General features: G+C 38.7%; 5 protein-coding genes across 9 annotated transcripts; 2 read left to right on the plus strand and 3 right to left on the minus strand.

The window, feature by feature from the left end:
* The first annotated feature begins 2149 nt into the window (after positions 1-2149).
* On the plus strand, positions 2150-20023 carry zgc:92242 (uncharacterized protein LOC436899 homolog). 2 transcript variants are annotated; one of them, XM_038277634.1, is made up of 6 exons: positions 2150-2280; positions 8110-8479; positions 16470-16587; positions 16708-16816; positions 16908-17127; positions 19351-20023. In XM_038277634.1, the coding sequence occupies exons 2-6, from the start codon at positions 8299-8301 to the stop codon at positions 19512-19514; spliced, it is 792 nt and encodes a 263-aa protein (XP_038133562.1). In that variant the 5' UTR covers positions 2150-2280; positions 8110-8298; the 3' UTR covers positions 19515-20023. The 2 variants fall into 2 exon arrangements, with proteins under 2 accessions (XP_038133562.1, XP_038133563.1); XM_038277635.1 differs by having other exon boundaries at positions 2190-2280; positions 8113-8479.
* A 12027-nt stretch (positions 20024-32050) lies between these two features.
* cxxc5b (CXXC finger protein 5b) lies at positions 32051-34615 on the minus strand. The gene is made up of 2 exons (XM_038277636.1): positions 34457-34615; positions 32051-33634 (listed from the first exon to the last, which is right to left on the minus strand). The coding sequence occupies exon 2, from the start codon at positions 33431-33433 to the stop codon at positions 32537-32539; it is 897 nt and encodes a 298-aa protein (XP_038133564.1). The 5' UTR covers positions 33434-33634; positions 34457-34615; the 3' UTR covers positions 32051-32536.
* A 3778-nt stretch (positions 34616-38393) lies between these two features.
* Positions 38394-41408, minus strand: zgc:110843 (uncharacterized protein LOC541492 homolog). The gene is made up of 3 exons (XM_038277638.1): positions 41223-41408; positions 40129-40331; positions 38394-38991 (listed from the first exon to the last, which is right to left on the minus strand). Exons 1-3 carry the CDS (start codon positions 41260-41262, stop codon positions 38902-38904), a joined length of 333 nt encoding a protein of 110 aa, XP_038133566.1. The 5' UTR covers positions 41263-41408; the 3' UTR covers positions 38394-38901.
* A 3174-nt stretch (positions 41409-44582) lies between these two features.
* On the minus strand, positions 44583-64828 carry ube2d2 (ubiquitin-conjugating enzyme E2D 2 (UBC4/5 homolog, yeast)). Its single transcript, XM_038277637.1, has 7 exons — positions 64532-64828; positions 62934-62997; positions 51651-51682; positions 51433-51510; positions 51146-51251; positions 49420-49513; positions 44583-45866 (listed from the first exon to the last, which is right to left on the minus strand). The coding sequence occupies exons 1-7, from the start codon at positions 64553-64555 to the stop codon at positions 45821-45823; spliced, it is 444 nt and encodes a 147-aa protein (XP_038133565.1). The 5' UTR covers positions 64556-64828; the 3' UTR covers positions 44583-45820.
* A 17127-nt stretch (positions 64829-81955) lies between these two features.
* ppp3cb (protein phosphatase 3, catalytic subunit, beta isozyme) lies at positions 81956-143935 on the plus strand. Of its 4 annotated transcripts, none has more exons than XM_038277639.1 (14): positions 81956-82311; positions 100802-101002; positions 105405-105529; positions 111402-111513; positions 115762-115907; positions 118431-118570; positions 121002-121079; positions 124029-124123; positions 125019-125144; positions 127781-127855; positions 127937-128021; positions 132104-132201; positions 136860-136907; positions 141484-143935. In XM_038277639.1, exons 1-14 carry the CDS (start codon positions 82269-82271, stop codon positions 141660-141662), a joined length of 1551 nt encoding a protein of 516 aa, XP_038133567.1. In that variant the 5' UTR covers positions 81956-82268; the 3' UTR covers positions 141663-143935. The 4 variants fall into 4 exon arrangements, with proteins under 4 accessions (XP_038133567.1, XP_038133570.1, XP_038133569.1 ...); XM_038277641.1 differs by lacking the exon at positions 81956-82311 and adding an exon at positions 82679-82859; XM_038277640.1 differs by lacking the exon at positions 81956-82311 and adding an exon at positions 82890-82935.
* The last annotated feature ends 244 nt before the right edge of the window (positions 143936-144179 follow it).

Below are 144179 nucleotides of genomic sequence, written 5' to 3' on the forward strand. Positions count from 1 at the left end.
GTTTTTGACAGCCATCTTAGATTTAATCTTAGTATTCAGGACAAAAACTATTATTAGTCTGAGTCAAATTTTAGTCATTATGATGCGTGATAGTTGTCAAGGTTTGGTTGAGGTTTTCAGGACCCAAATGGAGAGGTGAGCTTCTGTAGATTTAATGAAATAACTAAGTACTCAAAGGCAACTGAGACAGGAATCCTACATAAAAAATACAGAAAAACCAGAACCTTGGAGACATCAGCGAAAACAACATGAGGAGCCAGGAAAAGACAGGGAAAGACGAGGAGACGGCACTGAGGAACAGCACAGGGAGAGTTTATATGGGGAGCGGAACAAAGACTGGACTAATGAGCTGATTGGGAGCAGGTGTGAACAGAGGGGTCTAGAAGGGAGCTAGGGAAAAGGAGACCAACACAAGAGGGCGACAGAGGGCAGCAAAGAAAAACATAAGAACTCAAATATATCCAGAAAACACAACAAAATAGGAATGAAACCGATCAAACTAGAAAGGTTTATGTTGCAAAAAAATTAACTTATAAAATTTCAAATAGCAACCAGATTATTGACCAGGTTGAAATCTCTTGCCTAGATACTACTATACTACTTTTTGAATCGATGCACTACTTTATAGAAAAGTGTCTCACAAAAGTTATGAAAATAGCAGATCTAGTTCAACACATCATATTAGTTAATATAACAGACTGACAAGCTAACAAAGTGTACAATAAAAGAATGGTTTTAGACATACAAGGTTTCCATCCCATAGCAAACACTTCCTGATCTACTATGAATTCTGCATTACACACAGATCAATAAAATCTTCATTGCTCCAAAAAAACAAAGAACAAAAACATTCTTCTTTCTATTTTGGCAATTTTGACTTTTTTTTTTACTATTTGCCCCTTAGTTAACGCTGCTCAGGGGTCAAAATAGATTTAAATTCACAGGGTTTTCATATAAAAAAAAAAGTACAGAGAGAAACTATATAATTGCCTTATAATGCCGTAGCAATCCAGACGTAAATTGAATGAATTTGCTAAATAGAATGTTGACATATTTAAAGGAAACAGAGAAAATGTTTTAATGACAATACAAAGAAACATTTACATCATATTTTTATAGATAGAAACGAGACCAATGAGAATGATTTATAGATGTCTTTTATGGTTGTAATTAAATATGAATATAAAAATGCTTTTGTGGGAAACAAAAGGATCCTAACTAAATGAACATCTCTGTTGGAAAATGTCTCCCACCGCATGCATGAAGCTGTTGCTTCAGTGACAGATTGCTGCACGCTAAATGCACCAGGGAGCGTTATCGCAGATCCTTCCTCCCAGCAGCTGGAATACTTTATAACCACCACTGTTCCCAATAACCTGAATAAGTTTTTACATTCAGGCTGATTTTGCACAGTTTCTACCTAAGTCAGTTTAATAACATGCTTCTGTCATTCTGCACATCTCTGATGTTGCTGCTATTTTTTCCAAATATCCATTGCTGTAAAAATATCCATAGCTGTATATTGATTGTTGATTCTTCCAAGTGCACAATAGTATTGTTAAAGTACTTTAAACTGCAGTATTTTATTGTTTATATTTTAACTCTTTACTATTATGTTATTCTTATAATTTTTTCTAAGGTCCACATTTGTGTGACAATTTTTTTTTTATAATCTTTTTGCTGCTGAAACACCCAATTGTGGAACTATAAAGGGATTTTCTATTCTATTTCATTCTAATAGGTTATATTCAATTCAATTCTAATATATTCTATTCAATTATAACTAAACTTTACTAATATTCACAGGCTGCTGGAGGGAGCCCGTTTACTGCTAAAAAATGAGGGAGAACACAAAGATAATTTATTTTACTGCTGGAGTTTCTTTTTATATTTGAAAAATATATAGTGGGGCACATATTTCCCTCTGCTTTTGGGCCCCCCTCAGTCAAGGGCTCTTAGAATCTTCCTAACCCCGCATACAGCGCCCCTGCATGGAGACATTAGGAGCAATCACAGTACAGGTGTTTCAGATCGGGTCATGTGTCATAGTGACTTCATTGACGTATTACTGTGTAACACTGCTGTAACGGTAACTTGAGATAAGAAAAGGAAAAGAGGAGGAGAGAAAACACTGAATGCCAGTCCGCCCCACCCCTGCTGAGTACAAATGCAGCGTTTCAGAAACACACACTCAGACACAGAGGCGTGCTCTTTCACGTCACACACACTCATCAATCCAAGCAACCAGGACTTAGGGAGATGCCGGCTGGCAGACACTGAGTGAGTCCTCCTCTCTGTCCTCTGTCTTCCTCTCTGTCCTCTGTCCTCCTCTCTGTCCTGCTCTCTGTCCTCCTCTATGTCCTCTGTCCTCCTCTATGTCCTCTGTCCTCCTCTCTTTCCTCCTCTATGTCCTCTGTCCTCCTCTCTTTCCTCCTCTATGTCCTCTGTCCTCCTCTATGTCCTCCTCTCTGTCCTCTGTCCTCCTCTCTTTCCTCCTCTATGTCCTCTGTCCTCCTCTCTGTCTTCCTCTCTGTCCTGCTCTCTGTCCTCCTCTATGTCCTCTGTCCTCCTCTCTTTCCTCCTCTATGTCCTCTGTCCTCCTCTCTGTCTTCCTCTCTGTCCTCCTCTCTTTCCTCCTCTCTTTCCTCCTCTCTGTCCTGCTCTCTGTCCTCCTCTATGTCCTCTGTCCTCCTCTCTTTCCTCCTCTATGTCCTCTGTCCTCCTCTCTTTCCTCCTCTATGTCCTCTGTCCTCCTCTCTGTCTTCCTCTCTGTCCTCCTCTATGTCCTCCTCTCTGTCCTCTGTCCTCCTCTCTTTCCTCCTCTATGTCCTCTGTCCTCCTCTCTGTCTTCCTCTCTGTCCTCCTCTCTTTCCTCCTCTCTTTCCTCCTCTCTGTCCTCTGTCCTCCTCTCTTTCCTCCTCTCTGTCCTCTGTCCTCCTCTCTGTCATCCTCTCTGTCCTCTGTCCTCCTCTCTTTCCTCCTCTATGTCCTCTGTCCTCCTCTCTGTCTTCCTCTCTGTCCTGCTCTCTGTCCTCCTCTATGTCCTCTGTCCTCCTCTCTTTCCTCCTCTCTGTCCTCTGTCCTCCTCTCTTTCCTCCTCTATGTCCTCTGTCCTCCTCTCTGTCCTCCTCTCTGTCCTCTGTCCTCCTCTCTTTCCTCCTCTATGTCCTCCTCTCTGTCCTCCTCTTTGTCCTCTGTCCTCCTCTCTTTCCTCCTCTATGTCCTCTGTCCTCCTCTCTGTCTTCCTCTCTGTCCTCCTCTCTTTCCTCCTCTCTTTCCTCCTCTCTGTCCTCTGTCCTCCTCTCTTTCCTCCTCTCTGTCCTCTGTCCTCCTCTCTGTCATCCTCTCTGTCCTCCTCTCTTTCCTCCTCTATGTCCTCTGTCCTCCTCTCTGTCTTCCTCTCTGTCCTGCTCTCTGTCCTCCTCTATGTCCTCTGTCCTCCTCTCTTTCCTCCTCTCTGTCCTCTGTCCTCCTCTCTTTCCTCCTCTATGTCCTCTGTCCTCCTCTCTGTCCTCCTCTCTGTCCTCTGTCCTCCTCTCTTTCCTCCTCTATGTCCTCCTCTCTGTCCTCCTCTTTGTCCTCTGTCCTCCTCTCTTTCCTCCTCTATGTCCTCTGTCCTCCTCTCTGTCTTCCTCTCTGTCCTGCTCTCTGTCCTCCTCTATGTCCTCTGTCCTCCTCTCTTTCCTCCTCTCTGTCCTCTGTCCTCCTCTCTTTCCTCCTCTATGTCCTCTGTCCTCCTCTCTTTCCTCCTCTATGTCCTCTGTCCTCCTCTCTTTCCTCCTCTCTGTCCTCTGTCCTCCTCCCTTTCCTCCTCTATGTCCTCTGTCCTCCTCTCTGTCCTTCTCTCTGTCTCAGCTTTGTTGTCTGATTGCTGTTCCACGGGCCGCCTGAGCTCATTTATCTCTCGCTGTGAAATAGCCTCTGTTTGCTCAGACTGAGGGACTTTTCAAACTTTTCCGTTCAGTATGCGGCGCACATAGCGCGCTCCCCTCGGCTCCTGTACGTTCTCTCTCCTCCCACCATGGGAGAGGCAGGAGCACTGAATAGCATTAGGCACCAAGCCACAGGTGGACGTCTTAGATGAATTTTTGATTTGACGCAGTGTGACTGTGAATCAATGCACCCAACCTGTCTGTATGTTTCTGTTGAATTCATGTGATGTTTTTTTTCTTTAAACCAGGCTGTCTGTATTTCTTTTGGCCATAGATGCAGAGACTCAGAGTGTTTTAGTGCTTATAGAGATTAGGCATGAAATGTCGCTAGAGTCTTGCAACATAATGACAGCTGGAAAAATAAAATGCTTTTATGATTTCACTCTATTTTACATTTACAAAATAGTATAAAATCGTCCAATTGCTTTAATAAAAACAGCAATTATTCCTGCTAGTAAAATAAGATAGTGATCATTACAAATTAACGGATGCTGCTTTTTTAAGGTCTATTCCAATGGCGATTATTTTTTCGACAGTTCCCTGAAATCGACCTACTACTGATTTTTTTTTTCTTTTTGGGCCGATTGCTCCCAATGATTGCAAATGTTATACGTTTAATGGCTCGCAATTTGAACCAGGGAAACATTAAGAAACTAAATAAAACATTATGTGTTGGGTGTGCTTTGGTTGCGCAGTGGTTAGCGTGCATAACCCATGCACAACCCATGCATGGAGACCTTAAGGGCTGGTTATCCTTCTGCAGCAGTCTGTCGCAGTGAGCTTGTCGCAGATATTTTTGATTTATGCTCAATATTGAAGTGTGGTCTGCGCTATGTTATTCCACGCCACAACTCAAGAGGGACAATCAAGAACTAGCTGTGGGTCTAGATACGGCCGAGGCTGTGAGGAAGTGGGGGCAAATTTGTGGGACAATGGAGGGACATGAGGGCGAAAAAGAGCGGGGATCCAGGTGGAAAAAGGTCCCAGCGTTCTCGCGCACCTCGCTCTTCTAGCTGGTCCATCTTCATGAGTCCATTTCCACAATGCAAACCAAACAAGCCAATAAGGTATAGCAAACAGGAAATATGCATAGTGTAGAGAGGATGTAGATTTGACCAATCAGAGGCCTCCTGTCTGTGGCACTGTCTGCGGTCACCTACAATTTTGAAGAGGTGCAGCAGAGTGTCTGAGGAAGGGGCGGGGCATATCTGCATTCACTGCGACACGCATGTAGACGACCTGGTTTCGAAGTGTGAATCAGCCTTTTCTCTCTATTTTCCACCTTTGAAACATTGAATGAATGCATGAATGAATGATTGAATGAATGAATAAATGAATGAATAACTTTATCTAATAAAATACAGGAAAAATTTAACAGACACAAATATTATTGATACATACAATTAGATTATAAGTGTATGCTTGTGAAGATTCTCTGTCATCCAGGTCACAGTCATTCCAAAAAAATAACATTAAAACAATCCACCAGACTTTCCAAGTTTGAAGACATTTCGTCTTTAAACTTTGTTGGGCTACTCTATAAAACCTCAAACTCAACATTATACCTGACATTTTTAATTGAAAAAGCTTCCTGGATAGGAAACAAAATGTCTTTAAACTTGGAAACAGAGTGGATTGTTTTAATTTCATTGTTTTTGGAATGATTATAAATGTAATTCTTATGTTTGAAAGGGGGTGTGATCGCTCTGCTTCTCCTTAGTTCTTTGCACCAACATATTAACCCATTTTCTTGTAGAGCCCCCTGTTGGCTCACCAGAAAGTTTGCACGACTCCTTAATTCCACTTCTAGCCAAACTTCTTCAATAGTTATTTTTCTGCAGTGAAAGAAATACCGCAAAAAGATGAAAACCTTCTCTAAATCACAAAGCTAACACCTTTAAAGTCTCTTTATTATAAGTTTAACTTTTTATTTCAGTATAGTTCAGCCAACATTTATATTGATATATAAAAAAAAAAAATACATAGGTCTGTATCAATAAATGAGATTAATCGATTATTGAAATAATCGTCAACTAATTTAGTAATCGATTAATCATTAACTGGAGTATAGAGACGCTAAAGCATTCCTTTAGGTTATAGAGCGACCCACTCAGAGCAGTAATTATACCATCCATCATCCATTTTCTCCCGCTTCGTCCTTGTCAGGGTCACTGTGGGGCCTGTGCCTATTAGCGGCCCCACCGGCGAGAGGTGGGATACACCCTGGACAGGCCGCCTGTCTGTCGCAGGGCAACGCAGAGACACACAAAGACGTACAACCGTGCACACTCACACCAAAGGACAATTTTTAGAAGAAAAAAACCTCTAAACATTTTGCGTTTAAGATAAAAACATTTTTGTCAATATGATCTATCCAGAACTCCATAGTTCACCTGGTTTAATTTCATTAAAAGTCTTCTTTAGGCAACCTTTGGCTGATTATTAATCAATTTGCAAAATAATCGTTAGTTGCAGCCCTGAAGTTACATTTCAAAATTCATTTCTACCAGGCCCCCCCCCCATGTAAAAATTACTCCACACTTTGGGAACCACTATTAGAGGGAATTATATAACTTATATAACTGATATAAGTTGGTAGAAAGAGAAAAGTGATTGATAAGCAACATGTTCCTCATGCTTTTACCATTATTTGTAAAGCAGCCATATTGGATACTGAACTTCTGTTGGAGGACCAGCTTTACAAGAAGTTCCTGCTGTGTTTCTCCCTCCTAACTCAGGAAAATTGACTTCCATTTAAAACATAGAGCATCTTTAGCCTGTTGAGCAGTCAGACTATTTAAAAGGTTTACTTAACAAGAGCCTGATGCTTTCAAACAGCCAATGTTTTCCTTCCTTTTTTGAAGTTTAGGGAAAATGTATGAGCCTTTTTATCCATATAAACATACAACAGGGGAAGTTTAGTATCTTAAGTTTTTTTTTTTTTCCTTATCCAACATTTTCTGGTCCAAAATGGCCTTCGGCAGCAGAAAGTTTCACATCAACCATGAACATTTCCATAACCACCATACTGTTGTTGTAAATCTGCTTTGATAACCAGTGATTCTAAGGCTTTTTCTCTAATCGCCTCCCAGTCTGGTGTAATAAAATGTGCTTATATGGCTCCAGTAAGTCGTTTTTACCCACAGGAAGTCACTTAGAGTCATTTTGGTTGAATCAAAAGTTGTAAATCGTTTGCTTTATAAAGGTTAACAAGCCCAAAATCGTTTCAGAACCACAATTAAGAAAATAGGGTGTATTATAAAGTTTACTGAAAATTATTGACGGTAAAATAGATTCAATGTCTGACTGGAACTATTTTATGGCTTCTTATCAGCATGGAAGACCAAAAAAATATATCTATCTGATGTGTAATTGTTTTAGTGCATGGATATAAAACTGTTTTTATATGGGTATAAAATGGATGCAGAAAGGCTTGAATGGGAATGTATGCGTCCAAAATGAGGATATGAACTTGCAACTGATTGTTAAACTGCATTTAAAACTAAACCGTTTGTCTGTTTTAACAACTCTTTGGGATGAAAGTTGTGGAAAATCACATGTGTGTGTTTAAAAAAAAAAAAAAAAGCTGTTGTTTTTAAATCTTCAAATGGTTCACTGTAAAACCAGACCCCCCCAGGTGGAGACGGGTTAATAGTTACTCCACACTCAAACGCTGTTGGCTCTCACCTAGCAGCACACTGGTCAGTATATTTTCAAAAGTGCGTGCAAGGCGGAGACTATCTCTCTGCACACAGAGCGAGGTCGTTGGTAATTCCTGGGTTGTTTTTTTTCGCGTCTGAGCTTCCTGACTGGCTCATTCAAATGAAAGCTGGGGTCAGTGCTGCCGATAAGGTGCAAAAAAACAAGCCTGTCTGTAGAAATAAATTATTAAAGCAGGCTTCTTGTCTCAGTGTCTGTTAGTCACAGATAGTGTGGAGTCATTAGCACCCCGCCCTGTGTGAGTGTTGACATACTGAACCTGCCCCTGTTTGTCTTTCAGTGTTTAGAAACCCAGCAGCATTCCCTCTGCATGCAGCACCCCAATTCACACACATTGCACTTGGCAGTGGTGTATTATTTGTTCTGGGCCTATTGTGGGCCAGCCAAAACACAATTGAATGGAGAGGGACTAAACAATACAGTGGGTCTAATATCTCTGTCTCTCCAACGTCCACAGCAGCAACAACACCAATCCGGATCCTGCGGACTTCCCACCTCAAGTGCAGTTAAAACAATTCACCGGAGAGACCATATTGACCTCCCTCTGCTTTCGAGAGAGCACCTGATCCCTTCAGGGGAAAAAAGGAACCGACTCTGCTGGAAACACTGCTACAACAGGCCCCAAGCGTAGAGAGAGAGAGACAAGATGCTGGCTCAAATCCTTGAACAGATGTGGGTGAACCCCGAAGTGCTGGAGGCCCTCAGCGAGGAGCAAAAACGAATTCTCTTTCTGAAGATGAGAGAAGAGCAAGTACGTCGCTGGAAAGCACGAGAGGAGAAGGAAGAGAGAGAAGGAAGGAGTAACAGGAACACAAGGCCTAAGAAAGGTAGAGCTCTTCACGCCATTCATCATACCGGTTAAACTGGCAGAAGGAGTATACATCATTCATTCCAGTAAATTACAGTGGAACAGTGGAATGGAACAAAAGGGTTTATGAACAGGAGGAGCAGCATTTTTAAAAAGTTGGATGAATATGGTTGCTTATCTGATCGAGGCACCAGATAATACTCCTATATTCACATATAATTGCATAGAAGCTCTTCCCTGAGCATATTTTGATGCACTCATACCAAACTTACACAGATTTAAATTGATCAAAGTAATAATTTCTGTTAAACCTTAAACAATATACAGTCCATCAAAAACAGCACCTAGAATAAGAGTTTCTGCTCCAAGTAAAATCATTTTTATAAAGCCATTCTAACGTAACCTTGCCTGCAAGTTGTATTCTCGTGGCATTTGTGCATTCAAACAACACACAGGAATCGATCTTGTCCAGCTCCAGCTGAAACTGTTGGAGACCAAAACAAAACTGCTCCCCAGGCATGTTGCCATAATATGGTTTAAAGCTGTGATGAAAGCAAGAGAGTCCACAGCTGAACCCAAATACCCAGCAGCAGAGGAGGACATATGTGTAGCTGTCAGAATCCATGATTTTGTCTGTGAAAGAAGAACTTACAGGTGCTGGTCATAAAATTAGAATATCATGAAAAAGTAGATTGATTTCAGTAATTCCATTTAAAAAGTGAAACGTGTATATTATATTCATACATTACATACAAACTCATATATTTCAGATGTTTATTTTGTTTAATTTTGATGATTACAAATGACAACAAATGAAAATCTCAAATTCATCATATCAGAAAATTAGAATATTGTGAAAAGGTTCAAAATTGATGGCCCCTGGTGCCACACTCTAATCAGCTAATTAACTCAAACCACCTGCAAAAGCCTTTAAATGGTCTTTCAGTCTAGTTCTATAGGCTACACAATCATGGGGAAGACTGCTGACTTGACAGTTGTCCAAAAGACGACCATCGACACCTTGCACAAGGAGGGCAAGACACAAAAGGTCATCGCTAAAGAGGCTGGCTGTTCACAGAGCTCAGTGTCCAAGCACATTAATAGAGAGGCGAAGGGAAGGAAAAGATGTGGTCGAAAAAAGTGTACAAGCAAGAGAGATAACCGCACCCTGGAGAGGATTGTGAAACAAAACCCCTTCAAAAATGTGGGGGAGATTCACAAAGAGTGGACTGCAGCTGGAGTGAGTGCTTCAAGAACCACCACACACAGACGTATGAAAGACATGGGTTTCTGCTGTCGCATTCCTTGTGTCAAGCCACTCTTGAACCACAGACAGCGTCAGAAGCGTCTTGCCTGGGCTAAAGAGAAACAGGACTGGACTGCTGGTGAGTGGTCCAAAGTCATGTTCTCTGATGAAAGTAAATTTTGCATTTCCTTTGGAAATCAAGGTCCCAGAGTCTGGAGGAAAAGAAGAGAGGCACTTCATCCACGTTGCTTGAAGTCCAGTGTAAAGTTTCCACAGTCAGTGATGGTTTGGGGTGCCATGTCATCTGCTGGTGTTGGTCCATTGTGTTTTCTGAGGTCCAGGGTCAACGCAGCCACATACCAGGAAGTTTTAGAGCACTTCATGCTTCCTGCAGCTGACCAACTTTTTGGAGATGCAGATTTCATTTTCCAACAGGACTTGGCACCTGCACACAGTGCCAAAGCTACCAGTACCTGGTTGAAGGACCATGGTATCCCTGTTCTTAATTGGCCAGCAAACTCTCCTGACCTTAACCCCATAGAAAATCTATGGGGTATTGTGAAGAAGAAGATGCAATACACCAGACCCAACAATTCAGAAGAGCTAAAAGCCACTATTAGAGCAACCTGGGCTATCATAACACCTGAGCAGTGCCACAGACTGATCGACTCCATGCCACGCCGCATTGCTGCAGTAATACAGGCCAAAGGAGGCCCAACTAAATACTGAGTGCTGTACATGCTCATACTTTTCATGTTCATACTTTTCAGTTGGCCAACATTTCTATAAATCCTTTGTTTTTATTGGTCTTCAGTAATATTGTAATTTTCTGATATGATGAATTTGAGATTTTCATTTGTTGTCATTTGTAATCATCAAAATTAAACAAAATAAACATCTGAAATATATGAGTTTGTATGTAATGTATGAATATAATATACAAGTTTCACTTTTTAAATGGAATTACTGAAATCAATCTACTTTTTCATGATATTCTAATTTTATGACCAGCACCTGTAAATGCTTATGTTGTTGTGGTTTTTAATGCTGTCTGCCGCTATTTGATTCTTTACCATGATTGGCTAAAAACCTAACTTTGGTAGGTGGGTCCACCAATTGGCCAATCAGCTGATTTGATTGCAGATACGAATTTATCAATCTGGTTTGGCAGGTTAATGCATATTGATAAACTGAAGAAAAGATAACATTCTTTCAAATGTTCAAGATAAAAACAGGAGCAATCATTTCATGTCCCAGAAAGAAGGTTTAACGAAACCATGTTAAGACAGATAATACAATTACTGAAATCAGTATTTAGTTTTTTTTTATCTGACTGAACATGGGCCACTTATTCTTATGAAAATCTACGAAATTTTCAGAAAGGTTCAATGTAAAATTCTATTTTTTCTGTCCCGTGACTTAAGGTGTTTTTACTTAGATATAAAAGCAGGAAGAACACTGGAAAAACGATATAGAAATAAGTAAAAATTTCTTAAACCAAGTGTATTTACCCTTAAAATAAGATATTTAGATAAAATGCACTTGAAATAAGAAAATGCAATTGTGTTTTCTTGTTTTAAATCTAAATCGTCTTGTTCCATTGGCAAAATGTCTCCTCAATTCAAGAACAAATGCACTTTTTTAAGAAAAAATGACTTATCTCGATTCATATTTTTTCCAATGAATATTTCAGAAAGAACACAGGATCAGTTGTTTGGAGAGCAGATTAGTTTGATGCTATACCTCCCCCAGCTTTAGCAGTACACTGCTAGTCAGCTGGCTGAAACATTTTTCCTTATTATTAACAAACAAAAATTTAACTGTTTGTTTAGTCATCTTACAAAAAAATGAACAAACCCTACCTTATGCTACATCTATAGATAGCATGATATGCAACAGACTTTACCTGTAAACTAAAAATAAAACTAGACCAAGGTGTTTATTGTAGATCTTTGCTTTTGTCAACCTTTTCATAATGACATCATACATATTAAAAGTGCAAAACTATAAAAGGAAAAATTTAATTGTGGATATTGACATATGTTTGTCTGTTTTGATATGATCACCTCATTCATGCCTGTCTCCTATATTTTTGACATTAAAAAAATCAGGCGAAAAACAGAAGAAACATATTCAAGACTTATTCAAGAGTTATTTTGGCAAAATGATCCTCACTTTATCATGCTAAATGTTTAAATACTAAATGGGCGCTAAATAAAACTTGACAGACAGCTAGCTTAAGATTTTATAATTTTAATATAGTTTGTTTATTTACCTTTAAAACAGATTATTTAACCTATATACAGTTGTAGCTTGACGAGAGTACAAGGTTTATTTCTCAGTTTGGTCAGAATAACAATACTTTTCCAACTGCTTTTTCCAAGACTAGGTTAAGCTAAGTTAGCATGCTGCTAGCTCTCGCTACAGCTAGCAGAAAGGTGGCAATAAACTGAGAGTTCATTAAAAATTCACGCATTTTACATCAGTGCTGTTTCTTTCACAAACATTATTGTATCCAATTGTTTGTTTTTAATAGGTATATACTTTTTTTATTGAAGTTAGTAGCAACAAACCCCTTAGCAAAAAGTAGTTTATTCAAGTATACTAAAAGTGCACTAATTTCATACTTAATATCAGGCAGTGCTTCATATACTTAACAATAATATAGTCAAGTGTACTTGACTTACACTGAGAAGTATACAAAGTGTTTACTTAAAAACTTAAAAATGTCCCAATTTAGTATACTTCAAGTATACCGGTACTAGTTTTTACTAATGGACAGTTTGTTCTGAAGAGGATACTTGAATAATATGCTGCTCAGCTGAAGATTCTCAAACATCCAGGTTATACACATTCATAAAGATAAAAAAAAACACTGAACTTTATTTTCCAAGTTTGAAGAATTTTCGCTTCCCATCCAGGAAGCTTTTTCAATTCAAAATGTCTGGATAAGCGTTGATTTCCAAGCTTTAAAGAGTAGCCCAACAAAGCCTTGTTATGGCTTAGAACAGAGGTCTTCAACAGGGGACCCCTAGAGGGGCCACAGAGGTATTGCAAGAGGGTCAAAAAAGTTTTGGTTGATTAGACTTTCTTTTATATTTCCCCCTGCATTTTTTTCCACAAATTGAAATGTGTTTAAATCCACATTAACATGAATTCAAAACAATGTAGTAAACAGATAAATGGAGGCAGAAGATGTCTTTCAGTCTTCAATGCACACATTCAGCGACACACAGGAACTCTTTCAAGCTGGGCACCGTTTCATTCACAACACCTGCCCCATCAACCAGGAACCACAATTAGAAATACTTTAATAATCCCAGGGAGAAATTACTTTCATTACATTACTCCATCTGTAATAGAGGGACCATAGGACCAGTTTGATATAACACAATTTCAGACAATATATATAATTAGGGGTCCCCGCTCCATCTCACCATCAGTTTGGGGGTCCTTGGCCTGGAAAACGTTGAAGACCCCTGGCTTTGAAAATATGCAAATTGAACCGGAAGAACGGGGAGAAATGGGGAGTCTTTGAGGTCTTTGTTAGCCTGCAATACCCAATACTGGTCTATGCATCTGAAATGGGGAGTAGTTAGTGTCATTGTTTGCCTGGTTGACTAGGTGAGATGTCTTGGTCCCCTGCATGGCGATGAGGATTATGATAGCGGGAAGGAATCAACTCTATCGCTATGTTGTAGGTTTTTGAGAGCTGGAACCTGAGTCCACCCCTTCAATAGGGGGGGTGGACATTTTGCATTGAAAAACCCTCCTGGATGGGAATGGAAATGTCTTCAAACTTGGAAAACAAAGTCCAGTGGTTTGTTTTTCTTAACTTTTTAGATACTTGAATAATGTATTACTAATATTTAATTCTGTAATCTTCTACACTCTAAGCGTACATAAATAATGAAGCAGGAGTTGTTTCTAAGGTTACCAATCATGTAAGAGTTTGTTTTTAGTTACTCATCAAACCCAGCCCTCTTTCATTAAAAGTGCTAATCTGTTTTACAAAGACGCCCTCATCTTAACTAGTTTAGCCGCACAATAGGAGTGTGAGTTTACAGTGTTTTGTAACAGAAAGCCTCTGTCTCAGCCTGTTAAATTACTGCATAGGCTGAAGGCTGAAGAAGATTGAGTAAACCCTGTGGTTTGGGGAGTCGCCACTCTTTAAACCGAATATCAAGTTACTATCTTTGTTTACCCAATCTCTGCCATGTCACCTGAGAGGAGGCCGAGTGGGAGCCGTCTGGGTGTTAGCATTACAGAAGATACCCAGTAGGACATCTTTATGAGTGGCTTCATGGGTTCACGTGATCGTATAGGCGTCACACTCAAGCACAGTTAAGCCTCATCCTGTCGCTAAATACACTGGCTTTTAAATCTTAGGGCAACTTTTTAAAATTCATATTTTGGCAAAGAAAAAAAACCATAAATAAGATTGATGTCAGATTGAATCCGGATATTTACTTCTACTAATCTAAAACTGAACTTTTCCTTTTGCTAAGTTCTTTAGATGAATTAAAATGCTTTCAAAGATACATAATGTCAAAAGTGGCTGATATTTAAAGCCGTTTCATTTCTGCAGCTACCTTTCACATTTTGGAAGGTTTTCAGCTGACTTGGAGGTTTTCTTTGAAAAAAAAGACTTCTGTCTTCCTTATCCAGATATATTAAGAAACAGGATTATTTAAAATTTCTCCTGTTTTTTAATTGAACTTTACCAGAAAGCTTTTTACAAAGATCTATTGTTTGATTTGTGCTGCTGAAAGCTTTAAGAACAGCACATCCCTGCTATATAACAGAAACAGCCTCTCTGTCTTCTTATCTTACTCGTATAACTCAGTGACTGCAGCTGATCATAAAAGTTTGCATGCAGACAGATTTATGTTTGAGACGGCCTATAGTGACATCACACCAAGATGTTTCCACAATGACCCCCCTGTGTGTGGTGATTCTTGCTGCTTGAGAGAAACACAGCCTTCTTTGTTTCCCAGTTTCCTTAAAAAACATTGAGCTCATGTGATTATCACTGACACGTCACTGATGATGATTTAGACCTTTTAACCTGGTTAGCAGTTGGCAGAAAGTGGAGCAGTGCATCTTTATCTGTGACATCACGGAAGGTATTTAATGTTTAGAGTTGTGGAAAACACCTCAGCTGTCTCTCATTGTCATGAGCAGCTTATGTTTAACCACTGTCATGATAAGATATAATTCTACACTGGAAAAAATCGAAATCTAGATAAGTAATTTTTTCTTAGAAATAAGTGCAGCTGTTCTTGTATTAAGGAGGTAAAAAAGACATTTTGCCAATGGAACAAGTAAATTTACACTTAAAATAAGAAAACACAATTGCATTGATTATCTTATTTACCTACTCAAATAAATGGTAAATACACTTAATTTAAGATATTTATTACTTATTTCTAGAATGTTTTTCAAGTGTAAACATTTTCTTTTCACATACGCTACAAAAACTGATCTAAAGATAAGTGAAAATGTCTCAGAGTAGGTGGATTTGCCCTTAATTTGAGTTGGTAACTTAGACACTCTGCCAATGACATTAGTATTTTTGCCCTTAAAATAGAATAACCAGATGTTACACTGCAAAAAGATCTAGAAATAAATGAAAATGTCTTAAATTAAGTGTATTTATCCTTAATTTGAGAAGGAATGGAATGGAATTACTCTTAAAATAAGATAATTAGATATTATGTACTTGAAATAAGACAATGCAATAGTTTTTTCTTATTTTAAATGTAAATTGTTTTGCTCCATCGGCAAAGAGTCTAACTTATCTCCTCAATTCAAGAAAAAATGCACCTATTTTCAGAAAATATGACTTATTTAGATTTACATTTTTTCCAGTGTATGCAGTTGAAATAAAATGACGAAAATTATGAAGTTGTTTTTTTCTATTTTAAATGTAAATCTTCATAATTGATCTTCTCTGAATTGAATTTAATCTTTAATCATTGAACATTGGTTCGTTACAACTCAGAAAGAAGCTTTAAAATGGGGGTGAAAGGTCACTCTCAAGGACTCCCAACTATATACAACCAGGGCTATAGTATAATAGTTTATATAAAATCAAATGAATCTTTCAGAACAGCCTAGTTAAAGTTCTGACCAAAATCCAAGAAAGCGATTATAAGACTGCACTACCAAAAATTATTTTAAAAAAATAAGCGGAAAATGAGTTTATGTTGTATTTGAGAAGGTAAATAAGATAATCTGCTGATGACATTTTTGCCCTTACAATAAGAAAATTAGATAATATGCACTGGAAATATGTGAAATCTTGAATTTTAAATGTAACTCATTTTATTCCATTGGTAAAACGACTGAAGATACTCTTATTTCAAGAAATAACCACATATATGTATTTATGTTCGATAACCAAAACCTGCGGTGCATTGATTTTTTTTTTTGTATTACTTTTTGTTATCAAAATTCTCCTTATCTAGATATGTTGCTTTTTTTGTTTTGTTTTTTTCACCATTGTTTTTTTATTTGTTGTTTGTCAGGTTAGATATTGACAGAAAGCATCCTGCAGCAATAATACAGATTAACATGTTTAAGGTGTTTAGGGGAGAGAAATCTGGGGCTCATGTCTCTCACAGTATCTATCCTTGTACAACAGCGCCCCCTACTGACAAAAACTGGTTATTGAAAGGCCTGCTTCAGTCAGACCCCTGCTGAATATCTTTTATTAGAAATAAATACACTTTATGTTCTTGTTTTTCTATTTTGCTTCTAGCTTCCAGTAAACAAGTGAGCTGGCTCCTCAGTCGGGATGGCGAAGTGAGCGTGGTTGTGATCGGGGAGATGGACGAATTTAGGTCCTCCAAAGTCCTACAGAACCACATGAACAACAGGTAGAAACTGAATAATGTATAACAAATTCTAACGGAAAATATGAAATAACAGTATAAGCAAGTACTGTCCTCAGTAACACCTAAACAGTGAAAACAACAGTTGATATCGCTCTCTTGCAGACTAACTGATGGTACGAAGTGCAACCAGACGGTGGACCTGCTGCCAGGAAGTGATGCCCAGCAGCACAGCATCAAAGGCGAAGCCAGGCTCCCTCCAACAGATGTTAATGTGAGTCCCAGTGTGCGTTTGTATCTGGATTTTAGAATACAATATGGCCAGCGCGTTGGATTCTGATCAGCATATCTTAAATCACACGCAGGAGGATCCAAGTTCCCCGAACAACCAGTCATCTGAGGAGGACTGCAGCACTGATGAGGACCCAAAGGACTCAGCTGAAGACAGTTGCAGTGAATCAGGCGGCAGCTCGGAGAACGTTAGCGAGCTCAATCTCGCCTACAGGCCTCATTTTCAGAGAGAAAGCAAGCTGCAGATAAAAAGCAGGCAGGCAGACCCAGAGAAAGACCCCCAACAGGACAAAGGTGAGAGAATCAAAGGATTCCAGTCTGTGGGATGAAATGAGGATACCTCAATAAAGTCTATATACCACTTGAAATTTTGATTTTGTTACTTTACAGCCATAAACTTCAATGATTTTATGAGCTGGATCAGCCAAATAGCTCTTCGTTTTATATTTAAAGGGTCAATTATAGGGAAGTATATGATCAAATATTATTTTGGCACTAGTATCCATTTGTTATCAAAGTAAAGTTGTTTTCTTCCAACCCTGCAGAAAGACACTTGCCTTCACTGCGATACCACTTCTAGGCATTCCACCCATTTCGTAACATCTGGCTGGCGAAGACACACCTTCGTCAGTTAGACGTTAGCTTAAAGGGTAAAATTTCTGTTAAGGAGTAGATTAGCTGCTAAAAATACCACTTTTTCTTAAATGATTGTGCTCTTTTCATAACTGATTGCTGATTGGAGAAAATGGGTGCGTTGCTTCCTGGATGCTGCGTGCTGCGTGCCCCTCTATGTGTATCAGCTGCTTGGTTTTCCAGGACCTTTCTAGGGGCTGCTGCTCAGGAGGAAGAATTCTTGAGGATTACTCATGACTACTCATTCTTTGTCCATGATTTTGATAAATAAAGGCATTATAATGTAGTTAAGCGCTCAAAAACGATATATGCCCTTTAAAGATAAATGATAGATAGATTTCCTGACACAAACATTTGAAAACTCTAGCGGACCGGGAAAGATCCGCTGCTTTTGGCTCCACAGTTCTGGCCCTTGTAGATACATTAAGGTGGCAGCATCAAGCTGTGGGCAAGATGGATGGATCTAAACACAAGAAAACCCATTAGTCTCCCCACATCCAGCCCAAAGAATCAGCTCATTAACAAGGCTCTGTAGAACCCCACTGCATGCCTAGGAGGTTATTGATTCAGGTGTTTAGGTTCAGGGACATGCCAGAAAGCTGCAGGACAGCAGCCATCATGGACGGGAGTTTGATACCCCTGTGCTAGAGGCTGTAAAAACCTTAAGATTGAGGAGAAAGTTCACTTTCCAGCACTCCAACAGCTCAAAAAATATAGCCAGGACTACAGTAGAATGGATTATGTCAAAGCAAATTAATCTATAAACGGCCTAGTAAAAGTCTGGACCAAAATTACAAAAAATATCTAAGGATAAGTAACAATGTCTTAAAATAAGTTTTTTTCTGTCCCTTAATTTGAGCAGGTGAAAACAACAATCTGCCAACAGAATGCCTGCAGTGTTATTTGCTGTTGACATAAAAAGAAAGTAAACTTATTTCAACAATGAAAAACCTCACAGTAAAAAACAAAGTGCTACTTTAAAACCTACAGTGTTAAACATAACATTTGGTCCCACTCCAAATTAGAGTAAAATTTACTCTATGACCAAAGTTAACTTTTCAGAGTTAATTTGACTATTTTTTGTGTCAAAATCAATAAGATCTCTGAGTGACTAATGGGTAATCGACACTTTATAGAGTAAAAGTTATACTGCAAGGCTGTCAAAGTTCACACTAACTATTAACTCCAAAACTTGAGCAGATTTACACTCAGCAGAGTTGTAAGTACTCATACTTATACACCAAAAGTCAACTGCAACACTGAGCCAGGTTACATATGCTCCTGCCCTGTGCCGTATAAAACTTACACTGATCTCAGTGTCAGAATTTGTGAGTTAATTTTACTCCCGTTAGTGTTGATTTTTCTTCACAAGTGTTAAACGAAGTAAGTTGTCAGAGTAATTCTTATTTTACTTTATACCTAATTTCGACTCTGACTAGAGTAAAATTAACTGTACTGGGCAGGACCTTATGTAACCTGGCTCAGTGTTGCAATTGATTCTTGGTGTATAAGTATGAGTATTTACAACTCTAGTGAGTACATTAACACCAGTAATTTTAATCTGTAGTAAAATAAGTTTACTCTGAATTTTTAACACACAATTTCTTCTATTCTCAGCGTGGTTGTTATTGATGCTCTTATGGAGCTTGAGCTCAAAGTAGGTGTAGGTCCATCACATGAAATCTAATTTAAAAAGTATTAAAGTTTGTGGCTGTAATGTAAAAATTTTTAAAAGAAATTAAAGATGTATAAACAAGTGCTTATTGGATTTCTACCTGCTTATGACTAGTCTGGTTAGATTCTGATCTGCTGTCGCTGAAATTTCCCCTAATTCAAATCAACTTAGCAATAATTCCTGGAACTCCTTCTGCTTTCTTTTTTTAGAAACTTTGTGTCGCACAGAGACGTCAGAAAATGGAGGCCGCGTGGCTCAGCTGAGGAAGGCATTCGCAGAAGAACCCTCCAGCAAACCGTCTTCCTGCAACAAACCTCCCCTACCTGTCAAACCAGCTCATCTACAGAAAAGAAGCACAGCACTCGTCCATTAAGCCCGGGTAGTTTCCACCCTGCTGTACGTCAACATCTGACCCCTGAAGAGCCAGAGCTGACGCAAAACGCTGCAGTTGTTTGAACTCCAGCCAACCACAAGCTGTGGAGAAATACCCTGCAAAAAGGACGTGTGATTTTGTATTATTTTTTTATTTAAAATGTCCGCCTCTAAATGGAGAAGCGTCCGTTGAGCGGAGCAAGACTTTCTACTGATATCAGACTTTATGGAGCAACTACAATACTGTGAGGTTGAGATGAATTTCACAGTCTGTGAACGTTACGGCAGACACTGTGGGACATGTCCACAGGAAAGAGACACAAACACACCACTCAGTGGAAAAGCACCACGGTTTCCTTACTGGGATTATGTAAACTACAATTGTTTGAAGCTTAAAAGCGTTGATCAATCACTCATATTCTCCTCCATGTTCACATTACTTACCTCTACTCTAGACTTTATCTTGATATTTTTTGAGGATCAAATAAAACTACTGAATTCACAATAAAACAGACTGTTTGTACTTTTATCCTTAAAGGGATTTTAGACAATTTAATTACATATCCTCACTATCACCCAGGAACGCTCCCTTGCACACGTTCACTGACAAGCACTGACCTGCTCATCGTGAGCCCTTTAGGCTTTAATATATTACTCAAGAACCTGTCCAAGTGTTAGAGCGAAACCACTAAGCAGCTTCTGGACAACAAACCCTTTTTGTTGATTAATTTTTTAACTGTATAACTTAATCCAAAACAAATAAGCTGCTTTTCAGCTTAAATAGAATTTAAGCAAAGTTCATGTATTATTTCTCACTATCTCTTATTTCAACCCACCGAACACTAAATGTGAAAGGAGATGTTTTTATGGTTTATGGTTTAAAGTTGCCTACTAAATGTATTTAATGAAGATGTATAGAGATCAGGCTTGTTAAGCCCCTTTGATCGACTCTAACTTCTTGAGGAAAAATATATCTTTGTGCCAGCTTTGTTACACCTTTAACTTTTCAAACACACTTTACATTGTGGTTACATTTATCACCAGCAAAAAGACATTTATCTATCTAATTATAAAATATTTTTTATTCGGTTATGCTTACGATGCCAACTTTCCCTTAATTTTTGAGCCATTGAACACATGTTAGCAAGCTAAGCCATCATGATGGTAAATTATTAGACATTAGCATGCTAATGCTAGCTACAATGCTGTACTTTGTTGCAGTAGAGCAGGGAAGTGTAACCTTCATTTTAATGGTGTGTGAAGACAGTTTAATAAGAAGAACAAACTTGTCCTTCATGTTGAGATCTCATGTGTTTAATCCTCTTTTTGTGTGTGGTTAGCAAAAACATCTAATAGCAGTCAGTTAGCATCTTTAGCATCAGTATTTACAAAGAGATTACCAGTTTTTATGGGCTATTTAGAGAAGAGTCAGGAAGAAAAGGCAGCTTTTTTGAATGAATACTAGTTTAAGATCTAAGGGTTGAGCTTTCTTTCACTGAGAGGAAGTCTGACTGTAAGTGTTAAGGCTTGCAGGGCTATTGGCACACCTTTGTGTAAAGCCGTGCAAACACTGTATGGTTTTTTGCCCTTTTCAGACTGAATTTTTTGATTGGGCTGAGTTTCAGTTTGAGTTTGTGTAGTATACAGGGGGTAGCAATAGGTGTTTAGCTTCTCACGACCACCTCTCAATCAGGAATCGTTAGGTCGGGATGTTTGAAATTCAGTCGGCCGTCGGCGTTGGGTCACACAGTGTGAGAACATGCATCGTCAGCCATGAACTTTTAAACCCTGTGGTTTTGTCGTACAGTTTGAGCTGTACCTGCGTGAACTATTGAAATTATGCACAGTGTATGGCCGGTGTAGGTACCGGATCTGCTCGGGGCCCTGCTCCTTCTTATGACGTCATTATATGGCAACTCCACTCGGACAAACTATATTGCACCCGTTTTGGAGTTTGGACATATTATTACCTACATTTACTATTATTTTACATTTCATCAGCAATTTAAGTAGCTGAAAATAAAATAAAACAATCATTGTCCGTCTTGAAGGAAAGTACTGTCTTCTAAGACAGACTTAGCTCTGCCATTTAACAAGGTGACACAAAAAGTCTCAGTTTATTTTTATTCTTTTTATTAAGATATGAGGGCAGGGAGGGACAAATGGAATATCCTAACAAATGACTTTCATAGAGGTTTTATAAAAGGAAACAACAGTTATTCTACTTCTAGAAAACGAACGGTTGTTGTTGATATAAATTCAAAAGTAGTTTAGCCTAATATGGCTAATTGACCGAGCTAAGAGGGGCTAACCTGTTAGCTTTGTTCTTTCTATGTTCACTATAAACATAAATTTTTTTTTTTATCGATCAGGTAAAACTTCATCGGTGATTTGACATGCTAACGGACGCTGCGTGATGTTATTATGGTTGTCTGGGCAACCACTATGTTTTACATCATGTGGCAACGTTCAGCCAATCATTTAGCGAAACGTCACTGGCATGCACCAGACCCGAGCAGATATGATGACCCGAGGAGATCTGGTATTTACATCGGCTTAAAGAGGCTGCTGTTAGATCCAGCCCAAGAAAACTGAGCTGCTGCTCGAGGCGTCAGCCAGTAGAGGGCCCAGCTTGAAAGAGCTCCTGTGTGTCGCTGAATGTGTGCATTGATGACTGAAAGACATCTTCTGCCTCCATTTATCTGTTTACTACAGTGTGTTGAATTCATGTTAATGTGGATTTAAAGACATTTCAATTAGTCTAAGCAACAAAAACTTTTGTGACCCCCAATCAGAACTTCCATGGACCCCATAGGGGTCATGGACCCCCTGTTGAAGACCTGTGATCTAGATCATTCTTTTTTTTTCAATTGGGGAATTGGAAAATTCGAAGAATATGATTAACTGTGGTTACTATGGGAGGTTTAGTGATAAAAAACAGACTTCTCTATGGTTTCCAGAAGAAGATTATTTAAAATTTGTATGTTTTTCCAAGAGCAGTGTCTTTGATTGTGGGGCTCTAATGGCCGTGGCATGCAGTCACCGCTATATAGTTACATAAGACTTATATAATTCAATAATTAATGAAGAGAGTTTCTATTTCCAATTTTATAATTATCAGCATAGTACCAGTAAAAACCAGGGTAAGGGCTTGGTGATATTGCCAAGCCCTATTTAATGCAAGCGCAACCAGAATACATCCGGCTCACCATTGATTGATAAAAAATGCACTAAACTACAATGTTTAAAATGTCAAGTGACTTTGCCATGAGAATAAATATGTTTAATCCCTTTCTATTAATTCACCGGATCTGTTCCAGAAATAAGATCCCCACCCTACCTCTTTTTTTTCAACTTTATATCTGTATATTATTGTTGTCCTTTTTAGTTTTTGTTTGCATTTCATAGTAGTTGTATAGTTAATAGAGTGTAATTGGAAGAAAAATGTAAGTATAATACATATGGTGCAATCATGTTTCGCTGCTCTGCACTGAGCATGTCCGGTGATGATGTCATCTAAGCAATAAAACAGAAAAGATGTAATGTACGCATCTGTTCTCACAGAAAAGTCATTTTTAACATTTTATACGACATAGTTTAGTATGCTTTTATAATTAAGGATATAAATAAGTAAATGGGGAAATAAATAATAGAGGCAAACAGAGTCTCAATACATCTGGCCCTCGATTTGAAGCCTTTTACTCCATCCTTCCTCTACCTTACTTCCTGTCTTTAAAGAGAATCAGTTTTAAGATTTAAATGTGCCGCTTGTAATCATTCAAGGAATGAATGTTTATGCTTTAATAGTGTGTAATGACATTAGACAACATTACGTGGCAAACTTCCTCAAGCTCTGATACAATCTCTAGTGTGGGTTCGCTTTTTGGGAAACCCCTGCAGTCCACCAGATATTAGAAGCTGTGAAAACCGTGAAACCACATTACAGAGGCAACAGTCTCTCTCTTTTATGGTTTGTTTGAAATATAGTTACTCCCTAACTATTAGGTCATATGTTCACTTTACTTGGTCACTAATTAATTCCTTAATCTCCTCTCATGCTGATTGTGCCGATAGTTCTGTGTTTTACCCAATCAAAGTATTTGTATTGAACATTTAGCCTACTACGTATTTGCTGTTTGTGTGGAAAATGAAAAAGAAAATACATTTTGAGTGTTTGTTTTCTTTCGTTTAACGGGGCAAATGACAGTTGGTTTGATTTAGAGTGATTATCTACTCAGTAGGATGCAACAGCAAACTGCCTGTTGGAGATCAAACGGACAGCGCAGAGAGCTGATTAGCATGTGGTTCAGGCTGAGACAGAGGCCGAGACGCTTGGGGAGACAGAGCAAATGAGAGTCCGGTCACGGGAAGAAAAACGTCACACTCAACTCAATAAACCTCACCGCATTCCCTCACCTCCTCCACGCCATCGGCCTGTGTGTGTGTGTGTGTGTGTGAGCATGTCTATCCACCCATATATCTTGAATCATGTGACTTAACACAAGCAGTCATGCACACAGTGTGAAAAGACCGGCTATATATAGTAGGACAGTGTTGGGTTTCCCAGCAAAGCTTTGTAGGAGTCCCTTCATCTTTGTTCTTTTAGAAAGTGCCAGTCATTGACTTCTTGTAATGCAGTCGGTCCACCGTAGTTTAGGTCGGGCTTCCTGTGCAGCCTGAAAGCTAAAACTGAGGATGTGTGACAGTGGCGGTAGATGCCAAATAATGTCTTAGAGCACAACAATCATTCAAAAGTATTTTGTACCACTGATCAACAAGCAGGTTTGATACCCTTTCGTTATCTTTGTAATACAAATGTTATTGTTTTATATCTGGATCTGATTTGAAGAATAATCACAAAGTGGTTAATATATACATAATGGAAGGAAAAATATTCATGCTTTAAAAAAATCAGTTAAAAAGCAAAATCTGAAAAGTGTGGCATGCATTTGTAATCAGCCCCTCTAATGCAATGCCTAGTAGAGCCTCATCAGCTGCAGTTACAAACAAATTTCTTTGGCGTATGTTTTTATCATTTTAGCCCACTCTCATTTTAGACCATTGGTTCCCAAAGTGGGGGTCGGGACCCAATGTGGGGTCGCGAGACTCAAAGTGGGGGTCATGAGATGGTTTTCACAATCATTATGTGATCCCTGAGGTGTATGGAGCGCCAAAATACATCATGAAAAAATAAATGAATGTATAACAATATACGATGTAACATTTTTTTATGTGTTTGTAAAGTGCATGTTTCAAATATGTAATTAAACTAGAAATTGCACAATTAAATAATTAAATGTCAACTTGAATGATCAAAAAACATTTAGAACTATGTATCAAACGTCTTGGGTGTCTCCATGTACAGGCCTTAGTCCTTGATATGGCGGACCTGGGATAAAATCTGGCCTGTGGTCCTTTGCCGCAAGTCTCTCCCCCTCTCTTGTACCCCTATCCTTTCTGCGCACTTTACAATAAACAACCTAGTCCCATAAAAACCTCAACAACAAAAAAAATAATTATGTGCTAAACAACAAAATGCCAACAAAATGAATATAGAGTGAAATAATTAACCTATATTTTTGAGGGGTCAGCAGTCTTTATTTTTTGGAGTCACAGACTGAAATGTTTGGGGACCCCAGTTTAAGATAATGGATTAAATGTGCTTGATGTTTAGGGTCTGTAACTTGCCTCTTTTACAACCTCTAACCTTATATTTAGCGCTATGATCTCGTTATGATCTCCAAAAAGTATCCATGTTTCTGCTGAAAAAGAGAATGTCTACAGCATGAAGCTGCCACTACCTTGCTTCCCTGTGGGAAAGATGTGTTCAGGGAGATGTGCCAGGTTTTCATTTATTTATTTAACTTTTACGCAAAAATTAATTTATATATATATAAATGACTTTTTACAGCTTTCTTTCAACTATGGCTCTGTCACACAAAAGCCAGATTTGTGGAATGTGGTTGCCTAAAAGTTGGACAGCGACTAGAAGCTTTGGATCCTTTTCTTCTCCTGTGATGAATGCTCTCCTAGTCCTGTTTGCAGGTTCAGTTCTGAAGCCTTCTCTATGAGGCTCTTCAGGCGTGCCAATCTCTCCCTTTTTATAAATCAAAGCAGACTCCATCAGGTGCTTGTTTGTTAAGTTAACCCTGATATAAGATTATTCACTACCCTCTTCCCAACCAGTCTGCTGGATTTAGGTTTTAAACACATTCTGGACTCTTCAAAAATGATAAGAGTTCTTAAGCCAATCAGCTGAACTTGTATGTAAGGGTATCAGAGTAAAGCAGGTTTTTTCATTTGGAAAACAATTCTAACCACTTTATAATTAGGCACTTCTTTTGATTTGTCTATCACACACAATTCAAATCTGTCTTTAGTTGCAACGTGACAAAATATAAGCTTCACAGATTATGTATCTTTTAGTTCTTTCTTTCTTCATTACATAAAAATTTTACAACTCAAAAAAGATTTTCTGAATCCTTTATATATATTTATTGTATTAGATAAGTAATTAATTAAAGCTACCTAAAATCTTTTTAATTTTGATTTTTTTATCATGTATAGTTCAAAAACTCTTCTAATTACTAATTTGTCTCAGACTGACCTGTCAAGCTCTTATTTTAAGAGTCTAGGTTATGATAAATGTGGGAAGTGAATAGTCAGAGACTCAGCTGAGCAGGAATTCATAGCAGCTTTGAAAAGCATACCAACAGAGGGAGATTAAATCACTACTAATCAGCCATCGGGTGTCTAGATTAGTAGTAAATGGTTCTGGATTGACAAATATTTAATCAAAATATTGTTTGATATCCTAAAAGTTAATTATAAAGAGATAAATTGAGGAAATTGTGTCTTTGTTATTATAGACATATCTGCTGAGTTTAACCATTCAGTTATCGTTATTTGTAGTCATAAAGGGACACAACAAAAAAAAATTTCTGTGTCGAGGTGCTCCTTTGGGTGAGTAACCAGCAGGACCTGGGGATCATTATGGGGTAAAGGTTTACTCAGGGACCCAGAGTGACAGTTTGAGGTTACTGGAATGCAAATAACCTCCTCTCTAAACACTAGGCCACCACGCCCCTTTATTAATTAACTTAAGTTCAAGATTAGTTCGCACATGGATGATGGTACTTTGCCTACTGAACAGGGTTTATCCTCGGCCAGTGTGAGTTCATGATTAGCCATAACAAAGTGTGCATTACATCAATGCATGTTATGGTCAGCTGGCTGTTAGACTAAAGCATAAAACTTCTACAACTGATTCAATGACTGATAGAATTACAGGGTTCTGACAAATCCCTGCTAAAGAACAAAGAATACAACAAGGAATGCTACAGCAGATAGCTGCCTTTCTCTTTTCTGCCACTTCAAACCTCCGAGTTCATCTTTAAAATGTAATTTATCCACAATGGATAACTAACTAAGATAAATTATGAGATTTAACCAGTTTTTATTTTTTTAGATATGTTCAAACTGAAAAGGAAGAATTGGTAAAGGGAAATATTCATCTCGGTGTAGACTAAAGTTTTTAACCCTGTGCAATAACCTGTGAAATATTATAAAAGGCTTCACCTATAAGAGCCCTCATCTATTTCATTGACCTAACCTATACTATTTATCTATTTAGACACCAAAAACCACACTTTACCTGCCACTAATTAACTTTACATAGGATACTGCATATATGTCACTGTAAATCTCTCCTTTATTTTTCTACCATCCACTGTACATATCTGGATGCACAGCATATACTTCATGCACCTTTTCCTCTTTTTTGTACCTTCTGCTGTTTCTAGAGCCAAAGTGAATTTCTCCATTGTGAGATCAATAAAGTTCTATCTAATCTTATTTATTCTAAAATCATTTTATCTTTTTCTACTTTGCAATTGCTGACATTGAAAATAAATGAATAGAGTAGTAAGGAAAATTACATGACAATGTGTGCAAAATGTGAAAAAAGGTGATTTTATAGATCATTGTCTTGGAATTACTTCCAAATCTTTAATTAGTACCATATTTTCACTTAGCTATTTAGAGACAAGTAGGGCTCCCATTTGGATTTTGTCTAATGTGCTAATTAGCTGCTATTAGCATGCTAACACTGTCATCAAACATGACTTAACAGAAACCAGCTAAATACAACCAGTTAACATTATGATAATAACCTTCTAAACTGTCTTTAGAATCATTTTAAAAACAGAGTTTCAACGAAATCTTTTTAAATTTCAATTTTGGCTTCAAACTGTCCGAGCAAATTATATTTCTTTACAAGGTTTAAAAAAATGTATTGGCCAAAGCAAACAGATCCTCTGTGACTTTTGTTTCACCGTAGGTCAACATAACTAAAGTCTCTTTCTCTCTCTCTCGCATCTCAGCTGGAGTTTGTTTGCTATTTTAATTACCCGCCATTAGCATGCTAAAACAGCGCTAGCCTGAATGACCTGACAGCAACTTGCTAATTGACACAAAGTTAGCATTCTGTCAGAGATCTTGATGTGGCTGTAGATTGTTAACTCATTTGGCATATTCTCTTTACGCTTTATTTCATTCTTGCCTCGTTTATTATAATCTGAAATTAAAATTCACATCATGTCATTTGTCAATTTATATATATCAGCTAATCTGTGCTTTTTGTAGAATTTTCAAGTAGAAAATAATCCTTTTATACCTTTTAAGGTTCTGATACTTTTAAATAGTTAAAATGTATTGTGAAAGTGTGTTCTTGTGTAGTAATCATGGGATGAAGTGGCTCCAAACAGACCATGATGAAACATCCCTGCGGCCTGCAGACATTATTGTGTTTTAACTTCCTTGAACCATCCTATCTCTGAAAAAAGGGAGCAGTGGGCTAAAGATTAACAGATTTCTGTGTACCCTCCATCACCAAGAATAAATGTGCGTCTTTTTTTCCTGTTATTCCCTTTCCTACTAGTCCTGTTCTTTTTTTTCTGCTTCCAGAAGCATGCAGCCAAACCAGACAAGGGTAATGTTGTTTAAGAATTTAGATTATTCTGTATCCACCTTTAACAGATTTAAGTGTCAAAGGTCAAAGGACCCCTTTGATCTTTGTGTCACCAAAATATCACCTGAGGGTAGATGAGCAAGAGCTTTTCAAGGATGTAAGAGGCCATTGTGTCTCTGATTGGGAGTAGCTTCTGAAAAAATAGGAATAAAATGGACAACAGAGCAGCAATGAGAGAGGATCTCAGGAAGAGGCCGTAGCTGTAAAACTGCTACAGATTTCTAACGGGGAGAATACAGCCAGAGGAAGATGGAAAAAAAAACAACATTCACAATGAGACACAGTGTCTCTGAACGAACGCTGTGGCCAACATTTCAAAGGACTGGCTCCTGAGAAAGGGTCCGCCCAGCAGCAGTGCAGGTTGCCTTGGACTGGCAGGTTGCTCCACTGCAGTGTGAGAGGAGTTTTTTTTTTTTTCCTCCAGAGTACTGCTAACATATGCAAGCTCCACAGGGGTTTGTGACGCCACAAACTGGATCTCTGGAAACTGCGTCTATCATTACCCCGCATCTCTGGCTCCCTGCGTTTCGTTCGGCCTCCGCCGCTCCGCTCTCTGGATCACACACTCATCTCTCTCTCTTTGTTTGGCCCCCACGTTATCTTCATCCCCTGCTGTCCATCTCCCTCGTCCTCCTCCCTGCGTGTCCCCTCTCTTTCTCTTTTCTCTCCCCCTGTGGCCTGCTTTTCATCTTTCCCCCCCTGTTTCAGCCACTCTCTTACCCCAATCCCCCCCCCCCAACCAACCTACCACCCCTTTGCTCTATCTGCCCTTCACCATACCCCACTCCCCACCCCCGCCACCTCACCTACAACCCCCCCCCCCCAACCCAACCACCATCCCAGATCCGCTTTCCACCCCCTCTTCCTCCCCCCTAACTCTCTCTGAACCCTCCCCCTTCCTCTACTCTATCCTGCCCCCTCCTCCTCCTCCTCTCCTGCCATCTTGCAGGCCAGTGGAGCCAGACTGCAGGCGTTCAGGGAGTCACTGGACCTGCTGGGCAGCGGGTGACACAGATTTCCGGTGTGTGTGTCTGTGTGAGTGTGTGTTTGCGTGTGTGTGTCAAGCCCAGGGAGGGTGGCGGTGCTGGTAGGTTGAGGAGTGGGGGGGGGATTAAGCTCCAAATCACTAGAAAAGGCACTGAGGAGAGAAGGGGAGGTGTGTGTTGTTGGGGGGGGGCTGCAGATCCAAGAATTTGAAATTCCCCTTTTGTCTGGGCGATGAAGAAACACTACACTGTGGGCTCAAACTAAAAGACTGTGTTTCTCATTCAGTGGGAGCGTTGTAATAGCGTGATGTTGGAGCTCGCTGCTTTTTCTCCATGAGTTGGCAGTGTCCTGCGTTGGCTGGCGTGCAGCGCTTTCTCTCTCTCCCTCTCTCTCTCTTTCTGTGCCTGACAAAACATACACACACACACCCAGATGCACGCACGCACACATAGATACGCATGCACGGTCCCTCTGCGATCCCCTGACTGAAGGCTCACAGGAAGTGCAGCCGTGGCCCAATTATAGCGTGACACCTCGGGCCGGCCGTTGCCATGGTTACATCTTCCCTGCGGTCCCCTGGAGTGTGGCGCCGAGGAAGAAGGTCTTATCACATCAGCCATCGTTACGGCAGCAAGGAGAGGAGGAAAAAAAAAAAAAGAGCCTCCCTGTAGCCTTGTCCAGCTGGATTTTGGTTTGCTTTATAAAAAAAAATTCTGTGCGTCTGAATGTGATGCATACTTGTGTAAACAAAATAACAAAACAGAAGAAGAAGAACATGGGGGGGGGGTAGGTTGTTGTGATTGTTTGTATGTCAGGTTTACCTCGAGCGTGCAGATGTGCCAAAGCAGCGTGTAGGTGTGTTTGTGTGTGTGTGCGCGTCTGTGGGGTTGTGATAAGGCTCTCAGCCACACCATTAGGAGACTCATAATCCACACCACCTCAAACACACACACAAGTACACACATTTTTTATTCCTATTCTTATTTGGACGTTGTTGTTACCTTTAATTCCGTACCCCTATCTGTGCCTAACCCTAACACCACCCACTAACTCTAGCTACTACATTCCTAACCCTACACTTAGCCACTAGCCACTTAGCCACTAACACTGAACATGATGTTCCTAAGGTCTTGAAAAGGTGATTATACCAGAAAATGTCCACAATCAAACACACTTCTGCAAGTTTGATTGTGCAAGTTACTTATTTTAGGCAATAGGTGCAATATGGCCAACATCTAGCCCTCAACCCAACCCCTCCCTAATCCTATCTATAACCCAATCCAAATTGACATATTAGCCCTAAACTGAACCAAAAAAACTAATGTCAGAAACAAATGGACTGGACATACATCCCCATAAGGCAGAGATGGGGGATCTGGAGTCAACAAGTCATCTCTATGTCATGTTTTTGTTTTGCCCAGCCAATGAACCAGGAGGATCCAATCCGGTTTAACCTGTGCAGATTCGACTCTTCTGGTTCATAGGCTGGACAGATAAAATACATGACATAAAGATGACTTGTTGACTCCAGATCCCCCATCTCTGCCATAAGGCCGTAGGATCTTTGAAAGTTCAGTAATACCAGAAAATATCTATACCTTGAATACATTTCTGCAAGTTTGATTGTTCAGTATCACCAACATCTAGCCCTCAACCCAACCCCTCCCTATTCCTATCCATAACCCAATCCGAATTGACATATTAGCCCTAAACTGAACCATAAAACTAGTGTCAGATGCAAATGAACTGGACATACATCCCCATAAGGCAGAGATGGGGGATCTGGAGTCAACATCTCTTTGTCATGGATTTGTTTTCTCCAGCCAATGAACCAGGAGGATCCAATCCGGTTTAATCTGTGTAGATTCGACTCACCTGGTTCATTGGCTGGACAGATAAAATACTTGACATAGAGATGACTTGGTGACTCCAGATCCCCCATCTCTGCCATAAGGCCGTAGGATCTTTGAAAGTTCAGTAACACTAGAAAATGTCTTTACCTTGAATACATTTCTGCGAGTTTGATTGTTCAATTTTCCATTCTAATCAGTAGGTACGACATTGTCAATCTCTAATCCATACCCCAGCCCTTACAAAGGCCAGTACCTAACCTTATCCATAACCCATATAATTCACATATTACCCTTAAACTGAACCACAAACTAATGCCTGTTACATACGGACTTAGCGTTGGTCCCCACGATACCAAAAACCATCCTAACTTGAATCTACTTCCTATAAATTTGATTGAAAAGTCAGCACATCGCCATTCTGTAGCCCTTAACTCAACCCTTGCAAATGCCATTATCTACCTAATGCTTTCCAATGCCTTATCTTAATTCAAATGTTAGCTCTAGTCTGTCAAAGTTGATGTTGTTTGCATTTGGACTGAGCCTTGGTTCCCAAATTTCTCAATGAGGTGACATAGACAACTAAAAGGCAGGCACAAACAAAGCTCCAAACAGCCAATAAAAAACGACCACAGGCGTGCGGGTCGCAGCACAAACCTCATGGACAAGTAGCACATGGCAAACGTCTTTTATTTCAAAAGGGCAAACAGAGCTATACAGTACAAGTAGCACATGAAATAATTTAGCCAAGGCTGAACTCATTCATTTCTTACTGATGCAGTGACGTCAGAACAACAGAAGCGAGAAACTCCTCAATAGAAACAACAAAAATAAAACCCCATTTTGGCTCCGTTTTAATGCTGAAGCACGGTACATCCAAACTGGAAAGCAATGTAAAAAAGGACATAATGTTTTCCAGATATTTACAGTCTTATGTACAGGCATTTTTGTTGTCATCTAAATATTGACGCACATTGGTATCCTTCTTTTTTTTTTTTCTCCTCTCCCATTTTCACTGATTGTCAAAAGAAAGGATGGAAACAGGTGTGGACATTCTTAAATGGAGCTTTGTACCGCAGTCCGAGCATGTTATTGTGGTGTCCCATAAACTACAGCTCCCAACAATTACCCGACCAGCCTCTGCCAACACAGGAGCTACTATCCGTCCAGGGCCCCGTTGCTTCGCTCCTGTGCCAGACCCAAAGTAAAGTCGGACCCCCTTAAATCAAAGCCAGACACCCTGCTTTCGAACCCAGGACCCCCGGGCTTCCTCTTCAACTCCTCACACTTCCTGTATTTACAGATCTGGTGTCCTCTCTTACGGTTGCGGCAGCTGCTGCACTGTTCGCAGTTCGTCTGACGTCGGCAAGGCACGCACTCCCCGCACCTCTTCCTCTTCCTCCTTCCTCCACTGCCCCCTCCCAGAGAGCCAGGGGAGTAACCTTCTGCCACCAGCCCCTCTATCCCCTCAGCTCCCACGGCTGTGCTCCTCCACTGACCTCCCCCCATCTGAAAGCCAGCCAGAGGGAACAGAGCGGGGCTAAAGGGGAACCAGGCGCCGAGGAAAGGTTGGAAGTCAGTGCTGCATCCAGTTGAGTCCTCTTCCTCCTCCTCCGGCCCGGATCCGCCCGTCTCGCCGTCTCCTTTTCCTCCCTTAGCCTCGACAGGCTCCTTTTTAGCCGGCTGGCTGCTCTGCGCGCCCAGGCTGGCCTGCTCCGTGGTGGCGGGGGTGAGAGCCAGCAGCCCGGCGCGCATCAGCAACTCTGCGGCATGGGCCAGGTGGAGCCCGCTGGGTGACTCCCACATGTCAGGCCAGGAGGGGGCCCGGCGGGGCTTGCTGTTACTGGGCTGGGCAGGACGCTGCTCCTGAGCTGGGGACGGCTGGATCAGGCTTTTAACGTCCACAGCAGGGGAAGGAGTGGAGATGTAATGAGAGAGGCTGTAGGGGTGGCTAGAGCGCTTAAGGCTCGGTCTCAGGGGCTCGTTGGGGATTTTAGCACTGCTGTGGGCTTGATCTGGGGAGGAAGGGCCAGCAATGTCTACGGCGGTGGACATGGCAGCGGCTGGTTATGGCGGGAGGGGGGGGGGGGGGGGGGGGGGGGGGGGGGGGGCTGTTTGCCCTTGTGTGTTTGTGTGCGTGGGGACTGGAGCTGACGCGGGGCTGACAACTGTCCTGCTGTTACTTCAGCCAAAATGGCAAGCCTTGGCCTGTGTCCCTATTCCCATTCTCTGCAGCGGCTTCAGAGTCCTGGAGAGCTGGAAATGAATAGGGGATGAAGACAGGAAGGTTAAGAATAGAAATGCTGGAGGGACAGATAGAGAAAAACAGCAAACAGGGAAGACAGGATCTGTTTTTTCCCCTCATAGAGCTACTTCACAGTCAGGGAATAACAAAACCGATAATCAGAGATATTTGTATAAAACTAAGGAAATAAAACTACTAAAACCCAGAAGCAAAGATCCCTGTGTGTGTGAGAGAGTGAGTGTGTGACAGTGCATGCCTGGCAAAGGATTTCCGCATACAGGAGGCAGTATCCCTTTAAGAATTTCACGGTATATCAATGCAATCAATAACAGAGCGACAACAATATGCAAAGATATGCGCATATGCGCAGGTCAAATGTGGAGCGCGCTTTTCAAATACATTTTGACGACTGCTGTTATGTGTGCCAGCCAGGAGCAGAGAAACGCCAAATAAGGAACCGCAAAGAAAAACAGGCTGTCTTTTGTCTGCTATCGAGCAGAGAGGTGCGCAACGATGCGGTGCCGTGGATAAAAAAAGACCAGGCTATATTCTGGGTCCACGTTGGTGTGGGAGAATATAAAAAAAACACCGCGGAATATCCACGGATTGTGTTTGTTATAACAGGGTGGGAGTCGGTGGGTTTAGAAAGGCGCGATGTGGAGATGTAATCGATCAGTTTAGCGTGGATGAGGTTACCTAAGAGGAGCTGACCACAGTCCGAGCGGTCGCTGCGACACGGCGCAGGAAGGAGGAGAAACCAGGCGACAGAAAAAAAATAAAAACGGACTAAATCAACAGGAAGTAGGATCAGAAAGAAAAACGTGTCACTTTACCTTTCCCAACACGGGCTCTCCTGTCAAATATGTGATGAAGTCATGAAGTAATGTCGAGGCGATCGCAGCGTCTGTGGACGGCGGAGCTGCCGATTCCTCCTCCACCTCTCCGTCCCGGAGGGTCTGCAAACACTCTGCACGGAATTTAGGGGCGTCGCTCAAAATGCGAACTGGACTCTGCAGCTGAGCGAGCGAGTATGGTTTGGTCAGAGCGACCCTCAGGACGGACACCATCACAGCCCAATAATACACCATCACAGCCCAATAATACACCATCACAGCCCAATAATACACACAGTAGTTTAACTCACCTGAGATCACTTTATACAGCCCAGGATGGCTCATTGGAATATATATATATGAATATATTTATATATATGTATAAAGTAAACTAAAACTCAGAAAGAAAGAAAGAAAGAAAGAAAGAAAGAAAGAAAGAAAGAAAGAAAGAAAGAAAGAAAGAAAGAAAGAAAGAAAGAAAGAAAGAAAGAAAGAAAGAAAGAGAAAAGCTTTGTATGTTAAAGCATTAATATTTTACTAATTCAAGCAGAACCGGCCCAAGGAAGAAGCAAAGTTAGCTTACGCCTCCACACCAGTAGGGGGGGCCGTATAGTCCTAGAACTCTAGACAATTTGGAAATTATCCAATAACAGAGAAGTACTCCAGCACAAACTGACTTTGTATATATATTGCTTTACTTTGATAGAGAACATGTAATTGTTTTGCTTTGTATTCTGATTAATTATTAATAAATGACGATTCAGATAAAATCATAAAGACTTTACCGTCCAAAGTATTTACTTTAAAACTGTAAAGTTAAATTTCCACGCATCTCTCAGAAGGGGCAAAATTACACAGATAAAAAATTACACTTAGCATATATATATATATATATATATATATATATATATATATATATATATATATATATATATATATATATATATATATATATATATATATGTATAAAGTAAACTAAAACTCAGAAAGAAAGAAAGAAAGAAAGAAAGAAAGAAAGAAAGAAAGAAAGAAAGAAAGAAAGAAAGAAAGAAAGAACGAAAGAAAGAACGAAAGAAAGAAAGAGAAAAGCTTTGTATGTTAAAGCATTAATATTTTGCTAATTCAAGCTGAACCGGCCCAAGGAAGAAGCAAACTTAGCTTAAGCCTCCACACCAGTAGGGAGGGGCAATCCTAGAACTCTAGACAATTTGGAAATGATCCAGTAACACATAAGCATTTAAGCACAAACTGACTTTTTTTTTAATCACTTTTCTGAAAGTTGAAGCGATTCTAAGTTGACAATTTATCTCCAAAAACAAATATACAAAAATATGTCTGCCACTGAGCCAACTAAAAACATTACCAAAAAAAAGTTGAATCATTTGTATTTATTGTGTGATGTATTAATCAAAATATCATCATCTGGGTTTTAACACATATTGATCCATATAAACTCTGTCCCTCTTGTTTAGCTTTAGTATAAACAAAAATGTTAGCATAAGCAAACAAAATGGCTGCTCAGGAATGGCGAGCTAGCATTCTCACTATCACTAGGTTCATAGATTAATTTATCCTTTATAACAGCAAATATGTCAATCTCATCTGTTTACACATTTGCAGTATTAATGTTTTTGATAAATGGTTGCTTGATTTGTTTGAATTTAATTTTATATAAAAACAAATCCATCTTTAGCAATGCACAACAGAGTTCAATAAATTGACTCATATCAATGCTAAGTTATTTGATCCGAAATTCATTCCTTAGTTTTTTTCAGTCTAGATACAAAGCGAAAAAATTTTTATAAATGGGGTTTAAAACAAAAACCTGTGCAGTTTCTCCTGAGATCTGATATTTTTGCAACTGTAAGCAGCAGCAGGGGATATATTTAGATGTATTATTTCACTCCAGTTTACTGATGTCACAGGGACACATCGCTTTAGCTGGTATTTACTTACAGGACCAAAATAAAAATCTTTAAGACAGAAAAAGAAATTGAATAAAATGTTCAAAGTTTGATAAAACAGCTGATTAAGCAGAGTCATTTTTTTAAATTATTTTTACCTGTTTTGCAGCAGTTAAAGCAATGTTGGTCTGAAGTTCCCCCCATAAAATGCTATGCAGGGACCAACAGAACCATGCTGTGTTTCTGGTATCAAGACATAGTAATATTTAAACAGCAAATGTTTTTAAACCTGCTGAAAACATTCCAGATAATGTTCCTGAGGTTTGGTATCTAAATGTTTTCCTTCAATGCAAGACATCATTTTGAAGTACGTAATGATGCAGAACTGCTCCTGCTCTCTCTGTTGCTGCACACTGCCTGTAGGCTGGCTGAAAGGGGCTTCTTCACTCTTTTCTACTTTCAGAAAAGAGCAGTATGGCTAAGCAGGAACACAAGCTCAAGATGGGGAAACAAAATATAGGATTTCCATCCAATGTAGCACACATCAGCCTGTGCCTACTGAATACCTTCACCAGATATCTGCATTGTGGCTCATTTAAGAGCAAATAAGAGAGGCTTATATTTGACATGCTGTCTGTGATGCAAAAAGCCTAGCCATTATATTCTTACCGAAGCAAAGTAGAGCTTCTAAGGTGCAAAATATTTGACAGTAGTGCTGAAATTAATTATGGGATCAATTGATCATTTAAATAATCTTTAACTGATTTGATAACCTAACTAATCGATAGTTTCCTAAAGTAATGGTACACAAACTCTACAAAACGCATTAGCCAAAAAATAACCCCTTACAACAGTAATTAAGACATAACCCTTCAACTATATACAATTATAAACATAAACTCTTCAGATTTTACGTTCAAAGATTGATATTTTTTATATAAATGCATACATTACAATATATATATGTACAAATTTGTACATGATTTGCAGTTTTGGACTATTTTTTTATTTTATTTTCTATATTATAAATGTGTTAACTGACTAAAAGTATAACTTTTTAGCTTGATTACAATTTAAGCATTTTTATGTGATCCCGCTGTGTTTATGTATTGAATCCTCTAAGAATATAAGCTGATATACTATATATAGATATATATATATATGATTAAACTCAAAACCATGTGATTAAAACAGAAAAGAAAATCTAGGAAGTCCAAAAGCTGGTTTTAGGGGAACAATCCTCAAACTATTGATGTAAGAACTTAAGTGATGCTGTTTATCATCAAGAAAACATGAAAAAGAGCCAGAGATGAATATTTGTCAGCTATTTTTCTTATCTCCATCTAATAAAATATATCTGTACATGTCCAGGACAATAAAACAAACAGAAGCTGGAAAAAAGCAAAGCTGGTCAACCTTTTTTTATGACTGGATTTATATTTATGACTTCAATAAATTACAATCAATATTTTTTACACAATAAATAATAGAAATATGTTAATTTCCAACTAACTTCCTCTGCTAGCTGGTGCCTTCTGTCCATTGAAGCCTCTGCTGTCACCTTTAAGCAGGAGAACCGCTCCGGCTGATAGAGTTGCTGACTCCTCCACGCAGGAGCGCCGGAGTCCACTCCACCTCTTCTGAGAGTCCTCCGTGCATCTGGCACGCAGCCAGACACCTCGTGCGTGATTCATCCGTGTGTGAGAGAGAGCGCGCGCGCGCGTGTCACTATGGGAGCAGGGGCCCACGGTTACTACACCGTCTGGCCTGGACCATCCGTGTAAACACAGCGTCTTCTAGTGGTCAACTCAGATACAGCCAGTGGGTTTAAAATGGCCACTGGTGCTGGTGGACACTGCAGCACAGCAGCCTGTTTTTGGCCAAGGCCACACGCAACAACCCCCCCTCCCACTCTGAGCTGTTTACTCATTATCCCCGTTCACTGTTAATCCATAAACTGGCACCCAGAGAACTAGTTGCAACTTAAGGTGGATCCCAAAACTGGAAAAAAAAAAAAAAGCCAAACAACCAAATTAGATCACTCAACATGTTTTATTAACAACACAGCAGATCAATCTGATGAAGACGCAAAAATAGATCCTTTTAAAAAGGTTTAATATTCAGGGGTTTTGATCATAAAGTTCCAACAGTCTTTTTTTTTTTTTTTTTTTGTATTATCATTTAAGACAAACATTACAATGAAGCAGCAAAACAAATGGAATATTTCATTTAACATTCATATGGGTTGCTGTGATCATCATATAAAGATAAGGCCTTGGCTGAAATTAACATAAATATTGAAGCAATGGTTTCATATTTCAACCACCTGCTCCGCAGGGAGCCACTGAGGACGGGCACACAACTGCAATGATTGTCACAGTCCCTGATCTGCCCAGAGATGATGGTTAGAAATCAGTGCGGGAACCACAGGAATTAGGAAAAAAAAATCTCTGGAAGACACCTCGACAATACTGAATGATCTGAGAGGGGGTTAGAGAGCGTGAGCAGTCAGGGAGGGACGGCTTCTTCTGCGGCGCTGCCCTATGCGTCTTTCTTTTTGATGATGAGGGGCCCCACGTTGTCTCCGGTTTCCTCGTTATGCTTGGCGTGGGCGCCGTCGCAGTACGGGAACTGCAGGAAGAGAGAACAGCGTCAGCATCGTCCACATCTTTAACTTCCATGACAACCAGAACAAAACCAACATCTGCAGCATCTGATTCTGCATTAAGCTGAATCAATGTTAATATTTGGCCCCTTTGATTCATTTTTACACATTATAAACAGCTGTAGATAAACACTGAAATGGCTAAAAATGTATTTTATAGCAGATAACAGGATGTGTGAAGGTATAGAAGACTTTTATCCTCTCGCTGAACCTACAGGACTAATCAGCGCTAGCATCCTTATGGAAATGTCCCAATCAAGGAAAAGGGTCGGCTTTCTTAGAGTTTATCACCATGTTGGCAGCACTAAAGTTTATCGCCACCTGTAGGTGGCGATAAACTTTAGTGCTGCCAACATGGCTTTAAAATACAGATTTGTTTTTGTTTAAATAAGTTAAATCCTCTTTTTGTTACCCCTGCGGTTTTTAAATGTGCTATAGAAATTAAGTTGATTAACTCAGAAATAATAAATGGCTCTTAAAGCCATTAATGGATAATTATGATGAAAACAAATTGAAACTTTAAAAATAAATCTTACCTAATGCTTTATTTTTTTTTAAATATGCAATAAAATTATTCAGTAGTTTTTCTTTCTTAGTCAAGAAAGAACTAATATCTCCTTTTAGAATGAAACATATATTTCATATTGGTAGACTTCTAGAATGCCAATAATTGTGTGCAGACCAAGCTTAATCAATTCAAGTTGGATCTTAAAGGTACGGTTGAGGGTTTCTGCAAATATTTGAAAATACCCACCCTCTCCACGCACAACCCTGTACCCGCTCCCGAGAGGGCACGCCTATTAAATGCGTGCACGAGCCCATTTATCCTTGTGCACGCTCCATTCAAAAGTTGTTTGCATCGCCCATATAAGCTTACTTTCAAGAGATTTTTTTATTTTTCCACCATGTCAGGCTAACTATGGGTAAGTGAAAATGGGAACGAGCACGTAAACATATCACATATCATATTGACAATTAGGAGGACCACTTATTTCCATGATCCAGCCGGAAAAAGAACATCCTCCATTTTATTTTTAATATATTTTCATGCAAGTTTACACGATATCTCATTGAGGTTGTAAATCCCCTCTTCTATATCCGACCTTTTTAGATTTCCAGCAGCGGCAGTACACAGCCTTGGCGCCGATGTCCTCCATGTCAAAGCTGTGCACCACTTTGGGGCTGTCTTTGCTGACAATCGTGTTCACTTGGCTCTTCTTGCAGCTGCGGCCGCTCAGGTAACGGCTGACCAGAAAACCAGCAGCCGCCGAAACGACTGCCACCGGCACAGCAACCAAGAAATGTTCTAGAGAAACAAAAACATAGAAAAAAAAAAAAAAGAAAAAAAAAGGAATCAGGCTGGTTAGTGTAGAACAGAAGCAGCTGATGGTCTCTAAAATCCATTCTAGATTTTTGTGTTAGGCTGGAATTTTATGAAAAGAATAAATACATAGAAGAGCTAATTTCACCAAGGATACTTAAGGCTTTTAACATCAAAACTCTACAGGTTTACCTTTTTATTTACTACTTTAGAAGGACAAAAAGCCACATTAAATGTATTGCCTCTATTTCTGCAGAGGACAGAATTTAAATAGGGGTTCTGCAAAAAAAAAAAAAAAACGTTAAATGAGATGAATAGATAATGGAAAACTGATTATTGGGAAAATAACTTATAAATGGTTACACATTATAGACAAAGTTGGTGAAAGAGCCTTAAAATACAGATTTTTATGGTCTTTTTTTTTTTTTTAGCCTGAAATAGAGACTGGACCTGGGAAGTACTTTAAACAAACTAAAGAATATCAACGCTAAAATACAAATAACCCAGCTAACCAAAGGGAGCATAATAAAAAAAGCTTGTTTGTAATTGTAATAGGGGCTAAAACCTACAGATCGCAGGCCCTGGTCTGTTTTCCAGGCTCCTGTTTAATCAGTTTAAGGCGTAAACATGGGATCAGATGGCTGACCGGTTAGCTAAACATCACAAGACAGTCACACTAAGCAAGAAGCCAAATAGTGGAGCGACTTCTACTTCTTCACAGCCGTCCAGTCTGTAGTTGAAGCTAAAATAATCCGCAGTGAATACCCTGCTGTCGGCGCTAAACTGCCTGGTAGCCTTGGAGCCAAGCACGCGCCCCGCTGCGCTAATTCAATAACTAGTATGTACGTTAGCATTGAGCTAGCTTAAACAGTGTACCTTTGGTTAACCTGAAACCGGAGTTGTGGACCACTGCCATCGGACACACAGGCAAACACAAACTATCACAGATATGTAGACGTCGCCTTTTCTTTGCGCCGTGGGTTGTTTGCGGTCAACGTTGAGCAGCAAGGTCAACCGGTTAGCTTTACAGAACTCTGCCCACTGCTACGCCACGCCCATATACTTCTACGTCATATAAAAGCGACTAATTAGGACCCGCTAATGCAAAGCATGCTTACGGACCAAAATGCACCCGGCTTTTCTCCTCTGTAGATTAAAGAATGAAGAAAAATACATTGCAGTTGTTTAATTTAATCTTTAAGACATTTATATTTAGGGAAAAAGGCACCGATGTCTCATCTCAGACAATTAAAAAAACAAAAACGGACCCAAGTATATATACAACCTACATAAAAGACCCACATTTAATAATAACACAATGTTGTTCTCACAATTTTCAAGATTATGTGAGAAATAGTTTTTTAAGCAATAGAGACATTTATTGAAAACAACTAGTGTGAATTAGTATAACCTTCAGACCAAATATATGGAGGACCAAACCTGCCATAATTAAAAATAAACACAGAAATAAATAAATGCTCCAAAAATGAATAAGCATACAATTAATTGCACCCCCAAAATACAATAAACAAATAAATGTAGGTAGAAATTAAATTATACAGTGAGACATAAATTTATCTCTTTTAATTAACTTCTTTGTTTATTTCCCTTTGTAACAATTACCTTATTTATTTATTGTCCGTTCTAATCTTCAACTTTATTTCTTTATTGCTTATTTCTTTAAGTATTTATTTATGTGCATGTTATAATATTTTTGTCTGGTTTATTCTTCCTTTGTATTTTTTTTACCCTATTTATTTCTTCCATGCTATTTCTGTCTGCATTTCTACCTCATTATGCAAATGAGGAGTGGGGGGGAATCTTAAGGGCTCAACTTCTGCCCATTGGTTGGTTATCTTCATTTCTAAACTGTATAATTATGGTGTAAGAGGTATGGCATAAGATTGGTTATTCAGTTACTTATGCAAAAAAAAAAAAAAAAATCTAGGCCTACACTTAGGGCCTTATATGTCTGACAATAAGATTATTCAAGGTAGTGTTCCACAGGGTTATATTTCGGGTCCAACTATTTTTATTTTGTACATTAATGATATTTGTGATGTTAAAATAGAAAGCCTTATAAATGAAATGAAGCTTGAAAGATGTATGATTTTAATAAGTTATCATTTATTTTGAAAAAAAAAAAAAAAAAACGTTTACCGTGTTGCTAATAGAAAACAGGAGGAAATTGTGTTTTGTATCGATGGTGTGAGTATCAAAGGAGTGCATGAAGTTAGATTTCTGGATGATTGGATGATAGATTAAGATGGAAAAACTCACATTTATCGAAATTAGCCAAAACATCTTTATTTTGAATAAGGTAAAGCACATTTTTTCATATAAATTAATGATAATGCAGTACAATGCACTGGTTTTATTTGATGTATTTTTTGGTTGAGCAATACATATAGGAGCCATATTAAACCATAGTTACAGAAGAGAGACATATGAATATGTAAAGTAGGTTATAGAGAACATACTGACTCTTTTTTGTTTGGTTTATTGAAACTAATGGATTTAGTTGACCTTTCCTACGGACAGAGGTCTCTGCATTTCATAGAGAGTGATCATGGGCCTCTGGGCTGCATCTCTGATCTGTCTTCTCCTTATTTGAAATGAAAGTTTAGAGGGACAGTCGGGTCTTCGTAGATCCACAGTGATCTGATACCCCATTTGAATATTATCACTTGCAAAGTGCTCCTTTGGACGTTTGAAGCTTAAGAAATCTTTTTGTATCAAAATTTAGCTTTAAACTTCTCCACAGCAGTATCTCACACCTTCTTCATGATGCTTTCTGCACATTAGACCCGTGAGACTACCACACAGCAGGTGCATTTATACAGAGACTTGATTCCACACAAGTGGATTCTATTTATCATCATCGGTCATTTAGGTAACATTCGATCATTCTGAGATCCTTACTGAACTTCTGCCCCACTCATCAGGTTTTTATTGCTTAAAAGTTTGAAATATCCAATACATTTGGTTCCACTTCATGATTGTGTCCCACTTGTTGATGAATCTTCACAAAAAAAAAAAATATAGTTTTCCATCTTTATGTGAGAAGCCTAAAATGTGGCAAAAAGTCAAAAAGTTCAAGAAGGCCTAATACTTTCTCAAGGCACTGTATATGTGACTAAATTATGGTCAGTCTCCACCAGAGGGCGACAAAATCTAGTCTCTTCCCTAAATGTGAAGACAATCATATATATATTTAACGATAGCATGAAATGTAACAATTTAAACTCCAGTATTTCCCCTAAATTTTTTAAAAACTATAGATATGAGTCCAAAATAGCAATCTTACTTTTTCTAGATCAGGATTCTGCAACCTGTGGTTATTTGGACCCTTATAAATGGCTCCTATAGTGGCTAGAATGTTAAATATCCAGCGTTTTTTTTTTTTTTTTTTAAAGAATCAAAGGCTTGTTTTGGAAACTTCAGCAGGTTTCTCTCTTTTTCTACCAGTACGACATTAAAACGGTTAATATATTTTAGATTTTTCTTTTCCTTGGAAACCACCATATTGCAGAAATACTGACATCTTTAAAATAAAATCTTCATATTTTATGATTTTCCTAATAAAGGGCAACAGATTTCCCATGGCAGATATTTAAAATAAGTTTTTAAAGAAGTAAAAAAAAACAACAAAAAAAACTTTGGCAGCCTTTTACTTTTATTTGGATGGACTCAGGGCAACATCGCTCTTTTCAATTTTAATATTTAGCCTGGATTAGCCTATAATGCTTGGAAATAAATTTTTGAAATATTTTTTTAATAAGTACATTGGTCTTGTTTTAAAAGACAAAAATCGGCTTTTCTACATATATAAAAATCATACTCTGGAAATTGATCCGTCTTTTTTTTTTTCCACAAACAAGATAATATAAAATAAAAATAAGGTCTGAAAACTAGTCAACTATTTGTTTTTAATTCAATTTAGAAATAACTTCCCTTGTTTGACTGTTTAAACTGTAAGAATATCTCAACAGGTCTTTATATCTAAAAAAATGTCCTGTATGTAAAAACCTGCTAAGTTTGCAAGTTTCTCAGCTTTATATCTTCTACAGTATAAGACCTTTCCAGATATCTAACAGATGCAGCAGGAGTTAAATGAACATTTGTTACACGACTATAAATACCATTTCCATCACATCGAATTCCAAGAAGCTTTAAGCATGAATTTGATGAGACTTTGATCGACGTTGTCCAAACAAGCCTGACAATGAGTCAACACAGGAGTCAGAGGTTTTTATTACACAGTTTAATCAACACACAAAGCTCAACGAGCCTCTCAGGTAATTCAATATACAGAGGTTTTTGTGCAAGAAGAGTGGGTTCTCCTCGCACCCAGAGCCCAAGCCAGTCCCGTAGCCATTTCAGATGTTAGCCGCTAATATGACAATAGCAAAAGGTAGAGGGGTTGGGGGGATGAACAAAAATAAAAATAACGGGGGAAAGAAGCAATCTAAAAAAACAAAACCAAAAAAAAAAACAAAAGGAGTAGAAGAAAATAAAAACAAAGGTTAAACTTAGAAAACGATCTGCTTAAATAGCTGGTCCAAAACCTCCACTTTTAGAGTAAAGAAAAGGTGGCGGTGGTGACGGGGGTACAGCTGTGTGTGTTTGAAGGGGTCAAAGGTGAACGGAGGACATGGAGTATGAGGTGTGTGAATAAATTCAAGTCCTTTCATAGAATCCAACAGAAGAACGAAATGGGCCATAAGCATCTTTCACTATACACAGCCTGCAATGACTTATGGGTTTTATGTTAGAAAATAGAGTGCCCTTTGACTCACATGTGAAAACTGCTTTCTTGAATCATCTCCTTTGCAGATGGAAACTGTTTCAACAAAACCAGAAAAGTTGAGGTGTAAAAAATCCCTCCTCCCCGCACACCCCCCCCCCCCCCCCCCCCCGAAAAACAAAAGGAAAGAAAAAAAAAATCACAAAGATCCCCTCGAAGTTTTACAGTTTTTAATAGGAATGCTTTTAGTAAAGATGGGTCAGGATGCAGGCATGCAGGAATAGAGGGTACATGGTGGGTCGGCGACAGCCCAGCCTGCTTGGATGTCGAAATGCAACCGAACAAAGAGGTGAGGAGATGGGATCAGAGCGTGGGGGGTGGAGCAAGTATGGTCAGGAGAGAGGCGGTTTATTTTCTAGAGTTGACAGTCTGTACACTGGAGGATGGGCAGATGAGCTGAGAGGCAGGGTGGAGGGGCGGGGGGGAGGAGGAAGGAACAGTCAGACGGTGGGGGAGAGAGGGGGGAGGTGGGGCAGAGGAAGTTTTACAGGTACTGTGGTGAAGGAGGGGCATGGCTCAAAGAAAGCACTCCAATGGAAACCAACAAGATCTTGTTTTAAACTTCTCATTTGTTTGTACGGTTTTTTGTATTTGTTTTTTTCTTAACATCTGAATCTCCCCCTAGCCTTGCGTCGTAGAGGTGGTTGGCCATGTTTCTACCCCAGCACTACATTGCATACTTTTGTGTCCATTCCCGGGCTATTTTGTTGTACCTGTGAACAGATCAAAAGCAAAAACAAAAAAGATCAGTCCTGGAATATTGGTTAAAAAACAATAACCATACATGCTAAAACGTTCCTACTTAAAATACACGAATATATTAAATAAAACTGCTGCCTGTTAAGAGCTTCTAAATGGTTCCAGACTTAAAAAACTAAATTAAGAAAATTGAAACAAAAACATATGTAGTCTTGCTCCAAGATTAGATGTGTGCAGATAAATCTGCTGGTGATGCAGATAAAATCTACATGAATAAAGTCATAATATTACGAGAATAAAGTTGCAATATTACAAGAATAAAGTCAAAATATCATGAGAAGCTGGTGTGCTAAAAGATTTCCTTATTTGTGAAACTGATGCAAAAGTAAAACTTCACACGATGCTCCACATTCCTCATTTTAGGGAAAAAATAGCTTCTTGTAAAAGTCATAAAATACAACTTTATTCTCGTAATGTTGCGGCCCTATTCTGTTAACGTTGCGGCCTCATTCTCGTAACGTTACAATTAGATTAGATTAGATGAGCTCTATTGATCTCACAGCGGAGAAATTCACTGGTCACATATTGGCATAAGTAAAGAAGGTGCAAACAAGGAGGAAAAAAGTGCATTAGGAATACACAATATATATACAGTATATCAAGATAAATAAGGATTAAGGTGCAAGTGTACATACATGTATCACACACAATGAAAAACAAAATAAAAATAATAAAAAAAAAAAGTTAAAAAATACAAGGGAGTAACACAGAGATTTGAGATGTCATATGTACAATCAGGATGGCTTATATTAGGCTTGTCCCGATCCGATCCACGGATCGGGACACCGATATTGGCAAAAAAATGCGTATCGGCAAAGCATGTAAAATGCCGATCCAGTTTTTTTTTTTAAAATCCGGTCCGTATTTTCCAGTTTCGCTGATTGAAACGATCCATTCCACTATTTTGCGCCAGTGTTTCCCTGTTTTGCATTTATATTAAAACTTACAGTAATACTTGCACCTTTAACTGTTTACGGTTTTACTGTTCACTGTGCAATTTCAGATTGCTATTCATAATTTTGTCCAGTTTGTGTTTATCTCTTAATAAACAGGTAAGTTTGTTGTTACCAATCATTGTGTTTTATTCAATCTCACCTAATTCAGCTGGCTAGATGTTATCAAGAGTACTAAAACCCTTTTCAACATGAGTCTTACAACTAAGGCTAAATACTTTAACTTAAAGGGATAGTTCGGGATTTTTGACATGAATCTGTATGGCATCCCCATCACCAGTGTCATGCAATCACACTGACTTACCCCTGGCAGCATCCTGTGAGCAGAGTTCTCGTCCAGCTTTGGTCAAGCCGAAAGTAGTCCGGCAGGTTTGCTAGACCCAGCGAAATAAAACGTTTCTCTTCCCAAAACATTGTGTGTTCAAAAGAGTGATATTTTTGCATCCCAAAAACATTGTAGTGGAAAAAGTCACACGTCGTTATCACTTGGTCCTATTTTCTCTCTGTTCGTATCAGTGCGCGCTGTCATTCTGACAGCGAGCTCAACTTTGAGGAGGGCAGGGAAGTCGCTGTTGTTTGTGATGCAGACAGCAGCTGCTGCAACTCCGACATCCTCATCAATGGAAAGGTTCTGTATCTCGGGCATTACTAAATCCCACTCGTGGCAACAGTAGCATTCCACCTCTGTCTGCATTAATTCGCACTTGAAACAAGTGCACCATGATTTGTCGGCCACCCTGGATATCGCAGCTCCAGCTGAGGCTCCTGCGGCTCCGGCTTCAGCTTCCATCACTTCTCTGTCCACCCTCTCTCTTTCTGCCCGATCTAACTCCATTTGTCGAAGTTCATCGTCAGTGTACTCGGGTTCATAAAGATATCCCTTTGGCTCTAAGTGGAAGTCGATGTTTTCCTCGTCGCTCTAGTAGTCAGACATCTTCCCCAGTAGTAAACAATCGCGAATCAAACAGGTAGGCCCTTAACCTGACAACAGCCAGATGCATGTCTCGCTCCGCCCAGCTAGGAGCTAGGCGGAGCGAGACATGCATCTGGCTGTTGTCAGGTTAGTAGGCCCTAGCTGTCAGGTCATGGTGTCGCGCGCACTGATACGAACAGAGAGAAAATAGGACCAAGTGATAACGACGTGTGACTTTTTCCACTACAATGTTTTTGGGATGCAAAAATATCACTCTTTTGAACACACAATGTTTTGGAAAGAGAAACGTTTTATTTCGCTGGGTCTAGCAAACCTGCCGGACTACTTTCGGCTTGACCAAAGCTGGACGAGAACTCTGCTCACAGGATGCTGCCAGGGGTAAGTCAGTGTGATTGCATGACACTGGTGATGGGGATGCCATACAGATTCATGTCAAAAATACCGAACTATCCCTTTAAACTTAAATACATGCTCGGATAGGCTGGTATCGGCCAGTATCGGTATCGGATCGGAAGTCCAAAAACAATATCGGTATCGGATCGGAAGTGCAAAAACCTGGATCGGGACATCTCTAGCTTATATACAGGTGGATTGACTTTTACATTAGAGTGTAGTAGGTAAGGTACAACCTTATTCTCGTAATATTATGACTTTATTCTCGAAAGAAAAAAAATCTCTAGCCTGGCCCAAATACTCTGTGGTACCGTAGTTTCTGAGCTCCAACAGTTAGTTGAAAACTAAAATAACAGGTTCTTAGCCAATCAGTGAACACTCCGTACCTAAACACTAAGACGCTGCAGTAAACATAATCTTTGTGGTGGATGCTTACGCAGTAAAGGAAATGAAAAGGTCTTTGTTCAGTATTGTGAGTTTATAAATGAAATCAGAACAACTGAGAGATAAACTGATCTGTTTAAGAAAAACAAACCCAAAACCACATGAATGTTCTTCATTTCCAGAGAACATGAAGGCCAAGAGAAGCAGATTTATCTTTCTGAATCATCGTGGAATTTACAGTTAAGGTAACACAAACCAAGCCAATGATGGTAATTGTTAATAAAAATTCACAGCAAAAACTTAATGCTCATTCACTACCACTCCTTACAAAAAGGCTAAAAAAAAAAAATGATTTCAAATCCTGTTCTTTTCTCTTTTTGGAAAGAAACCAAACCAGACTAAATCTGATTTCACAGGTGAAAGCTTTCCAACAACAGCAATGGGACATCCGCAGGGAACGTTCTGATTGGTCCATCTTCATGGGAGACGCACAACTCAATCAAGGAAGCACAGCAAACAATGATTTATCTTCCAGCTCAATCAAAACATTTATGTTTTCAGGGAAAAATCCACTTAAAAATAAGAAACTAAGCCCCGGCTTCTGTATATTTCCAGTTTTCCTAATTTTCTTTATGCCTTCTTGTAGAGTAGCACTAAAAGTGGGCAGAGTGACACTTAGCCCTAAGTGGAGCCAAAGGTGTGAAAAGCTCTTAGCACAGCCACACGGCTGCCTGTCCTCTACCCATCTGCTCTGACATACATAGAAACCAAAATAAAATGGAGCACAATGTTTAAAAGGAGAGGAAAACGTTGAAGGAAATGATGGCTGTAAAAGTGACTTACTTTTCCCTGTCAGTCTTGTAGATGCGGGCGATCTCGGGTACTAAGGGGTCGTCCGGGTTTGGGTCACACAGCAGGGAGCAGATCGACAGGAGAACTACAACAGAAAGATATTAAGACATTAAAATATTAACATTTTTTTCCACTGGATAGCTACGTGATATTTTAAGAGCTTGCTATTTACCATATATGTGAAGAAACATTACAATCTTAAAGGAATAGTACACCCAAAACATGATTAGCCTTCATTTTCTACTCACCCCCATGCTGAACAACACTCTGGAGTACATTTTTGATATCTCAAATGCATCTGGAGATCTGGGAGGCTTCTTGCTGTCTGCTGATATTCAAATAATGGAGGTCTATGGCGCCCGAGACAGAAAGGTCCATAAAAGTCCACAAAGAACGTGTCAATATTCCTCCATACTGCTCGACCAATGTATTCCAAGTGTCCTGAGTGGGTAGCATCCAGAATTTACTCGAAACGAAGTCATTTAGAATGTTTTTAGAGCATAAACAGTAGAGTATAGGATTTCCTGAAAGCGCGCGCCTGGGAGCTCACGACGCTACGGAAACCACGGCAGACCAAACCGGATGAAAGTGCGCATTCAGCTCGGCAAAGAACTCATGCTCTTCCTCAACACTGAAGTCCTCAGACATTTTTCTTTCGTTGTTTCTTTCTTTGCACAGGTAAACAGCACATTTCTTCTTCTACGCTTGCATTATCGGCAGAGCAGACGCTGAATGCGCACTTTCATCTGGTTTGGTCTGCCGGCTTCCGTAGCGTCGTGAACGCGCATGTGCGCGCTTTCAGGAAATCCTATACACTACTGTTTATGCTCTAAAAACATTCTAAATGACTTTGTTTCGAGTAAATTCTGGATGCTACCCACTCAGGACACTTGGAATACATTGGACGAGCAGTATGGAGGAATATTGACACGTTTTTTGTGGACTTTTATGGACCTTTCTGCCTCGGGCACCATAGACCTCCATTATTTGAATATCAGCAGACAGCAAGAAGCCTCCCAGATCTCCAGATGCATTTGAGATTTTAAAAAAGTACTCCAGAGTGTTGTTCAGCATGGGGGTGAGTAGAAAATGAAGGCTAATCATGTTTTGGGTGTACTATTCCTTTAAAGTCATTTGAATTTTGAGCTAATTTTTAAACACTGGGGGAAAAAAAGGTCCAAATTAGACGCGTTCCCATCCCTTGGAGTGAATTAACCAGACAGAGCAGGGCGTCATGTCCTCATACATGTAGGATTTAGCCACTAATAAACAGGAAGTAGAGGTAGCAAGCTAGTGTGGACCACACATCAGAAATTAAGGTTTAAGAAAATGTGTTATCAGGCATGTTGTATCAAGTCTGCTAATATTAGCGATGGTTCACGCCATCCAAAGACTGAGAGCGTAGCGAGATTTTAATGCTTCATTCAGGACGCTGACAGAGGAAACGGATAAAGAGTCTTGTGAGGTAAATGTTCACTTTAACAGAATTTATTCATTAAATGTGTTTCCATCTCCTCCTTTGAATTTACAAAGTTGATTTAACTCTTCTTATGCAGTACTTTAACTTGCATATAAAAACCCATTGATGGAAACATGTCTATTCATGCAGAAAAGCAGAGTCTGACATTAGGAGAGCAGAGTATAACTTGTAGGAAGTCATTTCAGAGAGACAGGAAGCAGCAGGTTCTGTCTTTAGTTAGCAGAGAGACCAGCAAACCTTTGGAGATGGTGAGAGCTGGAGACCACTGTGATCGCAGAATATCCAGACAAATGCTGCCGTTGCTGTTGATATTTGGGTGGTAGATTCTTGTGGTAAATGCAACCTGAGAGCAGAGATACACCAATAATAAGAAGGGTGGGAAAACAGGGGCAGGCGACAAGCAAAGCAGGAAACTATATGATCTGGGTTTTTTTCTTTGCCCTCAGCAGGCGAAAGGAAGCTAAATGCATCGGATGGTAACTTTGTTTATGCGTTCAGCTTCTTTGCATCCACGGCTTGTTTACCTTTGGCGGTTTGAAGGGGTAGTCTGTGGGGAAGTGTATGGTCAAGAAGAAAACCCCGCTCTGGTAAGGACTGTCATTCTGAAGCACAAAGAGATATTCAGTTTATAACATACTCCAAATGAAGAGTGATGTTAAAGGCTTTCTACAGGTTAAAAGTACAATGAAATATGAAGCAATAGGAAGCTGCAATATCAACACGTGACCACAAGAGTACTTACAGGTCCCATTATCGTGGCTTGCCAGTGAAACACTACAACAACAAAACAGAAAAACTGGTTATCAAACACATTGAATATAAAAAGTTGTTTATTTCTACAGTTTGATAACAAACCTGCAGCTCAAAACAAACAAACCTTATAGTTTTTGTTTTTACTTCTCAGTGGGACTAGATTTGTTCAGCTTACACCCAAAATATGAGCAAAAAAAAGCCAAAGTAGGTTATGGTAGCAGTTTGTTTGATGTTGAATGGCAGGAAATGACAGACAGCAGCCATGTTTACATTGGTTTTCCCATGGTGAGGTTTTCGCATTGTAAAATGTGAAAAAAACCTGATTAAGATACCCCACAGGGGATCTGTTTCAGTTCCCAATTACTTTTTTTTATTTGGTGTGTGCCTTTAAAAAGAACCTCAAAGTCTTTTCTTTACAACTTAACAGAAATACAAAAAGCAGTACAGCGGTAGTAGAGGTGGGCTGGTAATCCATCGATTTGTGCTTTTTTCCCCTCTAAGTTAGTGCATCAAACTGAAATTTCCCACAATGCATCAACCTGCAACACATACTTTGACTCAGTTGAGCACAGTACACATCAGAAAAAGATCAAGGACATATCTTTTTGTGCATAACTGGGAATAATCTTGAAATGTTTACTACAATTTCAAAACTGCCTGCATTTTCTGCTATGCATTAAATCCCATAAGAAATACATTAAAATCTAAGAATACAGCGACATCCATCCAGTCAAACAGTCAAGTGTTTTGTCAGTACCAAACAATTTTTGGTAAAATAATAAACACCAATTTTCATAGCAGATTAAAATAATTCATCACTGAAAGTTTTAAATATAGGAATGCACACTTTTTCAATTCAAAATGCCTTTTCAGCCATAAATGATTTTCTAAGGACCTACATCATTGAAGTCATCTTCATTAAGTGCTTAGTTAACTTGTAAAAGCTTCGGTAAATATTTAACAACAAACCGAGTTTATTACAAATTACTGGAGTATTCCCAGAATACGTTAGATCCAGACTCTAGCATCAAACAAGAGTTTGATAACCATCAGCTCACCGGAGAGCTGGGGAGCTCTGGCTTGTTCTGTAAAACTTAACACTAATCGTTTCACTCTACATATTCACATAGTGGTGTGCAGTCTGTTAAACCAGTGGGCTGATTTATCTGGTCACCATTATCAGCCAGCACTGCGGATGGAAGTTATCCATTAATGAATTAATTTTAAGTTCATTGATCTTGTTAATTGACTAATGATTAACTGATAAGCCGCTATTTTATTCACCTGAGTTTCTCTTGTATTAAGAGGATCTTTCCATAAGATATGAGGCTATAAGGCTTTTTTTTTTTGCAGTATGCTGAATAAAATATATATATATATATATATATATATATATATATATATATATATATATTTTTTTTTTTTTTCTAATTTATTACTGTATTAAACACTGGTAAATGCTATAATAAATTTAATCAACTATGTGAAACAGGATTTCCACTTCCATTTCCACTTAGATTCCATGAAGTTGGTGTTAGCTGTGAAAGCTCTCGTTTCAGTGTAATCTAGCTAATAGTGCTGGGAAAGACTTTGTGCTGTTAACTGAGGTTTTGTTTGCTCTCAGAGGAATGTCGAAACTTTGCCGAATAAAGCGCATTTCCATTTCTTTTTCTATCTTTTTACAAACATTTTGTGTAATTCCCTCCACCGTTTTATCACCACACCCTCCAAACAGAAATTACGCTGCTCTGTCATCTGCCTCTGCATCCTTGTCTCCAGTAAATAATCCGGACTGGACTCTGGATAAATTTGTGTTTGGTCTAGGGCGGACATTTTTTCCACTAATTGAAATGTCTTTAAATCCACATTAACATGAATTCAACACACTGTAGTAAACAGATAAATGGAGGCAGAAGATGTCTTTTAGTCATCAATGATCCGAATCAGAAATACTTTAATAATCCCAGGGTGAAATTCCTTTCGTTACATGAATCCATCTGTAATAAGGTGACTATAGGACTAAACTGATAACACAATTTTATACAATATATATATAATTAGGCGGTCCCCGCTCCATCTCGGCCTGAAAAACGCTGAAGACCCCTGGTCCTTTAGAGCAGTGCGCTTGTGCTCTGAGAAGGTTGAAAGTAGCTGCTTTGATCCCCACAGCCTCCACTCTGGGTTCCTGAGCAAGACCCTTAACCCCACACTGCTCCCCGGGTGCTGCACAATGGCAGCCCACTGCATCCCAAGGGATGGGTTAAATGCAGAGGTAAATATCTCCAATGAGAGATCAATAAAGTTTAATTATTATTATCATTAAAAAATACCAGTGAGGCTCTGCTTTAGAAATAACAGTGGCACGCTCGAGTGGATTGTGAAACGCAACAACACTAAAAGAAATTCCTTTTAAGCAGGTGTTATAGATTATTTGGAACAAATTTTAATCAAATAATTTCATTGTGAGTCGACTATTTGTTTAAATCCCTATTCAGCACCAAACTTTCAATTATGTTTATTAGTACTGCAACTAAAGATTATTTTGCTTATCAATTAATCTGTGGAATGCTGGAAAGGGTGCCTTAAAGGTTTTGTAAAGAATTTCAGCCAAAGGAAGCTAAAATTATGCGACTAGAGGAGGTCTGGATAGAACGTATTTAGGGACAAGAGGTTTCTCTATCTAAAATTCAAAATGTTAATATATTTTTTATAATATTTGGTCGTAGTCACTGTTCTGGGTTACCAGCTAATACCATGTGTTAAAGTAAAACCAAAATGTATTATAGATTCCTTTTTTATTTAAACAGCAGCTCTTTCTCTGACAGAAAACAACATTATTCCAATGTATTCATCAAGCCACCTCAACTGATGGTGGTTTGATCCCAAAACATATTACATAAGAAATCATGCAGAGTTTGAAAATGAAAAATGTTTTTGAAGCATTATATAAACAGAAGGGAGCTTTAAAATGAGCATTTGACTGAAACATCACAGATCCAGAGACAAACATGGTAAAATATGCTTAATTTAACTATATTAAAATATGTTAGGTGATCAGGAAATCCAAGGAAATATTGATCTCTCAAAACTCAACCAAAAGCCCCCAGCTATATCTATAATATTCAGTTTCAATGCTTGGCTGGCTGGTTTTCTATTAGGACTCAAACTAATTTTATATACTTAACATGACAACAGAAATCTTCTATATTGAATTTCTGCTTTAATGAATTGTTTAATCCACTTAAGTCTGCATTACCTAGTGGACAGTTACCACGCACTCCTGCATACTTAAATTAAGTATTACAGAGCAGGCATAACAGGCCTTATTAGACACTTTATAGTGGAGAGAAAATAATGGAAACCAGCGGAGACCAAATAGAGAAATAAAAATCCCTCACCCCTGTTAGGAACGCTAAAAGAACATCTGACAACCAGATGCTGCTATCTTTTAATTATTAACAATTGATAGAGCTAGTAAATGTAAGGACTTCAACAAAATAACATTTGATTATATTCCCACCCTTAAGCATTTGTATGAATGTTAAACTTTCTACACACTGAAGATCAATTCTGCCCTTTTCTATGCATAAAGTTACATTTTAGTAAAGATTTGCACAATTAAAGGGAAATCCTTAATATCCATGGTGAGAAACCACTAGTTAAATGTTAGAAAAGGTGAATGAAAGCAAACCATACAAAATGATACGCAAGGCTAAACTTGAAGGTTAATAAAATGTGACTTTTGCTTTTATAGCTTCCCATTGAGCTTGATGTTTAATGGACATGTTAGTGAACCCCAAACAAATTACATAAGAAAACATGCAGAGCGTAAAGGCATTTAGTCGTCATGGCACACAGATGGACCCATTTTTACAGGGTGTAAACAGGATTGAGTAACTCTAATTTAATGCTTTTTAATGCTCTTATAAATAATTTTAATGCCATTTTAATGCATATTTATATAAAACACCGCACAAATAAGCAGAACCAGCTAGATCCAATATATCTCAAGAAATTGTTTTTATAAACTTTTTTTTAATAAGGCATTTTACATGCAATGATTATCACATTTTAAGAATTCTAATGCCAATTAAGGCCTTAATTTAAAAATAATAATTTAATGATGTTTAATGGGTTTTAATGACCCACAGAAACCCTGTTTTATAAAAAAAAAATATATAACCAGGGATGGTCATCTCTAGTCCTAAAGATTTCATGTCCTGTAGAACTTGCTCCAACATCTTAAGCATGAAGGACAGAACTCTTCAGGACCACGCTTGGTCATCTCAGCTTTAGAGGGACACAAACACACAAAAAAAAATCTGAACCGCTAAGATAACCAGACAGTTACAATACACTGAATGAAAAGGTCACCACCCTGCAACTGATCTAAAACTGTCCAAATGTGAACAGTGAATGAAAAACTGCACAAAAATTAGATTTGTTGAACTAAAGTTGGTTCAGTTTAATCCTAATAGCAAAACAATTGGATGTTTTTGGCTTTTGTGAAGAGCAACGTTAAACAGTAGTAACCCAGAGTGGTTCTTCAAAGCTGAGCAATTCCGGTCCACTTTTATAGGAGAGATGATAGACCAATAAATGTTGTCAGCAGAATTTAGAAAAAAACAAAAAAAAAACAAAACCACAAATATTAGAGTGTGAAACTAAGAATTAAAAAGAGGAACTTTCAACTGGTTTTGAGGTGGTAAAGGAGATAAATCTAACTTTGGGCTGTAGTCTGTAACATCCATGCTGAAGAAAAAGCAAAGCTCAAAGGGACTCAAGGAGATTCTCATTTTTTGGAGATCATAGAAACACACGTGCCAAGCTGTTGTGTCAGTCGGTCTGGCTAGTTTTTCAGCATAAATAGAGAACATGGACAGAAATGCTGATTCCAACAATTAGAATCTGCTCTATATTGAAGAGTTTAGATGGTTTAACAATTAATGCTAATTCATTCTTTACACCAAAGGTTTCAACCACAAATCCTCAAAGGCCATCAACTTTGAGATGCCTGACACTTGACTCACATTAACACTGCATTCAAACTAGTTGGGTTTTTTAGGTTTCATTCGGGTATGCGGACATAACTAAAAGTTACTGAAGGTCAGCGTACAATGAGTTAAGTTTGAGACTTATATTGACTTACACGGAAGTTGACAGTAGCAAAAAACAAACAAAAAAAACCCTATGGGCTGCTGCTCCAGCTGTTTGATCTGAGCTGCTCAGCAGAAGTTCATGTCTGCTTCAGACATACTGCCATGACGGAGAGATTGCTGCATGGTACTATAGACAAAAGTCATCCAGGTTTAATGGAAAGATCTTAGTTTAAATAGCATGAGGACAACTGTTTCTGTAGGTTTGGTTTGACAGACAGAAAAAATAAAAACAAGGAGGCTGAATATGTGTATGCTCTGTGTTTTGGGGAATACCTGCAGCTACCTGACAATGTTCATCATTGCTTTAGAGGTAAACAAACCTAATATTTTTTAAACAACATCTCTCCTTTAAAGGTAAGATTTTTTATTATGTCAGCTTTTGGTTAAACTACTTAAAAATTGCTTACTATTCCAACACAACAATTACCTTTCTTTGTAACCCAGATATTTAAAATGATTAAAGAACATTTTAAACTCAATTAGAAAGGCTTTAAATACCTTAAATCATATGAAATCACTAGCTGTACCATTTGTTTAATCTAATTTAATCTCTTAGTACATGTGTCTAAGCATTGAAGGTGCTGTGTTTCCAGTTTTATAGAAATGTTATAATTTTAAAAATTATTCATAAAAATATATTAACTTGAAGCATGCTTATTTCATTTCAAGCTACTCACAATCTTAAATGGAATTTAAAAAGTAGAAAGGGTCGACAGACATTACATGAAGAAGTTTTGGATTTAAAAATGAAATACTTTACTGCAGGAAAAGTTCAAATGAATGAGATGTAAAGTGAGACAAAACAGAACAATGTTTACAATAAGCTATGATTTCTGAAAAACAAGAGACTGGGTATTTCCTGGATGTGTTTACATAACAAAAACAGAAATACTTCCTGAATTAAGGTCAACCCACAGGACTCAATGCTGATACTTATTTTTTCTTTTTCACTTCACATTGCCTTGGCTTAAAAGCACATTCCAAGTTCTAAAGTTAAGGGGTATGTCTAACAAAGCCCTTAAAGTATAATTTTAAAGAAGCCATTTCATCTTTACCTAGTGAATAAAGACATTAAGAGACCGATCTAGATCCAGGTGGTTAGTTTTACATATTCTTAAATGCGTCTAGTTTGAATCACCAGTTTAGAGTCGGCCCTATAGGTAAAGACGTTCCAGCACTAATTCATATCTTTCATTTGACTTTGAAACTAACAATCATCCTTTAGCTTTTATGAATATAATCCAAGCAGTAATAATTGATGAGAAATTATCTTTGCATTTATGGCTTATCAACTGTATTTTTTAAGATTTAGCAAACAGCCTGGGGTTTTACGATGATTTCCACGACATATTATGTTATTTGTGAGCATTTTAGCATGCACAATAAAAATCAGATAACTAAGAAAGGTGCATAGCTGCTATATCAGATGTGATGCTATTTACGTGTGATATTCAATAAATCCATGATCCAGGCTGCTATTGCATTTCTGTTAGTGTAGCTGCATATGAAAGTAATGAGAGTAATATAAGCTACTTTTTACATCAGACAATGGATGCCAACAATCGGCCTATGATTGTTTATTACTGATTTGTCAGATGAAGATTTAATCAATTCAATTAATTGGTAAGGTCTTCTTAAAGGGATGGTTTTAAGTGTTATGGTGCAGCTGCCATCGAGAAGAAGGCATCACTGTGGATTCTTAAGAAGAACCACATCGAAAGCTGAGAAATAATACTAGAAGCATACCAGAATAGAAATAATAAAACTATCCAGCTCAGGACTATCTAACCCTATTTAATAGGGGTGTAAATAATAATCATTTTGTATCGATGCATCGATCCAACAGCCGACGATCCGATGCATCGACACGTCCGCAAGAGAATCAATTCATGTTTTTTTTTTCCTCCGGTCTATTTTTATCCATTTGCTCCTGGATGTAATTCTCCCTCCCGTGCTGTGGTGGCGCTAAACCTTTTTTGCCCTCCTACATTGCTTCCTGGGTATACTCTTACAGCAGTGTGTTGCAGTGAGCCTGACACAGACATTTTTAAATTATGCTCAATATTGAAGCGTGGTCTGTGCTACACACTGTGGGTCTAGATACGGCCGAGGCAGCGAGGAAGTGGGGGCCAGTTTAGTCCGACGACGGAGGGACATGAGGGCCAAAAAGGGCGGAGACCCAGGTGGAAAAAGGGTCCCAGCGTTCTTGCGCACCTCGCTCTTCTAGCGGGTCAAGCTTCACGAGTTGTTTTCCGCAATTTCGGTTATAAAAACAAAACAAGCCGGCATCCTGTCTGCGGCACTGTTTGCAGTGAGCTGCAATTTGCGAGAGGTGCAGCGGAGCGTCTGTGGAGGGGGCGGGACGTCTGGAGCCCAGGTATTGCATTGCACTCATTGCACTGATAATGTGCAGTATTTTTGCAGTATTTTTTGATGCAAATTTTCTACTTCTGTTATTTGCTGTTGTTTCTAAAAAAAAAAATGCATAACAATATTACAGCTTTCATTGATTTATTTCAAACTTGAAACTTTGTTTAGCCTGTAAGGTGTAAAAAAAAAAAAAAAACTAACCAATTAATCGAATCGAATCGTTGTGTATTCTTGAGTATCGAAAATAATCGAATCGTTGGGTCAGGAAATCGATACTGAATCAAATTGCAATGATGGATGTGATTTACACCCCTACTATTCAATAGCAACAAGGATGGAGAATAGACCTTATTTGGTTCCGTTTGTAATTTCAAACACTTGACTAGCCCTTTAAATCATCACCTCAATGGCGCCCATTCAGCTATGTTGCATGGTGGAGCAGTCAGCTTAAAACAACAGAAATATCACGCTCCCCTTAACTCACTCATTTCTGTGAGGTGTAAATCAATGTAAGACTATTTGTGCATGACAATAATCAGCGGTTTGGAAAGTCATGGTGAAGAAACTAAAGGAGCACTTCCCTTCACTTCTACTACATTAACGTTCTAAAAACAACAAACTACAAGCAGCATATGTACATGGCAGACAATGGCTTAAATAAACTCATTTAGAGGAAAAAGGTGTGTACCTAATTGGGCCTTTTATTAGCAAGAAAAACTAGTGCTGCTTTCATGAACACATAATTCTGCCCAAGTCTGAAAATAGTTGCAATAGAAAAATGGAAGTGCTCCCATTGCTTAGGGTAGCCGAAAAGGCTTAACGCATTTTACTTGGATACTACAATGTGTGGTCGGTGGAGAAGGAAGCAAAAAAGACAGGAGTAGACATCGACTGATACGAGTTTTTTTTTTAAGACAGATACCAATTATTTAATTTAATTATTTTGACATCAGTCAAGCCGATCCACAATAGGTGCTGCCATAATTATCAGGCTGATCCTTGAATGCTTTAAACTGCGTAATACCAGAGGCCATTTTCAGTGGTTTTTAATTCTTTTACAAACCACTGAGAAATGTATTTATGCGCCACAAGATGGGAGTAATTCTTACCAACAACTGATAGAACCGACAAGAGATGGCCAAATTATATCTTGTACAACCAAATTAAACTGATTAACAAGCTCATGTGAGAGCAGAAAGACAAGGAGAAAAACTATTCAGCAGGAGTACATCGGGGCACTTATAAAATTCAGTCAGATTTATTGAAGTATATCACTTTATACTTTAAATCAAGGAGCTATTTTAAAAATCTTTGGGTAAAAAAAAAGCCCTGATCAAAAAAAATATACATTTCCTGGTTCTTAACTTCAAACAGCCCGACTATCAAAGCTTATTCTTTCCCTTACTCCATACATTTCAAAAACGAATACACATTAAAAAGGCCATTTTAGCACCAGCAGAGAATATTGCTGCTTTTCTATGTCAAATAATTAAATTAAATAAGCTCAAGATAAATGTTTTTAGTGAGTCTGTTTATGCTGTGATGTAAAGAAACCATAACGTTTTACTCTACATAACCATGTAGCACAAAACTAATACTGTCTGACACCTCTGACTGGAAGACTGTTGAACAACAACAGAGCGTCTTCAGTAAAATGCTTCTCCAGATCCACTTTAAGAAAGAACACTACAGGAGAACCTTCCTGCCAACAGCTATTAACATCTACAACAGCTCGAAGAAAAAAAAAAAAAAAAAAAGGTGAAAACACCATTTCATTTCCCTTTGGGATCAATACAGGGTTTTTGAATTGAATTGACAGAACCTATTACTCCTGCTGCTTGATTTCATTTAACAGCTTCAACACTGTGGGACAACGGTGTAATCTGCATCAAGAGTAGGGATGGGGATCGAAACCCGGTTCTATCAAGGACCCGGTTCCAGTTTTTTCAAAACCCGAAAATCAATAACGTTTGGGCTTATCGATACCACTATCGAGTCTGGTCTTTTTTTTTTTTTTCCCGGAGGTCCTGTAACATAATTGTGTGTCCCTCGAGTCGCGTCACAGCATTTAAATCTAATCAATCCAATCACTGCAGCATGTCTACCAATGTTTTGGAATGAAATTGTAAGCAAACAGATATTAAAAGTAAAACAAGTGAAGTCTGGCAGTTAACTTTGCTCGCAACTCGAGAATGGCTGAACGGAAAAGACTCCTCCTCCTCCTGCTGCTGCCCCGCCGCACCACAGTCGGGCCCGTCTTCATCATCCACTCAGAGAACCACTGGTTAGCGCGCACACAGACTTTGTAGCTTGTCTGGTCACTTAAAAATGGTAATTGTGAAATCCGTGTTGTAATCGGCAGCATACAAGCTAGTTAGCTTAAAAAGTAAATAAAGTTTCAGACGTGCTGCGTGATGATGTGTTCAGGTTGGCTCAGTAAAACGACAATTAGGTTATCATGATGCGTTCAAGTGTAACGTAAAGAAAAGGGAAATTGAGTTTTTGGCGAGAAACATGAGTAATACAGTTGTATATTGCTGTAATTATTTTACAATATATAATTAAACTACTGATGCCAACATTTATTAAAAATTACATTTAATTTAAAATAAAATTATTTATTTGATAAATATTTTCCTAATCTCTAAAAACCTGATGAAAAGTGACAGACATGTTAATTTTTCTGCAAAAAAATACCTGTTAATTTATGGGCTGATATTTTATTTCCTTTTTTTCTGACACAGCATATTATTCATTTAATTTATATACATTATGACATTTTATTTTTCATTTGGTGCTGCTGATATATTCTAGTTAGTTTTATGTCATTTAGAAGTGGCCTATTACATTAGCCATGTTTACTGAAGGCTAGAAACTTTTTTGTTATGCTCACTTGTTAAGCAATAAAAGCAATACCAGTTCTGTTAAAAACATATTGTCGCATCGTCTTTCCACCAAATAACAGAAAAGTATCGATAGTGGTATCGATAAAGACTCGGATCGATAAGGAGTATCGATAAAGGTATCGATATCAATAAATATTAACGATCCCCATCCCTAATCAAGAGGGCTCAGCTGTTCTTCGACAACAGTGTCTCTGTAGAGGGCAGATTAGACTTCTGCAACCGCACACATCAAATGTCGCTTGGTTCTGGTCGCGAACCAGTTTTGTTGGTATGCTTCTGCACCGGCGGTCTGGAATTTCTAGGGACGCACAACAGTTTCCCGCCAAAGCGCAAGGGGGAACCTATTCGAGAACTCGAGAGAACTTTGGTGGTGCTGGCGGGAGTTTTTATTTTCCAAAACAACAATGCCACACCTGCAAGATATCACAGTTCGGATCTAGAGTTGCTGGACATCGAAGAGGAACGGGTTCTGTTAATGGAGTTTGCAAAAAGGCCAATTAACATTTCATCGTAATTGTCCATTGTAGTTGTTCCTCGGTTTTTAAAAATGGCCCCCGGCACCGAATCGAGAAGGATGGCCAAACAGACAGAAAGGCAAACCAAGGACCAATCACAGCTGCTTTATGTCCACTTCCGCTTAAGGTCTGTGCAGGTTTGTGACCGCCTGACATGTAGTCAGGGTGTTTTTGAGACGGAGACAGATTTGACGGTTGCAGTGGCTAAACTCAAAAGTATAAATTGGCCTTAAATAGGGATTTTTTTTTTTTTAAATACAGTTCAATTCCCTTAGCAGATTGATGGGAAAAAGTGGTGTTAAGTTCTGATGTTTTAACTTACTGTCATCGCCTACTGGTCCTGCAGAACACTGGGCTGGAGGATCCCGAGCCAAGTCATTCAATTCCTATAACAAAAAACATGTTTTGGTCATATTCTGCTTCAGGGTATTGGTTCATTTATATCAAAATATAGTATTTAAGTTTGGCATGCAAAAAATAAGGCAATAATCAGAATAGATTAAATTTTTTCCCCCATGACTGCCAGTTCCTTAATAAAACTATAGATTGCCATTAAGAGTTAAACTCAGTCCCCTTTAAAACAAGCCTACAAGCGCAATAATCTTTTTTTTTTTTTTTAGCGCAGTAACAGCTATTACATAACATATTTTCCACGACATAAGATTGCCCTAGGCAAAGTGAAATCCAACTAATCTGAAAAAGATGTCTTATTATGATGATGCGCTGCCCTAATAAACGATCTGTGACATGTTGCAACGCTAGCACACATGCTATCTGCAGCACAGGATGTCATGTCAGACTAGTCCTCCGCTTGCTGCTCAGCTACATTGCAACACACGCCGACATTATCGTATATCCCAGAGAAATGACGAAAATGAAACGTTTACGCTGATAATAAGCGCAAACCTTAGATAGTTAAAATAATAAAACGTCCTGCTGGGTCAACATGCAGTACAAAACGCGACCAAAAAGCAACGGGCCCGTTTCCAACAACGACAAAAAAATGCTAGCATCTTATCCTTTCCTTTATCCAACCACCTGTCATCCCTCTTATTTGTGAATATCTTGTTCTTAGAGTACAATGCGCTACACAGTTAAGTACAAAACATGACTTCCCTGTCATTAGAACTGATAAAGCGCCGTTAAATGATAAAAAACGAGAGCATCCACAAATGCACAATGCTAGCTTGAGCTAACGCAGCAATTACCAGCGAGTTAACACAACTAAATATTTATCAGTAAAAATCACAAGTCGTTATACACAAACTGTCAGGTATTTATTTAGCATCAGTGTCGTTGTGGAGATTGTTATAGCTTGGCCGTTAGCCGCTTAACCTACATAGTGTCTGTCAAACCAAGTTAGCACACATTCCTCATAATAGTTTGTCAAATTGTTAAGCATTATTATACAAGTAATAAGTAGAATATACATTAATTTAGAACAACCCGCAGCTTAATAACTGTGAAAATACATCTAAATACCGCTAGCTAGCATAAAAGGGACGCTTTAGCTTCCCCAAATTAGCTAACCCTACCAGCAGCAGCTAGCGAGCTACAATATTTAACAATAACGAGACAACCAGAGACGTTCAATATCAAGTTACCCTCCGATATCTGGCATAACGGTTTTGAACCTCCACATAACCCGACCCTAAACAAAAAACAGACCCGCGAGGAGCTAACCCGTCAACGGCTAAGTTGGCCCGTTTCAAGCGGCACCGGGGAACAGAGACGGCGGACCGCCGCTAGCCGTTCGCAGCTCATTCTCCGGCACATAAAACCAACTTTGAGGTATTCGTCTAACGGTTAAAAAAATGATTCCCAGTACAATACTCTTCGGACAGTCACCTGAAGGGTAGCCGTCGTTTACAACACACAACAAAACTGCGAAAGCCAGGGCCTCCCCGTTCACTTCCTTACCTTGTGAATTCTTTTCAGAGCCATTGTTGTGCTAGCGCTTCTGTCAGGGAAAACGTGCGATTAAAATGGCGATTGGAACCACTTCGTTAGTTGGGGGGAAACTGCAGCTCAGTGCGTCATAAAACACCGTCTCAACATACACGGGTCACCGTCTGTTACCAAAAGGAGCCACCGAGACGATTTTGAGGCGAAACTGAAAGATAGAAGGGGTAGAACCGCGGTCCTTCCTCCTACTGCAGCGGCTACCAAATCACTGCGGCCTGCCTGTGTTCCTGAGAGCTGCAACGAGAAGAGCATTTCCGCTTTGGTCCCTTCAAAATAAAATCGTTATGCCAAACAATATAGTTTGGTATAAATTTGACAAACTTTATTGTCATTTTGTATCAGTGGTGTCAAAAGTACACAGATTTCTTACTTAAGTAGAAGACGTACTGCAGTTTAAAAACACTCTGGTAAAAGTTGAAGTATTACTCAAGTAGAAGTGAAAAAGTATGTGCTCCAAAAACTACTTCAAGTATAAAAGTAACCTTAAAAAAAACAGCCAGATGCCACTATATGTAGAGAGCTCAATTTTTAGACTATTTCGAAAAATTTCTTTGCCAAGGATAAGGGAGGTCTTGTTGGTCTCCGTCTCCCGATACGCTCTCGTCTGTGTCTGACCTTTCAGACATCTCAACATCTTTTTCTGAGTCCTACATTGTAGCATTATGATGATTATCTGATGATCTCCCTTAGCTATCCAATGAGTGTTTGCGTTATATGACTCATTCAATTACACTAGTTTTCACTAGATGTGGATGGCGCCAATGATCTGCATTGGATTTATTTCACATGACGTGAAATAAATATTTATATTAAACTGAAGCCAAGAGTAACAAGTAACGTTTATTTAAAAAATGTAAGCAATAGAAAGTACAGATACATGTGTTAAAATGCAATGAGTAGAAGTCAGAAGTTGGAAGAAAAATAAGCAATGGAGTAAAGTATAGATACCGAAAAAGTGTACAGCAACAAAGTATTTGCACTTCGTTACTTAACACCTCTGCACAGAGTGTATACAAACTGAAATTTTGACACATACAGCTTTTCAACAGTGATTGAGCAGCTTAGCAGTGAAATTAACATTTCCATTTATAAATTGAATCAGTGATCAAAATATAAACAGTGTAGGAAAGACATAGTGCAAAAGGCAATAATGTGGAAGGCTCAGAGCAGTACATAAATAATTACATAAATATGGTGCAAAATGCAGTAGAAACACTGAATTGAGTTCTGCTTTGAAGATACACCATGTAATGCAAATATGATGTTTACAGTGTGATCCAGAGTCTAGGTTTGTGGCTTGATTGGAGTTTTCAGCACTTTAACAGTCTTATCGCAGAGGGGAAAAAGTTGTTGCAGAACCTGCTGGACCTGCATTGAATGCTGCAAAGCCTCTTTCCAGAGGGCAGCAGGGAGAACAGCCCATGGTGGGTGCGCGAGGGGTCATTTATGATGTTACGGCTCGAGACACGCAGCACTGGGATAAAATCTTTTTAATGGAGGGAAGAGGAGCCCCGATGATCCTCTCTGCTGTTCTCACCACTCTAATGATATCTAAGTTAAAGCAATGTTTTATGGAAACCAAGACTGTCAAGACTTCAAGCTCAGTATCAATATTTTATCTGGATTTTTTTCTTTCTATTATCTCGATGAATCTTATTATTAAATCATGCATATTTTGTTTTTGTCTTTTTTGCTTTGTTTCGATGGCTGTTGATATGGGAATATTTTGTCTTTAATAAAGTCATGATGGAAATATACAGGAAAATTTTAGATACTCAATACTATTTTTGATACCACTCGGATAAAAAAAATAACAAGTAATTAAAACCATGAAAAAAATATCGTGGAAAAATCTCACCTTTACCGATATCTCAATGAACATGCTTTCTCAACAGAATCATAGATGCTAGTTAAACAAAAGTGCAAAATAAATAATCTAGAAATCTAAAATGATCAATAGCAAAAATATGCATCATTTGTTTTTAGTATACATTACTATTGTATCCAGATACAGCGTTTGGGTATCTATAGAGTATCAATACTTTTGACAACCCTTCAAGAAACTGATCTGAAAATGGTTTTTATTTGTATAAAATCCTTGATCAAACAATCATTGATGCCTTTATAAAAATGTTCCATATAAATTATGCAACATGATGGTGTTTATTCTTATAAATAGTTTAAATAATGTAGCTATAACCTTTAGGGCTTAGATCTGTTTGCTCAATTTAATTAACAACAACTTTAATAACAATAATTCACATAATTATCTAAGAAAAGTTTATAACGTACACATATCCAACCCAGATTATGCTGATCCTGGTTAAATTGACATTTTAATTCAAGCTGTTATTTGGCTGTGAGTCACAAAACCCTGAGAGTAAAACAAAATTCTTGAACTTAAGCCTTACTTTACTAATTCTTTTCAGGGTATGTGCATCGGGGGCAAGAACTGAAAATATTCTTTTAGGCTATAATTGATTATAGTCTATAAACAGCTGGAGTAAAAAGACAAAATATTGTGAAATATTTATTCTTTATGCAGGAATAGGATGAATAATAATAACAATAATAATAATAATAATAATAATAATAATAATAATAATAATAATAATAAAATAGGTTAAATGACTCCTTTGAGATTTATTTGGTTTATTGGACAATTTCTACTGACCTAAAATCAAAACTATTTGGAAATTAAAAAGAAAAAAAAGACAGAAGTGTGAGATATTGTGAAATTAAATTGAAATATTAAAGGAAGCAGATAATATATTTCTTTCTGCTCGGTGAACTTTAAAATCCCATACTTAATCCAATGACGTTTTACACAATTTCGTAAAGTTAGTTTTTCTTCCAGTACTAAAAATATTTAATTTGTTTTTAAAGTCCCGCGTCTTTTATTTTGAAGGGCCACACTCTTTGAGCGCATCTGTCATTGCGCTGCCTCTAGAAAGCCCTCCACAGAATAGTGCTCTTTGCAGTAACCGATCGCTCGTGGAAAGAGCTGTAGCAGTTTAGTGGACACGGAGCAAGAATCACTACACGTGTGGCTGCAGTGCTGTCTGGCTCAGCACAGCCAGTGTGTTTACAGTTGTAACTGATACGTCACCAGAGGAAAGGAGTAATCCCAGATCCACTGTCACTACAGGATTCTTTGCCTCTGCTGATGGTGTAGTGGCTGCGAAAAAAATCATCAGATAAAACTTAGTGATTGCAACATTTTAAAACCATCAGTGACTATAGGCATTTATTTTCAGCCAATACAGGAATAGCTGTGTTGTTCCAGTTTTAGCTGATAAGGTGAACCAAATGAAGGTCATCCAAACAAACATTTAGGCTTTTAGGATCCCTAATTTAGCAATAATTTATATGACTCTAGAAAAGGCGTTTTAATCCCTAAAATACCCAGATTGTTAATTATAACTTATGTGTAGATATATATTTCTTCATTAATAACAGATCATGCTTTTTTTTAACTACCCATACTATAAGGCACTAATTGTGTTTTGAATCAAATATGTTTAAGTAGATTCTTTTTTTTCAGCATAACAGTTAAAATCTTCATTGCGTAAGTCACAAGATTATGGGAAAAGAAGCCATTGGCATCGCCAACACTTTTTTTCATGAATTCCTTTCTTTCTTGCTCAATTTAATTAATTCAGGTGCAGCCCTGTCATTTCTCTAATCGCTCAGTCTTGCTTTAAATTTGCAGTCACCTTGTTTGTTCATAATTTTTGCCTGAGTTAAATTTTGTTTCTGCTCTTGAGCGGATGTAATTATCTCCACAGTTTTTTATACAGTGAGTTACAGTCATTGTACCGTGTAGTACTGTCCTGTAAATGTACTGTCCTCACCGTGTGGCTACTACAAGCATAACAGTCTAGTCTCAAAACAACCTTCCAGGACTTATTTAGCTTCCCATGACCATCATCTTATGGTTCTCTTTCCTACAGATTGTTTCTTATAAATTGGCTTATACTCTGAGCAGTAAAAAGAAAATTGTGATCAAATATCCCAAGAGGAAGTCTTACTTAATTTAGGTATGACTCTTTGACATTTGCATAAAATAAGTCTTAACTTTTATTATTCCTGGTACAGCAGCTGATAAACTGTTGGAACAACAACTATAATAAAGTGTGAGACATGACTAAAATCACCAGTTAGTGTCACAAACCCATTTGGCTGTTGTGTCTGTAGCTTAGCAACAACTGAACAAATGAAATCACACAGAATTGAGAACAGCAGGAGGGGGAATGTAAACAGCTGCCAAACCAATACTGGTGAGGTCTCTGGGTAAATATTATAGATGAAAAATAACTGTGAACAGTTCAATATTCAGACTGCAGTCATGAAACTTCATAGTAACATGTTCTGGATGACACCATCTGTTGTTCACAAAACACTGCCAACCCACCTCCGTTCGGTTTTCTAGTCTTTAAATTCTCTATTCAATTGGTCTCATTGATCAGCACAGAGGCACTGGGGTTGAGGATATGATCCTGCAGCAACGGCTTTGTTAGAACCCAGAAGTTTTGACTCAGAATTCAGGCAGACAGACTGAAGTGATTTATAATAGTGTTTATTGACTGCTTGATGAATTTGTGACTCAACAGTTAACACAAAAAAGGCCAGAATCTCTGCAGAGGGGAAAACACAGGTTAGTGACCACGTAACTCTGACAGAGGACGATTACAAGCGTGTGAGTCACTAACCTGGTTATAAGGCTCAGTCCAAGCAACAAACAACAAACTGGGTACGCTAGATAACCCTCACCTACGGCTTGAATAATCTCCAACTGATGGCTGTTGAGAAAACAGTTTAATTAAATAAAAGCTAGAACAGATGGATATTATAAGTAGTAATGAGAAACTGGGTGGAGCTCGCAGCTGGATGGAATTAATCATTAATCCAGTCATCAGTGCCAAGATCATGACAGTTTTGTTAAAAAGCTGCATTCCCGATATTCTGTCTAGGGTTTGGAGTTCTTATAGCTTTCTTCATAAAGATCTCATAGTGGAAGAGATTACTTATTTTTTTCCTCCTCTCTTTGTCTTGCTCATGCACTTTATCCTGGGCACTTCTATTAAAAAAAGGAACTTCCCTCTACAAAAGGAGGAAGTAAAGTATCAGAATCAAACTAGCAGAACTACTCTAAAGGGCCACCTTGAGCAGTAAATTTCTTAAATCACAATTTGTATGACAGATGTAAAGGACAGTCTACCTCATGGAAATTAACAAAAATATATTATTTCTTAATGTTTAGTCTGTGTTACGCATAAAATGACACACCACATGCTTTGGGTTTCATCTGGGATTTATTATGGAGAGCTTCACCCATTTCCTACATTTGTGTAACTTGAATTTCGTGTAGTCCTTTTTTGGACAATTTTAATGTCCCAATTTGACAAGCCTGTTATCCATGTGGCTTTCTGTCATGTAATGACCATCGAAAGGCTGAAGGCTATCCAGATGTAACACAGATATCCAGAATTCTGTTTCATACCAACAATAGTATTCTTACTGTTGAGCCCATGGAAGGTGAAGAAGAGGACCAAGGAGCAGGAGCTACAATTTGTGGCATTTGGATTTAGGGATAATCTACTTTTATCTTTTTATCCTTTATCCTGCAACGACATCAATGAGTTTAGGGCTGCTTATGGAATTTACAATAGTTCAGTCTGAATTAACAAATGTATAGACCAGGGATAGGGAACGTTGCTCTTCCAGTGCCTGTCCTATTGCTGTCCTTCTAGGGATGCAGGCAAATAAAGGTGAAATTAGTGCTTGGGATAATCATTTCTTTAAAAGGCTTGTTTGAAAACTGGCAGCTTCTCCCTTTTCTAGATTTAAATGTAGAACATATTAATACATTCGGGTTTTTTATGTCTTAAATGACTTGATTTATCAGAATAAAATGATAAAAACAGTTGCGTATCATCAGCATAACAGGAAATTAATCCCAAATAATTTCAACCCAAAGGAAGTATATGAAGAGAACTGGCTCAATCACCAAACCCTATGCTACTATCTAAATAACACTGGAGTTTAAGGAAGTTTTTCAATTTCCTGACCAAACCGATGTCTTGTTGGATATAGCAGATTTAACCAGCTTAGCAGTGTTCTCTAATTCCTACAACATGTCCAAGCATTGTGACTGGCAGTATTAGCTACTGATCTTTAACAAGACAAGTACATGCACAAATCCTTTATCTAAGGCCATCATATCATTAGTGGCGTTCAGCAGTGCTGTTTAAGTGCAATGGTGATCACTAAAACCTGACTTAATCTCAGAAACCCTTCTAACAAAATTTTTGATATGAAATATATAATATATTTAAGTCTGTAATTAAGTAATATTCATCAAGATGAGGTTTCTTATGTAAATGTTGATTACTCTTACTTTAAAAGCTTACTGTATGAGGGTATAAATCAAAGGGAATAACTGCATAAATACGTTCGATGGGATTGGATCTAAAACACAAGTGGAAGCAATAATATTCCTGAGAAATCAAAAAGCTAAACTGGATCAAAACTATAGAAACAGATCAGGTTCAGCAGTAACCTACCTAATTTACTGAAGAAATAGAGCTCATGCTCAGAAGGAAGCTGAAGGCCTCTTCACACAAACTTCACCTCTTCACATAAACATATAACCAAAAAATGAAATATTACTTTCAGGGTTTTCCAGAGAGAATAGTTTGAGGCGAGAAAGAGTCATTTAATCACACAGGAAAAGTCCAGTTTTCAAGGAATAATCAATGGATCATTTTCTTTACCTAAAACTAATACGTCCGCGGTGATCTAATGAATTTAGCGTTAATCTGTAAAAAAAATAAAAACAATTTTTGTCGCGATCACTGAGTCTGGGAGCGGCCATTTTTGCCCAAATATAGTAACACCTCACTCCTGAAATCTTCCAGCAGTGACATCAGGGTGCGGTAAGCCTAGCACCATTCTTGTCGCTTTACAAGCAAAATCAATGAGAACTACTAGAAACATCTGCAATCAACAACAAATATTGAAGATTTCCAGAAGACTTTACCATATAAATTCACCAGAGAGCTATAGTGAAACTGACAATGCCCACGTGCATGGTAGTTAGATGTTGTAATATATCAGGCAAAAGTGAAAAATGTTTTTGTAATTTCACCTTTCCGATTCATGATCCTCCACGGACGGGTTCGTTGTTGGATTGCCAACTTGAAGAGGGAGGATTTGTCATTGAAATTCTGGCCAGAGGAAAGAAACCTGTAATATGTAGCCAACATTTGTAATAAGAATGTTTTCAAGATGACTTGGATGATAGCGCGTTGTGACAAACACCAGATACAGCACTGGGACTTGATCAACAGCCGATACCGCACCGTGGCGTCACAAACCAGTAGGTGGCAGTAGTGTTCTTTAAAAAACATGGATGCCTCCAGTAAAGCACATTCAAATTAAAATTACTCTTAATTATAAACACTTATAATTTATTGAACAGTATATAACAATTTCATACTTAAAGTACTTTCAGAAGTTTGAATTCTGAATATTACCGGACTTTTCCTTTACAGCTTATAGCAGAATACAGCAGTTTGTTTGGTCTATGGCTAATCCCCATCAAATAGCCCCATAAGACAGACAATAACATATAATGCAGACAGCAACACACTCAAAGTTGTTTTGTAATCTTTCCTTTTCTTTTAGTTCTCCTATTTAAATGCATTTTGATAAATAGATAACATAATTATCAAAACTTCTATAAAGTCTGTTTGAATCAAATATTCTTCATAGTATTTATTCCATAGTTAAAGAACAGAGAACTGCAGATTCTCTACCAAAGTAATATTGAACTCTGCCTCTCAGTAAGGAGTTCCTGCTTTAACCTGTGTTAAAGTTGTGAGGCCCTTCTGCAGAACTTAAAAACCAAGTGACAAAGTTATATATCTCTTTGAATCAGTCGTATTACTGTGGCAAAACTTTTAAACAGGCACGGTGTGCTTACAGTAGGGCTGCAGAACTACTTTCTGTTCCTGACGAGTCATGAAAACATCTCCAACTTTTTAACTGGATGGAGAAACTTTTTGGTGAAGTTGTAATCGTGACTTTTTCTAACTGTGGAACACCTTGAAATTGGAAACCAGCTCACACCTCATCCCTGCGGAGCCCGACAAGGCCATAGAGTCCTCACCAGGTCCTGTTTCTGTTTTCTTATGTGTAAGTTGTTTTTCTGCTCTTCTTCCCTCATACTTTCCCATGTTGTTACTTCCTCTTGTTGTGTGTGTTGCAATATTTGCTGTCCTATTATACCTCCCACCTTTACCTGGAGTCATTCATCAAGGTTGGCCAAAACCTCCATTAGACCTACCATGGTGAGGCTTTCCCCCCTCACATTTGAACTGTGTGGCATACCTTCAAAACATATTGCAAAGTACATGTTAGGAGAAATGACCCCCCCCTCCTATAAAACAGACATTTTGAAAGTTTGTTGCTACAAAGGCGTCAGCAAGAACTTGCAGAACTACGTAATTCTCCCTACTAGCCTGGCAAACATTGCTTGTGAGAACAATTAGCCAGGCATGGCTAGTTTGGAGAGTTCACCAAGAGAAAATCATGCTTTCCTAAAAGTATATGATGTTTAAAAAAAAATAGCATTGTATTTTACATATATGAGACCAAGTTGATATAATTGGTCAAAGCAAAGAATAAGTAAAGAATAAAGGATGATTTAGTCCAAGTCCAGGAACATCAACTCAGCTTTATTGTCAAAGAACATGACAACCTTGTCCTGAGACCAGGCTTCAAATAAACAATTTGAATAACAATTAGAAAGGCAAAATAAAAGGCAGAGCTTTGTATCCTATTTGAAAAAAGTCTATAACTGGCTGCCACTTTCTTTGGAAAGGTGGAGATTTCAGCTAGAATTGTACCGTCAACTGCTCCAGGCCGAAGACGTCAATTTTTTGTATCCATTGCACAATTATAGTTTAGTCAGGTCATAGCCTGCTGATCATTATCTTCCCTGCAATTATTAACATAGGATGATTTTTTTGGATCGTCAGAAAACTGTCTGCAAAAATATCTAATAAAAATATTACGTCCTCCAGAGTGAGATAAACTTTTAGTAAGTTTTCCAAAAAGTCCTCAATGTCCTTCTAAAGCCTCTGTATTCAGTTCATAGGCTCTGTCCAGACTTCCAACTTTCTGATCCTCCTTCTACTTCAAGCCTGTGGTCTTCTTTATACCCGACTACAGTCTCTGATATTGCTTTTCTGGAGTTTGCTTTCCAGTTTCTTCCTGTATTCCTTCTTGCTTTATCTTAATTTGACCTTAAATTGCTTCTGTATCGGCCTCAATAATTCCCCATCTTTCTTCCTGAAGGCACCTTTTTCTTCTTTAGCAGTGCCTTAAGATCACTGGTGATCCTGGGGCAAGCATCTTACTCTTCTGTGGGGAGCAGTGTTATCTATACAGAGGTTTATATAGTCAGTTACACATTCAGTCCTAGCACTTATGTCCTCTCCATGTGGCCGACATAGGGTATTCTAGTCTGTAGCCCCACTGTAAAAAAAATAGATTAAAAAAAGATTATATATATATATATATATATATATATATATATATATATATATATATATATATATATATATATATATATATATATATATATATATATATATATATATATATATATATATATATATATATATATATATATATATATATATATATATATATTTTTTTTTTTTTTTTTTTTTCTTTTAATTTTTCAGCTATGTAAAAAAAAAAAAACATTTTGAATACAGGGATAATAAAACCAGGTTAGTTGTAATCTTAACTTTATTGGGTTACCAGAATGTATACCTTTTAAGTTTATTTTGGAAGGTGAAAGTTCAGTTGCTGTGAAAAGCGGGAATACCAACTTTTGCAGTAGGCTTTTGAGAGATGCTAAATGTTATTTTATTGTTCCATGTCAACATTACAAATTGCTGCCAAGGAGATAATACTAAATGAAATAAAAAAAAATTTCGGTGCAATGTCATTGAAAGCATTTATTACATTTCTGTTTAAAGTTGACTTCTCCTTGGAGTCACTATAAGGGTTGAAGGTTTGAAACTAAGACTGTAACTGTCCCTGAAACCAAAAAAGGTAAAAATTTAGATTACAAAATAATTTTCCCACAAAGATTTAAGATTTGTAATTTATTCATTTAATTTTCTCTGTCCCCATGCACTACTTTTACATAAATTGGAAGAACAAAACCTGCACTTCAAATTACAATGACATAATATTTAAAGTTTAGGAAACTTAAAAGTAAAATTAAAATAATTAAGATCCTATATTTAAACATTTGTGGATGTTTGTTTAATTATGAATCGAAAAGCTTCCTGGATGGGAAACGAAACTTCAAACTTGGAAACAATTTTTTATTTTTGTTTTGCACAACTCAAACCAACCTTGCTGGGCCTCTTTAGCTTCTTGTGACCTTCTTATAGAGGTATCTTTATTACAGGTTGCCTCTTATAAACACATTTTGCAGCTTAGGAACAACTGTACTGCAAAACAACAGATGGTGGAACATAAACAGCTGCCCAAATAATTTTTAGTTCACATTCAAGTAGAAGTTCTAATGTTTAATGTAGCATTTGCCTTTTTTCTGATAGGTGTATATATTAAGGCTTAAGTGTGAGACTAAATACCCTATACTTATTTAGCGCCTTTTCAAGTCTCTGAGCTTAAAAGTGCTTTACACTACATAGTAGCCACATCTGCTCTGGTGCGCACTGACAACACTGGGCCCTCTGACCAAAATCAGTAGGCAATGCGGGTGAAGTGTCTTGCCAAAGGACACAATTACTGAGATGGATAAAGCTAAAATTTAAATCAGCAACTGTCCAGCTGAAGGGCAAACTCCTTTTTCCTACGCCACTGTCACCTCAAAGACTTGAACTGTGCCTACATAAACAAATCTGAGACTCAGTGTTGTATCTTCTATATATGTATGTTCTATACTTGAGGGCTGACTTGGACACTTGGACTTGGACAATCTTATTTGTGATTTTTCTCTTATGGGGGATGAAGTCAGTGTCTAAGCTATAGACGACAGCTGCTGTGCATGAAAGAAAACTGATTATTCATTTCACTAATACAATCAATTTAGATTTAATTCTGTTTAATTTAATCTAATTTTATTTAATTTGAAAACATATATGATGCAAAAATAAACTATTTTAAATTCGATATAATAAATGTATGTATTATATCAATGTACTGATACCAAAGAGAAATTATATATGTTTTTTTATCTTATAGTTTTTTAACTTGTATATTTTAATAGGCAGGAAGGCTCTTTTGTCAGACTTTCATCAGGATTTTCTGTCTCTGACTAAAAACTCTTGTTGTTTAACATTAGCCAGTGATGTGGGTTGATCATGGTCTGTTAATGTCTCATAACAATCTGCTCATGTCAGCTGTAGCTTCATTATAATATCTACCTTCAAGGATGCTTCCACTAAGATTTAAACACTGTCCTTCCAGACATGATGGCCCTGAAGCTCCACAATGCTGGATTAACTGCAACACTTTGTTCCTGGATCAGTGACTTCCTGCAGAGGATGAGGATAACCCACCTGCCTTCACCCATCCTTCTACAGAAGCACCATAGAGAGCGTTCTGACCAGCTAACTCAGCGTGTGATGTGGAGGCTGCAGCGCCTCAGACTGGAAGAAAGTGAGAAGAGTAGCGAGAACTGCAGAGATGATCATCGGGGCTCCTCTTCCCTCCATAAAATACATTTCATCCCAGCGCTGTGTGTCCCGAGCTCGTAAAATCATAAATGACTCCTCACACCCCCATCATGGACTGTTCTACCTGCTCTGGGAAGAGGCTTCGTATTTAATGCAGGTTTAGCAGATTCTGCAACAGCTTTTTCCCCACTGCCATCAGACAGCTGAACTGTTGAAAAAACAAACAAACTCAAAATTAAGTCACAAATCGAGACTCTGCATCACACAGATAATATTAAACAAAATAGAACTAAACTCAAAATGTTTTTTCTACTGCTGTTTTGCACCATATATATTTGTTTTACTTGCACTGCTCTGAACTTCCATATAAATGCATTTTTGCACCATGTTTTTCTGCCACACTCTTTACATTTGATCATGGCTGCACTTTTTCAAATGGAAACTTTTTGAAATTTCCCTGCTAAGCTGCTGCTAAATTACTGTCTGAAAGCTGTACAAAACAAAATTTTGTTTTGTTTACACTCTGTGTATAAAAAAATGACAATAAAGTTGTCGAAGTGTAAAGTCACCCAGTGGTGAGGATAGGGATCTTCAACACTGGTACACCAGGTTATGTTCTCAACCCTGACCCCTTTACCCTCTTCACACAACACTGCTCAACCATCCAAACACAAGCATGACTGTAAAGTTTATAAAATACAGATTCAGTAAATTCTGGTGTTCTCATTGCTTTGTGCATATAATGTATGGTTACCCATCCCCAACTTTAAGAATGTAGCTTCTGCAATGCTAAATTTAAACCAGCTTGCAGCTGAAAATGGTGAAGTTTTAGATTCTGGGCGTGATATTGAAGTGTCATAAGCATAATTAACTTATTAAGCCTTCATCAATGTTGCTTATATTGAAAGATGGTATCATTTGGTTTAAAAATTCGCTCAAAAATGTTCTAATTTCTCCTAAATTGCAGTTTGTTGCTACTTTATTATTCCCAAATGTTGAAGTTTCAGGTTGTTGTCCCTTTAATGTTATGCTAATTCAAACCCACCAAACTATTTATCAAAAACCCAGTCTAATTTATAACATAGTAAAGCATCTTTAAGTCATCCTTTTTCTCTGTGTAGACACAGAGAGCCTATCTTTAACACCGCCATGGTGGGTCTTATATCGAGAGAAAATATTCATAATACGACACAATAGAGCTCCAGGGTCAGCCTCATCCTGAACACCAACAAGACCCAGCAGGTCATAGTGAACTACATGAGGTCCAGGAGGACTGAAAATGTTTCTCTCTGCATACATGGAGGGGTGATAGAGCATGCAGGCAGCATAAAGCTCCTGGGTATTCAGATCTCTGCTGGACTGACAACACCTTTCTCCTGGAAAAGAAAGCCCAGCCATGGCTCTTCTTTCTCAGAAGGATAAAACAGAGTGGACTTTCTACTTAGCTACTAACAAACTATGTAACAGTCTAGAAGACCAAATGCGTTGCCACAGAACCCACCCATCCATGCTGTAGAAGCCAATGTGGACAAAGTTCGTATAAGACAGGAAATGATGCGTTTATGGGTGTGTGTTTCACCAGAAAAGGCAAATCGGTTTTGATTGCTTGACTGGGAAAACGGTGTCAGGACACAGACCATTTTGTATTATCATTGGTTTATGAGGAAACTGAACTAGAATATATTGTTTGTTTTTTTTTAAATCAAGAGCGGTGTTCTTAAGGACTTCTTAAAGCCTTCATTCCTCTCCATCGTGTTTGAATTTTGTCTGCGTTATTTTCAGGTACATTCTGAGCCTGGTGTCTCTGCAAGTTCGTTATATGGATCCATGATGACCATTGTATATGCAGTGTCTCTCCCTCCAACTGGACGGTGTATTCATTGATATATTGCTATGGAAGAAACAAAACACTTAAAATATATAAAAATAAAAGCACCCTATTTCTCCAAAAAAGTAAAAAAAAAAAAAAGTAAAAAAAAAAACATTCCACTGGACTTCGTTTCCAAGTTTGAAAACGTTTCGCTTCCCATCCAGGAAGCTTCTTCAATTCAAAATGTCAGAAATAGTGTTGAGTTCAAGGCTTAATAGAGTCAACCAAAACAATGCCTTGTTTTTGCTTAGAAAGCATGCAAGTTGAACCTAAAGAATGGGTCTGCCCCTTAGGAATGGGGAGTCGTTGGGTCTAAGTCTCTGAAAGAGGGTCGTTAGAGGACCTGTTGCCCTGGCTGAACAAGCAAGATGTTCTGTTCCCCCCATGGGAGTCAGGGTGGTGATGATAGCGGGAAGGAATCAACTCTATCGCTGCATTGTAGTTTTTTTTTTCAGTCCACACCCTCTGTTTAAGGTTGATTTTTTTTTCTTAACATAAATGGCTTCCTTCATACCCCTCTCAAACCAAATGTTCTTCTTTGTCCAAAATGTGAACATTCTGCTCTTCAAAAGAATGTTCTTGTCCATAAGGTGTAGATGTACCGCCTAGTCTTGTCCAGAGGAGGTAGACTGGAGCATTCCTCACTGCACTGAACTGTTTTGCTCATTCAGATGATTAACAGTCCTGTGTCTTCTAAATTAGATTTTGTTTTGTTTGCTGCGTTGTAAAAAGTCAAAAATACTTGGGCAGTTCTAGACAGGGCCCAATGGGGGCCAATGCCCCTTTAGATCATGTCCTGGCCCCTGTACTGAAGAAATTCTAATGATGATGTGCGCCGGAACGGACATGGTCACTGATAGGTCCATCCATCCATCCATTATCTGACACGCTTGTCCCAAATAGGGTCGCGAGGGGTGCTGGTGCCTATCTCCAGCTGTCAATGGGCGAGAGGTGGGGTTTGTTGGGATCCAGAGGCTTGCCCTCCAGAGGGCGCCGAGGATCCCTTCCTGTTTTTATGTTTTTTCTGTTGGGATCTGGAGATCTGCCACCTGTCTCCAGCAGAGAGCGCTATGGGTCTCCTGAGCTGGAGCCTCCTGCACACCTGAGGATCATCAGCCCATCAGGAGACCTCTTACATAAGCAGCAGCCAGACCTGTCTTCAGCGCCGGAGTGTTGACCAGTTTTGGTTAGCAGGAACCTGAGCCACAGCTTGAACTTTTATCTCTGTCTGCTCTAGAGAGCAACCTGATCCTAACCAGTCTCTGTCCTCTCTGCTCACAGGAAAACCTGACTGAACTCAGTAGCTCTGGAGGAGCTTATGTTTGGAAACCTGCCTGCCTGCCCAAAGAAGCCAAACCTGAAGATCCTCAGTCTGAATCTCCCAACTAGTTCTCAGGAGAGAACTAGAAGGACATCTCAAGGTCTGAATCTCGCTAGCCTGAAGCTAAGCTCTGCCGCTGCTGAACTCTCTGCTGGAACCACAGTCTCTGGACCTAACCGGTTCCCTCTCTCCACTGATCAGTCTGAATCTCATCAGGTACAAACCAGAATGAAAATGCTATCAAACCATCGCTGCTACCTGGCTAACCAAACAATCCATCTCTGCAGATTTCTCTGTGAAACCAAGTCCCGGACCAGTACCAGAACCAGTGCTTTGTTTACTCTGTTTGTACCACTCTTAAATAAACTGTTAAACTTTTACCCTGCTTCGTGTGGTGTTCTGCATGTGGGTTTAATCACAGAGACCCATCATGACAGGGTTCACCCTGGACAGGTCGCTAGTCCATCACAGGGCAACACAGAGATAAACAGGACAAACAGCCATTCACGCACACAAAGGACAATTTAAAAAAGCCAAGTAACCTAACAGTCATGTTTTTGGACTGTGGGAGGAAGCCGGAGTACCCAGAGAGAAACCACGCATGCTCAAGGAGAACATGCAAACTCCATGCAGAACCTTCTTGCTGCAAAGCAACCAGTGACGTGCGGTGAGGTTCATAGCTGGTGAGGCACTGACGTCATCAGAATCAGATTTGCAAATAGATGCATAGATTGACAGCAGTTTACAGGTTATGTTTCACTTCTGCATCCTTACACATACAAACTGTAGCTCACAAAACACACATTTCCTTAAAAAACAAAACAAAATAAATGTTATTACTGTCTTACCTTTACTTATAAATGAATAGAAGTCCTCCTTATCTTCCTTCAGTTTTAAAAGTCTCTCTGTCTCAATGGAGATCACTGCCAGGGAAGAAAGCCTTCCTTGATCCGTCCTGTTCCTGCCTTATGTTTTCAGTCTCTTGAGCACCCCCTGCCATGAGGCAAGAGAACTGCCTGCCTCACCTCGAACTTGTTCTCTGCCGTTTATAATCGCTCATTACACGAAACACGTTACACAAACACAGTTGGTGACAAAAAGCTCTGTACATTATATACATAAGCCAAATTATTAGAAATAAGTTCACATATTACATTTGTTTAAACCATTTTATTGACGCCGTACAGCAACATGCTCTCTCCGCTTTGCAGCCAGCGCAGAGCCAGGGGTTGCGCAATCCAAGGTGAGGCAGAGCTCGCTGCTGCCTCACCGGCATCGCTTCCAAGCATTTGAATGGGAAAATAAGAAAATTCAGCGATTTTGAACAAATAAAAATCGAAATTGGGGAAGCTACATGAAAAATGAATATTTTTTAGTACAAACCACCGGATTAATATAACAATTTAAATTACTTTATGATTATATATTTTCTTTCTTTCCATGATGGCTGGTGAGGCACTGCCTCACCTGCCTCCCCTGACCGCACGTCACTGAAAGCAACATTGCTACCCACTGCGCCACTGAGCAGCCCCACTGAAAGGTCCTTTAGATCAATTTCATTTTTTCCCTTACAGATTCTGTTTTACTAATTATTTAAAAACAATAAGATGATAGCTTCAGTGGTATTAAGATAGGAACCCAATTTGAATCAGCTAAATGTGTTTTCAAAACAAATAAAAAAAATAAACATTTTTTACGGCTGAATTTATCAGTTTTTCTTGTGTTCTAATTCACATTCTATAGAAAATGGTAATTTTAACTTAAATTAAGTCAAAAATATGTAAAATTCCTAAATTATGAATGTATATTGACCTAATAAGACATAGAATTTTTATTAAACCTAATTAAAAAGAAATCTCACTTTTTGCAGCTATCTTCATATATTTGAATCCCTTGCCCTGTTTTTTATTTCATGCTTTGCTGCCCCCATGAAAACAACTGGCCCCCTCCTGGCCCCTGGAACATTTGGTCTAGAACCGCCACTGAATATGAGCGCATAATCAATGGCTGGGTAAGAAAATGGCAGAGTTTTTATAGAGTATATTTTAGATCATGTTTGTTTTTGTAAAGCAAAAAAATAGTAATAAAACAGATGCTGTTCAGATGCATGTGCACACGCACCAACCCACGCACAACTGCCCACTTCGAAGTTACTCGGGGACAGCCCTGCAATTGATGTCTCCACGGGATGGCAGTATGACTCTGAGTGTTTATTGGCTGTCTCTGATGTAAGGGTGTGTGTGTGTGTGTATGTGTGGCTTTATCGTGGGGGTTACGGCGTCAATCCACGTGTGCGTGAATCTGCGTGGGGGTTCCTTGTTTCGCTTTTCCGGGGTGTCGCCAGCTGCGCGGCGTTCTGCAGGGGTACAGCCCCCCCAGTGCCACCCCAACCTACAAACCCCTACCCAGCCTGACCGCAGCAGCACTGCTTTACAAGCAACCCCCGCCCCTTTAAAAAAAAACACACACTTAGGATCCAAGCATGCCACCACAGCAGAGCTAGGTATCCGCCTCTCCTCCCCCAAAGTCACCACAGGCGCAGCAGCAGCAGCAGCGGCAGCAGCAGCAGGCTTCCCCCGTCCCACGGAGCCTCCGCCGAGTGATGCCACTGCTGCAGCGGGAGGATCATCGCGCAGCCACCGCGTTTATTACCCTCGCCTGCCGGAGGACCAAACAGCACCACCGCGGCCTTTGACAGCAGCGGAGAAAGCCACCCCCCACCCCCCTCTCCCGCCCCCCCTCTTTCGGCTCTTCTCCCATCCCGTCTCCAGGATGTCCGACAGCAGCGCCAGCCCCGCGGACCGGGTGATCAAATGTAGGCAGAGCTCCTCTGCGCCTGTTTCTGCTCTGACTTGCTGTGTCTGTGTGTCCGTCTCCGTCTTGCCATTGCAGCTCTGCCTCTTATTACTTTATTCTGAATGGAGCTTATTATTTTTTCCATCATAGCTGCACGAAATAAAATGTGCATAATTGGTTGTCGAGTCACCATGCATGCCTCTTTTAGGGGAGGGAGGGGTATCCGGCACTATACGCCATAATCAGGGTCTTCCCTCGTTATTCTATTAGAATTCACCCCCTCACAGAGGCATTACCCCATTTTCTAACAGAGGGGGTGGGGGGATGTCTCCTCCTCTCTGCATATAGCCGAGGCAATTGCGCGACATCCTGCGTTGCTGCAAGAGCTGCATGCGCTCCTCTCCTAGCGGTGGTTTGGTGTTACTGAATCATACCCGTTAGATAGAGAGAGAGAGAGGGAGGGAGAGAAGCGGGGAAATCACTGACTGAGAGAGGGGACACGACGAGCGTCTGGTCCCAATGAAAGCCCAAACAGCGTGACGATGACGGCCAAAGGCAGACATAAAGGTAAATGAAACGGGCAGAGCGCGCGCTGCGGTGCTGATGCTGAGGATGCGGATGGTGTCACGGGATGATGCTGCAAGTATGCAACGATGCTCGGGATGCTGAGGAGGAGAGAGGAGTGGGTGGGTGGGTGGAGGGTGATTTGCAAAGAGCTGTCATTGTGTCAGTAAAGAGGGGTTTTTCCTCTATTCTCTATTTTTTTTAGACTCGATGATGGTGATCTACCTGTTTTCTGATGGGCAGATGTGTTGACCTACATTTGCAGTTGCTTTTAGATCCTGTCGGAGCCACGAGTCCGATGATCGATGTGTTTGGATCGCTGGTATTGTCGCTAACTTTGCCAGGCCTCATCCCTGACTTAGCTTTTATAATCTAAGCAAACCCCTGTTTACAAAGAACTGACCCTGACAGGCGCTCCTATGGCTTCAGGGGCCAATCAGGATGCTCGCCTGAAAGTCATTTTTATTTTTTCATTTTTTTATGTCGTTTTCAGAATGACCCCCAAAGTGTTTGCTTCATTCTCTCCTTCTCTGCGCCCCCTTTAACGCCCCCCACCCTACCAATTCTCCTCACATCCTTCTGTTTTCCAGATTTCCAAATGACAGACAAAATGGAGTATAGGGATGCTGCTTCTCTGCTGCGCTTATGTGGGTCTGCTGCCGCTCTAATGGTGTGAAAGCACCGCTGGATTAAGGAATATTTAATGTGTCGCCTTTTTGCTTTTAAGCGTGGGCTGAACGTGGAGAGGAGGGGAGGCAAAGGGGTGAGGAGGGGGGTGCGTCGAGGTTGCATTATCGGGTCAAAACGGTGACTTCCTCCGTTCCTCTCTGCCTCTGCCTGGAAAAAAAAAAAGAAAAAATGGAGCAGGTGGTGTAGCCTATACGTCGCTTGGGCATGCCCCGGTATTCCGTGCGTGAGCCGTGCGTGAAATGGGAGTGGCGCGGAGGCTATGCGTGGGGAGCTCTTGCAATTTTGCCTATTCCTTATGCTTAGAAACATTCATGCAGCAAGACTGCATCCATTAACTGTGTGTCGACTTGTGATAATGACTTGTGGACCCCTGCGGCTTTAGATGTCAACACCTTAAATTGGCACATATCACCCTATGCATCCACAGAGCGTTTGTGAATGATGTTCACAACCAACCCACCATTGTTTCAGAGGAGAAATTGATTTGGAGCCCATTTTTACCTTGACATTATTATATAGAGGTGTGGGGAGTAAAATAAATATGATCTAGTTTTGATGGTGCACTTAATTTTTTTTTAGATTTTTGACGCTCCAGTTGAACATTTAGTAAGGCACCCACATGTGTCAGAATATATGCTGATGTCGAGGTGGATAATGAGCCTTTAGTTCATTATCCGATAATGTGGCTGCACAAAGAAATCCCACTGAAAGTCGAAACTGTTTACAGCTTCTGCAAGTTAAGCTGAAATATCATAGATTTTTTTACTCATCGTTTTCCTCATTGTTCCCTGTCAGAGCTCTGACCTGAGGGGACAATTTGACCACAAGTATAGTTTGGTGAGTAGTTTTCCATGAGGAAGGGAGAGTTTTTGGAGGAAGGGCCAAGTTTAATGGTGCGTTCACACTGGCTGATCCATTAGCAATGAATTAAGGTGTGACATAAATGTGGTTAGAGCTAAAATATGTACACTTCGAGTCAAATCGAGGGACATTACTCAGAAAGAAGTCATATTCTAGTTGACAGGCTGTGTAGTCCTGGACTGTAGAGAAATAGAATCATATAATGGACTTTGGTGTTGGAAGTGTTGGGGAAAAAGAAAATATGACCATGTCATATGAGATGAAAACCTGGAAAGAAAAAAGGGAGGTATTAATGATACATTTTCCTCAAGCTCCAGGGTTATTTGTGGGGTACCGCAGGGACAATTACAAGGGGATATTTCTCTTTACTATATGCTCCTAATTGGAAGGCTTATCAGACAGCATGGGATTAAGTTCTACTGTTATGCAGATGATACTCAGCTATTTTTGACCATAAATTCTGATGAAATGAACTTACATAAACTACAGACATGTCTTGAAGATATAAAAACCTGAATGATTCTACGCTTTCTTCTCTCGATTACAGATAAAGCAGAGGTTATGATCTTTGGACAAGAGCCTTTGAAAAAAAAACAGATTTGTGAGTGGCTATAATCTGATTGAATCGTCTCTGTAAAGTTTCTGGAGATGACATGTTGTGAATAGGTGCTATATAAATAAACTGAATTAAAATGAATTTAAAGTTTTTTTAGACTCGCCTGTTGGTGTAAGGCTGAGCTGGTCCAAGATTATTTGAGGCCCAGAGCAGATGTGGACCCCAAATCTCATTCATACCGTTCATTGACCAGAAAGCTGTTAATAAATTGGAGTTTATTTCTCAGACTAGCTTATTTACTCTTTAGGTCATACAGCATTTCCATGCAATATGAATTAGCTCACAGTTTCACAGAATAACCTCAGTTTCTTCAATATACTTTCATTTAAACCTTTAATTATTTATTTTTACTGATGTAATTAGTTCTAAGAATGTATGCTCTTAAGCCTTGTTTATGCACAGAAACCAGGTCGTCTGCGTGTGTCTTGCAGTTAACACAGATATGCCCCTCCCCCTCCCCCAGACACTCTTGCAGACACTCTTGCGCACCTCCCCAAAATTGTAGGTGACCGCAGAAAGTGCCGCAAATATCATGGCAGGGAGGAGAGAAAGAAGGCCTCTGATTGGTCAATTCTACATCCGCTCTACACGAGGCGTATTTCCTGTTTGGTACCTTACCGGCTTGTTTTGTTTGTATGACCGCCATTGTGGAAAAGACTTGTGGAGATGGACCAGCTAGAAGAGGAAGTCTGTGAAGAAGTGAGGAAGTACCCAAATCTAGATTGATCAGCTGCATCTCAGTCAAAGTGCGCATTGGTCCAGTCTCCATTGTATTTTAAACACCTCCGTAACCGGAAGAGAAACACGCCATCCACCACACCCACAATCCTAGCTTGTTCGTGATTGTCTCTCTTTCGTTGTGGCGTGGAATAACGTAGTGCGGACCGCACTTTAAAATCAGGTATAAATCAAAAGTATCTGTGTCATACCTGTGACATGATCACTGCCGGAGTATACAGAGCACTTTAGGCAACTTCCTGCTTTGAATGTCCAAGGCAGCCTGCCCTGGTGTCAGATTTAGATCCACCAATCTATTAACCTTACATCCAGCAAATTTAACAAACCTGTAATGCCATATAGGAAGATTACTACAGCATAACAAACCTTTAGTAAATTCAGTTTAGTTTGCGTTATTTATATAGCGCCAATTCACAACAAGCGTTGTCACAAGGAACTTTACAGAGACAATTAAATGTTTTCTTTCAAAGGAAACCAAGCTGATTGCATCCAGTCATTGACTTTGCAGGACCTTTTCCCTCTTGGGTCAGCATATGGCAACAGTATATTCGCTTGCATTGTGTCGTTGTCTGCAGAAAAACCCCTACACCAAGTATACATGCAGCGACAGTGCCAACACCCTTTTAACTGTAAGAAACCAATTATCTGAAACCAATTTAATGCAATCAACATGAAGCGACTGAAGGATCAGCCTCTTAAGGGCACTGGTCTGAAGACTATGACTTCTCTTTTGTCAACATTCAAAGATTTTAAAAGATTAAATGTCTTAAAATTAAACTCTTCCAGATTTGTATGTCTTCAAGACTTGCCTGTAGTCTATGTTATCGATCTTTCTCTTTAGGAATTATGCACAAATACAGCTGAATGTCATCAGCATAGTGTTTGACATTGATCGCATGGTGTTGCATTGTGTCTGATAACAAAGTACATAATTGATTTGTGTATTATAACATAATTACCAAAAGTATGGGGTCTGTCACAGATCTACATGTATTTTAAATGGGCTACCAAAATACTGGACACCCTGGTAAACTAACCATCTTTGTCTTTCTCTGGCAAAACTCTCCTATTCAATGGTTCTGGTGTAGACCAATATAAGCACTTTAAAAGAGTCAAATTAAACTCTGAGGAGTGGATATGACAGAAAATTTGCTGTGTAGTGATTGGTTGAATATTTGCATGGATTTTCAAATACGTTCTGCTCCAAATTCATACATTTTGTAGATTTTTAGGAATATCATAGAATATAGGATGTACTTTTAGGTTAATTCTTTGAGGTTAAGAAGAAAAAATAATTTCGGGTACTTATGTGTAACATTTCATCCCATTCTCTCCTACTCCTATTTCTTGGCTGTGTTTATCTATGTATCTATGTTATCAACATTTGTCCAATGTTGGTGTTATCCTTTTGGGCCGGGGGTCCCACCATGACAGGTCCCTCTCTGACCTGTGGGGAGGGTGGCAGGGCAGGGTCTATTTATAGAGAAGGTACTCCAGAGAGAGAGAGAAAGGGATTGTCTAATGAGGACAGACTGTCCAGGGATGGGCTGTTGTTTCTGTTTTAGTGTGAGTTACTGTTTCAGTACACTGATGGTCTTCTCGGCATCGATTAAACTACTTCAGCCGTATATTTGGTTGTCCATCATCAGCGTGAAATCACCTTTAAAGAACCACAGATCTGTTTCTCTTGGCTGCTCTCATTCTTCCAACCATAAATTTAATCCTCTGTCATTAATTCATATAGAGGTCAATGACTGGAAGAAGTGATCCCGGGAGATTAATGTAAGATTTTACAAGGTCCTAGAGTGAGCAACGATAGCAGTGGTTCTGGGCAACAAGAACTTTCATCACAAAACATTTCCTCCATACAGTTGTAAAAATTAGACCCTTCTTAGCATTCTTCGGCCATTCATAAATCACAAATGAAGATGTAAATCTCCTGTCCAGCTGTGAGCTTTCAGAAATGAAGCTGGGAGTGATAGAAGACTGAGATGCACTGGAAAAAAATCGAAATCTAGATAAGTCATTTTTTCTTAAAATTAGTGCATTTGTTCTTGGATTGAGGAGGTAAAAGGGACATTTTGCCAATGGAACAAGGCAATTTACATTTAAAATAAGAAAACACAATTGCATTGTCTTTTTTTCAGGTTTATATTATCTAATTATCTTATTTTAAGAGTAAAAATTAAGGGTAAATACACTTAATTTAAGAAATGTTATTTATTTCTAGATCGTTTTTTTCAGTGTGCGCGGTCCACTGCAAAGTCTGATATCTAAGTGAGTCAGTTTTTCTGTTTTTGAGCAGATAGGTCAATGGAATGAGATTATTTACATTCAAAATAAGAAAAAAACTCCATTATCTTATTTCAATTCATAATATCTAATTATTTCAGTTTAAGAGCAGAAATAATAATTCAGTTGGCAGTTCATCTTATTTACCAGCTCAAATTAAGGGCAAATGCACTTTTTGTAGATCTGTTTCAGCAGTTTATGTGTAAAATCTATTGTGAGGAGTATCCTTATGTTTTTTTTAAATGATAATGGCCAACAAATATAGTTTAAGGATCCTTTTGTCAGCTAACACTGCAAAAAGGAAAATTTAAGTTTGTAATTTTTCTAGAAATATATGTAATTTTGCTTGTTTTAGCAGGTAAATAAGGCAGTTCATAAATGGAATAAGTTTATTTTTAAGAAAAGAAAAACAACTCCATTGTGTTCAAATACATAATATCTTATTATCTTAGTTTAAGAGTAAAAATACTTCCTCCATTGGCAGATCATAGTATTCACCTGCTTGAATTAAGGTCAAATACACTTATTTGATGAAGTGGTTACTTATTTTTAGATCGGTTTTCCCAGTGAGGAATTTTTTTCTGATTTATATACTAATACAATTCTGTCAGATTATTAAACTTCTTTAGAGAAAATTCCTCTCAAAATAATAAGCAATAATCTACCAGTGCAGTGGTACGCCTGCTATTTGTGAGACCTCCTGAAATAAGACTATGGACTCTCAAAACAAAAAGTCTGCAATTGTCTTGCACTGGCAGATTATTGCACATGTTCTCAAAAGAAGATTAATAATCTAACAGAATCTGCTCTTTCTGATCTGCTTAATATTGAAATCTCAAAACTATATCATAAATACTTTTTGCCAAGATCTAAGATTGTAAGACTTGGTCACAGGGTACATTTTTTGCAGGGAACCCACAAAGCTACCATCAATGAGTAACAGAGGTAGTCTGATATTAACCATGCTGAATTGGCTTTCTTTGTATGGAAGGCAAAAGTCACTCTTGTTGTAATCCAAAAGAAGGGATTCCAAATTTCTGCTGTCTCTTGTCAGCATATCCTAGGGGAAAGCATTTAACCCCATTGATCTATGAATCAGTGTTTCAATCTTGGCATGTTTGTGAATAAATTAGATGAATGTGGCTCTAGAGTAAAACCCTCTTAATGGTCTTGATCATGAGTAATTGCTGTATAAGTAAGGTCTGCTTACCCTAAACCCAAATTAAAGTGGTTTAAGAAAGAGGTGGTAAGAGTAAATCCAAATATTAATAATAAATAGACCCACAAATTGTTTTTGTAATGGTCAGTGATGCCTGTCTGCAGCAGTCTTTGGGTGAAGGTGGGGTTCATTCTGGAGAACATACAACCATGTGCACAAACACCAACACCTAAGAGCAATTTTAGCTTTTTTCTTGGATTGTTAAAGGAAGTGGGAGTACCCAGAGAGAACCACTTGCACAGGGAGAATATGCAGACTCCCTGCAGAAAGCAAGGCCTTTCGAATTTGGGACATTATTTTAAGGCAACAGAGCTACAAACTGTGCCACTGTGCAGCTTTAAAGCGATATATAGGAATTATAATTAATACATTTTAATGATACTGCCCTTTTTAATTTATTATCTAACAGAACTAAATAAAGGGAAAAAAATCTTATGTTTAAACTGCTGAATTTTAGAAGAATAAAAATCTGTAATTATTTGGCACTTTCATTTCTCCCATCAGTCTGCTTCTCATTTGCCGTTACTTCCTGCCTCCTGCACCAGCCCCCCTGATAGGGAATGGCCTACCTGTGTCATTTAAACTGATGAAATATCCCCGTAATTAACTTTAGCCATTAAGGATGATGCACACAATAACAATCTGATTCAGATCAGATTCTGCTCCAGTTAGGCTATTAGGCCCAAACAAATTTAGGAGATGTGGTTGAAAGCTATGTCATAGATTTTTTTTCTCCCCTTGCTCTGCTGAGCTGGCAGCTCACCTGTTTTTAGAAATTCCTGTCAGAGGATGGACCCAAAATCGAAAAACTGCAGTAGAAATACGTTTAAAAAAATTGCTCAGCTGTTAGCTAATTTCCACGCTTTCTGTCAGCATGTTTTCACACGGAACAAATGCTTCATGCATTGTTGGCACTGGGTAAAGCCCACATCTGGATGAGTTGATCCATGATGTTAACCTAACTCCAGCTTTATCTTCGGGAGATACATACAAGTGTATAACTGGCTCTGAAATATTAAATCAGCCAATCTGTTAATTCAATAAACACACATTACATTATAATTAATGTCCTAACATTAGTATAATGGGAGATTCATCTTTAAAGCCTCATTTACTACATACAGACTGAACCACAACATCAAAAGCCAGCTGGAAGGTGGAAGGACTGCTTGGGGTCTTGCAGAGGTCTTTTGGGACTCATCAAAACGAGAAGCTCAAAGTTGTACCAGTTCCAGAGGTTTAGACATTGCATGAGGCCTCTGATGTTTGACTGTGGTGGTTATTTATCATTATAAAAGCATATCTAGGTCTCTGGTTTCTGTGTGCAGCAGACAGCATTGCAGTGACGGGCTAAAGCCATGCTCATGTTGCTCCTAGTTTTTTGTAGGATGCAAAAAGGCAGCTGCTCTATTTTGCATCCAGAGAGTTCGATAAGTGTAATCAAAACCCCTCAAATACAAGACTGCGTTTGCAGCCACTCACACTATTGATATGCTAACACTTATCTTGATTATGTTTGCTCCCCCAGACCTGGGATGAAATTGATGGTGGAGGCACAAAAACTCCTCAGATTTGTAGGGAATTTCTGCATCTTGTGAGGATTTGATATCCATGACAGTTTGGCTTGGAGCACAGTTGGTAACAGCCTATTAGACGCCAAGATGACAGTTGAACCAATGCCTTCACACTGAAATTAGGATTTCCAAACTTGTTTCAGACCAACAATGTTTGAATTTAGATTTTTGTATCCCAGCATAATTCATCTCTGTTTTCTTTTACTTTTGATGTACTCAATGAGCCAGGTGTTATCGAATGTTAAGAGTGATCTGCTAAACATTTCTGGTGTTATCACCCCCTTTAATTCAGCTGGAAGATAATTGACCAATGACTGTACAAGCTTCCTAAAAATGTAGTCAAAATCTCCCTTTAATTTTGCAATTCTCAGTATTATTATCATTTTCATAAATGTTGGCATTGCAACCAGAACTAGATATGTATATCCTTTTGGACCTTTTAAAATTTATAGATGTATATAACTATTTAATATAAATTATATAAACTATTTTCATACTGTAAAAAAGTTCTAGCTATGGCCTTTAAAACAGTTAATAGTTCAAAATATTTAAATCTGTGGAAAACCAATGACAGATATGAAGATTTTCAATGTTCCTTTTTTGTTTCCTGCTATTTTCTGTTATCATTTACTCAAAGCTGGTGTTTTGGGGTCTGTGCAAGATAAATAAACATTTTAGAAACTAGGTCCCAGACAAAATGGTTTTTTTTAATCAACAATGAAAGCTTCATTTTGCATCGGGAATAAACCAGCACTTTCTCTGAGATTTGAAATTCATTCCATTAAGGCTGGTTTATATTCAGAAACCAGGTCTTCTGATTGTGTATCACAGTTATAAATATGCCCCCGCCCCTTCTGCAGACGCTCTGCTGCACCTCTCAAAATTTGTAGGTGACCGCAGACAGGAGGCCTCTGATTGGTCATCTACATCCATTCTACACTATGCGTATTTCCTGTTTGGCAACTTACCAGCTTGTTTTGTTTGTATGACCACCATTGTGGAAAACGACTCGTGAAGATGGACCAGATAGCGTTCTTCCGAGGTGCGCGAGAACGCTGGGACCCTTTTTCCACCTGGATCCCCGCTCTTTCGTTCTCATGTCCCTCCGTTGTCACACAAACTCCCCCCCACTTCCTCAACTCCTCGGCCGTATTTAGACCCACAGCTAGTTTGTGATTGTCCGTCCTGCGTTGTGGCGTGAAATAACATAGTGCAGACCACGCTTCAATATTGGGCATAAATCAAAAATATCTGTAACAAGCTCACTGCCACACACTGCTGCAGGAGGATAACCAGCCCTTTAGAGTTAATGTTAACTGAGCAAGCCAGTGTTCAGAATCCAATACAGCTGCTCAGATATAACATTTGTTATAGTTAACAGATGCAGACAAAAGAAAAAATAGCTTTAAAGATTTTTCTGCTCTAGGGACTACTTTACTTTACTAATAACTCATTGCAACATAACATCTACCTAAAACAGGCACAGGAGCTGTTACTGATAATTAGATGCGGGAGGATTGATCCAACTATCAATAACATTGATACCAAAACTGGTATTGATATCCAGCAATACTCATGTAAAATAATCAATACTTTTTTTTGTCCTCTGCCGCAGATTCACCAAAGTCTCCCTTTCTGTTTAACAGCCCTTTGCTGTTCCCCCTCCCCCCCTCATGTCAACATCTTGCTTGGTCATGTGGCTCAGCAGCGCCAGTCTAAAAAGCAGTGCGCTAATTTTGCACGTGTTTTAAATTGCGTTGAAACAGTAATATTGCTTAAAAATCACAAAAACACAGAAAGGTCATCAGTTTTATGATCCAGCAAGCTTAAAGGTATAGAGGATGATTTTCTTTTTCCAGGTGGATCCTTTAAATAAGTGGTCCTCCTAATTGTCAATCATTTTGTTAACATGTTTACGTAAAGCCGTCCTATGTGCTCATCCCCACTTGGCTATCTTTTTCTGTGCATGCGCACTTTCAGGTGTTTATATGTGGTGAGCTACAGTTTCAGACAGTCATTGAAGCTCACCTTTCTCACCTTGGTTTTTTGAAATTTGCTGAGGGTCGTAAGAAAAAAAGTGTCAACAAAGTGAATGAAACGAAAAGAAAGGCCTCAGAAGAGGCAGATATATCCCAGAATACTTTGGGTGGAGAGCTATACTTGCAAAGCATTATGGGATTTGCTGTCACAGTGACCCGCCGTCGCCATAGGCTGTCGCTACCCAACAGTGGTGACTATAACTAAGATGGCGCACGCACTGCAGGATGGGGGCGGAGTTAAGACAGTGAGCTTGTATGAGCTATGGAAACAGCAACTTTTAAACAGAGTGTGGACTAGAAGAAATGGGCTTTTGCATGCACTCACATGCGTTTAACAGGCGTTCCCTCTCGGCGAGCCGATGCTGGGTTGTGCATGTGCATTTCTTTCGAAATGGAAATGGCGGGTCTTTTGAAAAATTCTTCCTAATCACTATATAGTGGCAGTGGTACTATATAGGGCCCTATATAGTGGCAGTGGCACTATATAGGGCCCTATATAGTGCCACTGCCACTATATCGGGCCCAATTTAATTCACTGTACAGATTGGACTCACCTGGTTCAGTGGCTGGGCAGAAAAAATACATGACATTGAGATAACTTGATGGCTCTGCGGATCTATACCATGATTTCCCCTCTACTGACAGTGTATCTAAGCTGTCTCTTTAACTCACTGTTACACCAGAAAACAGCAAGATCCGGTATGAAATGGAATCTGCATCGAAACAAAGAGCCTGAACATAGAGCCAGTTTAAAGCCAAAAACTTTCAGAAGAACAAGGAGTCCCGCAACAGATGGTGCAACATCACTGAGTTAGTGTGTGAGAACATGAAGTGATAGAACCAGCTAAACAGCCTAAATCCTCAGAAGAACTGTGGCAAGTTTAAAACGCTCGGAACCAGCCTGGTAAATATTTCCTTTCCTTGTGTCATGTAGCCTTGAGCACGTCTGTATGATGAACTATATCATTATCCCAGTGTTTTTCGACTATGTTGATAAATACAAACCAATCATTAGACACATTTGACTTTCCTTTTGGCACCTTAATCTCTGGAGCCAGAACCTTACTGCCAAACAGGAAAACGCTGTCTTAGATATTAACCAGAAAGGTCTGCTGTGACAGTATTAAAATGAAAGCCTGCCTGGTGGTTGTTGCTTGACAGCATTCATTTAGTTTACAGGAGACTGTCCTCGTGGGAAAATGGGGCAGCTACTGCTTATATTCTAGATTAATGAAAACGTTAGCAGCTATTTCTGTGAAGGGGAGTGATTCATGCTGCTGCACTATGCTGCTCAGACTATTATTTTAAATGTATTTGTGTGTAAGCTTCAGATTTTGAATTGAAGCTGAAGACATGACTGGGCAAAGCAGGACAACATCTTGTTACTGCGCCTTACAAATATTTTATACCCCTTTTTACATAGTTTCTGTTGATTTTTAAAGAGAATGAACAACATAAAGTCATTAATCATTGAGAAGTGGAAGAAAAAGTATGCTTTTTGGATTAATAAACAGTGCAGATGTGTGTGATTTGGAGAGATGTGGAGTTAAAGTGTGAGACAATATTGTGTGGTTAACAAATTCTGTTTATAGAAGAGCAGCAAGAATAAAGGGACTGTTTAAAAAGGCCCTGAGAAGTCATGCCATGCTGAGTTATGCAGGGGATCAATAAAACATGTGGAGATCAGTTTTCTGGTCAGATAAAATCATATTTAAACTTTCTGTCTGTGGTGGTGGTAGCATGTTGTGGCATGCTTGTCTACAGAAAGGAATTATGTTAAATACCAAAAACTGGCAGGAAAATTTAAAATGAACACCCACTTGTGTTGTGATTTTCACTAGAAAGCTGGAAACATTTTGTGAGACCCGAGTTGCTGAGATGAGGTAAACTTTGACCTTTCTATATGGTGGAGGGCAAAGAAAGAATTCTATATGAACCATACAGCATTATTAAACATTCCCTCATGCTTGCAGCCTACAGAATGCTGCAGTGTACATTGCTTTTTACAACATCGGCACTGAAAGTTGTGTTGGTTTTAACATAACTGTTGATGTTTAATTTGATTAGCTGCTAGCTAGTAGTCCATCGAAGATAGCAGCCAGTAGGGCACTCTGAGACAACTTCTCATTTGATCTGTAGTGTTTGTCAGTGATCTCTTGATTTACTGGAACCAGGAGATGACCCTATAAGGGTACGTTCACACTGCAGACCTTGAAGCTCAATTCTGATTTTTTGTGAAATCCGATTTTTTTGCATAGCCGTTCACATTTCCAAATATATGCGACTTGTATGTGATCTCCTGTGTGAACTGCAGTCATACAACGCAAGTGTCCCGCATGCGCAGTAGAGGACGCAATGACATCACAGGCCAGCGTGCTCTGTGTTTATGGAAGTAGACATGGATGGTAGTGCTGGAGTGCATCTAGTGGTCTTTCCCAGACATAAAAACACACAATCTTTTCAAGATGGTTAAACATAAATGCTGCTCTCCGCATCATTGTCCACCATTGTTGTTATTTTTCTTGCCGCTTCTTCATAGCAAGACCCAGAATAGTGACCTTTGTCGGGTATTAAAAGCGTTCAGGTTGGATGAATGCGACCTGGCTGTTCAGACACAGGTCCCATTTAAACAGATCAGATTCGTATCAGATTCAGAACCACATAGCCAAGTGGCCTGGGTCGCATTGGAAAAAATCGGATCAGTGTTGTTCAGACAGCCGTGAAAAGAACAGATCCAGGTGGCATATGGGCCAAAAAAAAAATCAGATTTGGGTCACTTCAGGCTGCAGTATGTACGTAGCCTAACTTTCCCACCCAAGTAGCAGGTCAGGATAATCTTTGGGTCAACCTTTTTACTCTCTCTACCACAACAAAAGCACTTAAACACAATGTACTGGTGGTTTCCTCTTTATAAGTGAGAAGCATCATCTTTACCAGAGCATGACGCCAGCACAAGGTCCTGGAAGGGACAATAGGAGGAACTTAATATAAAACTGTTAATAGTTTTTGGAGAAAATGTCATATTTATTTATATAGTGGTCCCATAGGGCAAGTGTTTTTTCACAATAAAAAGAATTACATACAGAAAAAACAACAACAAAACAAACAGGGCAAGCCCACACCTTTGACTACAATAAGTGAGCCATAAAGCTGAAGTTGTAGACGGATCTAACAGAGGGACACTGTGTTCCTATCTTTGTACAACTAAAATGGCTACAAGCATTTTAGATATAATTGATCAAGTAAATAGTAAAGGCGAAATCTTTAAAATGGTCCAAGGAAGTAATTATGTACAGACTCTTCTTTTAGAATATGTCATCATAATAAATGTATTTAGTATTACACTACAGAGAGTGATCTACAAACAAATTTTTTTTTTAAACAACTGTGTTTGTCCTCCATTTAAACAGGTAATTATAATGATTTGCCATAAGGAATTAATATTTCTGCTCTTAAGAATATTATTCAGTTGAAATAATTTTTATTTTGGATGTAAATTATCTTATTTAATTGACATATCGTCTAATTTCCCTGCTTAAATCAAAGGAAAACACACTTATTTGAACCAAACAGAAATTATATTTCCATTTTTGTAGTGTATGTTTTTAGTACAGTGGTCTAGACCAGTTCTAATGTGACCCTGGTCAGAACCCCTCATGATTATTATCAAAATACAAACAATAATATGTTCCATTTTCTTCTAAAAAGTTGTCAACTAATATGACCGTCCTGTATTTTGAAAGACATCTTCAGTTGCTTTGGTTTAACAACATAGATAGGATGACCACTAAAAGATGGCAGCCATATTTTATTTGGTGCAGCAACCAATGCATGGTCTACTCTTCTTTATGGGTGCTGCCTCATCTTTGCAGGATCTGGGAGTCTTTTGAAATCACTTTAATTTGGACGGATTTAGATTCTTTTAGATAATAGAACCTAAATTTGTCTGGCTAATGAAACTCTCTATCCTAGATTAATGCTTTACTGAAATCGGAAAATATTTGGCCATAACTTACTGTTCACTAAATGCTAAAAAATGCATCAGACTTCTCACATGGTGATAGTACTTGAATCTGAAAAACTCACACAGAGAAGAAAGACAATTAGAAGAATTTTATTGATACAAATACTTTAGTTTTTGGTGGTCAGACCTCGGCAGGAAACATAGCGCTGAATTTGTTTGATATGCAAACAGGAGTAAAGAACAGGGATGTTTCCCTCCAGGCCTGAAACTGGTGGTGGAGTGGAGATGGATGAAATTGGTCAGTCTGTAGACTGCTGGTTAGGGAGACAGTGTGCTTGAGCTGTATGGACAGATCCAGTGGACTGCCTGAGCTGATACTAATGCTTCACTAAGGGACCTGGAAGATGGAAGTCCAGCTTGGATAACATAGGTTGCTAGAACCTGTCCACAATGAGCAAGCATGAAGCGACAGTAGAGAGGGAAAAACTCCCCACTGGGAGGGAACCTCTGGCAGAACCAGGCTCAACTTGGTGGTCTTCTGCTGGACTGGTTGAAATGAGACAGGGAACGCCATAAGAGTCCGGGAAGAATGAAATTCTAATGAAGCTGTGGCTACAATGGTGGAGAAGGGGATGGAGGTGGGTTGAAACTGGGTCATCTGAACCGAAGTCCAACATAGCGTAACCACTGCCAGCGCTTTATGTAGCAGACGGAGTTGTGGATGTGAGACCTTTTAAGACAAACTCTGGATGCTGATTGGGCTTTCATTGAGATGTGGTTCAAAGCTGATTAGCTGGTGTCGGAGACGGATGAAGGCGAGTAGTCAGTTTTTTCCGTTGAACTTCCACCTAGGCTCCATATTACAGGTTTTGAGCTTGCCTAAAAAATAAATAGTTTCGGGTAGGAGGTAGTGTATTAACTGGTACTAACCTATGATATTCCTGCATAAGGCAGCATATGATGTAAGAACTGTGGGCACTGAAGCGACTTTGTTATCCTGTGGTGAATTGATTGGCCAGTTATTTCTTGTAATGATGCAGGAAAGTCACATCAGCCCTGCATTGTGGTGCGTTGGTGGGCGTACGTTGTTGGACTGCCAAAATAAAGATGTGCTGCAAAGAGTGCAGTCAGTGACACATGAGAGCATTTAAGGTGGAGGGAGAATATTAGGCTAAATCCTATATGCTGTGAACCAAGAGTAGCAGCATCATGATTGAGGTTTATTTCAGATATAGATTGCATAATGATGTCCTCCTCCAGTGTGTCACAGCGATCATTACTCAAGCTGCACAATGACATCATGCCACAATTTATTTCGGCAAGCAACATGCAACGAAAGCCAAAATTAAAAACCACTCCTGCAACACTTGAGGCAAAAACATCAAACGCCCCAGATATTCCGCTGAGCTTAAAATTGCATGGAGTTTACTAGTTATCATAATACACTTTTCATGCTTTTAATGCTCAGCTCTAGGCTTATTAACCCCAGTCTGCAATTAAATATTCATTAATGTTGGATCAATCTGTTACTGTGCCTGAAAAATGCCTTTGAAGAGGAAAAAGCTTTGGAAGTAAACATCAATACATGAGGGTTTTTTTTCTTCCCTTTTTTGCAGTTCAACCCAATGGATGTTGGCCCAGAAGCATGGCACACTCGGGACAGGTCAGGGCTAACACATGTAGGCAGAAGGCCCTGACTGCCTGATGCAGAGACATCATTTGACACAACAGGAATATTTGTAAACTGTAGAAAAAAACAAAAACATAAACTCATAGACTCATAGACTCAGAATGATGCTCATTCATTGTAAGAAAGACACAATGAATTTAGTGACACATGAGAATGACACATTTTCTTTGTCTCTGATTGGTTGATGTGGCGGTCGAGCAGCAAAAGTTCAACTTTCCAACTCCAGCAGCTGCTGCTTTTGCAGCGCTTCGCGCGTGTCAGATGCTCAGAAGCTCACGACACACTGCTCCTGCTGCTAAAAACGCGCTGCGGGACATTTTGCTGCACCTTGATGCAACACTAGCTGCTCCTACTGCTGCCTTTTCTGCTTGCGGTCTGAACGTAGCATTAGTCCTTGACGCGGCCGACCCATTTCGTTTATCCCTTTAAGCCGGGCGTACTCTGTATGATTTTTTGCCCTTTTCTGGCCGACCAGCGCCATCTCTCGGCGCTGAGTCCGACATATGATTTTTGGATGTGCAGTGTGAGCAGGTAGATAGCATCAGAGCATTGGCGCTGCAAAGTGCAATAATATGAATGGTGAGCTGTGAACTTTTAAACCCTGCGGTTTCTTCGTACAGTTTGAGCTGTAGGTGCAAGCAACAATTGAAAATATCACACAGTGTTTGCCCGGTTTAAAGTTTCCAACTCTGTTCCCCACTCTGAGCTGCTCTCCTCTCTCTCATACTTGCCATACTTTTATGAGTTTTACTCTTTTTCTCTCTGTCCATAACGGCTCGACATACATCGAAAATTAAGTTTTGCCCCTGAGTTGAAATGAACTGTAAAACGGATATGAGGTCATTTTAAAGCTCATATCGTGTCACAGAATGCAGAGTACAAGAAGTTGAGATGGCTGCTTAAATACTGGCTGCCTTATTTTTAAATATGAAGTCACACATTTCCCAACATGCATGAGTAATTATTTTCCTGGCTTGTGTTCTCTGACAGCCTGCAGTGCCCAAAAGCCTTTGAAATATTAATCAGCCCAGGCTTCTTATGCAAAACCATTTTAAACATGGAGAGCCACTGCTTTGGAGTGAAGGAAAACAGAAGCCTGGAGCTCGGATGGTTAAGTTGTCATGGGACGTCTCAAGGTGCTCTCTTGTGTTTGGCGTCTAACCTCAGGGCGAGTTAAAGTGTCTTTGGTGCAGGAGCCGTGCTCTCACAGGGCCTTCCTCAGGTGCCATTGGAAACTTTAAGGTATCCTAATATGCAGTGAAGTGAGTCTGTATGTGTTTCCCAGAAGGTTCAACATGCCCTGAAAAAGGTTTAGGAGAAAGGGTGTTTTTTGATGGCCTAAATTTCAGAACAGAATAAAAAAAGCAGAGCATGCTTTTTGTGGGCCGTTGCGTATTTCTACATATATTCATGAAGGTTCTGAGTAAAAAAAACAAAGCTAATGCAACAAGAGGCACACTTCAGGAAAAAAAAAAGAGGGAAAGCCAAAGAAGAGAAGAAGCAAAAGGGCAACGAGAGGGAGTCCAAATCAGAAACAAAGTGAGAGAGTTGAAAGTGTGTGTGAGCCAGGCCTAGTTTTAGCGTGTGATCTAGGCCATTATCTGTGTTAGCACTGATGGGGCTCCTACAGGCTCTGTGGATCCTACATTACAATACCTTTTTACTAACTTGTTCTTTAAAATGAGTGTGTCTACGTGTGTTCGGTATACTTGGACACGATGCATTATTTGTGCAGTATTTACCATATAGACCTTTTGTTTATTCCTAGATTTTGCTCTTTGTTTTTTTTTTTTTGCTTGCACACAATCCGGTGTGTAATTAAGTGTAAGGGTGTTTACTGGAGTGTTTCTTCCTATGTGTGTGCCTTCTCACGTGCATCTGTGCACTCTTGCTGTATCACGATCGTTGTGGGTCCAGCCCCCTTTCCAGCAGGCCCCTGGGGGCCTTCATTATGTAAGAAAGACGTTACTGCAGAACAGAGGCGGGCTGCGCTGATAGCTCTGGCAAGCCCCTGCTTAGTGCAATGAGTTTCACACTTACAACAGCACCCTTTAAAGACCAGGCTTGGGATTAAGATAAGGGTTTTAAAGTCAGATTTGGGGTGATTTTAACTCTTTAAACAGTCCACAGAAAATCAATAAATCTAATTTTATATTGTTATAATTGTTCAACATTAGTCTCCCTTTCATGAGATGGCCCCATCGTCCAAACAGTCCATCCAGTAGTCCATAATAACGCCCTTTTTTTGTCTTCCTCCTTCAGCGGTCCCCTTCCCCCTGGCCCACCGCCTCACCATGAAGGAGGTGTTTGACTCGGAGGGCCGGCCACGGGTGGACCTGCTCAAAGCTCATCTCACAAAGGAGGGCCGGCTGGAGGAAGCTGTGGCCCTGCGCATCATCGATGAGGGCGCCGCCATCCTGCGCCAGGAGCGCACCATGTTGGATATTGAGGCGCCAGTCACGGGTAAGGTGTTTCAGTGGAGACTGGAGAACAGTAAAGCATAACTTTGCATAATGTAGTTAACAGTTTATGGACTTTATGTTATTTCAGATAAAAAAATATATATATTGTTGAAAATTTTGGTTTAAATATGTTTTAAATTCTCTTACTTAAAAATTGCTGTATGTGATGCGTAAAAACGTATAATTACTTCAAAAAATTATATATCTTTTGTTGTATTTCTCACCCATATAGGTTGTTGTTTTTTAACCTGCAGGCTGGGTTATGACATATTTAGGTCTACCTACCTACCTACTTACCTCATGAGCCGTTATGCATGAGATATCTGTTGAAACAATCAAATTGGATTTTTTGTGTATTCCACAAAAAAAAAAAAAAATGTAAAAACAATCCACTGGACTTGGTTTCCAAGTTTGAAGATGTTTCGCTTCCCATCCAGGAAGCTTTTTCAATTCAAAATGTCAGGAATAGTGTTGAGTTCGAGGTTTTATACAGTAGCCCAACAAGGCCCTGTTTTATTTGGAGAACATGCAACGTGGAATGGACGAAGGGGTCCACTCCTTTGGAATGGGGTCTGTTTGGCTTCTTTTCTTAGATAATACCCCATATCCGTGAATTAAAAAAAGCTTCCAGGATGGAAGGTGAAACATCTTCAAACTTGGAAACCAAGTCCAGTGGATTGTTTTTAATTTTTTTTGGAATGACTCTGACCCGGATGACTGAGAACCTTCACCAGTGATCTGCTGTTTATTACATTAGCTAGAGCTAACACTGTTAGCAGAAGCTAATGAGAAATATAAATCTAATTGGAAGATAATGAACAAATAGAGCTAACACTATTAGCAGAAGCAAATGTGAAATAAAAATTAAATTAGATGATAATGAATGACTGTCTAAAATGACAGTGAAGCATTGTTCAGTCTTTCTGATGTATCTGTAGAAAATGTTTTGATCCTGATACTAACCATTAAAAGCCTAAATGTAGCATAGCTCTCCATCAAAGTTAGCATTGTCACTATCCAATCGGTCCCAAAAGCACGATCGGCTCATTTGCGCATTCCAGATAAACTCCCGGGTCGTCCTCGATTTTATTTTGTTAAAAAGACCTGAATGACATCCCCCCCCCCCCCCCCCAAAAAAAAAAAAGTAGTAAACCTACTAAAATACAATGTTTTAAAGGTTAATAATGTATTTATCACTCATCTGTTCCTAATGTGCACCGGAAATGGGATCCTACGCTAATTCGGGTGGCTAACTTTTTCGGCTTTGGATTTAAACATAAATCTAGACTTTTTGAGTTTTATTTTCATGTTTCGTTTTAACCTTATGGTATGTAGTGTGTAATCTAAAGAAAGAAACAACTAAAAGGCAGATAAACATGGTTTAATCATATTTTGCGGGACTGCTCTGAGCATGTCTGATGATGATGTCAGAGCAGGAGTTTAACGAAAAAAATGTAAAAAGCATCAAAATTGTCTCACAAAAGTCATAGAACATTTTTTAAAGATGTGAATTGTCATTATTTAGTGAGTTAAGGATAGAAATACGTAGTTTTAGTACCATAATTACATTATTTATGGACACCTGGATGTATATCTGTTCGCACTTCCAGGACGGATCGGATAGGGAAAAGCATCTCCTAATTGATTAGCTGCTCCAAACACCAGCTTTTTTGGCCAACCCTCCCCTCTTTCTTCATTTAGTCCTCCTCATCCTTATTATCACCTAATTTCTACATTCTCATCCATTTCAATGTCAAACATGTTTGATTTTCTCCCGACTTTACAATTCCTGATTGGCAGGTGGTTGTGAGAGGCTAATCGCCCCTTGTTACCCCGCGTACGCTACACGACGCACAATCAGGCTGAAAGTCAGGCCGATCGAAAAATTATCGCACGACTGGAAAGTTGGCCCGAAAAGGGAAAAAAAATCGCACAGTGTATGCCCGACTTAAGTGAAAAGCTTGTTGTGTAATATAGGCTTTATAAAACCTCCATTTTAAATATTCCTTCCTTTCCATCAGCAGGTTATACTGAATAATCAACCTTTTCCTTTTAAACCGTAAAAATGGGTCCACTCTGGACAGCTCAATAGTGTTTCCCAGGGCAACACAGACATACGACCAGACCCTGACACTTAAGCCAGTGGTTGGTCCCTTTTAAGCTGGCATTGTTCTCACAAACCCTCTCACCCTTAACTACACCCTTTGTCCAAACAGGAAGATGTGAGCTCCCCAAGGCAGATAACTCAAAGAAAGGGAAACATAGTTAACACCGCATTTGAAAACCAGATAATACTATTATGTATGGACAGCATGGTATTACTGTTACGTAAAATGTATTATCCCTACATATATCCATGCAAACAATCTATATGGATGTTTCAAATACAAGTACTATGTGTAGGGATACTAATTACTTGTGGATGTTGAGAGGTTTTGTTATTATATTGTCAAAAGACAGGTTATTACTGACTGTTTAGCACCAAAATATTCACAATCCCTTCACTGTCTGCTTCATGGGTTCATGGCTTCAGTCCTTCTTCACTGAGCGATGCAGCGATTTCAGTGGTTTCTGCATGTATTTTACTCTTTCTACAATATTTTGATTGGAGGATACTGTTGTGGGAAGAAGGACAGACTGAACAAAAATATGTTTCAGAAACAGAGAAGCCAGCAGGCAGGAAGCTAGACTAAGACACCAACAACCTATTGACTCTGTTTGGTAAATGCACCTTTGCGCCCGCTCGCATTTGTGTGATTGTGTGAGTGCGTTTATGCAAATGTGAGCAGTGAGATAATTCCGTGTTGGCTGTGGTTGCCCACGCATTGTGGGAACATCGCTCAGCTTTCACAGGTACAGATCCCCGGGGACGACGACAGACAGACGGGCAGATGGAGAGACATCCAATCATAAGCAGCTTAGTGCAGAGGTCCTCCAACCTTTTCGCTCCCAACAAGCTCCGTATTGATCGTTACTGTCAGGTTCCTCCACTTCTATAGGTTCTGATCCAGAGGGAAACATACTTTCAGCAGACTATGGCTGGAAAACACAGATAAACTTTAGAAATAACCTGTAGAGAGATACAGAGAGTGAGGCTGATTACATATTCGAAAGAGTTTAGCCCTCGAAGGGGTTTTGCATGTAGGCTGAGAGTTGAACAGACAGCCTTTAAGGATGTGACATGAAAGCCTCTAGGACACAAAGCATAGGCATGGTACACACCACATTGCCTGTTACCAGATCAAATTAAATAGATACTTTTGGGTATGAGAAAAACTGACGTTAGAGCAGCAGAAAGATAGTAATACAGACAGAGGGCACCAGCCAGACAGACGCAAATGGCTATCGTAAAATACAGAACAGGGGAACTATGACATCAACTGAAAGGGAAAGGAGAGACCAGACAGATGGCGAGGGAGGTGGATAGAGAGATGTGTGCTGACAGATACTGCATAGATCTTAAAAATGTTCTGCATGAGGACCTCTTTGTCCTTTATTTACAGATTGGATGTTTTTATCTAAATTAAACATTCGGAAACAGCAATTAAGAATGTTTTACAAGTTTTATGGGATTAAATTTGTTTTTCGTCCTCCAACCGGAAATGTTTCTGCTGCTGGTGGGAATTTATGGATCAAAAGTAGAAAACGCTTTGTTTATATTTGGACCCCTTTATTTGATGTGAATATAAAATAAAAACATATAAAAGCTCTACTTTTTACCAAACTGCCGGAGGGGATGAATCATACTTTAAACTCTAGCCGTCTTGCTAGAGTGTTGCTAATCTTTGGCAAACCTCTGTGGGTTTTATTAGGATTTTATACGATAGAGAAAAACAAAGTGGAGCATATTTGCAAAGTGTGGAGAAAATGATGCATTGTTTGAACAGATTTCTGATGAAGATAAGAACATCATGGTGTGGATTTGTATTCCTGCTTACTCAGAGGGTTGGATGATTTCTGTTTAAGAAAAAAAAAAACTGCATTATAATGTCTAATCATATTACTTTAAGTGGAGAAATACTGATTCAATTAGAGAATTATTTGATTTAGCTGCTCAAATTAAAGGCAAATACACCTATTTTTAAGTAATTACTTATTTTTAGATCAATTTATGCAGTACTAGGGTTTTCTTCAATCCATAAATAAAAAAGCTCCATAATAATGTTGGTTCTTTTATCAGTTTTAGGCTTTTGTAGTGGTTCTGCAACAAACAAAGAACACGCTTGTGTTCAACTTTCTTTTCTGTTTGCGAGGCCGATGAGTGATGTTTTTAGATCAGCAGTCAGGAAAGATACAGTGTAGCACTGCAGATGCAAACCAGGCCATATGGAGCCAGTGAGGCAAAAGCACTGCCGCTTTTTGTTAGCTGAATTGTTCACGCATGTCCACTGCTGTTTCCACAGTGTGTGGAGACATCCACGGCCAGTTCTTCGACCTGATGAAGTTGTTCGAAGTGGGAGGCTCTCCTGCCAACACACGCTACCTCTTCCTTGGGGACTATGTGGATAGGGGCTACTTCAGTATCGAGGTGAGGAATACACTGTGGACAGCTGTGCAGCTTTCTGCAGGCTGCAAAGCAAATACCGGGTTAAATCTCATCTTTATGGGTGTGCATTCAGTCAGAAAAGCTGTTTGCTCTGCTGTAGTGCATATGCAGTGACCGTGCAGGGGAAACCGTGTCAGTGGTGTCCAGTCCCAGAGGTCTAATATGTAGTATCCTGGGAGAATGCTAACCCTACCCCTTTGGGATAGAAAGCCGCAACACTGTGCTCTTTGTTGTGTAACATAACCGCACAAATATACCTGCTATAAATCCTGACAGCTACACAGACAGGATTAATGTAAACAAAGCAGAAATGCAATCTTTGGCAGAGATGAGCACCGGATCTCCAATGCGACTCACATCTGCAAGCCTGTTGAGTAACAGATGAGTATATGGAGAGTATTTGGAGCAGAGGGAGCAATATTTAGGCCACCTTGTTACGACTTTCCAAGGGCACCGAGGCGAGGGACTTAATGTAGAGCAGGGACGACACTGTGTGAAGGTAAGAGAAGATCCTCTGAGTCATTTCCAGGGCTAGCAAAGAAAGAGGAGTAAAAAGAAAAGAAAAAAGTGTCGGGTGGTGAACATGTCATGTTTTCCTAATGAATTCTCTCCCCCAGTTAACCTAATGAGCACGGTCTGATTCAGGTCGATTCTTGTCAAACAAGGCTGTTTGTGTCTATCTTTGGACCCGGGCAGGATCATTTGGCCTCCAGCTCGGTTAATTACGGCAGTATGGCCTGCTCATTCAGTGGAGGAAATCCTTGCTAGAGCTCCACTGAGGTTCTGCGATGAGCTACGGATTTCCAGTTTGAGTTTATTAATGGGAACTGAAAGGCTCAGGCTCTGTCTCATGCAATTATCCTTCGTAGTGTAAGTTCCTTTTTACAGTACATCCCCTTAAAGCTCTAGAACAGATATTCCTTAGCGTACATACAACTGTTAGTATGGTTCTGTTTAAAGAAAATACATTTGAACAAGATTTAAACCAGTTTTGAGCACAGTTGTGATCAGAGGCCCAAATAGAAACTGACATAAAAAAACATTTACATTTTAGACTTTAATTATACATTTAAACCTTCCTTTTTTGGGTTTGCATTACTACACTGGAAAAAACTGAAATCTAGATAAGTAATTTTTTCTCAAAATAAGTGTATTATTTCTTGGATAGAGGAGGTAAAAGACACATTTTGCACAAATAAGAAAAAAACAATTGCATTTTCGTATTTCAAGTGCATGTTATCTAATTATCTTATTTATATACTCATTTACCTACTCAAATTAAGGGTAAATACACTTAATTTAAGAAATATTTTGCTTATTTGTAGATTGTTTTTCTATTGTATACTTTAGAAATTCTTAAAATTTGTGTTTTTTCCCCTTATTTTAGCATTTCAGAAAGAAAATTTGGAACGCAAAAATATGATTGATATTTAAAATGAGAAAAGACAACTAATTTTTCTTATTTCAAGTGCAAAAACACTCATTCTATCTGCAGATGTACTTATTAACCTCCTTTAATACTGCCTACTGACACCTCACATGGGCACTGCCCCATAGGATGATATGGCCATTTTATCTACTTAGATATCTTAGATATCATTTTTATCTATTTATCTTATTTTAATAACAAAATACCCACATCATTGGCAGATCAGCCTATTTAACTGGTCAAATTAATTGTAAATACATTTTTTAAGACATTTTCCCTCATCTTAAGATCAGTTTTTGCAGTGTATACAACAACTAAACAACTTCAATTAATTTGAGGAGCAATAATTTGGTGGTCAAGTTTAAATCTTTGTTTATTTTTATTAACATTTATTCAGACGCAATCACAACAAAATACTCTAGAAGTAATGCTTTTAGAAACATTTTCCAGCTAAATAAAATAGATAGGTATATATATTTCACAATGTTGTGTCACAATTCAAAGGAAGGCAGCCCAGATCCATGACTAGCAGTGTGTGTAATGACAGAAGCCCAGTAATCTGTTAATAGATCCAGTTTCCAATGTTTTGCAGTATCGTTTTTCATTTGTAGATTTTTAAACCATCTTGCCATTGAAGGACTGTGGGAGGAAGTGCCTTCAGCCAAGAAAATGTAATCAAAGCCACCATAAACAGATCTGGAGTATCTTAACTGTCTTTTTTCACAATCATGGCATCAGACACAAGATATGATATTTTACATTAAATGGCAGATCCAGTTGCAACATAGTCTCATTTTCTTCTTGATGTTTTTTCTTGTTGTTTTTCCTTAAATCTACAATGTTTTTGTAGCCACCCTTAAAGGGGAACACAATACACACTCTACTTTGTTTTAAAAAAAATATATAAATATAAAAAATATAACTGTGGATGTCTGGGGGACAGTGATTCGCCTACATGTTATGAATGCTGGCGTACCATAAATAATAAATTATGAACAGTTTAGTTTGTGCCTTCAAGTCGTTGCCCATAGGAAGACGTTACTTGGATATCACCTAACGGAATATCTTCAGAACAAAACTCATATGGGTGAGTAGAACATGATGTAATACCGTAAAATCAAAGGCCCAGTGTAAAAAAAAAAAAAAAAAAAAACGGTGTTCCCCTTTAAGTTTGTGGCCCATTTCTTCATGGATGTTTGTAAACCTGAATGTTTCAAGTAATTATTTAAACCAAGTAATTAAAACATCATTTGTGAAAAAGACAAACAACAAAACCCCTCAAATGTGTTGAGGTAGTGTGACATGTACTTGTTTTTGAACTACATTTATCCCAATTATTTGTTTATTAATTAACTCTAACCGAAATAACTTAAACAAATTAACTTTAATGGAGAAGTACTTCTGCAGATGTTTAAAATTTGACAGTGGCTGCAGCTAGCACACCATGAGCGAGGCTGCTCTTTGATTTGTTGAGGACTGTTCAATGTCATGGTACAATAGACTGAGGCCTTAGCAATAAAAAATATTACAGATTGAATTCCAAACTGAGCAGAAAACAGAAAATATAAAAAAATGTTCCTATCTTAAATCAAAGAGGTGCAATACTGAAATACAGAACTGATACATAGATAATGATCATATGTTAAAATGCAGTTAGGTTACTGGTTAATATATTAAAATGTTAATACACCCACTCTTTAACCAAAATATTAAATTAATTGTACTCAAATTGATTGATTTTTTTTTAATCTAACCTAAAAGTATGAGTTGATTAACTTTTTTTGTATGTCATGTTTTGCCAATATATTCCAAAAAAAAAAAGAAAATAAAAAAAACAATCCACTGGACTTTGTTTCCAATTTTGAAGACACTTCCCATCCAGGAAGCTTTAAAAAATTTTTTTTTGGAATGACTATGACCCAAATGACTTTGCTTTCACCAGCAGACCACCATTACTGTTGCCATAAGGTTCTGATATTTGTAGAGGAAATTTTGTTTAATATTATTTATGGAGTAAAATCGGAAAAGGCAGTAAAAAGGCAGGTTAGAAAAAAAAGAGGATAAGAATTAAGGGGTGAGAGAAATAGATAAACTTAAATAATTTAAGGTAATTGGTTTCCTCAAATCAATTGCATACTTATCAACTTTTACAGATGTAGAAAATGCCTAAATGAGTTGGTGTGGTTGCAGAAGCGCTGATAGGAGCTAAGCTGAGGGCTGCTCCTAAAATATTCAGAGATGGCAAAAGTACTCACTTTCCGTACTTGAGTAAAAGTACAGATACTTGTGTTAAAAAATACTCTGGTAAAAGTGGAAGTACTGATTAAACTTCTTTACTCAAGTAAAAGTAACAAAGTACAGGCTTGTAAATTTACTTAAAGTATAAAAGTAAAAGTAGAAACCACTTTTTTCATGCCGTTGCCTACATTTTAAATGGATGTCTGCCAATAGGACTAGATCTCCGTTGTGTTCATTTTCAATCATCTCGTCGTCCATACTACTATGCTAACGCCACCGCCACCAAGCTGGAATGATTTGCTGCGAATGAATACCGCCGAATCTGTCGATTCATCTTGTAGTGGTGCGTCAAATGCAACGTAGATTCCCATCCAATTAGATTGAATTTGGTATTGATGACGTGAAAAATAATAACGGTAACTCCATTGAAATGATTTAAAACTAAAGTAACGAGCCAATTTTTAAAAATGTAAGGAGTAGAAAGTACAGATATTTGTGTAAAAATGTAAGGAGTAGAAGTAAAAAGTCGCCATAAAAATAAGTAGTAAAGTAAAGTAAAAATATCAGAAAAATCTACTTGAGTACAGTAACGAAGTATTTGTACTTCGTTACTTCCCATCTCTGAAAATATTGGATGTATTTCTTCACCTTACGCTGCAAAAATGGATCTGAAAATGTATTAAAACAAGTGTATTTGTCCTTAAATACATCATTTTAGGAGGTAAATATGATGATCTGCCAATGGAAGGAGTATTTCTGCCCTTACAATTAAATATTAGATTTTGTTCATTTGAAATAACATAGTGGGGCTGTTTTTTTTAAACTTATTTTAAATATAAATTATCTTATTCTGTTAGTAAACTGTATTAATGACCTGCTCAATTAAAGGGAACAGAAATATTTGAACCAAAATTGACTTACTTTTGAATTTTTGCTGTGTAATAAAGCCAATATTGAATATTGTATGTGAGATCATTCCCCTGTTTGAAAATAGTTGTGCAAAAAATGCACCCATCTGTCCCAAAATACCTCTTTATTTATGAGAGAACTGGGAACAACAAACTCTCAGGTCCATCTTATAATGAAAGATGCTACACTGGAAAAACGATTTAGAAATAAGTAAAAATTTAATTAATTAAGTGTATTTATCTTTAATTTGAGTCGGTAAATGAGTTTGCCAATGGAGTGAGACAATTAAATGCAGTTATTTTAAGACGAAATGACTTATTTAGATTTGCATTTTTTGCAGTGTATATAATAACGTTCAGCTCAGCTTGAAACTAAGTACAGAGGAAGCTTGTTGGTGATAAGTTCATCATCAAAAAGTTTCCAACATTTTTATTGTATATTGTTGCTTTTAACCTATTTTAACTGTAAAACACAATGTTTTTCTAAAGGGTTTTATTATAATAAAGTTGAATTGGATTTGACATGCAGCAGATTAGTCCTCCAGGAAGCCTGCTGAAACATTGAGCTTATGGTTAAAATCTGGGAAACAAATGAACCCAAACTCACAACAACATTTTTTGGAAATGGAAATAATACACCAGCATTATGCCTCTGGATGCGCCTTTAATTCTAACAACAATAACACACTGAAATAAATCGGAATTTAGATATGTCATTTTTTCTTAAAATAAGTGCATTTGTTCTTAGATTGAGGAGGTAAAAGAGACATCTTGCCAATGGAACAAGACAATTTACATTTAAGATAAGAGAAAACAATTTAATTCTCTTATTTCAAGTGCATATTATCTAATTATTTTATTTTAAGAGTAAAAATACTCCTTCCATTGGCAAACTATCTCATTTACCTACTAAAATAAAGGGTAAAAGCAGTAAATTTAGGAAATGTTTACTTATTTCTAGATATTTTTTCCACTGTATAAGGATAGAGTCAGGAAGTCAAGAAACCAACCGATTTGAATAAGCTTGACCCTTTCTGATTGGAGAAGTGGCCCAATTAAACAAAACTTTATTGATAGCAAAAATAATTTTTTTTCAATTCAATAAAGAAAAAATAAACCAAAGATCAGTGAGAACACTTATCTCCAAGCTTCAACCCCGTAGAGATGTCCTTTCTTTCTCTAAGTTGTTAAACGGTTGTGTCTTTAATTGAAGTTAAATGTGGCTTTAGAAACAGGGCTGATGTTTTTCTAACCATCTTTTCTCTCCTGAACATTCCAGTGTGTGCTGTACCTGTGGTCACTGAAAATCCTCTACCCAAAGACGCTTTTTCTTCTACGAGGAAACCATGAATGTAGACATCTGACAGAATACTTTACCTTCAAACAAGAATGTGAGTTTTTGGTCTCTTTTTGCGCCCGTCACATTACATGCACATGCTTACCTACTCATGGGACAATATCTCTCCAACATGCAGCGCTTAAGTTAATTTAGATGTCTGCTTTATTTGCTTTATTTTTTACTTGTTCAAACAGGACTACTGGGAACAATGTTTTATTAATGGCTTGTAGAAAATATAAAGCCGCCAGCTGGAGCCTGAGAAAAAAAATCAACATGTTCTTCAGTTGAGAAGAATACGCCAAAGCAGGGAGGGTTTTAGAGGACTGTAGATGGCTTCAGAGAAAAGGAGAGATGAATTTTAATCGCAGCAGAAAATATAGGGACCCATCACATGTCATTAAGGGAAGAGGAGCTTTGGGTTTGGGATGAATGATGCAGAAATAAGAATTAAGATTGTAGGAATCAGGGAAGATGTAAGGTGACAGGAGTGAGCCGAAGTGGGTAGAGTAACTAAAAGTTTTACTCAAGTAAAAGTAGCACTACTTCAACACTTTTTTATACAAGTTAAAGTAAAAAGTAATCATCTAAGAAATTACCCAAGTAGGAGGAAAACAGTATTTATTTATTGTTATTAGACATTTTTTTGTGCAGGTTCTGGTATCTTTTCCAGAACCTGGTAAAATGATTAAACAGGGTTTCCACAGATCCTTACAAAGTCTTTAATAGGCATTTAATTCTTCAATAGAAAACCTAGGCCTTAATCAGTATTAAAATGTCTTAAATCAGTCTTTTATAAGTCTTAAAATTCCTACCATGCCATATATAGTATTTTATTTTTGGAATCCATCTCAAACATAATAATTGATCATTTTACATTTACTGAACGACTTGCTTTAACCATTATTGGTTTTATCCTGATAGCGGAACAAATAAAAACAATGTTCCGGGCAGACCTTGGGTTGATAAGCCACCAACATGGGGAAGTGTTAGATTCAATGAAAATGTGCTATCCAGCCAAGAATTTTCTGCATGACTTAAGCCAGAACCAGGGAAAGTATACGAGGCAGGGTGTATTTTGTGCAACAAGTCATTAACGCTCGGCATGATGGGAATCGAGGCAATGGAGTCACACGTGCGAAACGTGAAAAAGCGACATCCTCAGTGATATCTAACGGTCAGGCTGCAGACTGCAGCGACGTGACCCCCCCATCTAACAATACAGAGGCCTTCATGGTGAAATAATGGATTCCAGAACATCTGCAACATGTCTCTCACTCTATATAGATATATCTATATATAGAGAATGTATAGACGCCTAAGAACAACCTAAAAAAACTAACTAAGACGTTTTTTTTATCATCAATTTGTTGATTATTAGGATAGTACCACAAAATTCATGATAGGATTTTAAGGCCGTACCGCCCAGCCCTAATAAATGACGTGTATAAATTGATGAAATAAGAACCTTTAAGGTTCATGTTTTCTTTTCTGTATGACCTTATAGAATATTACAGGAGAAACATTTCACTGGGAACATGTATTTGATCGGCTTCATCTCCTCTCTTCCTTCCCTCCTCCATCCTCCCTCTTTGTGTCCCTCCTTTCCCACACTGCCTCGTCTCTCCATCCATCGCTCTCTTCAATCCTTTCCTCCCTCTGCGTATCTCATGGCTATGCCTCCTCCGCCGCGTAGTTTCGGCATCCTGTCCGAGTGTGGGTGATTAGCAGCAAATTAATTTGGCCCTTAATGATTGGCTCAGGGACTTGCTCCTCTGTGTCTGATTGGCCAAGGGACGAGGAAGCTAATTTCCCCCGGTGCTCATGGCGAATAGTGGTTGCCCTCAATTACCATCTGCTATGTGTGTGAGTGTGTGTGTGGGGGACAAGTGCGTGCGCAGTGACTGCATGGGTTTATGCATGTGTCTTCATAAATGTTTAAGTGTGTGGAAGGAGCTGACACCTGGTGGACTGGCAATAATGAGCTCTTGCTCTACACAAGGCAGATGGAGAGGATGACAAACACACTAGCCTAGCCTAAAATACCGACGCTTTCCCTTCTCCTTTACTGTTCCATCAATCTCCCACTGTTCTCTTTATCTTTTCTTATCTCTCTCCTCTGCTCCGTTTTAAGCTATTTTTAATCCTGTTTTGTGTCAGATGGATTGTTACACCCGCTTGTGAAATATTCTTAAAAAGATACTGCGTGGAGTTAGGATGTTGATTTTGTTTGGTCACACCTTTTTGCTGCTTGAAGCCTTTATTTGGGTCAGTGGTGTTTTTCTGTGGAGGGTTTCAATCCCGGGCTCCATTGTAAGCGTATTCATACACCTTAAAAATTATCACATCTACACTGCAAAAACGATCCAGAAATAAACAAAGATTTACCTAAATTAAGTGTATTTACCCTTACCTTGAGCAGGTAAATACCACAACCTGCCAATGGAATGAGTATTTTTACTCTTAAAATAAGATAATCAAATGAAATACACAAGATAATGCGACTGATTTTTCCTATTTTAAATATAAATTGTCTTATTCAATTGGCAAAGTTTCTCACTTACCTCCTCAATTCAAGACAAAATGCACTTATTTAAAATAAAATGACTTATTTAGATTGCTATTTTTTACAGTGTAATCACATTACAGACTAAAATTTAAATTTTAGTTTTTACGTGGGATTATTTTAGGGGAACAACACACAGTCTAAGTAAATATTAAATGAAAGGAATGCATTAAAGGATTAGTAAGGGTTAAAGTTTTTCTTTCTCATTTGCAGCTCAGCTCAAACTCACTTAGATTTGATTGAGAGTGGCCCTGTTCCCATTCAACTGAAATTAGAGTTTCAGGTGAACCTTTAAAAAGTAGGAAAAAAGCAAATGCCAGTTTTAAGTGTTTTTGGTCTGAAACGAATTAGCCAAGCACCGTAAAAGCGTCCAACGTTGTCATCCGTATTAAATCGTCACGCATGGCTGTAGTAAACAGGAAGTAGAAGCTGCAATCTAGCACTGACCACAGATCCGTAATGGAGGAAATTCTTACTGAATGTGTTGTTCTTACGTTAACATGTCAGTTAGTATTGGCGCTGCTGCTTCCAGCTATGTTCACGATCATAATCCAGGAAGACACAAACAGAAACACCGGAACAGATGTATGAGTAAAAGTTTGCAACATCAGAGCTGATTCCAAAAAAGTCTTTCCATCCCTAGTTTTACGCACAAATTCATTTTCGTAAATGCCAAAAGAGCGTAACACCTTTTTTGCGAATTTTAAGTAATTTATTTGAATTTTGCATTTTCCATCAAGCTTTTTCAATGCGATATTTCAAAATGCGCATCAGAAAAAGCTGATGGAAACACACCTAGGATCTGTGAGCAGTCGTTTTCCTAGTCTTTATAAGATTAACAATTAGATGTCGGTCTGGACTTTGACTAGGCCACCACACCCTTCTAAGCTATAGGAAGATCCATCCTCCATTCCAGTATGGATTCAGTTCCTCCTAGATTCAGCTTCATTGATCTTCTAAATCTGAGCTGGTAAATAAGTAGATCTGCCAATCGGATTAATTTTTTAGTTTTAAGAAGAGTTAGTTAGATATTATGCATTTAAAATAAGATAGCGGAGCTATTTTTTAAAGCATTTTAAACATGAATGTTCTTATTCCATTGGCAATTTGTCTTATTTTTTTGCCCAAATCAAGGGAAATTATAACTATTATTAGAAAATTTGACTTACCTATATTTCAGTTTTTGCAGTGTGGATTTACCCTTTTTTGCTAATCTTCCATAAAAAGTAATAAGTGTAATAACTCATGCTGACAGATTCTTGAGCTGTGGATCTCTGCAGCTTCACTAAGGATACCAATCCTCTCCTTGCATCTTATTTTAGGTTGAGAATTTTTTCTTTTAAACAGACTATTTGCTAATTAGGTAATTTTGAAGGCAAGTGGTTGTGCTGGATTTATTTTCGATAATTGAATTTTAAGAGGATAAGTGGAGGGAGGGGGATGGTGACGTAGAAAATAACTCCAAAAGCACAAACAAATATAAGTATGGGAAAATTTGTGGTTGCAACAGAAGTTAAAAGGTTGTGAATAATTTTGCAAACACTCTATTGGCTGTAGGAATATGAAGGCATTTTAATGCTGCTACACAAGCTGCTGCCAGAAGTAATCATTTAATGAAAGAATATCAAAGTGGTGCAGATTTCCAAGCATGCTGGGCCTTTAAAAACCTGCCAGTGTTCACTCAGGGCCACTAGCTTTGTTATTGCTGAAACATCCATGTACTCCTCTGGCCTCCAGGTAAGATCAAGTACTCGGAGCAGGTGTACGATTCCTGCATGGAGGCGTTTGATTGCCTTCCTCTGGCGGCGCTGATGAACCAGCAGTTTCTCTGTGTGCATGGGGGGCTTTCACCGGAAATCCACACGCTGGACGACATCAAGAAGGTACGACAGAAGCCAAACACCCTCAGGCAGAATGTAACATCAATGATAGCCAATGACATGAATCCTGTTGCTCAAAGTTATGAAACCCTGCAGGCTTTTTATTTAAAAACTTTACAACTGTAATGATATTTTGTAAGTCTTCTCCTTCCAACGGTTTACTATTAATTGATTCAACAATGTTCAGTCTACCTAAAAATCACCTCCTTGCATTAACAGACCGTAGCAAATATTCATGTGAATTCAGTTTATTTGCCAAATCTTAACATAAGTAATCTTAAAGCACTTTACTGTCAATTAAATCATCCACACATTAAATGAATTATTTATTTATATAATTCAATATTAAAGTATATTAAACTACATCATCCATCTGTCTGTCCATTTTCTGACAAACTTATCCCTGCTGGGGTTGTGAGGGGTGCTGATTCCTATCTCGAGCGGTCAATGGGCGAGAGGCGGGGTACAGCCTGGACAGGTCGCCAGACTATCGCAGGGAAACACAGAGCCAATTAACTGAACAGTCATGAATTAGTACTGTAGGAGGAAACCGGTGTACCTGGAGAGAACCCACACATGCTCAGGAAGAACATGCAAACTCCATGCAGAAAGACCCTGGGCCGGGAATCGAACCTGGAACCTTCTTGCTGCAAACTAGCAGTGCTACCCACTGCTCCACTGAGCAGCCCTACACCACATAATATATAATATTTAAAAAACGACTTTGTTGAGAGTGGGGCTGCACTATGACGCAGTGGGTAGCAGTGCTGCCTTGCAGTAAGATGGTTTCAAGTTCAATTTTTCCGGCCCGGGGTCTTTCTGCATAGAGTTTCCATGTTCACCCTGTGCATGCGTGAGTTCTCTCTGGGTACTCTATCTGGCAGAGGATGATAATGAACGTGCGAGTCACTAACCTGGTCTTATAGTTCAGTCCGTGGCCAGAGGACGAGGTTGATTATAGCCGGTCGGCTGTGCGAGACGCGAGCGGACACTGCCCTGACATTTAAGCCCCGGAGGTCGGAGAACAACCAAGAGATCAGAATCATGCAGAGGAAGGAAGACCAATCCAGTGGGCAAAACCATAGCCGGTGTGAGGGACGTGCTCAGGAATCCGGGCCAAAAGATCACAGATCCGAAGAGGTACTGAAGGGAAATCCAGGACTGAGTCAAGAACCAGTTCCAGTTTTGGTAAACAGGAACAATCCAGCATGTCCGAAGGCAGGTTAGTAAAACAGATCAGAAAGGGGACAGGTAGGCTTAGTGATCCAGAGGCAGAACAGGTCAGGATCAGGCAATCAGAAACACTCAGGTACTCTAAAGAACTCTCAACAAGGGCTCGAATAATCTGGCACTGATGACTGGGAGCAGGCAGGTTAAATCGAGGCTAGAACAGGTGGATTAGATGAACGGTAAGGAGAAACTGGGCGGAGCTAGGCAGGTGAATGAAATGAGTAATCAGGCCAATCATCCGCACCAAGATCATGACACGATTGGTAGAAACCATTGAAAGCTTGAGCAGTGTTCACCCTCATTTTGGTTCTTTTGTTGTTTTCTCATTGTTTTGATTCTTAGAAATGTAACGAGAAGAAGCCATTTATCTGCTGTCTGGCAGGGCCCCATCTTTGCTTTACAAAACGTACTTTTTCTGTCGGTGTATGTTCCTTTTTTGTCAACGATGTCATCATAACAATATATATTTTATAAAAAACTAATATTTTAACTAAAATAAATCCTTGTATTCATTAAATTCATACTTTATGATACCAATTTTCACAAAATATTCAATATATTTTATAGAGAATTTCTCCCTTTCTTTAGGTCCAGATGAATCTTTTTACTAAATTATAATGCTGAATTCCTCACCTGCATTTTCTGTTGGTTTATTTAGATTATCGCTGCTATGCTTGGTTGATAATGAGTCACAGACTCTGCTATGAGGAGTCAATAGATCTTGTTGCTCTCAGGTTTTCTCCCCTGTATGGCTCACCACTCTCTGCTCGCTCACAGTGGGAGGCCTTCATAGACGTTGCTATCAGGGTTAATGGGACATGATGAGCTCAATGAAAACACACCTGCAGGCAGCCGCAAACATGCAACAACTTTTTATGAATGCAAAAAACCCAAAGGCATCAGTGATGAAATAATACCAGAGCACAGAGAGAGCCCATAGCATGAATATGTAGTTCTCAGCCCCACGGCATATAAAGAAAACACACACTTCCTCCTCTAATGGCAGCGTTTCCATGGTGAATCTGCTGGTGTGACATCTTCTCCCTCCTGTGCGGTAAGGGTTGCCATGGAGATGCTCTGCTCTGGCAGTGTGTGTTTGTGTGTTTATTTATTTATTTTTCTCCTTCTTCTTTGATTTATACTTGTCGTTTTTTTTTTTGCTTTGTATTTTGTTGCAGCGGTAAAATGTTTCTGTGACACATAAATATTCTTCAGCTCATGTTTGGGAGGTTTTGGAAATATGAGTATTTTGTGTTTTCATATACTGACGTCTGTCTGTGTGTGTGTGTGTCCCAGTTGGACCGATTCAAGGAGCCCCCGGCGTTCGGGCCCATGTGCGACCTGCTGTGGTCCGACCCCCTGGAAGACTTTGGCAATGAGAAGACCCAGGAGTATTTTGGCCACAACACAGTTAGAGGCTGCTCCTACTTCTACAGGTACAAAAAGCCACAAGCTTACACCTTTCTCGAAGATACTTAAAAGAAAAGAGAAATTACACAATCCAAACGGAAATAATTTCTGTCAAAACCACTCCTCTTAACTAGAGATGCCCTGATTAAAGTATTAGATCGGATATTGTCACTGATATTGTCTAAGTAGCTGGATCTGCAATCGGATGAATGATGCAGATCCAGCATTTAGATACCTTTTTAGTAATATCATACACAGAAAAAGAATTACAGGCTTTCAGTGTCTTTAACAGCCAGATTATATCTGAGTTAATTTGAGACCTTTTTTTAACAATGTTTATGCTAGGCATGTTGGCTTCACCCTCATGGAGAGGTATACACTGGAAAAATGATCTAGAAATAAGTAAAAATTTCTTAAATTAAGTGTCTTTACCCTTCATTTGAGCAGGTAGATGAGATAGTTTGCCAAAGGAATTAGTCTTTTTACTCCTAAAATAAGATAATTAGATAAAATGCACTTGAAACAAGACAATGCACTTGTGTTTTCTTATTTTAAGTGTAAATTATCTTGTTCCATTAGCAAGATGTCACTTTTACCTCCTCAATCCAAGAACAAATGCACTTATTTTAAGAAAAAAATTACTTATCTAGATTTCCATTTTTTCCCAATGTACGGTTGATCCTTTCAGCAGTACTTTCATCAAATCAGAATCGGGTTTCGAGTATCGGCCAATAAACTCAGCCCATGTCTTGGTATCGGACTGGATCGGAACAAAATTGATCTGTGCGTCTCTGCTGTCAATGGGGAACCGGAGAAGAAGATGTTTTCTCTTGTTGTATGGAGCATGCAGTAGAGCAGGCATCTACAAAGTCGGTCCTCGAGGGCCGCCTTCCTGCAGGTTTTAGAGGTTTCTCTGCTTTAGCACAGCTGATTCTGATTATTGCAGTTCAGCCAAAGCTTGTAATCAACTATCAATGTAGTCTGTCTGAGTTGCTCTGTCAGCTAAAGGCATGTTTTAGAGTCTCTATACTCCATTTAATGATTAATCAATTACTAAATTATTTGACGATTATTTCAATAATTAATCCGATTAATTGTTTTAGCGCTACTTCAGTCGATTAAAAGATATTTTCCCGATAATATTACAAAAGCAATTAATTGTCCAGCAATATTTTCTAGTATATTTTTGCTTTCTGGCATTAATTCAACTTTTCATCCCTATATTTCAGTCTAATTTAGTATTTCAACCTCAATTTTCAAAGTATCTGTTGTTGTAACAGGATGCGTGACGTTTTGAGCAGACTGTCTTCACTCTTTTAATGTGAGCAGATGTATAAAAATAGCTAAACAATTCAACTGAGTATCAATGTGTTATTTTATTTTCAAAGAACAGAGATGTAAAGAAAAACAATCAGATCTTTATATGAGTTCTTTGTTTAAGCGCACTGTGATGTTTATGTTTAAAGTTATTCTCAGCGTACGCACCAACCCCCTGGCTACCTCATACAAACTCAAAGCAATAAAATTAGATTTTACCTACAATCACTGAGAGTTTCTAGTCCATTTAAACAGGAGACAATACAGTGGGTTAGCTTACGGAGCTCAGAGATATAAAACTAACCTGATATTCAAACAAGCCTGGGGAAATGCAATATACAGACATACAAAACTACTCTGCAGGAGCAATATCATTATGGCAACCAGCAGAAACAGAGATGGATGACTTTCACCGGCCTTACTCGCTGCGTTTCAATTATCTGGGCGCCTGGCGCAGGTGAGATGTGCTGCTCAACTATAAATCAGGAATCTAATAAGTTTCAGGTAGACTTTGGGCTGTTATTTTGGGATTGTTGCTGATGTGACTCGGAAAGACAGATCCATCAGGCAGAGCCCCGTCACATCCGACACCCACTTAATAATGGTGGGGATTTGTAGCGGAGGCCGGCTCTCGCAAACACGCAAACACAACGGGCTCACCAGCACACGCACACGGCTCAGCTTCAGCATGAAAAGATTTCCCACAATCCCTGGGGAAAGAACTGCACGGTTCTGTTGCTATGACGACTGGCTACTCCTGCCAGATATGGAGTGATATTAGGAGGAGGGGGGCACTGATGGCGGCGTGAAGGGGGAGAGGACGGAGATGAGTGTGGTAAAGAGGAGCAGCAAGGGAGATGAATGTTTAGGAGACGCAGCATCAGTGGAGCAAACACTGTGCATTCACAGCACTGAGGCGGCCATGAGCCTTCCTATGACATGTTGCCCTCACTGCTGCCCCCTACTGATCTAATTCAGACTCAGCATCAGAAAACCACAGGCCTGTTCTTCACTGGCAGACAGGAAATGCTTCAGTCTGCTTTTAGTGGTAAAGCAGCTTTTAAAAACAGTTTATGATGCTTTTAGGATCTTTCTCAGACAATAATATAATCTTTTACCTCCTTTGATCTCCTGTGCCAGCTATCCTGCAGTGTGCGAGTTCCTACAGACCAACAACCTGCTGTCCATTATCAGAGCGCACGAAGCCCAAGATGCTGGGTGAGTAGAGTTCAAAGTGGAAAAACACTCAATGCATTAATTTGACATCTTATTAAAAGATAAAAACATGTCCCACGTTGGTTTGGTGAAGCTTTGACCTGCTGAGATAAACTTTTAGAGCATTTTCTCTAAAAGTTTTCTCTAACCTCCGTGCCCTGATTAGTTATCTGATGTGAAAGGACATCTTGATATGTTTGTGAGACCTTCTGTTGGGGAAAACAAGCTTTTACTGATTTATAACACAGAAAAATGTGATTTAAACTTGATGTTTAAAAACCTTTGGCATCTTTTGCTAATGGTTTGCGCTATGAGTGCTGTGGCATTTGGAAAATGATGCACTCCTCACCTCAAATTAGTTTTTCGGAAGAAATTTAAATAGTTCAGGTTTATAAAATAAACATTTTCACCATAAGAACTACACAATTCAACATTTCATGGTTAAGTGATTGTCCAAATTTTTAAAGCATGTAAGTCAAGCTTTTTATCAGAGCTGACCCTGGTTTCTGTACATCAGTTTCTGGTGCAATTATGGCAACCGATGAGGGGGCTTCATTAGTGGCAGCAAGTGAGCTTGAGAGAGAAACCCTCACATATTTTGACTGACAGACATAACATTTCACTGCATGTTAGAGGTATGAGTCACTTAAAAAATACATGTCCAAAAAGTTCAGAGAAGAAATCATAAATTAGGAGAGTATTACAAAAAATGCCTTGAATGTCTCTGGAGATGTAGCTGAAGGCAGAATTTGCAGGTTAATTGTTAAAGAACTGGTGTTTACACCACCTGCTGGTAGGAAAAGGAACATAGTAATGGTTGTAATCAAATTGCTGAGAAGTCAAGCTGTTAAAGAGCCTTCATTATTCTGCCACTACGGATCAAAGTCAGCTATGTACAGGTATGAAGATTTTAGTCGTAGTATTCGTTAAAGTGGGGGCTGCTCAGTGGCGCAGTGGGTAGCACTGCCACCTTGCAGCAAGATAGTTCTGGGTCCGATTCTTGGTCTGGGGTCTTACTGCATGGAGGTTGGATGTTCTCCCTGAGCATGCATGGGTTCTCTCTGGGTACTCTGGCTTCCTCCAACAGTACAAAAACATGACTGTTTTTGGCTCTGTTTTGCCCTCTGATGAACTGGCTACCTGTTCAGGGTATACCCCGCCTCTCGCCATTGACAGCTGGAGATAGGCACCAGCAGTCCTCGCGACCCTGCATGGGATAAGCGTGACGGGAAAAGTATGGATGGATAGTCATTAAAGTGGGTATTTTGGGTTTAATTTAGAGAAAGCACTTATATCTAAGGTTGTGGGGAGTTGCAGCCTAGTGTTTAGGGCGTAGAGCTTGTAATCCTGAGGTTCTGAGTTGGAGCCCCACTCCCACAGACTGCCACTCGAGGTCCCTGAGCAAGACCCTTAACCTCCACATTGCTCCCCGGGTGCCCCATGATGAAATCTGTCAATGCTGAAATTTTCCAAGCTGGGGATCGACGGCATGTCTGGAGCATAAAAAAGCACAAGCTAAGAAAAAAAAAAAAGCAGTTGCTGCATAGTTTAGTTTTGCTTCTTCTTGCCCTGGAAACCTGCTGCACTGGGAGGACATCATGGATTCAGTCATATATCACAAAGTCCTGGGACAAAATGGGAAGACAGCTGAAGCTTCAAATGAGTAGACAGTGATCCCAAACAAACCTCAGATTCCATTAAAGCTCGTTTTCAGAGGAACTACTGTACTTGACATTAACTCTTAACACTGTCAGAAGTAGATGAGTGGCTATGAATCATGTTTACAGCAACTCATAGCAGCAAAAAGCAGTGACGTTTCTTTTATTAAAGGGGCTTTGAATATTTTAGTTGTAGTGGTCATTAAAGGGAACTGTTTGGTTTTAATTAAGAGAAAGCCCTTCTAGTTAAAGTTGTGCTATTGTATATACTGTGGAAAAAATCAAATAATCTAAATAAGTATTTATTCTTAAAATAAGTGCATCTGTTCTTGAATTTAGGAGGTAAGTGAGACACTTTGCCAATAGTTTAAGACAATTTACATTTAAAATAAGAAAACATAATTGCATTGTCTTATTTCAAGCGCACACTATCTAATTATCTTATTTTAGGAGTAAAAATACTTATTCCATTGGTAAATCATCTTATTTGTCTACTCAAACTAAGGGTAAGTACACTTAATTTAAGAAAGGTTGACTTAATTCTAGATTGTGTTTGCCTATGTAATGATCTGTTCTTTGCAAACAGCTGCTAGTTGGTATATTTTGACCAGTAACCTATAATTTGTAGGAGTTTCAAAGATTTTAGATGCACCTGCAGCATTACTACCAAACATGCAATCAACACGAAGCAACATTGCTGCAGTTCGTCCAGCTTCCCTGGTGACCTTTAAAGGAGTCATAACCTGGTATTTTACACATGCAATCCTTATTAAATTGCAATTAAAATAGTTAGTATCAGAAAAAAATTGAAATGCATTAAAGTTCATAGTAGCATAACATAAACCTGCACGGCTCAGGTATAGATAATAGAACAAGAGCTAATGCAGTAAGACATGACAGCGCTTATTTTTATATTCTCACTTTTTTTGGCGGGTTACACAAACTTTTAAGCATAAACATAAACCTACTTTAAATCTAAATGAGGTAACTAACCTGCCATTGGTGGTACAGGTATAGATACACGGTTCCTGTATTTAATGCTGCTTGCATGCAAACATTTTCATTGCGACTAAGCTAATATATTCGCAAACACTGAGGTCTTTGCTTTGCTTTTTCTCCTCCCTCGTGACAGATTGTTTTGTTGTTTTTTTTCACTGCCTACCTGTCTCACTTTGAGCCAGTCCCCGTCTGGTTTCAAAGACCTCTGAAGCCACCCCTTCAGCTTTCAGCTGCAGCTTGGTGTCTCATCTGAATAGCTGTAACGTGGGCGGCTTGTTTGTCTCTCTCCATGCAGATACCGCATGTACAGGAAGAGTCAGACTACAGGCTTCCCCTCCCTCATCACCATCTTCTCTGCTCCCAACTACCTGGATGTCTACAACAACAAAGGTTTGTTGCATAAGTATACACAAGCACGTCTACACTGCTTTGTAAATATATTCCAATTCCTTCAAATGTTTACATTGTCACTAAAATAACACAACAAACTTGGAGATATTTTATTTGGATTTGTTTAATAGACACAGGTAGGGTAGGAAAATAATTTAAGGAAACAAGATAAAAGATGTCATGTATTTATTTCCATGCCATTGCGCCAACACTTCCTTCAGGCATTTTTTTTAATGCAAGTCTGTTTGGAGAATGCTTCCAGCAGCTTTGCAAATCTAGAGACTCAAATAGTTTCCTGTTGTAATTTAGAAAATAGATGAAGCTGAGTCATATCAGATGGAAAATAACTGTATTTCTAACTGGATCTGAGTTTTAGTCACTTATTCAAATATTTAGTCCCACTGGAACATGAACCTCTGCCTCAATTCTGATTATTATCTGTCCTTGATCAACTTTAGTTTAGACATACCCATCATCATACCATCAATTCTCACCAGCTTCTTAATCAGTGCTGAAAGGAACATTTCTCTGCAGCATGATGCTGCCACCACCGTGTCTAACTGTGGGGAAGCAATGATTGTAGGAATAGAAAATACTGACACTTGTGTGAAATTGTGATGAGTAGAAGTCAGAAGTAGGAAGAAAATTAAGTGATGAAGTAAATTATAGATACTTAAAAAGTGTACTTAAGTACAGTAACGAAGTATTTGTACTTCGTTACTTGAGACCTCAAAAACAGTTTTTTGCATTAGTTTGTGAAATGAAACATGTTACAGTTTTTGATTTCAAAAATGAAAAAAAATACACACATTTGAAATCAGTGTTTAGCCCCATGAACAAAGCAAGTGAATTAAAACCTGTGTGCCTGTGTGTGTGTGTGTGTGTGTGTGTGTAGCGGCGGTGTTAAAGTATGAGAACAATGTGATGAACATCCGTCAGTTCAACTGCTCTCCGCATCCTTACTGGCTGCCTAACTTCATGGACGTCTTCACGTGGTCGCTGCCCTTCGTAGGAGAAAAAGGTACCGTACATAAACAGTGCATGGTCCCTACATCCAGCATGCAGCATTTCTGATATACATTTATTTTCTGGAATGGCTGCATTTAGAGGAAACTGTTGCTGAAATCCGTAAAGTTATGCATCAGATCTTGAAAATGTTTCAGCACCATGATTTAATAGCTAGCTTTAGCAGCAGCAGCTTGAGGAAGTTGCTTTAAGGTCCCACAGTGGCATTTTTTTACTTTTCCACTCTGTGATTTGCTTTCAATATATTCACTTTTAAGCATTCTGTTGTAGATGCAAATTGTAGATGTGTCAATGAAGCAGTTTTAGGCTAAATCTACTGCAGGCTGTCAGTCAGATGGCCTCAACTTTCAATTTACAATACTTTGGTCTATACAAGGGTTAGTGTCTTCAAAATTCCCTTTGCTGTAAATTAAAATCCATTTATCACCTGTTTGAAGCTATTTTTGATAGTTGGCATGAGATTCTCATGCTCAGCTGTTTAGTTTAGTTTTCTCCAAACAGGTTACTGTGCATTATGGGTAAAACAGCATGTTTAAAGGTTTGTTGTTTCTGCAGCTTTGCAACCATTTAAGAGAGCATAGATGTCTCCTGACATCCCCTCTGAAAAAGCAACACAAATGTATTTTGTTTCTATAGTAACTGTCATTTTGATTTGATTAAACTTTTCCCATGCAAACTGAGACCTCTTTGGTATGAGCTTACAGCATGTGTGTTGGGATGCCCCACTAAGTCCCTGCTGAGTGACGGACTTCGAATTGTTTTAAAAATGTATTTGCAATGTTTGGTGAATTGACTGGCAGCAATTTGGATCTAGAACAGGAAACCATTAAAGCTGTACTGCAAAAACAGATCAAAGTTACTGGTATTCCCAAATGACAGCAGAATTTTTATTTTCACTGCATGAAAAGTGAGATTTTCGTCCCCGTAAACTCCCGCAGATCTGCCTGATTTTCGTCAGTTTCCGACAATTTGCAACCCGTGCTTGTCCGCGTTTGTCGTGCCACAAATTGTCGAAAACGTACCGTGACGTATGTGGAGAGCGATCAGCTGTACTAATGGCCCTAATTAGCATATGAATGCAGAATGAATCGATCGATCCCTTAGGGAGCAGCTTTATATGGGGTGAATTATATTCCGTTATTGTTTCAAGTAAAGAACACGTTTTGTAAATGAAATTTAAAAAAATTTACAAATCAGAAATGAAGCTTTAAGTGTTTTAATCAAACAAAGATTTTCAGAGTAACTTTGCTGGTTGTTGTTTTTTTGTTTATGTATTTTTCATAGTTTATTTTTTCAAATGTTATTTTTTTTAACTTAGTTTTTAAAAGACATTTTGTTGAAATTTTCATATTTTGAAATTGCATTTTGAATTTTTTTTATTTGTTTTTCAAATTTAGTTAAATGAATTCCATTTATTTGAAATTGCGTTTTACAGATCTGCATAGATGTTACAAACAACACTGTAGTTGTTAATGTGCCTATCAAGAGCACGTTAAGGAGAGTTTCATTCCAGGATTAATTTATAAAATTCAGAATTTTTTTTTTTTTTTTTTTTTTTTTTTTTTTTTTTACAAATCTCCATTAACAAAATGTCTTGTTTGCTTGGAGGAATATTGGAACAAAATCCACTCCATACTTGCAGCCCCTAGGCAGAAATTTGGGGTTAAGGGTGAAAGTCTGTTGGTCTTAAAAAGGCAACCAATCTGTTATGACAATAAATAAATTAAAGCACAATATGAGGAGTAGACAAAGATCTGCTTAGAAACTACAAAAAAAATCTGTAATATGCTTATTTTTATGTATAAAGGGGAAACTGTATATTAGTGGCTTTATTTGCTGGATCAGTTCCACTTTGGTTACTTTCATTTGATTCAAATGTTAAGGCAAACTCTGAACATTCACTTACACATTCATCCATGCACGTCTTTTTAAATACATAATAAGACAGAAATGTTTAAACACAGAGCTGTTCCAGACCGTTATCTATGACTAGCCTGCAGGAGTAGAGTTTGACCACAGGGTGGTGCCATGTTGAAGAGGAAGTGTACTGTAGGAAGATGTTTTCTAACCATCATCTCATTGATCTTTTAAATGTTGCCTCAATCTTGCGAAAATGACAGACTGATTTAAGCGGTGCTGCTGTAAAATGATTCAGTGCTTAAAATAAAGATATTTTTAAAGTAAGTTTAAATAAGCTTCTTCCAAGCCATGGATGGTTCTAGACAGGGAAGAACAGGGGCCAATGGGGGCTAGGGCCTCTGTAGAACTGATCCTTGCTTGTTAAGGTCCCTGTTTGTAAGCTGTAATGTTAAATAAATGTTTTATGATGATAACCACTGGCATTGTAACAAATGGATCCTTGTAACTATTTTTTTTAAACTTTACAGTTTGTTTTAACTCCTTAATAGTCCCTAACAGTGACTCCTAAGAAGTAGAAGAAAATTGAGAAAATGATAATATCGACCTTATGGACAGCTTTCTTCCTGAAGTAAATAATGAGCTCTTCAGTCATGGGTTTGGCTTGATTTGACAGTAAAAACAGCAAACAGAATAAAAGTTTTCATAGTTGTTCCATTTGGGGCTGACTGAGTGAGAACAATGTGACGATGTTTGTCTGTCTGTGTCCGACAGTGACGGAGATGCTGGTCAACGTCCTGAGCATCTGCTCAGACGATGAACTCATGGACGGAGAGGAAATCTATGACGGTGAGACACATTAAGCATTTGCTGGAAGAATCAAAGCTATTTGCTCTACAACTTTAAGATCTATATGTTGTTTTTTTACAGCCAGTGCAGCAGCAGCAAGGAAAGAGGTTATCAAGAATAAAATCCGTGCCATCGGGAAGATGGCCAAGATGTTCTCTGTGTTACGGTGGGTCAGGTCTCCCTCAACCATACAGCAGGGAGGGGGGGCGTCCTGGGTCTGGAGTACAGGGGGCAGCCCTGTAACAGTTCCAACTTTATTCCTATTTTTTTTTTTTTTTTTTTTTTTTTTTTTACAAAAACTAGCAATGTAAAGAAATTAGGGCTGCAGCTAATGATTATTTTGCAAATTGATTAATCTGTTGTTTTTTTCGATTACTCGGATAGCAAAATGTTCCCTAAAGAAGCCTATTTGTTAAATTAAACCAGGTGAAAATAAAACTTTCTCTATCAAGAAATCCTGAATATTGATGGATGAAAATGTTTTAAATTTTAAATGCAAAATTTTTACTTTTTCACAATTTTGCTATAATTACTGCTCTAAGTAGGTTGATCTGTCAGCTAAAAGCCTGTTTTATAGTCTCTATACTCCAGTTAAACATTAATCTATTACTAAATTAGTTGACTATTAGATCAATAATCAAATAATCTCAATTAATCTGATTCATTGTTTCCTCCCTAAAAGAAATACATAAGCTTGATATTTAAGTTAAATAAATATTCTATTCTAACGTGAAACAAACAGGTGAAGCCTACTTCTGATCACTCTATGCCGGCCGTCACCAGTGTTTGTTTGTGCGTTAATGGGGCTTACAAACCCAGTGGCTTTTGTCATCTGTTGTTTATCTTTGTTAGATGGTTATAATACGGACTGTTCCAAAAGGCATCAGCAAGAGGCTGCATTGTTCCTAATTTGATCTAAAATGGCTGCACCTGCAGGCTGGAGGTTAACATGTCACTTAAGCAGAAGTCTAAAAAAAGGAATTATTTGCTCTGCAGCAGGTATGGAGACCCAGAAGTGCCACAAAATCATTACATTGAAAAGAGTCATATTTATATTTTTAAATGTGAAAATTTCAATGTGACTGGCATATATTTGTTATTATTCAAATTATTAGTAATTATGTTTTACATATTTTTACTAAATTACCACATGCAGAGACAGTGATTTATTTTATTGCCTCATTTCACAAACTCAATCATACCTGTCAGGTTTTGAATTTAAAAATACGAGAAATTTACAAATTCCACTGCAAACCGTTCGACTACCCCATTTAAGCTCCAGTATCCATTATACTTTTACACTGCAAAAACGATTTAGAAATAAATAAAACATTTTAAAATTAAGTGTATTTACCCTTAATCAGGGGCGGATCTAGAAAAATATTTATGGGGTGGCAAGAGGGGGGCAGGAATTTTTTAGGGGTGGCAACATATGGCATATGAATTTAATCACAGTTATCACAGTTTGGTGAGAATAGTATGTACAGTACTAGTGTTTCATGTGAAACAGTTCATATTAATAATACATTGTACAATGTGATCTCACTTAATAGGAGATAGAAGAATGATAACACTACTTCTAGAGGGGCATTATGACAGGAAAGGTATTAAGGTAAGACACAGGTGCTGAGTCGCAGATGTGTGAGATTGACTGTCGGAGAGGCAGCTTTGCAGCATTTGCACAAGAAGAAACTATAGAAAGAAAAAGTTTCCCATCAGAGATCTATGGACTGAGCTGGACTAAAGTGAGCATTACTACACAGTAGAAATAAAAGGGTCAAGGCACCCGAACAAGGTACTGGACATCTATGTAATGTTTACTCTGAACACACATTCACCCCATTTGTTCCTCAGTAACTTGACATACAGCAGTTAAGGCAACATGAAAGGGACATTTCGTGCATGTAAATATGCTGTAGATAGAGCTGTATATGGAGGACCAACTCCGCCATATTTAAAAATAAATACAGAAATAAATAAATGCTCAATAAATAAATAAGCATACAATTAATTGCCACCAAAAATACAATCAACAAATAAATGTAATTAGAAATTATATTATAATGGCAGGCAGAAATGTAAAAAGGGCAGGCAGAAAGAAATAGCGGCGAAGAAACAACTAGGATAAAAAAATACAAAGGAAGAATAAAACAGACAAAAATATGATAACATGCACATAAATAAATACTTAAAAATATAAGTAATTAAAAAATGAAGTTGAAGATAATAAATGACAAAAAAATTAATAAGGTAAATATTAAAAAGGCAAAGAAATAAAGAAGCCAATTAAAAGAGTTATATACCTTTATGACTAGCTGTATAATTTAATTTCTACTTACATTTATTTGTTGTTTGTATTTTTGGTGGCAATTAATTGTACGCTTATTTATTTATTAAGCATTTATTTATTTCTGTATTTATTTTTAAATATGGCAGAGTTGGTCCTCCATACTGCTGTATCAACAAATCAACAAAAAGGCGGGTTCTGTATGTTACATCAAAATCTCCACAAATCTGAAAAGAAGCAACATAAAAATACATTTTGCTTGTGAGTAGGTTCATACGGGTCATTTCTGGATAGTTTCATATTATATATACAAAAAAAGAAACAACAACACTGCTTCATATTAAGCAGGATTCACACCAGTATCACATTTTTAACTTTTAACACTTGGTTTTATTAAAGGAAATATCAGATTTTCTCAGGAGCCAAAACAAAATGTAGCAGCTCTGTAAAGGCTCACCAGAGAGCAAACATAAAGTTGACATGACTATAACAGCTGAATGCAGCGATTTCCATGTTGCTCAGCAAAACGCTTCACAACTTTATTTAGATCCAATGCCTTTGTGCGTTTTGATTTGAGTACAACCAAACTTGATAGTCTCTTTTCTGTCATAGTTGACCGCAAATATGTCTTTATGAGGCTGAGACGTCAGGCCTAACTAACATCATAGTTGGAGAAATAACGTTCTGCAACCTGATTTTTATCATCTCAAATTCAGCATTGCAGCTATGCTAGCAACATTGTGCTTTCATTATGATTTAATTTCTCGATAGATAGTTAATCAGTTTTTACCTGTTTCATCCCGTGTCTCCTCTCCCCATGGCCCCTGGCTCCCTCGCTTTGCCCCATTCGGTTTTCAAAACAATCAGTCTCAGTCGCTCTCGCGTCATCTCGTGCTGCATTCACTGCAGTCCGACATTAGAAATTAGCGGTCGTAATTCTGAAATGATCCATAATTTATAAGCCTTGCCACCCCTACCGCCAACTGGGGTGGCAGCAGGGGTGGCAAGGCTGTCATTTAGGGTGGCATTTGCCACCCTATGCCACCCCAGTAGATCCGCCTATGCCCTTAATTTGAGTAGGTAAATAAGAGGATTTGCCAATGAAATTAGTATATTTAGTCTTAAAGTAAGATAATAAGATAATAATAATCTGAACTTGAAATAAGACAATGCAATAGTTTTTTCTTATTTTGAATGTAAATGTCTTGTTCCATTGGCAAAGTGTCTCACTTTCGTCCTCAATTCGAGAAAAAATGCACTTATTTTAAGAAAAAAATGACTTACTTAGATTTCCACTTTTTGCAGTGTAGACATGTGCACAAGAAACCTAAAACAAACCAGTTACAAACTACATTAAGGCGATCAGATTTTGACTTGCGATTCCAGCGACAGTTCTGTTCATAGCGACAGATCAATGTTTTTCAAATATAATTTTATTATACAATAATACGGGAAATTTACAGGAAATTGCTAATATGGGAGGAAAGTGGGAAGGACAGGTAAAATACAATCAAAACAAGAGACTTGACACCGGAACTCAATTCATTCTTTCTGTGAGAAAGTCAGTCATGATGACGTGGGTTTGTAAGGTCATCTGCAGCTGTCTTTCAAAATAAGCGTTAGCACAGGAAGCTGAACAAAATATTAAAAAAAATCATTTTTAGTAATGTAAATGTTATTGTTGGGGAACCATATCTTTCCATTTTGTCCCGTGCCCAGCCCAGGCTGTCAGCTGCCATGCATTTATTTTTATTTCTGTGTGGAGGTTTACAAATTGCTTTTCTTCCTTAACTTTTGCAGGAATCCAACTGTCACCACATTCCTTTTTTTATAACTTCTGTATTTTCTAAATGTTTCATTTTAGGTGTGCAGGTGTGAAAGAGAGGAAGCATGTAGTTCTCTGAAGACCTCTCACCTGTTTCTTCCTTTCTTATGCCTCCTTGTCTCTCTCTTCTTCCCAGGGAGGAGAGCGAGAACGTTTTAACCCTGAAGGGACTGACTCCCACAGGCATGCTGCCCAGTGGGGTCCTGTCCGGGGGCAAGCAGACCCTGCAGAGTGGTGAGCGTTTTACATACACGGCAGCCCTACACAGCCATCTACAGAGGAGGTCAAACCTGTGGAGGTTTTACATTTTGTCATGTTACAACCAATAACACATTTTATTTGTGATTTTATATGAATATTGTACATTTTTCCAAAATGTGGAATGAAAAGTGTAACATTAATTTGGTCTAAACCCTTTTTACGGTGATATCCTTAGATTAAATCTGGAACAACTACTAGAAATAGAGTTGATTTGTGTAGATTTTGGCTTTTAGAGAATATAACTGAAAAAGAAAATAGCATCATAAGGAACACACTGTTTAAAGTCTGGTAATGCATTCAAATTGATACCACACTTTAAACATATCACAGATCAGAAAAGAGAATCTACTGAGAAGCGCTTTATAAGATACACGTCCAAGCTCTGAGTTACTCTGGAGGAGCAGCAGAGATCCACATCTCAGGGTAGAGGTTTGATCAACTGGATTAATTATTATCTTCAGAATTTACTATCAAGCAACCGCTCAGGAGGAAAAACGCAGTTAAAAGAGATAGACTTACACTTATACTTAGACTCAACTTGATTTATTCCTTGGGATTACTCCTTCAGGGAAATTCTTGTTCCAGTAGCTTATATAGAGCTCAAAAGGCAGAGTTAAAGCAAGATGCCATTAAAGATACAGCAGACACTATAAAAAGAGTGTTTATAGTACAAGAGAGCATAACAAAATTATAATGTCCTGGAATATGTTTCCTTTAGATATAAAGATATAATATAGTATAATTTAGCCTTAGTGGCATCCATTATAAAAGGGAGCACAAAGCATGCTGGAGACCAGAGGTTCCACAAGGCTTTTTCTCAGCCTGTCATTTTAATAGTAAACGTCTAATAAATTCTGTCATAATCTATTTTCCCTATCATTTTATATTTGTTAATGATAATAATTAAAGCATTTATTTTCAAACAGATGAATATGGGTACCTTTTTCTCTGCAGTAACAACAAACATTCTCACAGCATCCTCCTGCCTCACATGGACCTGAATTGATATGAATTGTACGCCCACTTGTCTGTAATTACATGTCTCAAGTTGGATACCTGCAGAGGCTTTTGAATCAAACAGATCACTTCTCATCAATGTTTTTCTGTTTTTACTCTGCCACCTCACTAGAGATTGGAATTAGATGAGCCACTTTAGCCAAAGCTGAAAAATGTGGGAAAATTTCACCAAGTGAGTTGATCAGAATTGGGTAAGATAAGGGATGAAATTTGCTTGAAACAGCGAATTATTACATCATATGCTACCAAGTGGTCAGGGTGTGAATGGCTATATATCAAAATGACAGATGGCTTTCAGATTTTTATTTGGTCAACATGGACCCTGTTTGAGCTGTAGCTAACATGTGGCAGATTGTGCTCTGATCACATGTGTACATGTGGGAGAGGTCTTTGAACACACCACACCCGCCATGATGGAAGCATCCCGCAGCATACAGCTTAAAGTTAAGGGCACCATCAGGTCTCAGGAAATAAGGAACCAGGTCTTAGGAAAAAAAAGCCATGAGGTCTCAGGTTTTACGAAAATTGTTTAAGGATCTCAGGAAAAAAATAGTCAGTTCTCAGTTTTTAGAAATACATTTATCAGGCCTCAGGAAATAAGTTGTCAGGTCGAAAGAAAAATATTCAGGTCTTAGCAAAGATTTGTAGATTCATAGGAAAGATATTTCAGTTCTTAGGAAAGATTTGTCGAGTCGTAGGAAAGATTTGTCGGGTCTTAAGAAAGATATGTCAGGTCTTAGGAACGTTTTGTCGGGTCTGAGGAAAGATTTAGGAAAGTTTTGTCGGGTCATAGGAAAGATTTGTCAGGTCTTAGGAAAGATTTGGCGGGTCTGAGGAAAGATTTAGGAAAGTTTTGTCGGGTCATGGGAACGATTTGTCGGGTCTTAAGAAAGATTTGTCAGTTCTTAGGAAAGATTTGGCGGGTCATAGGAAAGATTTGTCAGGTCGTAGGAAAAATTTGTTGCGTCTTAAGAAAGATTTGTCAAGTCTTAAGAAAGATTTTTCAGGTCTTAGGAAAGACTTGGCAGGTCTGAGGAAAGATTTGTCGGGTCATAGGAAAGATTTGTCAGGTCTTAGGAAAGATTTGTCAGTTCTTAGGAAAGATTTTTCGGGTCATAGGAAAGATTTGTCAGGTCTTAGGAAAGATTTGTCAGTTCTTAGGAAAGATTTGGCGGGTCTGAGGAAAGATGTAGGAAAGTTTTGTCAGGTCTTAGGAACGATTTGTCGGGTCTTAAGAAAGATTTGTCAGTTCTTAGGAAAGATTTGGCAGGACAAAGGAAAGTTTTGTCAGGTCGTAGGAAAAATTTGTCGCGTCTTAAGAAAGATTTGTCAAGTCTTAAGAAAGATTTTTCAGGTCTTAGGAAAGACTTGGCGGGTCTGAGGAAAGATTTGTCGGGTCTGAGGAAAGATTTGTCAGGTCTTAAGAAAGATTTGTCGGATCTACGGAAAGATTTGTCAGGTCTTAAGAAAGATTTGTCGGGTCTACGGAAAGATTTGTCAAGTCTTAAGAAAGATTTTTTTGGGTCTTAGGAAAGACTTGGGGGGTCTGAGGAAAGATTTGTCAGGTCTTAGGAAAAATTTGTCAGGGCTTAAGAAAGATTTGTCAGTTCTTAGGAAAGATTTGGCGGGTTATAGGAAAGATTTGTCGGGTCGTAGGAAAGATTTATCGGGGTTTAAGAAAGATTTGGCGGGTCTGAGGAAAGATTTGTCAGCTCTCAGAAAACGATGGAGTTCTTTTTTTTTTATTAAATGTAATTTTTACCATCCAAGCAGATATTTGATTAAAAAAAAATCCACATTCTCACTCACAAACATCAAAGATCTCTCTGTTATGCATGATTCTAGTGGGTCAAAGCAGACTGCCCCAACTTGGACAGCAATGGTTGTCGATGGTTTTTTAAAATTAAATATCGGCTTATTTGGCCTAGATTCCTTAGAATTAAAAAAATAACAGGTTCTTTTCCACCTCGCAACTGTGCATTTCGTTTAGCTGGTTCCTAAAATAAAATCCCAAATAATTTCATTGAATCGTGTGGCTGTGACATGACAAAATGTGAAACTCTCCAATAAGTGTGAACCCTGTAACAGTAGAGACTTCCTAATTGACAAAGACACTTTCCGTTTTTACCCTGAAACACACCTTGAGAGAATCTCCCAACACACTGACCTGCTTTGAATCATCCTCCCCCCTTTTCTCTGCTCACACCTTTTTGCCTCACTGAATCACTCACTCCACCTCACCTCACGTCGCCCAGGATACTAACAGCCTGCTGACTGTGTGTGTGAGAGATCATGTATGAGTCCTGCTGTGGAGACAAGTCAGAAAAAACGGAACAAGGGTGCTATTAATTAGGTGTGTGTGAGTGTGAGACAGAGAGCTACTGAGCTAACTCCGGCTGCTGCTAACACCAGCTGCTTTCTGAAGCTGCAATGATCTCAGTAATGCTTTCAAGGGCTTCTTTTCCTGTCCAAAGCCTGAAACATGCCATGAATATGTCACTTTAACACCCAGGGGTATCATTTGAACACACCTGTAACCCGTTTAAATCAGGTTTTACCCCGACATGCTTATTTGAGCTGACATTATAAATTCCTTGTTTACTGTTTATGCTGTTCAAATGTGTACTTAAAGCTAACATGCGATAAGCATTAAAAACATTTATTTAATGAAAAAACTAAGAAATATTCTTTAGAAAAAGTACTTTTAAACAGATATTTTATTCTTCTGTGTAATAAAGCAGTTCTGATAGTAATTAAGGTTGAACTGTGTCCATCTTTCCCCTATAACATTATATTATTCCACACCGGTAGAGGGGAAAAATATTTGAGAAAAAGTATAACTGTAAAACAGATATAATAATCATTTTAAATGACGACAGAAGTTATCATAGAGGTTTAGCATTAGTAGCAAAGTCTGCATTAGCGGTAGTTTTTATGCTTGTATTCTATTCCATAACTGAGATTCTGAGACCCTAACCAACAATGTTTCTGAATCTAATGAAAGTCTAAAAGGATAAAATAGAGCAACTCTGCTATTATTTTTTTTCCAGCCTTCCTGTTATCTGTAGGAAGTCTTGCTCTCTTGCAGCTTGAGTGAACTGCAGACAGGCTGTAGAAGCACAGCTTACTTCAGCAGACATCATTTTAAAAGTCACCCTGGTAGCGATGACATGCTTTAGTATTCTTCAACATTAACAGAGTTATGATGCATTCACTGATTAGAAAGAGACTGGATTTTTGAGTTTCTGCCCAGCTAGTCTCAGCTTAGCCTATTTTCTGGTGTTCCTAATAATGTATCAGTTAATGCAGAATAAATGGTCTATGAAGAAACTCCTAAATCTTATACATTGATATATTGGTTCTTTTAATGTCCCTCCAGCACATACTTTAGTTGTTTTAGGAGTGTAGCTAATAGCTGTGGTGCCTTTCACACCCTTTTTTCTTTAACCCTGAAGCTGATTTTTGAATCCATACAAGCATGTTTCAGCCTTCACTTCGTTTTCCTTCTCCTCCTTCTTTCTCTGGATGCCATCTTCTCTTCCGGATTCTGTCTTCTCTCTCTTTCTCCCTCTCTCTTCCTGTCATTCCTCCTCTCTTCTTTCGCCATTCTTCAGCTACCATTGAGGCCATTGAAGCTATCGAGACAGTTAAGGACCCTGAAGGTAAAATCACTCTCATTCCACTGTGCGTGCGCGGCATGGCAGCGCGCTCAGCCGTCATAGATCTCCTTTACCCACAATGCACCAAGCCCTTCCAGCCGCATCAGCGCTCAGAACAACAGCCTAAGCCGCCACATGAAACACAACATCTCTTTTTCCTCCTTGTGGGAACAGCACATCGTCTCCACTTCACACTGTAACAATCGTCAGAACATAAGGTTCCTTTATATCCATATGGTGAGGGATGGGCTAACTCTGATGTGGTTTGTTAGTTTTTTCTTCCCCTCATGTTTAGGGATGATGCATTCATCTGTTTCCATACGTTGCAGCTTGAGTTACCTGTGATCACAAAATTAAAAAAAAGGGGTTTTATAAAGAAACAATCCAACTCTACAAACATCTATGCTGAATCCCAGCTTCCCAGCCTCTTTCAGAAACAGTCCCATAGGTGCATGGGTCATAAGATAGAGATAAGATGGGACACAATGGATAAATTCACTTGTTACATCAGCTCTAATAGGTAAAAAATAAAGAATAGAGATTTAATACAATAGAACAGAATAGAAAAAGCCCTTTATTTCCCCGCTATGGGGAAATTGTGGTGTTACAACAGCAAGAGATTATTGCATAAGTGGTCACACAAATGTGAACCTTAAAAAAACTGTATATATAAAAAAAGAAAAGAAAAGACATAGTTAAGAAAATAAACAAAACATTCTACACTCTGAAGTGTTTTTACAATGTTATTACTGTGCATCTGGAAATAATAAATAATCAATAAACAGCTGTGGACATTTTTACAGTAATTGAATAGAGTCTTCCAGCTGCTGGGAGGAAGGATCAGTGATAACGCACCTTGGTGCATTTAGGGTGCAGCAGTCTGTCACTGAAGGAGCTCTCTAGTTCTGCAACAGCTTCATGCATGGGGTGGGAGACATTATCCTACAGAGATGTTAATTTAGTTAGGATCCTTTTGTTTCCCACCTCCTGCACTGTGTCCAGAATGCATCCAATCACAGAGCTGGCCTTCCTGATCAGCTTATCCAGCCACTTTCTCTCAGCTACAGATAAGCCAATGCTTCAACAGGCAGCTCCATAGAAGATGGCTGATGCCACAACAGAGTCATAGAAAAGACTTCAGTCTCCTCTGCAGGAATAGTTTCTTACATACACGTATATATGTTGCATATATCGGATATATGCATTTAAGGTGTAAAAACAGTAAAGTTATCTTATGATCTGCTAGGGTGCATTGTGACAAAGGTTTGGTAGATGTATAAGTGAATAGAAGCTCTTATTAAACAGTAATTATTACAGAGTGGTATTGTAAAGTCTGACGGCAGAAGGGATGAACACAGACTGGTACTAAAGGAGCGGCTTAGCTCCTCTACAGTCTGCTGCAGAGGGTGACAGGTGTTGTCCATGATGGATGTGAGCTTGGCCATCCTCTCCTCGCGGCCACCTCCTCCACAGGGTCTAGGGCGCAGCCCAGGACAGAAATGGCCCTCCTCACCATCTTGTTCAGTCTCTTCCTGTCCTGCGCTGCTCTGCGCTGCCCGGGGCCCAGCAGACCACAGAGCAGAGTCATAGAAAGTCAATCATGTGATGCCAGTCATGTGATAAGTTTATTTGGGGCTAACTTCTTTAAAATGCCTATATCTGGTTCAGGATATGCAGTCCTGTGAAAACACATTTCCCCCCTTACAAATATATATATTTTTTTGTTGCCGTCACATGTTTCAGATCCTGTTTCAGTGAAAGAGAGCGAAGCTTTCTAATCACAGTTAATTCATGATTTTAAACCACTTTTCCTCTCAGAGTAAGGTTGGTTTGGATAGGTTATTCTCCCTGATTTAATAAAATAATCATTAAAACAACAGCAACTACCTTTTACCAAGGATATCTGTTTTCAATATTTAAAAATGTTCGACAATCTAAATAATTACAGTAAGTGTGACCAAAAAAAGCCAAAACTGAGACAATCGGTAAGGGAGAAAATATTTATTCACACCCCTGTATTTGTGTTTAAGACATTTCTAGACTTGAACGCAGGGATGTGAAGCTGAATAACATTTCAATCTGAAGCTGGGAAGGTCCATTATGTCCCTTTGTGCTTCTGAACAGATCGTTGTTGTGGCTTCTGTGCTGAGTGAAGTACTTGGTGATCCGTCTGCATGTTTTACTGTGTAGTGCTGTCTTCAGCTTACCTGAAGTACAGTCCATAATTTGTTTATTTGAATTAATTATGGAAACCTCCTGTGTCAGCTTACTGCCTTTGTGTACGTTGATTTAAAGCTGATGTTGTAGATGGTGATTTTGAATATAATCAAAAGTTTTCTGACAGTCGCCTTTGTTCAAAAGTGAAACTGCTCATCGTGGGTCTTGGAACCTGCTGATTTCAACCCCTATGTATTTTCGAATCATTGGTTTTACCAAACAGTTTATACTTTAAAAGGGAAAACTAAAGATAAAACAAGGCAAACTGTTTATAAAACTCCTTCAGAGTAATTAGTTTAATGATAAAAATGGAAAGAACAGAAGTATAAAATCGAAGGTATGAGAAGGTATTTACTTTCGCTTATTAATTTTTATTGGCATTTTTTTGTTTTCTCATTCGGGTGGAAGAGAAAAGCCAACGATTTTCACTTTCAGTCTTGAGACTGTTGAGTGACTCATCATGCAAACAGCTCTTCCTGTTAGACCACACTTTGTCAGCTCATAGTGAGGCAGCTTTTAAATGGTGTAATTTATAGTGATTCTTGGCAATAAAACAACTCAGTTAGAAGAAGCAGAATGGAACATGCTAGAAATAAGATAGATGGTCTATGGTTAATTCATTTTTTATTGAAGGGGATCAGAGCAGTGGTGGACGAAGTACTCGACTATAGTACTTGTGTAAAAGTATTGATACTCGTAGTAAAAGTTACTCAATTATTGAAGTATTCACTTTTGAAAAAACTTCACATTCAAAAATACAATTAAAAATTATAATATCAGTACATTTCCACCTGATGTATTGATGCATAGAACTACCTGCTACAGAGTCTACACCATCTGTTAAGAACCTCAACATAAAAAACCCACAGAAAATAAGGAAAGCTTGTTTGATTGTTATTTCTTCTTTAAAAAGAAATGAAAAAGAAGGCGGGAGAGTCTGGATTTTCCAAACACACTTTCACTATGGAATAGAGGTTTAACATTGAATCTATTGCCACAAAGAAACTACAACTCTGCTTTAAGAACTCGGCAAAATGGCAGCAACTAACGTTTTGATTAAATTATTAAACTAATAAAATAATATCTGCCCTGGTGTGGAATGTCATGCTAATCTCTAAAACAGTGTAGTCCTAATTCCATCCTAAGGGCTGCTATCTTCCATGTTGAAACTGCATTTCAAGAGAGAAAAACAGCAACAGTGGATTTCAAAACTAAGCTGAGCCAAAAGGAACTAAAATCACTGCAGCTTCCTCAAAATGTAGGGGAGTAAAAATGTATAAGTACCCCAAAAATTTCTCAAGTAAAGTAAAGATACTCAAAAAAGGTACTTAAGTATAGTAATCAAGCAAATGTACTTTGTTACTTGCCACCACTGAATCAGAGTAAAGGCAGCTGAATTCAACAGTTCTGTTTTTATTTGTAAAAGCCTTTAAAAGTACTGATACTTATAAGTAACAAATGTATAATGTAGGTAATGACAGCTGTAAGGACACTGGACAATGCATTGTATTGGTTTTTGATCATATGAATCCTTTTTTTTTTACCGCAATAAAATCTGAATTTAATACAGTAAAATGTATGGCTATGATGATGAACTATTACCACTGTAGTGATGGGAAAGGCTGAGATTTAAAACAAAATGAAAATAAAACCAGAGTGGAATGGTTATGGTGGAAGGCTCCATGTAGGAAAAATCAATTTCATTAAAACGTAAAGAAGGGAATAATAAATCGCTTTCATAAGTTTGAGAGATTTGATGATAACGCAATCAACATTAGAACTGGCCAGTTGAATTACTGGTGCATTCTTTCTTTGTCTTTCTTTTAATTTACATTTGTGGATTAGGAAAAAATGTTATAAAGTGATAACCTGCCAAAAAAACAAAGAATGTTTTGAACAAACGGCTGACTGTCTTCGATCAGACGTAGCGTCTTTGCAGCTGTGCTTCCTGTTTGCAGTGGCTCAGTCACCGTGGCTCTCAGACTACTGATCTAGGATCAATAAAGGGTTTCTGCTCAGTGTCGCTGCCATGCCAACCCTGGGTCAGATTAATCCTAGCTCAGCATTCAGACCAGCAGAGTCTCCCTGTGTGTGTTTGTGTGCTGACTTCGTTGTAAGAGATGTCCAGATGTGGCACATCATTGTTTATCCAAACCCCCAGCTATGAGCATTGGGCTCAGAGTCATCTGCAGCTTTTCAGCCATGAACACATATTACATTGGGAACAAATATATAATAATATCCACATATGCATTCAATTCCTGTCATATTCATCAGAGCCTAAAGGGTTTGGATACACACAGCCAATGCTGACTGTTTTGGTCAAAGTTAACTGCATGCGTCTGTGTGTGTGTGTCCGCAGCCATTCGAGGCTTCTCTCCGCAGCACCGGATCAGCAGCTTCGAGGAGGCCAAAGGTCTGGACCGGATTAACGAGAGGATGCCGCCTAGACGCGACGCGGTCAACAGCGTGGGCCTGTCGATGGGCCGCATGAACATGGGCGAACCCAACGGCACCGACAACAACAGCAATATCCAGTGATCGTCAGAAAAAAAAACAAACAAAAAAAACTTTCCCACCTGCCTGCAGTCTCTACAGTGATATTTATCCAGTCGTGTACATAGGCATATATACACCAGAACAAGTCATCGCACATTTAGTAGACAAAATCACACACTACACTACACAGACATGATTATATATAGCCCCTTCCCTGATGCCCACAGCTGTTATTTAAAGGCATGACATAGCCGGACTTTACCACAGAGAGGCTTTGGGGAGGGGGTTCTTTCCTGAACTGATCAGCCCGGTTCTTCAGAACCGAGACTCCCCTGTACCTGCACAACAACAGGAGAGCAGATCAGGACTCTGAAGAGAGCTGCTGCGGTTTGCCGTGTGTTTTGGGGGACGGTGTCAGCGTGATGTGCCTGCGTCGCTATGTGTGTGTGTGCTGTGTGTTGGGGTGGGGTGGGGGGTGGGTGCGGGCGGGGAAGGGGGGGGTTGAGAGATGGCGATCAAGGCTGGAAACATTTGAAATAAAAGGAGTCTCTTCCTTTCTTTTTTTCTGTGTGGATCCAACAACTGATGGGGAAGTGGGTCTGGGAGGATATACCTGCCATGCACTAACACCTGTCTGTGAGAATTAGATTGAAAAGGTTTTTTTTTTTTCATGTTTGGAGCTCGCATCAAGAGAGTCAATTTAATGGGTTTAAGAGATGATCTCAGCTGTATTCAAATCAGAGCCCTCGCTTTCCTTTACCTCTGCGAATGGTGTTTGCTTCTGTAGGTGTTCTCCTCTTATAGTCAGGTGGAGGATTCCCACCCCTCAATCCCCTCAATCAGAGCTCTGGTTTCCCAGCCAAGTTGGCTCCCAAGAAAGGCTTGAAGACGGGCTCATGTATGAGCAACCCCCCCCCAATTGTTGCATATAAATACATAGAGGTTTATCACAAGGTACAAGATGCAGTATAGTAGAAGAAGAATGCTTTATATAAGTGTGAGGGGTTAAAATGTGAAGTCATGCCCTCCGTCCTCTTTCTGCATCCTCCTTTCTTGCCATGTTGCCGCCTGCTGCCAAACAGCAGCCATGGCCGGGACTCGCTGGCCTTCAAAGCAGGAAGTGATCTTTCAGAGGAAAACAGACTCTTCTGGTGAAGGAAGCAGCCAAAGCAGAGAGCAGAAGTCAGAGGAAAAGGTCTTTGTAAAGCATTTATATTAAAGCATCAATGCATGCACAGTTAAGTTCTTTGATAATATGTGAAGAGTATATTTGTGCTATGTGTTTGGCTATGGTAGGAACTTTTTTTTTCTTCTACTGGGTTTTTTTTGGCTAATATAAGCAAACAGAGGTAAGAGGAAACGTTTATTTTGTATATATTGTTAACTTAATTTATTTTTTCTATTATTTAGAGTGTTCTCTTTCTTTTTTTCACAACTTGTGTTCTTGGGTTCGTTTTGGACGCTGTACAGAATGACGGTACGCTTCAATTCAGAGTGTCAAGTCCACTTTTTCTCCTACTTTCTTCGCCATTGTACAGGAGTTGTTTTTAAATGATAAACATAAATAACGAATATTAAACTAGCATCGATGAATGACCATCCTATATACCGAGGCACAGGCATCCAGGCAGCCGAAAAGCATGATTGCATGGTTGAAATTTGCGCTGTTGAAAAACAAAAAAGCAGCGAACACATTTTACCAGATGAGCCGGTGTGTCACAGTTCAACGGAAAAATATGTTCTCTCTTTCATCATTGATGATTCCTCTTGTTATTTGATGATATTTATGATTATTATGGTTCTATTTATTATGGACATTATTCTTAATATGTAAACTCGCTCTCTCTCTCTCTGCTGGTTGCTCTTCATGTTGCGTTGCTCCTTGGTTGATCTTGTGCTTCTTTGGGTGAGGTGAACCCCCCTGGGAGACCCTGTGCCATAGAAATTGTGCCACGGTTCAGAATCTTTTTCTATCTACTCAAATTTGTTTATTTTTTTCTGCTGGTTCTTTTTGTTCTGTTTATCTTGTTAAGTTATTGTATGGCTCTTTTTTCCTTCTTTATTTCTTTACATTTTTTTTCATTTTTTTGTTAGTTTTTTTTCTTTATTCATTTCTTTTGTTTATTTCTTTGTTTTTGTTTATTTTTTGAGTTACTCTTGATTATTAATTGTAACATTTGTGTTTTTGTTTATTTATTTCTTTCATCTTTTCTTTCTTTTGTTTTTTTGCTGATTCCCCATGCACTAACACTGTAAGCATGACCCATGGGACGATCCACTTTTTTACTCTTGAATAAAATATGCATGAACCTTTACGGATTACGAGTCTTTTTTCTTATTCACACACACAGAGACACACAGTAGGGCTCTCCTTCCTCTGGTTTACCCACAGGACAGGATATACTTCTAAATGGGAAAAGTTTCGAAACAATAAGGTCATTTATTTTGTTAAAATTAAACTCTGGACGGTTTGGATTCACAGCGGTTTCATTTTTAAACTCAGAGGGCTATTTTAATTTGGGTCGGTCAGAATGCAATTCAATTAAAATGATCAGGTTT

The sequence above is a fragment of the Cyprinodon tularosa genome, unplaced genomic scaffold, assembly GCF_016077235.1.
Source record: "Cyprinodon tularosa strain WSP-4 unplaced genomic scaffold, ASM1607723v1 ctg133, whole genome shotgun sequence".
Classification (NCBI taxonomy): Eukaryota; Metazoa; Chordata; class Actinopteri; order Cyprinodontiformes; family Cyprinodontidae; genus Cyprinodon; species Cyprinodon tularosa.

Bases quoted from the DNA above. Each gene is read 5' to 3' on its own strand.
- zgc:92242 (XM_038277634.1), top strand. From the start codon at position 8,299: ATGCTGGCTCAAATCCTTGAACAGATGTGGGTGAACCCCGAAGTGCTG. The intron at 16,817-16,907 runs GTGAGTCCCAGT...AATCACACGCAG, and splicing joins TCCCTCCAACAGATGTTAAT to GAGGATCCAAGTTCCCCGAA. The intron at 17,128-19,350 runs GTGAGAGAATCA...TTCTTTTTTTAG, and splicing joins AGACCCCCAACAGGACAAAG to AAACTTTGTGTCGCACAGAG.
- cxxc5b (XM_038277636.1), bottom strand. From the start codon at position 33,433: ATGTCCACCGCCGTAGACATTGCTGGCCCTTCCTCCCCAGATCAAGCC.
- zgc:110843 (XM_038277638.1), bottom strand. From the start codon at position 41,262: ATGGCAGTGGTCCACAACTCCGGTTTCAGGTTAACCAAAG. The intron at 40,332-41,222 runs GTACACTGTTTA...TTGTTTCTCTAG, and splicing joins CGGTTTCAGGTTAACCAAAG to AACATTTCTTGGTTGCTGTG. The intron at 38,992-40,128 runs GTCGGATATAGA...CTCTTCCTGCAG, and splicing joins GCTGCTGGAAATCTAAAAAG to TTCCCGTACTGCGACGGCGC.
- ube2d2 (XM_038277637.1), bottom strand. From the start codon at position 64,555: ATGGCTCTGAAAAGAATTCACAAG. The intron at 51,683-62,933 runs GTAAGTTAAAAC...TTGTTGTTGTAG, and splicing joins AGGACCAGTAGGCGATGACA to TGTTTCACTGGCAAGCCACG. The intron at 49,514-51,145 runs GTTTGCTGGTCT...TTTCTGTTGTAG, and splicing joins AGCTCTCACCATCTCCAAAG to TTCTCCTGTCGATCTGCTCC.
- ppp3cb (XM_038277639.1), top strand. From the start codon at position 82,269: ATGTCCGACAGCAGCGCCAGCCCCGCGGACCGGGTGATCAAAT. The intron at 115,908-118,430 runs GTACGACAGAAG...TGTGTGTCCCAG, and splicing joins CGCTGGACGACATCAAGAAG to TTGGACCGATTCAAGGAGCC. The intron at 128,022-132,103 runs GTGGGTCAGGTC...TCTTCTTCCCAG, and splicing joins AAGATGTTCTCTGTGTTACG to GGAGGAGAGCGAGAACGTTT.